Here is a 144,179-nt window from a genome sequence, read left to right as displayed (position 1 = left end):
GGATTGGGCCCCAAGTGCCCTCTTTTCTGGGTACCAGGAAAATTCTGGAAAAGAACCCTAGACTTATCTGTTCCGCAGGAACAAGTTGAATTGCCCTTATACAGAGCAGGGATTGGACTTGGTTTTGAGCCTCTGCCCACTGATTTACAGGAAGGTCTGGGAACCCTTTTGGGATTGGCAGTGAGTGGAAGTAAAACTTGTACCCCTGGGATACAATGTTGAGGACCATTCGGTCTTTGATGATGGAAATCCAGTTGTTTGCATGAAGGGCAAGTTTTCCCCTTAGGGGCAGAAGCAGTTGGGCAGAGGAGGGGAGTGGAGTTGAGCAGTCATTGGGAATCCTTTCCGAAAGGGGGTGATTTAACACTCCCTGCTTTAGAGGTGGAGGCACTCCGGTGCTTAGATCTCTGCATAGCCTGAGGCTGTAGTCTGGGTGGTCTGTTTCCCCTGGGTATAGTTTGAGATGGCCTTGACAGAGCTGGAAAGGACCAATGTTTCGAAGGACAATGCCTACTGAATCTAGAAGGCTGTACTTGCAGGAATTCTTTGACTGTCTGCATATATTTCGCTTTTTATTCCATCTTTTTAAGAACCTCTTCTGCTTTGTTGCCAAACAGACTGTCCTTGTTCAAAGGAGCGTCTACTAACTTGGATTTGACATGATCAGGCAAGGTCTGTTCCTTAAGCCAAGCATGCCTTCTCAGTACAGAACCAGTGACTGCTGCCCTGCAAGATGCTTCTATGGTGTCAAAGCCACACTGCAATGTATGCTTGCTGACTTGGCTTGCAGAATGCATAAGCTCTTGCAATTCATTATTTTCTGCACAGTCTGTAAAGGTAGCTATTTTTTGCTTAACAAGTTCCATAATATGGTGTTGGTACTTCAGCATGTGAAACTGACAATTCAAAGTCTTAATGGCAAGAGTTGCAGAGGTATAAACTTTCTTACCCCATCTGTCCAAAGCTCTGTAATCCCTGTCCGAAGGGGTGGGATTCTTAGCTGTAGTTGCCTTGGTACCCTCTGGCCCCTGGGAAATGATCTCTGGGTCAGCAGTAGGATTTTTGAAAATAAATTTGAGAGTCAGGTACTCTGTAGTACCTGTCTGGTTTCCTAGGGGCAGGGGGTAAAGTATCATGAGTAAGACTGGATTCCATGAAGACATCATCAACTTCCAGGACTGGTGGTATTGCTAAAGGCCTGTGTTGTGGCAAATCTAGAAATTCTCTGAGTCTCTTTTTGGACTGAGGATAATCTTGGCATTCCCAGTGGAAATGATCTCTTAAAGTATGTAAGGTTTCACCAAACGAAAAATCATCTGGAGGAGAGGCAGAGGGAATGGATTCCTCTGCATCAGAATCCTCATAAGCAGATAAGGGCATGTCTTCATAATCAGAAACCTCAGAGTCGTCGGACGCTTGGTCTGTTGAAGCTGCTGGGGACTGGTCTCTTTTTCTCTTAGCAGGGGAAGGTTGACTTCCCCTAATCAGCATAATAAGGTCTTCTGCCATTCTAAGCATTTTATTTTGTGGCAAGGGAGCTGCATGCGCTTTGGTCGTCGGTTTTCTAGGCGTAGTGCGTGCTCTTGGCCTTAGAAACTCGGTAGTTTTAGACAGAACTGAAGTAGTCGGTTAGTGCTGAACATTGGTAGTGCGAAGAAAGTACAGTTGTGTACACTTACCATAAATGTTGATGTTCGAGTGCATTTACTGTTGCAGTCATCACATTTGGGTTATCTGCTTGCAGTAGCCCTCAGTCGGCCTGATTATCAAAGTCTTGGGTCCTGCGTCTGTTGCTGTCTCATCTTCCATGATGTCAGGTAGTCAGGGGTATAAAGCATGCAGCCGACGCCATTACATCAGTTTTTCTTGCCCCCAGATGTCAGGTGCCCCCCTAATGGGAAGCAATTAAATATATATATATATATATATATATATATATATATATATATATATATATATATAGATATACACAACGTTATACCTACAACCAAAAAGCTTTTAAGCATAGTAAAGGAGAGTAGAGGTACAGCCAAGAGAAGTCAGGGGCTGGAGGGAGGGTAACCAGGATTGCAACATTGAATACACTCGAACATCTACATTTATGGTAAGTGTACACAACTGTACTATGTTCTTCGTGTTTCGCTGTTGCAGTCATCACATTTGGGTAGATTCCCAAGGCTAAGGATGGAAGGAGGAATTTAGATAGCATTAGGACCAGTTATAAGGCCCTGCAAGACTGCAGTGGCAAAGCCAGCTCTGGATTTAGAGAAAATTGGCAAATGGTAATGCTTGGTGAAAGTATGTACAGAACTCCAGGTAGCAGCTTCTAGGATGTCCCTGGTAGGGACACCTCTGAGAAAGGCTGTAGAGGTAGATGCAGCCCTGGTTGAATGGTGTCTAATCCTGTGTGGGATAGGTTTTCCATGGTGCTTATCGCAGAAATTAATGCAATGGCCTACCCATTTAGAAATGGTTTGTTTTAAAATAGCCTTCCCCTTTGCCCCTGCAGCAAATGCCACCAGCAGTTGTTCAGATTTTCTTTGAGGTTTAGTCCTGTCCAAGTAAAATCTAAGTTGTCTGTGGGCATCTAAGGAGTGCAGTATCTGTTCCCCTTTGTTCTGTGGATTAGAAAAGAAGGTTGGCAAATGAATGGACTGATTAAGAGCCACACTGGATACCACCTTGGGCATGAAGGAGGGATTGGTCCTGAGGGACACCCAGTCTGCATGAAAGATGATGAAAGGCTCCACTGCCATAAGGGCCTGTAATTCAGATACCCTTCTTGCTGAAGTGATTGCTAAAAGGAAGGCTGTTTTCCAAGAAAGGAATTTTAAATCTGCACTTGATGCTGACTCAAAAGGAGGGAGAGTGAGTTTTTCCAATACAGAGTTAAGGTCCCAAGGCTGGAGTAGGGGCTCTCCTGGGTGGTCATAAGTTTTTGGCCCCTCTGAGGAACTGCTTGAGCAGTGGATGAGAGAAGATTGGTGTTTTTTAGTTATAATGACCTGAAATGGCTGAGGCGTGAATTTTGATGGAGAAAAAAGAAAGGCCCTAGTGAAGCATCTCAGTTAAACCTTGAGTTTTTTTCCAGGCACAGAATCTTTTCTATTTTTCAGCATAGGATTTTCTAGTACTAGGCCTCATTGCCTCCAAAATGACATCCAACACTTGTTTACTGAGGGATGGTAATGGAAAGATCAGCTAAGTAGCCAGGCTGCCAGGTTAAGGGTTTGAAGCTGAGGGTGCAGAATCTGGTCCTCCTGCTGTGACAACAGGGTAGGGGTCTGAGGCAGGTGCCATGGAGCCAGCAGTGACACACTGTGCAAGAGTGGGTACACCAGTGTTGGTGTGGCCAGCCTGGTGCAATCAATATTATCCTTGGTTTGTCCTGTTTGATCTTTAGTAGTACTTTGGAGAGGAGAGGCACAGGAGGAAAGGAATAAACTGATAGATTTTTCCAGTTGAAGGACAGAGCATCCACTTTCCATGCTTGTTTGTGGGGAGTCCTTATGCAGAATTTGTACAATTGGTAGTTCTGGGGGGAGGCACACAGGTCTGTATCTGGGCTCCCCCATTTGTTTATCAACATGTTGAAAGTCTTTGGTTCCAGTTTACACTCATGTGGGTCCATGAGATTTCTGCTTAGTTCGTCTGCCAGTGTATTTAGTTTTCCTGGCAGGAATCGAGCATGTAGATGCACTTGGTAGCTCAAGGCTGTGTTCCACAGAGTTATGGCTAGTCTGCAGAGGGGGTAAGAATGGGTACACCCCTGCTTGTTTATGTACCACATAACAGTGGTGTTGTCGGTCTTTACCATTAATTTTCCTGGAAGAATGTGGTCCTTGAAGGCTGTCAGAGCATTTTGCACAGCTAACATTTCTTTTTGATTGATATGCAGGTGCATTTGACTTTGGTTCCATTTGCCCTGAATGCACTTCCCTGCCAGGTGAGCCCCCCATGCATAGTCTGATGCATCTGTTGTTAGGGTTTGGGCAGCAGGGGGTAGAGTGAATGGTAGCCCCTTGTTGTGGTGGCAGGCATCTGCCCACCAAAGGAACTCTAACCATAGGCAAGGTATGATAGGAATCATTGCTTCTGGATCCTGAGAATGTTGACACCATAGGCTTTTTAGATACCATTGTAGTTTCCTCATATGCAGTCTTGCATATGGAATTAGCAGGATGGAGGAGGCCATGAACCCCAAGGCTTGCAGTATTTGCCTTGCAGATAGCAGGGTTTTTGTGGCCATTAGTTTGAAGTAAGTTGTCAAATGAATTTGTTTCTCTCGCGTGAGGAAAGCCATCTGGGAAGTTGTGTTCAAGCTTGCTCCCAGGAATATAATTTGTTGACAGGGTACCAGATATGATTTCTTTTCATTTATGGTGTACCCCAGACAAGTTAGCACCTTTTGTACAAATGCCATATGATTAAAAAGTATGTCCTAGCTTTCTGCCTGAATTAGACAACCATCCAGGTATGGGTATATTTGAATATTTCTTTGTATGTAGCCTGCTTTGAAGAGTAGGTATTTTCTGCAAGATTCTCTGATTGGGATGTGCAGGTAGGCTTCCTTTAAATCGAGTGTTGCCAACCAGGCATCTCTGCCTAGCATAGGAAGCAACTAGTGAAGAGTTAGCATCCTGAATTTTGGAATCACCAAAACGGTGTTTAAGATAAGACAGGTGCCGGATAGGACGCCATGAGTTGTCTTTCCTGGGTACCAGGAAAAGTCGTGAGCAGAAACCTTGTCCCTTTTCATCTTCTGGTACAGTTTGAATAGCCTTTATGCTTAAGAGAGAGAATACTTGCTGTTGAACCTCTGCCCACTGATTTGGGGGTAGATCTTGCCAACCGTTTGAGGTTGGTAACGTGTGGAAGTGAAATCTTTATCCTTGGGAAACTTTATTTAAAACCCATTTGTCCTGGGTAATGAGTTCCCAGTTTTCTGCCTGTAGAGCAATCTTTCCCCCTAAAGGAGCAGTCAGTTGAGAAGTGCTTGGAAGTTATAAAGTTAAGTCTTTGAGACAGTTTACCATAGGGGGGAGTCTTACTACTCCCTGATTTGGAAGTGGGAGTCCCCCACTGCTTAGTCCTGTGCGTATCCTGGGACTGAAGCCTGGGTGTTCTGCTGGCTCTGGGTTTGGACTATGAAGGCCTGGAAGAGACAGGAAAGGACCAATTCTTACAGGGCCAATGCCTACTAAATCTTGGAGGCTGTACTTGTAGGAAATTTTTAACAGTTTGCATAGATTTAGCTTTTTCCTCCATCTTTTTAAGAACATCTTCTGCTTTGTTGCCAAACAGGTGGTCCTGATTTAAGGGAGCATCCAGTAATTTAGCTTTAACATGATCTGGCAAGGATTGCTCCTTAAGCCAAGCATGACTTCTAAGTACAGACCCAGTGACAGCAGCCCTGCAAGATGCCTCTAGTGAATCAAAACCACATTGCAAAGTATGTTTTCCGACCTGTTCAGCAGAATGCATTAAATCCTGTAAATCCTTATTTTCAGCAGAGTCAGGAATCAACATCATTTTCTGTTTAAGCAATCCAATAATATGCTGCTGATACTTTAACATATGAAACTACAAGTTTAAGGCCCTAATGGCCAAGGTTGCAGAAGTGTATACATTCTTACCCCCATCTATCCAGCGCCCTGGAGTCTCTATCAGAGGGATTAGGATTTTTGGCAGTAGTAGCCTTAATGCCCTTGGGTCCCTGTGAAATGGTCTCAGGATCCGCAGTAGGATTTTTAAAAAGGAACTTGTGAGAGTCAGGAACCCTGTAATATCTATCAGGTTTTCTGGGAGCAGGAGGTAAGGAGTCAGGGGCCAAGCTAGATTCCAAAAAGGCATCATCAACAATGTCTAGAACAGGAGGGATAGCTAAAGGCCTGTGCTGGGGCAGGAGTAAGAAATCCTTAAGTCTCTTTTTAGAATCAGAATGATCCTGGCATTCCCAATGAAAATACTCCCTAAGAGTATGCAAGGTTTCATCAAAAGATAAATCCTCTGGGGGGGGGGGGGGGAGCAGTGGGAATAGAGTCCTCTGCATCAGAGGAAACAGAAATTTAAGAATCCTGGTCAGAAGTATCATAAGCAAATTCAGTCCTAGGTCTGTTAGAGGAGGAAGGTTGGCTTCCCCTGATTAAAGTAATAAAGTCTTCAGCCATTCTTATCATTTGTTTGTTAGGCATAGAGGCCTGCCCATGCGGTCTGGGCGTTGGTTTCCTAGGCATGGTTCGAGTTTTAGGCCTTGAAGAAGAAGATGGCGTCGGTTTAATATGCAAGTCAGTAGGCCTGAATACACCCTCAGATGCCGGTGCCTGCACAGCGGCACCAGACCCATCCAAGGTAAAGACATCCACAGTTGAAGCATCTCGCGGCATACCGGACTCCGAATGGGTCTCAGTACAGGCCTGCGAATCTGAAGTAGCGGGTATCAGGGGCTGCGAAAGCGCCTCACTGAGTACCGTCGAACTGTTGAGTGGCTTAGGAGAAGCACTGTCGGCAGCTTTGGACCTAGGCGGCCAGTCTCTGTCTTTATCTTTGCATTTTTTCAGAATGTCGGTAATCGGATGGCTTACTGAAGACATATCTGGATAAACTGAACCGAGTACCAAAATATTTAGAAGCGTAAATATACCGACGATGAATAGTTCATTGCTTAAATAAGGTACAAAACCGATAGCGAGGTACGTCGTGGTCAGGGCCTAGGCAAGGAATACAGTACGAATGGAATACTTTATGAGGTATTTGCTTTCCATAAGAAATACAATTATTGACTTTTACTGACATTGGATTAGAGCAAGAAAAAGTTTCCCCAACAGGGTACTTAGCTTTAGTTGAAGACTTCGGTTCTGAAACTCGAAAACGAAAATTTCAGGAGTCGGCCGACCGGCACCTGCGAACTGCTTCTGCTTCGGGCACCACATGGCAAGAAAGACTGATGTAATGGCATTGGCTGCATGTTTTATACCCGACTACCTGACATCACGGAAGATGAGACAGCAACCAACACAGGTCCTAAGACGTTGATAATCAAGCCAACTTAGGGCTACTGCAAGCAGATAACACAAATGTGATGACTGCAACAGTGAAACACGACTAACATCTTCCTCAGAAGCTGGTGCCTGCTCAGTGGCTCCGAACCCATCCAAGGTAGAGACATCCGCCGGTTCCATAGTCGAAGAAGAATCTCGCAGCATACCGGACTCCGAATGGGTCTTGGTAGAAGCCTGCGAATCCACTGAAGCGGGCATCAGGGACTCCGAAAGCACCTCACTGAGTACTGGTGAACTGGCGACTAGCTTAACAGAAGTGTCATCTGCAGCTTTGAACCTGTGCGGTCCATCTCTCTCTTTATCCTTGAGGTTTTTCGGAATATTGGTAGCAGGATGGCTTACTGAAGTTATTTTGGAATACGGAGATCGAGAACAAAAGGTTTTAGCAACAATAAGGGCCTGACGACGAATGGTTTGGGTGTTCAACAAGGCACAAAACCGACAGCGAGGTACATCATGGTCTGGGCCTAGACAGGTGATGCAGAAAGAATGAAAATCTCGGTGTGGTATTTGCTTTCCACAGGCAAGACAATTATTAACTTTTTCTGACATCAGTTAGAGCAAGAAAAAAGTATCCCCAACAGGGTACTTAGCTTTAGAAGACTTCAGGATGATTCAATTCGTAAACAAAAAAATCAGGTAGCAGCCAACCGGCACTTGCGAACTGCTTCTGCTTCGGGCTCCTCAGCAAAAAAGACTGATGTAATGGCGTCGACTGCCTGTTTTTATACCCCTGAAGACCTGATGTCAGTCTTGGAGCGACAGCAACTGATGCAGAAATACTAAGTCTCTGGTATTCAGGCTGACTGAAGGCTACTTGCAGGCAGATAACCCAAGTGTAATGATTGCAACAGTGAAACAGGAAGAACATGTGCAAGTTGTCAAAACTGTTTCAGATGATACAAGAATATCATTTGGTCATCAGGGGTATAAAAGAAGCAGCCGACACCATTTTCTTTAGTTTTTCTTGCCCTAGATGTCAGGTGCCCCCAAAAAGGGTAGTCAAAATTTATATCTATATACAAAATAACATGCAGCAATATAAACTTTACCTTCATCCACAAGCAAATACACCACATAGATTGTATAAATCAGAGAAGGAAAGATAGGTTCCATCAGAAGAAAAGGTGGGGGGGTAAGCTGGACTGCAACAATGAATACACTCGAACATCTACATTTATGGTAAGTGTGCACACTGTACTATGTTCTTCATGTTTCACTGTTGCAGTCATTACATTTGGGTAGATTCCCAAAGCTATGGTTGGGAGGCTGGAGCTAAACAGCATTAGGAGCGGCTATGAGACCCTGCAGAACTGCAGTGGCAAAGCCTGCCCTGGATTTAGAGTAGAATGGCAGATGATAGTGCTTTGTAAAGGTGTGCACTGAACTCCAATTAGCTGCCTCTAAAATGTCCTTGGTTGGTACAACCCTGAGAAAGGCTGCTGAAGTGGCTGCAGCTCTGGTGGAATGAGGCCTAATGCCCTTAGGCACTGGCTTGCCATGGTATAAGTAGCAGAAACGAATGCAGTGGCCTATCCACTTTGAAATAGTCTGCTTTGAGATAGCCTTTCCTTGTGATCCTGCATATGCCACTAGTAATTGCTCTGTCTGTCTGAAGACTTTGGTTCTGTCCACGTAGAATCTAAGCTGTCTATGTACGTCCAAAGAATACAGAATTCTTTCCCCCTTGTTCTGTGGATTTGGATAAAAGGTTGGCAGATGAATGGTTTGCTTAAGAGCCACACTGGACACCACTTTAGGCATACATTTTGGGTTTGTCCTCAGGGAGACCCTGTCCAGATAAAAAAAATGATAAAAGGTTCCACAGCCATGAGTGCCTGTAGCTCTGAAACTCATCTTGCAAAAGTTATTGCTAAGTGCAGAGCTGTTTTCCAAGATAAAAACATTATATCAGCAGTAGCAGCTGGCTCAAAAGGAGGCAGGGTGAGTTCTTCCAAGACATAGTTGAGGTCCCATGCAGGCACTGGTGATCTACTTGGAGGCCTTAAATTTCTGGCTCCTCTGAGGTACTGTTTTAATAAGGGATGAGAAAAGATTGGTGGCTCTGCATTGTATTGAGCTGAAATGGCAGAGGCATGAATTTTAATAGATGAGAAAGACAGGCCTTTGTCCAGCATCTCAGTTAAGTATTGTAAAATCTGAGGAATATTTGGCACAGCTGTATCTGTTCCTTGTGCCTGGTTCCAAGCACAGAATCTCTTCCATTTTCCAGCATAAGATTTTCTAGTACTAGGCCTTCTGGCTTCCAAAATGACATCCATCACAGCTTTGCTGAGAGATGTGTTTTGTATGACTACATTATCCGCCATGCTGCCAGGTTTAAAGTCCTGAGCAGTCTGTGCAGGTTCTGTTTTGCTGGGACAGTAGATGCGGTATTTGAGGTAGGGTCCAATCTGGGTATTGAGACAAGCTCCTTAATATTGGGTACCAGTGCTGGCGAGGCCAGTCTGGTGCAATCAGTATCATCTTCGGCATCTCCTGTCTGACCTTTAGGTGTACCTTGGGGAGGAGAGGCAGAGGTGGAAAGGCATATACTGATAGGTTTTTCCAGCTGAAGGATAGGGAGTCCACTTTCCATGCTTGTCTGTGATAAATTCTTATGCAGAATCTCTTTAGTTGGTAGTTGTGAGGGGAGGCAAATAGATCTATATCCGGGCATCCCCATTTCCTTGTTATCATGCTGAAGACTTGTGGATCCAGATGCCACTCGTGGGGATCCATGATGATGCCAGATTATTTTTCCTTCCTGGCAGGAATTGTGCCTGCAGATGTACTTGGTAAGTCAATGCTGTGTCCCACAAAGTCATGGCTAGTCTGCAAAGGGGGTAAGAATGTGTGCCCCCCCAGCTTGTTTATATACCACATGACCGTGGTGTTGTCTGTCTTTATCAGTAGCTGTCCTGGTTGAAGTAGGTCCTTGAAGGCTGTCAGGGCATTTTGAACAGCTAGCATCTCTTTTTGATTGATATGTAGATGCATTTGGTTTGAGGTCCATGTTCCCTGAATGCATCTTCCTGCCATGTGGGCCCCCCAGGCATAATCTGACGCATCTGTTGTTAGTGTTGCCTGGCTGGGGGTAATCTGAACGGCTGTCCCTTGTTTTGGTGACAAGCCTTTGCCCACCATTGAAACTCCTGTTGCAGGCAGGGAATGTGTAATTATAGTTTCCAGGCTGTGGCAATGTTGAGTCCAAACACTTTTTAGGTACCACTGAAGTTTCTTCATATGCAGTCTTGCATATGGAATTAGTAAGATGCAGGATGCCATGAAGCCCAAAGCCTGCAGAATTTTTCCTGCAGATAACTGAGCCTTTGTTGCTAACATTTTGAAGTATGTAGTCAGTTGCCTTTGTTTGTCTGGCGTGAGATAAGCCATCTGGGCAGTTGCATTTAAGCTTGCACCCAGGAATATTATCTCTTGAGGGGGTACTAGCTTTGATTTCTTTTCATTGACTGTGTACCCTAGGCATGTTTTTTTCACAAACGCCAGATGCTGTAGAAGGATGTCCTTGTTCACTGCCTGAATTAGACAGTCATCCAAGTAAGGATATATTTGTATTCCTCTTTGTCTGCAGAATACAATTACTGGTGCCAGGCACTTTGTAAAGACCCTGGGAGCAGTAGATAAGCCAAAGGGCAGTGCAGAGAATTGGTAATGCATTGAGCCAGCCTTGAATCTGAGGTATCTTCTGCATATTTGTCTGATTGGGACATGCAGGTATGCCTCTTTTAGGTCTAAAGTTACAAGCCAAGCGTTCTTGCCCAGCATGGGTAGAAGCTGCTGCAAAGTCAGCATTTTGAATTTTGGTATATCCAGGAATGTATTCAGAATCGATAGGTCCAGTATTGGCCTCCAGGCCTTGTCCTTTCTGGGTACCAAGAACAGTCTTGAGTAAAATCCTTGTCCCCGCTCTTGGCATCTGTGAATGGTCCTCATGTCCATGAGGGATGAGACTTGTTTTTGTGCCTCTGCCCATTGATTGTTTGGCAGATCTGGCCAGCCGTTTGCCTTTGGCACGGTATGGAAATGGAACTTGTAGCCTTGTGACACTATATTTAGAATCCACTTGTCCTGGGTTATAATGTGCCAATTTTGAGAAAAAAAAGTGCTAATTTTCCCCCTAAGGGTGCTGCCAGGGAATAAGTGCTTGGTGCAAGCAGGGGGAAGTCATTGGGACTGTTTCCTGTAAGGTTGTGATTTGTCTTCTCCACTTTTGGAGGTAGAAGCACCCCATTGCTTTGACCTGTATGAACCTTGCGGCTGGGATCTGCCTCTAGGGCGTCTGGGTCTGCCCCTTTGAGGTCTGTCTGACAGAGGAAAGGACCAGTTTTTTGTTGGCCAGTGTCTACTAAACCTAGGTGGCTGTACTTGTAAGAAATCTTTGGCCGTTTGCATAGATTTAGCCTTGTCCTCCATTTTCTTTAACACCTCTTCTGACTTAACATCAAAGTATCATGCTGTAAAGGTGCATCTAATAATTTAACTTTAACATGATCAGGCAGATTTTGTTCCTTTAACCAAGCATGCCTTCTAATTACAGAACCTGTAACTGCGGTCCTGTAGGAGGCCTCTAAAGAATTAAAACCACATTGCAAAGTATGCTTTCCAACTTGTTCAGCTGCATGCAATATATCCTGCATTTCCTTGTTTTCTGCACATTCAGAGTTTAACAACATTTTCTATTTAAGCAATGCCATGACATGTTGCTGATATTTGAGCATATGAAACTGACAGTTTAAGGCCCTTATAGCCAAGGTAGCAGATGTGCAAACCTTTTTTCCCCATCTCTCCGGTGCCCTAGAATCCCTGTCAGAAGGGGTAGGGTTTTTCTCAGCGGAAGCCTTAACTCCCTTGGGACCCTGAGAAATAGTTTCTGGGTCTGCAGCAGGGTTTCTAAAAAGGAATTTATGTGAGTCAGGAACCCTGTAATATCTGTCAGGCTTAACAGGAACTGGAGGTAAGGAGTCAGGGGTAAGGCTAGAATCCGAAAACACATAATCTACAATGTCTAACACAGGAGGGATGGCTAGTCGCTTGTGCAGAGGTAGTAACAGGAAATCCCTGAGCATCTTTTTAGACACTGAAAAATCTTGGCTCTCCCAGTGGAAATGCTGCCTCATGGTATATAAGGTTTCCCCAAAAGAATAGTCCTCAGGAGGAGAAGCTGAAGGTATGGATTCTTCAGCATCAGAATCCTCAAAGGGGGGAAAAGAATATTCCTGATCAGAAGAGGAATCAGAAGAAATGGAAACCAGATCTGAAGATTCATAGTCTCTTGCCTAGGCCTCTTATCAGGATGGGGATGGGAACCCCTGATCAAGGTAATCAAGTCTTCGGCCATTTTGAGCATCTGTTTTTTGGGCATGGAGGCCTGACCATGTGGTTCTTGAGTTTGCTTCTTTGCCTTTGAAGTTGGATTAATGTATAGATGTTTGGGTCTGAATACACCCTCAGAAGCCGGTGCCTAATCAGCGGCTCCGGACCAATCTGAAGGATTAGCGTCTGAGGATCCAATACCTTGAGTTTCCAGCAGCATGGCCGATTCCACTTGGGAGTCGGTAGCGGCCTGCGACTCTAAAGTAGCGGTCGTCAGGGGCTGTGAAAGCACCTCACTGAGAACCGGCGAACAAGCGACTGGCTTAGGAGAAGCTTCGTCGTCGGTTTTGGGCCTCAGCTGTTTTTCTTTTTCTTTGTGTTTTTTGTGAACTCCGGTAGTCGGATGGATTTCCGACGACATTTCTGGAAAATTAAATCTACGTCCAAAGTAGTTTAAAGCAAAATCATACCGACGCTTAATAGTGCGTTGGTTAAATCTAGCACAAAACCGACAACCCAGAAAATTATGATCAGGGCCTAGGCAAGGAATACAGTAAGAGTGAAAGTCCTTATGAGGTATTTGCTTCCCACAAGAAACACAATTATTAACTTTTTCTGACATCAGTTCTGGCGCAAGAAAAAAGTTTCCCCAACGATGTACTTAGCTTTATAGAAGACTTCGGATCTGAAATTCAAACTCGAAAATCTCAGGAGTAGGCCGACTGGCACTTGCGAACTGCTTCTGCTTCAGGCACCGCGTGGCAAGAAAGACTGAAGAAAATGGCGTTGGCTGCTTCTTTTATACCCTTGATGACCTGACGTCAGGGAAGGGGTGACGACAGCTGATGCAGGACCCAAGACTTTGGAATTCAGGCCGATTGAGGGCAACCTGCCAGCAGGATTACCAAAATGTAATGACTGCAACAGTGAAACACGAAGAACATTGGAAATCAAACCACAAGTAGATAGAAATCAGGCAGCAACTGAATGTGCAAAAAAACAAAAGAAAGAATATAAGGTGAAGGACCAGATGAGAAGGCAAGAACAGTGGCAAATGTAGAAAACTTATGGAAGAACCTCATGTTTATCAGGAATGAATGCAGGAATGGTTAAAGAGAAGCTAATTCAAACCAAGAGATGAAAAGTTAATACTGGTGGCACAAGACAATGGCCTACGTACACACTGGTTTACAAAGTCCACTGAACATGTGGGAAAAACAAAGAAACGTAGGTTTTGTAAAACAGAATTGGAAACAGTTGCACACCTTGTTGCTGTTTGTGACATACTAATGGCAGAAGAACTGCATACCGAAAGGCATAATAATGTGGCAAGACTGTTACACTGGGGATTGTGAAAGATTATGGTATAGAAGTGGCTGAAAAACACTGGAAACACGAGCCACAAAGCATCATAGAAAATTATGAAGTTTACATCACATGGGATCATCCATTACCATCAGTTCAAAAGATAGATGCTAGAAAACTGGATATAGTGGTCCAAGAAAAGAAGCCAAAAGTAGCATTGATCATTGAAATCGCCACACCCAGTGACTACAGTGTCTTGCATACAGAGAGACACAAAGTCATAAAATATCAGGATTTGCAGGCAAAGACAAGAGCAATGTGGAAGAAAGACACCCAGACAGTTCAAATAGTAGCACGAGCAATGGATCTTATAAAAAAGAATCTACAATCATATTTACATATGTTACCAACACATGTAACTCCATACGAATTGCAGCACCCATTACTGGGCACATTGCGGGTGCTGCAAAGAGCAACAAAACTAATTTCATGACCTATAATCGTACTTTGACTTAGGAATGGGGTCCATTCTCGTCATGGTATTAGAAACCCAAAAGACTTGGAGATTGCTCAATTTCTACCTTCACTTAAATTTCGCTCTTCCAGACTATTATTCTAACAAGTATTGTTCCCTCAATTTCCATTTACTTCTATGTAATTTGCACCTTCCCTTTTTTAAAGGCCAATGAACTGTTCTTTTACATTTGGTACAATATTCAATACTTAAAACACAATTGGTTTAGACTTTGATTTCCATGTTCTAGTAATTGCTGTTATCAAACTTAATAAGGCTTTATTATCGCCAGACAATTCAGATCATGTACCCCAGGTCAAAAGAATAATTTTCTTGGTTACACCCATTTGTTTACCCAATATTTCAGACAAAGTACTCTGTAGGGAATTTATAAAGTCTGCCAACTCATTACCTCTTCCTTCTCCATCACACCTCCAATATTTACCATCTACCTGTGGAAAAAATATTTTGGAGTCTGCATGGGGTACAAAATACTTATGCAAATACTTCCAAGCAAAAATCTTAAACCCTCTAGATTTTGTTGCATACTTGGGAGTCTTACATATATCCTCCCTTTGCTCCTTTGCAAATTGCTTCTCCGATCTCTCTTTTCCATCTTTTCTAACTGCCTCGGATTGATTTTTATAGTTATTGTGCAATATTTCATATGCCCTACCAGTTGTCCCTTTTTTAACAGCAGCATCTGCTCCAGATTTAACTAAAGCCTCTACCAGAGCAGGTCTTTTAATTAGGAAACCCCTCTCTCTTTCTATTTGACAATATCCTGATATCAATCCCTACTAGGGAAGGCAGTCTCTAGCCTGCAGTCCAAATGTCTTCTTGGCCTCATCCCATTCTATTACTTCTCCCTCTTTAGTTATTTGCTCCAAATACCTTGGTTCCCTTGCCAGTTTTCTCCAGTGAATTCCAGCCCCATCTTGCCTATTCTCTGTACCACTACTTGCAGTCTCCCCTGTTGACAAAATCTCCTTTCTTCATTCTTGTATTGGTTTAGTTCTTAGACTGCTTTCTACTTTAGGGATATAATATACTGTATGGTTGCTGTTATTCTCCTTAAGGTTCTGCATCAAAAATCCCACTCTTTCATTACTTGATTTCCCCCTTGCTTCATAATCATACCTTTCCAATTTGAATTGTAAACTTTCAGCTTGTGTTATGGATTTTAGCCTTAATCTTGTAGTTCTAAAATGTCCATTCCAGTCAAGTAATCTTAAACCACATTGTATTACAAGGATTGGCTTATCCCACTTAACACATGCCCTTTATTAATTACTGTCCACAACTTCTCCCTGGTTAGTAAAAATAAACCTGATCTGTATATAAAACTAAAACAACTAAAACATTTTCACTACTTGTATCTTACTATCTGTATGCATAAACAAGGGCTTTGTTTCTCAGTTCTTGTATTAGTTTTTTAGTCTCTTCCCACATATCTTTAGTTATCATAATAGAAGTCCTTTTAATCCACACTCCTAAATGCTTCATGTTATTCTGGCCCCACAAATATTGGCATTGCTGACCTAATTCACGTGTGAGTACATAACTTACAGTTACAGCCAATGTTTTATCTTCATTAATTTTATATTCCACAACACTCAGAAGTCATTATCTGGATTTATCAGGTACAAAATAATATAATTTGTAAATAAAGGCAACATTTCTTGATTACCATACCAATTATATCCTTGAATTTCAGAGTTCCTTATTTTCTTTGCCAATGATTCTAAATATAAAGCAAATAACAAAAAGGAAAGAGGACATCCCTGTCTGGTTCCTCTGTTCAGACACAACGTATCAGAGAAGAACCCTCCTACTTTAATTATTGTCTCTGATCCTTCATATATCCTTCTAATTAACCTTATTATTGTATCAGGGAATGCATATGCTTCCATTACCTTACTCATAAAATCCCAGTTTACTCTGATGAATGCCTTCTCTACCATAAAGGTTGCTAACAGGCAGCAGTATTTTCTTGCATTCTACTTCCCTATGGATCATCATTGTTTGATTAATATTGTCTAATTTTGCCACCCTTCCACAAAACCACATTGATCCATGTCTATCAATTTTGGCAACTCCTTGCCCATTCTTTTAGCCACTATAGACATAAACGCTTTACAGTTATGGTTTCAAATTGAAATGGGTCTATACAAAGCTGGGTCTGACAGGTCTTTACTCTCTTTAGGTATTACAGCCACCACAGCTTTCTTCAAAGATGTTGGTGATTCCCCACCTATAAAATACTGTTTAACAAAATCTTCCAGATCTTTATCACCTTCCCTCTTAACTTCCAAACTTCCACAGGAATACCATTGTTACTGGAGACTTTCCTGTAGATTGGATTATACATCACTGTTTTTATTATCTCATTCTAAAGACGTGTCTGGAGTGTTTCTCCCTGGGCCTGTGCTGAAAATAGGCACTGTCCTAGTCAGACTTTCCCGATCGACAAATGTTAAATAAATAAAAATAAAATAGCCTTCTGTCTTAACTGTTAATTGCTGATCATCTACCTCCAACCTTGTCATACTTACATCTTCCATAACTATTTCCATTTAAGCTCTTTCTTGATTTCCACATTCATCTGCTTTACACACATTTTTTATAAAATGTTCAAAATATCTCTAATACCGCCACATGATCTCTGGTTATTTATCTTGTTACAGGCTCCTTAATTTTGGCAACAACCCTTTCTATTTTCTGTTCGCTAAGTCGTTCTGCTAAAAGTGTTTGTGCTCAGGAGTTAACATCAAAAAACAGTTGCTTAACAAGAATCTTTCCAAACTCATGCATGTTATCCAGACACACTTTTATTTTTTCTTTACCACTCTATAGTTGTGTTTCTTCTTGTTCTTTGAGATTCCCCTTATTCTGCAATACTTAAATCTTCGTCAGCCCCTCTAATGATTCACATGACTTCTTAATATACCTCTCTCTTTTATCTCTACCATATTTTTAAACTTCATTTTCATTTTACCCCACGCAATAATTACAACTTCTGAAACAAATTCTGTTTTCCAAATAACTCTCAAGTCATTTCCACTACCCATTCTTTAAATTCCTCTCTTTTAAACAGGTAGGTGAGAAAGTGCTTGTGACTAATTTTTTACAGCACTACCCTGCATTTTTATCTTAGTTTTATTGGTGAATGATCTGAAATACTTGATGGATGTGTGCAAAAGCTTTCAATTAAATGCACAAGTTCCTGCAAAATATTTCTATCTAGTCTTGCACAGTTATTGTACCTTGGGAATAATGTATACATTGTGTCAGAGTTCTTACTATTGAATTCACATCTTCCATACAAATATTTTCGTAAATTTCTTCAGCAATCTGCTATCTTTTATTATATTTCCCTTCTGGGTCCTCTGGATACATACATACATATATACGGCTGCAAATCAAGTTCCAATCCCCACCTATAAGTAATATTCCCTGCTGCAAGCTAATTCTTTCTCCCAAAATCTTGTTAAGCTCCATATTATTACTTTTTGGTGGAATACAAATACATGCCAGTGTAATCCTTCTCCCTTGCCAGTAGCCCCTTACTACCATACATCTACCATTACTACTTTTCCCACCTCTTTTATCACTATTGGAGCTCCTCTAGCAACTAGCATAATTACTCCCCTTTTACTTTGCTCCTGAAATTCTGCTGAATACCCATCCTGAAATCCTCTACCAAATTCGCATGGTCATTTCTTTCCAAATGTGTTTCCTGCAGCATTGTTACTTGCACTCTGCATTTAATATAATTCAATACACTTAGCTTTTTGTCAATAGGTGTATGGCCATTTATGTTCCAACATAATATGGGTAACATAGTCATTATGATAAGAAGTTACTGCTCCAAACTACTAAACAACTGTTTTTTTTAATGTGTATTTCCAACTTTTGTGTTGTATCCACAAATTAATGTTTGGAAGGTTGATGAAGCATATAGGTGTTTCCTGTCAACTCCATTTGAACCTATGTCACATTTTCAGGACTTTCAAACAAAAAATAATAATAAACACATTTTCAGAAAACCCATAGCTTATTAACTTAGAACAAACAAAATGCAAAAAGATAAGCATCTTCAAAAAAACTGAAGTTTAACCCTCTAGTAGGAACAACTGCTTGAAATCTACAGCTGCACACAGGCATTACTTAACCAAAAATTAAGGTTATCCAAGCTAAGACACACATAATAGCCTGTGCTAACACTTACACTGATTGCTGCCTGTTTTTTTTAATCCATATTCCTCTCACAGATGTTTAAAACAGCTTGTATACTTTCAGAACATCATTAAGAAAAAGTGCACTGTAAATAAAACTAAATTATACACAGTTCTATTAAATGTACTGAAGTGTTAAGGTTGCTAGGGAAAATGTTATCTCTATTCACTTCCAATAATTTCAAATTTTATTTTTTAACTAACTGCTTGCTCTTGTACTTTTAAATTTTTCATTTCTCTCAGCAAACAATGCTCAGAACTCTTGAGATTAAATGCTTGCACCTGCAGACAGCTGATCTCCATGGCAACACAGTCAGCAAAGAGAAAAAAACTGCTTACAACTCTGCAGATGCAAGAGGGAGTCTGTCAATTTCGCTCAGAACTGCATGTACAGCTGCATATATCTGGACTCCCACTGAACATTTTCTAAAGAAAAAAAAAGCCAATATCATTGTATATGCAAGAAGCTTGGTACTTCTCACTATATTCATCATTTTACCTTATTTTTCAAGCCTACTCCCTTAGAGAAAACATTTGTTTTTAGATTAAGCCAAAAGCATTAATCCTGACAGTTAACTGTGCAAAAATAAGAGAAAACATCTTAACTCTACATATAATATAATCAGTGCATTTTTACACTCCACCCACTCCAGCAGCTCAAGAGAACAGCATATTTACTTCAACCATCCATTTTTATATTTTTTACATTGTAAAGTCTTTATTTCTTACAATGAAAATAATTACTTGTTTACTTTCATATCAACACATACAACAATCACTGAAAAGATTTACCCCCACATTTAAAATACCCCTGGTTACACACCACACAAAACTGCTTTACTATATAACATGCAGTTTATATAATGAAATGTTTTATACAAATACTTTTAAGAACAAAATATTTTTCACTTAGTTACCTTTCCTCTTTTAGTGTCCTAAACATTAATGATATAAAGTGGGGTCCAGGCACAAGTTTAACAAAATGTACAAAAGTCCAAACCTTCTCGGCCACTTTTCTTTCAAAGCAATATTTCACAAATGTGACTGATGCTTTATAATTTCTTTTCTTTCAAAGCAATATTTCACAAATGTGACTGATGCTTTATAATTTCATATTTATTCACTGCTTTCAGTGTTGCTGGTCTTCTTCCCATTCATTTTAAACTCCTAACAGCAGACTCTGGTTCAAGTCCAAAGTAATCTTGATTCTTCTAGTCGACTCCTGTGTGTTTTTTTTTTTCCTTTTTCTGTCTCTCAAGCATTTTTCCGTTGGAACATTAAATAAAGTTTCACTGGCAAAGTCTCTCTATGAGCTTTATTGTCAGAAGAATGAGAAATGCATTCTCCTTCTGGTTGATGGAAAAGCTTTTTGTTGGATAACGTGCATTTCTTCCTTGGTCTGTTCTGCATAAAAAAAAAATCTTTTTTATCCTTCAGGAAAAAATATTCTGAAGACAGCTAGATACAGCAGCTTGAATCTCACACCTGCCTCTCAACATTCTTTAATTGCTGGGATAAATTTGCTTCTTTTCTGCCTGGTGTACAGTGAATAATCATTTTCCACAAACACTCTGCTATCTCCATCTTTTAATACTTTTCCATTCTGCTCCAGTTTTAGCAGGATCAACTCTTTCTTCTGGTATGACTGCATCTTTACTTATACAGGTCTTGGTTGCTTTCTCATGGACAGGTTTGGAACATACACTCAATGTGCCCTTTCCATTAACAAATCTTGTGGTGGAATGCCAGCCCAAATGCTTATTTGTGCTTTCATAAAATGAATACAGTTTCTCTGGTACAGCAGAAAATTTCAGGTTTTCTCTGTGTGCTCTTTCTTCTAATGCTACCAATTTTTGAAACAGCTCTTCTTGCAAAGTTTCATACTCAGCCAGCCTTTTTTCTGTTTAATCTCTGATTTTTGCAGTTTTATCAGTTCACCTTAGAACTTAAAAGCTTCTATTTTATCCATCCTTTTGTCATTTGAGTTGATATACTTCAATGTTTCATTTTAATCACCTCTGAGTACCATTTGATTTATTTTTCCCCTCTAAATTACCGAAGCCATCTCTTGCACCAAAGCTGAAAGATGAACTGCTTTTTTGCTGAATATCTGCAATATTCTTCCCAGTCACTGTTTTTTCTTCACCTTTTCTAGTTAATTTTCTTTCAGGTTCTTTAAATTTCTTCTTTGCTGCTATCCAAGCAGTGTACTCACTAGCCAGTAACTGAATTTTTCTCAAGCTGACAGAATTATTAGCTCTTATATTTCAGTTTCTTTTTTCATAAAGGGAGATCTGAAATTAAGCTGCTGATCGGTGTGCAGCTATCCTGGAAGTTAACATGTCATAGCCTTAATCCTCTGTTTCAACTGCCAGAGTTATTCCAAGTCCACAGACCCAGTCCTAAACAGGACTCAGGTTCCCCCCCTCCAACCCTAAAGGGCTTGGTGAGACACCATAAAGTAAATGACATCATGATCTAATTTTTAGGAATGAGAAGCTACAGCTGTATTGGCAATGTACCATACATGTAGATATTTAAGGGCTGGCTGAGTCTGGTTAATGTCTGGCATGGCATTTACAGCTGAGAACCCTTTTGCCCTGGTCAGGTTGATGTCACTTTACTTGAAGGCAAAATTCCGAAGTACCTGATGTGTTAAAGTGATTACGCTCCATTAGAGTGCGGCTCGTTATTTGTTTTTGTTTGTCACTTTACCTCAGATGTTTCCATGTATCAGTTACATACGTAGAACCTGCCCGGGCCATATTTGGGACATTCTTGCTGCTGCTGCAAAACCATGCATATGTTAAAGTTTGCTGGCATCCCCTGGGCTGCAGAGAGTGATGCACAGAATTAAAGAATCCAATCAAGGACAAAAGGGGAGCAATGTACAGCAATTTGCCAAAGTCTGATGGGATCTTCTGGTGTGCAGCCAGTGACACAGACAACAGAGAAACTGAACAAAGATAGGGGCAAGGTAAAGCAGTGAAGGCAGGAAGGGGTATATGGTATATACAGGAATACCTGCCTCATCCCCTCATGGTCTTACCATAGTAGAAACAGGAATTGAAGGAAAAGAATTGGGACTGCAATGGTTACCACACTTTAACAACTACAATTATAATAAGCTGTCTACACAGCTGTATTATGTTCTTTCAGGGTCAATGCTCCAATCATAACTCAGAGACTAACTGGAATGTGTGAACGGCTTAATGTCCAGACTGACTGGAAGATGCAGTTCTGGACAGTGGAGGCAAACCTATTCATAGCCTGAATATCACAGCAAACCTTTAATATTAGAAAATGTATGAATCAAGGACCAGGTGGCTGCTTCTAGAATGTGCTAGGTACTAACCCCCATCATAAAGATCATAGTAGCTGCAATGCCCTTTGTTGGGGTCTGTTCTTTTCTTGCACGGTCTTGCCATGGGTTTTATAGTAAAAATTAAAGCAATATGCATGTTGCTTTAAAAGACTGTTTTGTCACTAGACACCAATGCCTGGTTTCAGCAAAGGAGACAAACAGTTGATCTGATTTTCTGTGAGGTACAGTTCTGTATAAGGAGTACTTAAAATGGCCAATGCATGTCCAGTGAAGGCATAATTCTTTTTCCCTCATTTTGAAGATTGGGGAAGAAAACTGCAACTTGAACAGCTTAGCACAGACCTGCCTCTATCATGACATTTGGCACAAAGGATAGGTTAATATGCAGGGATGCCTTGTGTTTTGTGGAACTGTAATGCAAGGATCTTTGCATATGGGGTCATGTAGTTAAGAAAAGTACAGTTGTGTACACTTACCATAAATGTAGATGTTCAAGTGTATTCACTGTTGCAGTCATCACATTTGGGTTATCCCTGCCATGGTAGCCCTCGGCCAGCCCGAATAACAAGAGGCTTAGTATTTCTGCGTCAGTTGCTGTCGCTTGAAGACTGATGTCAGGTCATCAGTAGTATAAAGTAAGGCAGCCAACACCATTACATCAGTTTTTCTTGCCCTAACCTGTCAGGAACCCCCAAAGTAGGAGGCCAGGTTCTGGTGGAAGAACACCACCAGTGGAAAATAAATACCAATGTGTCCCTTATTAGGAAAGAAAGAAAAAAAAAAGGGGATGGAGGGAGGGGAAACCAGGACTGCAACAGTGAATACACTTGAAAATCTGCATTTATGGTAAGTGTACACAACTGTACTATGTTCTTCGTGTTTCACTGTTGCAGTCATTACATTTGGGTACATTCCCAAAGCTATGGTTGGGAGGAGGAGTTTTATACAGCATTAGGGCCAGCTATAAGGCCCTGCAAGACAGCAGTGGCAAAACCAGCTCTGGATTTAGAGAAAATTGGTAAATGATTATGCTTGGTGAAAGTATGTACAGAACTCCAGGTAGCAGCTTCTAGAATATCCCTGGTAGGAGCACCTCTGAGAAAGGCTGCAGAAGTAGATGCAGCCCTGGTGGAGCGAGATCTGATCCCCTGGGGAATAGGTTTTCCATGGTGCTTACAGCAGAAATTAATGCAACGGCTTATCCATTTAAAAGTGGTTTGTTTTAAAATAGCCTTCCCCTCTGCCCCTGCAGCAAATGCTACCAGCAATTGGTCTGATTTTCTTCAAGACTTAGTCCTGTCCAAGAATCTAAGTTGTCTGTGCACATCCAAGGAATACAGAATCCATTCCCTCTTTGTTCTGTGGATTGGGAAAGAAGGTTGGCAAATGAATGGACTGATTAAGAGCCACACTGGAAACCACCTTGGGCATGAAGGATGGATTGGTCCGCAGAGATACCTTGTCCGCATGAAAGATGATGAAAGGCTCTACTGCCATAAGGGCCTGTAATTCAGATATCCTTCTAGCTGAAGTGATTGCTAAAAGGAAGACTGATTTTCAAGAAAGAAATTTTAAGTCTGCAGTAGCAGCTGGCTTGAAAGGAGGTAGAGTGAGCTTCTCCAAATCAAAATTAAGGTCCCAGGCAGGGTTAGGAGCTTTCCTGGGTGGTCTCAACTTCTTTGCCCCTCTGAGATACTGCTTGAGCAGAGGATGAGAGAAGAGAGGTGGTTCTGTGTTATAGTGAGCTGAAATAGCTGAAGCTTGGATTTTAATAGAGGAAAAAGACAGGCCCTTGTGAAGCATCTCAGTTAAGTACTGCAAAATCTGAGGTAAATTGGGTGCTGCTGTACTCATCCCTAACGACTGATTCCAGGCACAGAATCTTTTTCATTTGTCAGCATAATATTTTCTAGTACTAGGCCTTCTCGCCTCCAAGATGACATCCATCACAGGTTTGCTGAGGGATGATAAAGGTGAATTTAAGTGATTAGCCAGGCTGCAAAGTTCAATGTTGGAAGCTAAGGGTGCAGAATTTGGTTCTCCTGCTGAGACAGCAAGGAAGGGGTCTGAGGCAGGTGCCATGGGGATATTTGTGACACACTGCGCAAGAGTGGGTACCAGTGTTGGCGTGGCCAGTCTGGAGCAATCAAAATAATTCTTGGTTTGTCCTGTTTGACTTTTAGCAGAACTTTGGAGAGCAGAGGCAGAGGGGGAAAGGCGTAGACTGATAGGCTTTTCCAGCTGAAGGACAGAGCATGCACTTTCCAGGCTTCTTTGTGAGGAGTCCTTGTGCAAAACCTGTCCAACTGGTAGATCTGAGGGGAGGCAAACAGATCTATGTCTGGGCTCCCCATTTGCTTGTCAACATGTTGAAAATCCGTGGTTCCAATTTCCACTCGTGTGGGTCCATGAGATTTCTGCTTAGTCCGTCTGCCAGTGTATTCAATTTTCCTGGCAGGAAATAAGCTTGTAGGTGCACTTGGTAGCTCAAGGATGTGTTCCACAATGCCATGGCTAGTCTGCAGAGGGGGTAAGAATGTGTACCCCCCCTGCTTGTTTATGTACCACATAACTGTGGTGTTGTCCGTCTTTACCATTAGTAGTCCTGGAAGAATGTAGTCCTTGAAGGCTGTCAGAGCATTCTGTACAGCTAACATTTCTTTTTGATTTATATGTAGGTGCATTTGATTTGGGTTCCATTTGCCCTGAATGCACTTCCCTTCCAGGTGAGCCCCCTATGCATAGTGTGATGCATCTGTAGTTAGGGTTTGGGCGGCAGGGGGTAGTGTGAATGGCAGTCCCTTGTTATGGTGGCAGGCCTCTGCCCACCACAGGAATTCCAGGCGTAGGCAAGGTATGATAGGAATCATTGTTTCCAGGCTGTGAGAATGTTGACTCCATAGACTTTTTAAGTACCACTGTAGTTTCCTCATATGCAGTCTTGCATATGGAATCAGAAGAATGCAGGAGGCCATGAACCCCAAGACTTGCAGTATTTGTCTTGCAGATAGCAGGGTTTTTGTAGCCACTTGTTTGAAGTAAGTTACCAAACGAATTTGCTTCTCTGGCATGAGGAAAGCCATCTGGGCAGTTGTATTCAAGCTTGCACCCAGGAATGTAATCTGTAGAGAGGGTACGAGTTGTGATTTCTTTTCGTTTATGGTGTACCCCAGACAAGTCAGAACCCTTTTTACAAACACCAGATGATTTAGAAGTATGCCCTGGTTTTCTGCCTGAATTAGACAATTGTCCAGGTATGGATATATTTGAATATTTCTTTGCCAGCAAAATGCAACTGGAGCTAGGCACTTTGTGAATACCCTGGGCACAGCAGACAAGCCAAAGGGCAGTGCAGAGAATTGATAATGCAAGTAGCCTGCTTTGAAGCATAGGTATCTTCTGCAAGATTCCCTGACTGGGATGCGCAGGTATGCTTCTTTTAAATCTAAAGTTGCCAATCAGGCATCTTTGCCTAGCATAGGAAGTAACTGGTGAAGAGTCAGCATCTTGAACTTTGGAATGTCCAGGAAGGTGTTTAGAGTAGACAGGTCCAGAATTGGATGCCATGATTTGTCTTTTCTGGGTACCAGAAAGAGCCTGGAATAGAAACCTTGTCCCTTTTCCTCTTCTGGTACTGGTTAAATAGCCCCCATGTTTAAGAGGGAAAGTACTTGTTTTTGACCCTCTGCCCACTGATTTGAGGGCAGGTCTGGCCACCTGTTTGGTGTTGGCAATGTGTGGAAATGAAATCTGTATCCCTGGGACACTATATTTAAAACCCATTTGTCCTGGGTTATGAGTTCCCAGTTCTTTGCATGAAGAGCAGTCTTTCCCCCCAAAGGGGCGTCTAAAAGGTAAGTGCTTGGTAATTAAAAAAAAAAAAAAAAAAAAAAGTCATTGAGACTGTTTACCATGGGGGGGGGGGTCTTGTTATTTCCAGATTTGGAAGTGGAGGCCCCCCATTGCTTAGCTCTGAGAGTCCCCTGGGACTGAAACCTGGTGCTTTTGGAGTGTCTGGGTTTGGCTTGAGAGGATCTGGAAGGAGCTGGAAAAGACCAATTCTTAGTAGGCCAGTGCCTACTAAATCTTGGAGGTTGCACTTGTAAGAAATCTTTAACAGTTTGCATAAATTTAGCTTTATCTTCCATCTTTCTTAGAACTTCTTCAGCCTTATTGCCAAACAGACGGTCCTGATTTAAAGGAGCATCCAACAATTTCGCTTTAACATGATCAGGCAAAGATTGCCCCTTAAGCCAAGCACGCCTTCTTAGCACAGACCCAGTAACAGCAGCCCTGCAGGAGGCCTCTAAAGAATCAAAACCACACTCCAAAGTATGTTTTCCAACTTGTTCAGCAGAATGCAATAAATCCTATAAATCTTTATTTTCCACACAGTCAGGAAACAACATAATTTTCTGTTTAAGCAGTCCAATAATTTGCTGTTGATATTTTAACATATGAAATTGGCAGTTTATAAAGCCCTGATTGCCAAGGTTGCAGAAGTATAAACCTTCTTACCCCATCTATCCAGCACCCTGGAGTCTCTATCATAAAGGGTAGGATTTTTAGCAGTAGAAACCTTAACGCCCTTGGGCCCCTGAGAAATGGTTTCTGGGTCTGCAACAGGATTTTTGAAAAGCAACATGTGGGAGTCAGGAACCCTGTAGTATCTGTCAGGTTTACTAGGAGCCGGAGGCAGGGAATCAGGGGCCATACTGGATTCCAAAAACACATCAACAATGTCTAGTACAGGAGGGACAGCCAAGGGCCTATGCTGAGGTAGAAGAAGGAAATCCCTAAGCCTCTTTTTTGAATCAGAAAATTCCTGACTTTCCCAGTGGAAATGCTCCCTTAAGGTATGCAAAGTTTCCCCAAAAGAAAAATCCACAGGAGGGGAAGCAGAGGAAATGGAATCCTCTGCATCAGAATCCTCATACATAAGTATGGACAAATCCAGGTCATTAGAAGAATCAGAAGAAACAGAAACCTGATCAGAAGATTCATAATCAAGCTCAGCCCTAGGCCTCTTAGAGAGGGGGTTGACTACCCCTGGTTAGATTAATTAGATCTTTAGCCATTTTGATAATTTGTTTTTTAGGCATAGAGGCCTGAACATGTGGCCTGGCTGTCGTTTTTTTTAGACATAGATCGAGATTTAGGCCTTAGAAATGAAGGTGGAGTCGATTTAATATGCAAGTCTGTAGGCCTGAATACACCCTCAGAAGCCGGTGCCTGCACAGTGGCTCCGGACCCATCCAAGGTAGAGACATTCGCGGGTTCCATAGGTGAAGCCTCTCGCAGAATACCAGACTCCAAATGGGTCTCAGTAGAGGCCTGCAAATCAGAAGTAGTGGTTATCAGGGGCTGTGAAAGTGCCTCACTGAGTACCAGCGAACTGGAGACTGGCTTAGGTCTTAGTTTTGGTCTCTGTCTTTATCTTTGCGTTTTTTCGGAATCCCGGTAGTCGGATGGTTAACTGACGACATTTCTGGATAATTAAACCGAGAACCAAAATATTTTGAAGCAAAAGTGTACCGACAATGGATAGTGCACTGATTAATAAAGCACAAAACCGACAGCAAGGTACGTTGTGGTCAGGGCCTAGGCAAGGAATACAGTATGAATGAAAGTCTTTGTGAGGTATTTGCTTTCCACAAGTAATGCAATTATTAACTTTTACTGACATCGGTAAGGAGCAAGAAAAGGTTTCCCCAACGGGGTACTTCGCTTTAAGTTGAAGACTTCGGTTCTGAAACTCAAACGAAAATTTCAAGAGTCGGCCGACCAGCACTTGCAAACTGCTTCTGCTTCGGGCACCGCACGGCAAGAAAGACTGATGTAATGGTATCAGATGCATGTTTTATACCCCTGACGTCATGGAAGAAGGGATAGCAACCGACACAGGACCCAATACTTTGTTAATCAGGCCGACTGAGGGCAACCTGCCAGCAGATTACCCAAATGTAATGACTGCAACAGTGAAACACGAAGAACATCTAGGGGATGGCTATGATGCCCTGCAGGACTGCAGAGGCAAACCCTGCCCTGGATTTGGAAATGAGAGGCAGGTGGTAATGTTTGGTAAAAGTGTGAACAAATGTCCAGGTGGCACCCTCAAGGATGTCCCTGGTGGGGACTCCTCTTAGGAAAGCTATGGATGTGGAGGCTGTTCTTGGAATCCGAGGAAGATGCCGTGGAGACAGTGGGGACAGGCTGCGCAGCAAGGGGTACCAGTGTTGTTGGGGCCAGTCTGGAACAATAAGAATGGTCCTTTATTTTTCCTCCCTTATTTTCATCAGTACCCTTGTGATGAGCGGTAGGGGAGGAAAGGCATAGACTCATAGATTGACCCAGGGGAAGGAAAAAGGGCATCCACTTTCCAAGCCATGCAGTGATGCTCCCTGCTGCAGAATTTTATGAGCTGATGGTTGGTGTGGGAGGCAAAGAGGTCGACCTTCAGGGTTCCCCATTACTGAGTTATTAGGGTGAAGGTACTTCTGTTGAGTTGCCACTCGTGTGGGTCCAGAAGGTTTCTGCTTAATTAGTCTGCCAGAGAGTTGAGAGAGCCTGGTAGGAATTGTGCTAACAGGTGTAGTTGCATGGAAGAGGCTGTGAGCCAAAGGGTCATGGCTAGCCTACATAGAGGGTAGGAGTGAGTCCTTCCCTACTTGTTGATGTACCACATCACAGTGGCGTCTGTTTTGATCAGAAGAACCACTGGAGAGAGAAGGGGTTTGACAGGGGTCCAGGGAAGTAAATATTGTGGGAAGAAATATCCAGGGAATTGTTATGGCTAGGCTTGTATAGGCCCTAGGGCCGATAGCCTAGTACCAACCTATGAACCTATGAAAGCTATAAAGGCGTGCTGCACAGCCATCATCTTTTTGATTGATGTGCAGAGGGATTTCCTGAGGGCTCCATTGGCCCTGTATGCACCTGCTGTCCAGGTGTGCACCCGAAGCGTAGTCTGATGCGTCTGGGGTGAGGGTCTGCAGCGTGGGGTGAGGAAAAGGGCAGTCCCTTGTTGTGGGAGCATGCTGTTGCCCACCAAAGAAATTCCTTTCTGAGGCAAGGAATTATAGGTATAAGAGTCTCCAGGTCTTCAGATTGTTGACACCAAAGGCTTTTTAGGTACCATTAAAGTTTCCTCATATGCAGTCTGGCATATGGAATGAGTAGTATGCAAGATGCCATGAACCCCAGAGTTTGTAGAATCTTCCTTGCAGATAGCTGGGGCCTGGTGGCTAGTTGAGAGAAGTAGTTTGTCAGGAAAATATGTTTCTCTGGTGTAAGTAATGCCATCTGGGATGCTGTGTCCAGACTTGCTCCCAGGAAGATTATCCTTTGGGTGGGCACCTGTTTGGATTTCTTTTTGTTGATTGTGTATCCTAGGGAGGTTAGTAGTGTCTTTACAAAGGCCAGGTGCTTGAGCAGCTTTTCCTGACTGGCTGCCTGAATAAGGCAGTCGTCTAAGTATGGGTAAATCTGAATATTTCTTTGTCTGCAAAATGCAATGGCCGGAGACAGACATTTTGTAAAAACTTTGGTAGCAGTAGATAAGCCAAAGGGAATCACAGAGAACTGAAAGTGTTGAGATCCTGCCCTGAAGGGGAGATATTTCCTGCATGATTCCCTGACAGGAATGTGGAGGTAGGCCTCTTTTAGATCTAGGGTGACTAGCCAAGCGTCCTTGGACAGCATAGGTAGCAGCTACTGGAGGGTGAGCATTTTGAATTTTGGGATCACCAGGAAGGTGTTTAGAATAGATAGATCGAGGATGGGAAGCCAGGTGCCCTCTTTTCTGGGTACCAGAAAACGTCTGGGGTAGAAGCCTTGGCCTATCTGTTCTGCAGGAACATGCTCTACTGCTCTCACAGAGAGAAGGGAAAGGATTTGCTTTTGAGCCTCTGTCCTCTGATCTGGTGGTAGATCTGGGAACCCTTTTGGGGTTGGAAGAGTGTGGAAGTAGAATTTGTATCCCTGAGACAAAATGTTCAGAAAGCAGAGTTGTGTACACTTACCATAAATGTAGATGTTTGAGTGTATTCACTGCTGCAGTCATCACATTTGGGTTATCTGCCTGCAGGTAGCCCTCAGCCGGCCTGAGTACCAGAGTCTTGAGATTTCTGCATCGGATGCTGTCGCTTCTTCCATGATGTCAGGTCGTCAGGGATATAAAACATGCAGCCGATGCCATTACATCAGTTTTTCTTGCCCCAGATGTCAGGTGCCCCCAAAATAGGAAGCAATTATATGGTGTGGAACACCCCAGCAAAAAGCAAATACACACAGTGTAAGATATGCCAAACCAAAAAGGATAGGTGAAAGCAAAGACAATCAGGGGGCTGGAGGGAGGGTAACCAGGACTGCAACAGTGAATACACTCGAACAGCTACATTTATGGTAAGTGTACACAACTGTACTATCTTGTTCGTATTTCACTATTGCAGTCATCTCACTTGGGTTGATTCCCAAAGCTAAGGAAGGGTGGAGGTAGATTAAGAAGAATTAGGCCTGGCAATAAGGCCCTGTAAGACTGCTGTGGCAAATCCAGCTCTGGATTTAGAAAAGATAGGCAAGTGGTAATGCTTGGTGAAAGTGTATACACAGCTCCAGGTTGCAGCTTCCAGGATGTCCCTGGTATGGACTCCTCTGAGAAATGCAGTAGAGGTAGATGTAGCCCTAGTGGAATGTGTTCTTATCCCCTGTGGGGTAGATTTTCCATGGTGCTTGTAGCAGAAATGGATGCAGTGTGCTATCCATTTAGATATGCTTTGCTTTGAAATGGCCTTCCCTCTGCTCCTGCAGCACAGCTGACTAGCAGCTGGTCAGATTTTCTGAGAGGCTTAGTCCTGTCCAAACAGAATCTAAGCTGTCTGTGCACATCTAGAGAATGCAGTATCCTTTCCCCTTTATTTTGTGGATTAGGGAAAAAAGTAGGCAAATGAATGGACTGGTTTAAAGCAACACTAAACACCACCTTGGGCATAAAAGATGGGTTAGTCCTGAGGGAAACCCTGTCTGCATGGAAGATAATGAAGGGTTCTAGTGCCATAAGGGCCTGCAGTTCAGACACTCTTCTTGCTGAAGTGATGGCTACAAGTAAAGCTGTTTTCCATGAGAGGAATTTCAACTCTGCTGTAGCAGCCAGTTCAAAGAGGGGGAGTGTAAGATTTTCCAATACAAAGTTAAGGTCCCAGGCTGGAGTGGGAGCTCTCCTGGGGGGGGGGGGGGGGATCTTAAATTTTTGGCCCCTCTAAGGAACTGTTTTACCAGAGGATGAGAAAAAAAGAGGGCTGGCTCAGTATTATAATGAGCTGAGATGGTAGAGGCATGAATCTTAATTGAAGAGAAGGATAGGCCCTTGTGGAGCATTTCTGTTAAGTAATTTAGTATATGAGGTAAGCTGGGCACAGTTGTGCCCATCCCTTGAGACTGGCTCCAGGAACAATATCTTTTCCACTTTTTTGAATAGGATTTTCTAGTACTAGAACTCCTTGCCTCAAGAATGACATCCAGCACCTGCTTACTGAGGGTTGCTAGAGGTGAGTTCAGGGTATTAGCCAGGCTGCAAGGTTCAGGGTCTGAAGCTGAGGGTGCAGAATTTGGCCCCCCTGCTGGGACAGCAGGGAAGGGTCTGAGGTAGGTGTTATGGTTATAGCACTGTCAGACTGCGCAAAAGAGGATACCAGTGCTGGCGTGGCCAGTCTGGTGCAATCAGGATTGTCCTTGGCTTGTCCGGTTTGATCTTTAGTAGAACCTTCGAGAGGAGAGGAGAGGAGAGGCAGAGGGGGAAAGGCATAGACTGAGAGGCTTTCCGAGGAAAAGGACAGGGCATCCACCTTCCAGGAATGGCTGTGGGGAGTTCTGGTGCAGTATTTGTTGAATTGATAGTTCTGAGGGAAGCAAATAGATCCACCTCTGGTGTCCCCCATCTGTTCCCCAAAAGCTTGAATATTTTGGGTTCCAGTTTCCATTCGTGTGGGTCCATGAGATTTCTGCTTAAGTCGTCTGCCAGTGAATTTAGTTTCCCTGGCAGGAATTGAGCTGTTAGGTGCACTTGGTTGCTCAAGGCTGTGTTCCACAGAGCCATGGCTAGTCTGCAGAGTGGGTAGGAATGTGTTCCCCCCTGCTTGTTTATGTACCACATAACTGTGGTGTTTGTCTGTCTTTACCAATAGTTGTCCTGGAAGAATAAGGCCTTTGAAGGCTGCCAGAGCATTCTGTACAGATAACATTTCTTTTTGATTGATATGCAGGTGCATCTGCTTTGGGTTCCGTTTGCCCTGAAAGCACTGCCCTGCCATGTGAGCCCCCCATGCATAGTCTGATGTGTCTGTTAGTGTTTGGGCTGCAGGGGGTAGAGTGAAAGAGAGTCCCTTGCTGTCTTTGCAGGCCTCTGCCCACCAAAGGAACTCTGCCCTTAGACACGAAATGATAGGAATTATTGTTTCCAGGTCCTGAGAATGTTGACACCATACACTTTTTAGATACCATTGAAATTTCCTCATATGCAGTCTTGCATATGGAATTAACAGAACGCAAGAGGCCATGAACCCCAGAGCTTGCAGTATTTTCCTTGCAGATAGCTGGGTTTTTGTGGCCAGTAGGTTGAAGTAAATTGTCAAATAAATTTGTTTCTCTGGAGAGAGGAATGCCATTTGGGAAGTTGTGTTCAAGCTTGCTCCCAGGAATACAAGCTGTTGGCAGGGTACTAAGTGTGATTTCCTTTCGTTGATGGTGTACCCCAGTGAAGTTAGAAGTCCCTTTACAAAAGCCAGGTGCTGTAGTAGGAAGTCCTGACTTTCTGCCTGAATCAGGCAATTGTCCAAGTATAGGTAAATCTGAATACTTCTCTGCCTGCAAAAAGCAATGGTTGGAGCTAGGCACTTTGTGAATACCTTGGGCGCAGCCAAAGGGAAGTGCAGAGAACTGATCACAGAGCCTGTCCTGAAGTGAAGGTATTTCCTGCAAGATTCCCTTATGGGGATGTGCAGGTAAGCTTCTTTTAAGTCTAGGGTTGCCAGCCAGGCATCCTTGGCTAGCATAGGAAGCAGCTGTTGGAGAGTTAGCATTTTGAATTTTAGAACCACCAGAAAGTACAGTTGTGTACACTTACCATAAATTTAGATGTTCGAGTCTATTCACTGTTGTAGTCATCACATTTGGGTTATCTGCCTTCGGGTAGCCCTCAGCCGGCCTGAATACCAGAGTCTTGGATTCCTGTGTCGGATGCTGCCTCTTCTTCCATGACGTCAGGGCTATAAAACATGCGGCCGATGCCATTATATCAGTTTTTCTTGCCCCAGATGTCAGGTGCCCCCACAATGGGAAGCAATTATATGTTATGGTACACCTCCATCAAAAAGCAAATACACCAGAAAGCCTAACTACACCAAACAAGAAGGAGAGGTAGAGCCAAGAAAGGTCAGGGAGCTGGAGGGAGGATAACTAGGACTGCAACACTGAATACACTCAAACATCTACATTTACGGCAAGTGTACACAACTGTACTATGTTCTTCGTGTTTCACTGTTGCAGTCATCACATTTGGGTTGATTCCCAAAGCTAAGGAAGGGAGGAGGAAGTTAGAGAGCATTAGGGCCAACTATTAAGCCCTACAAGACTGCAGTGGCAAAACCAGCTATGGATTTGGAAAAAACAGGCATGTGGTAATGCTTGGTGAAGGTATGTACAGAGCTCCAGGTAGCAGCTTCCAGGATGTCCCTGGTAGGGACTCCTCTGAGAAAGGCTGTAGAGGTAGACGCAGCCCTGGTGGAATGTGATCTTATCCCCTGTGGGGTAGGCTTTCCATGGTGCTTACAGCAGAAATGAATGTAATGGGCTATCCATTTAGAAATGGTTTGTTTTGAAATGGCCTTCCCCTCTGCCTCTGCAGCAAAGCCAACTAGCAGCTGTTCAGATTTTCTGGCAGGCTTAGTCCTGTCCAAATAAAATCTAAGTTGTCTGTGCACATCCAAAGAGTGCAGTATTCGTTCTCCTTCGTTTTTTGGATTCAGGAAAAAGGTGGGCAAATGAATGGACTGATTTAGGACCACACTAGACACCACCTTGGGCATAAAGGCAGGATTGGTCCTGAGGGAAACCCTGTCTGCATGGAAGATAATGAAGGGCTCCACTGCCATGAGGGCCTGTAATTCAGACACTCTTCTTACTGAAGTGATGGTTAGAAGGAAGGCTGTTTTCCAAGAAAGGAATTTCAACTCTGAAGTTCCAGCTGGCTCAAAGGGAGGGAGAGTGAGCTTTTCCAATACAAAGTTAAGGTCCCAGGCTGGAGTAGGGGGTCTCCTGGGGGGGGGGTCTTAAATTTTTGGCCCCTCTGAGGAATTGCTTTAGCAGGGGGTGAGAGAAGAGGGGTGGTTCAGTATTATAATGTGCTGAAAAGGCAGAGGCATGAATTTTAATTGACGAGAAGGATAGGCCCTTGTGGAGCATTTCTTAATGCAACTTTAACTTTATTCATGTAACCCAACATATATGAATCTTTTTGCTATAACTGCTATTATATCAATATTGTTTAAAATTGTACTTGTTTAAAAATATACTACTGGAGCTTTTCTCCTCGAGTCTCCACTGAAAATGGGCCACAAGCCCAGATGGACAAACCCGATTAACAAATGTCAATAAATAAATAAAATAAATAAATTTCTGTTAAGTACTGAAGTATATGAGGTAAGCTGGGCACCGTTGTGCCCATCCCCTGAGTCTGGCTCCAGAAACAGTATCTTTTCCACTTCTCAGCATAGAATTTTCTAGTACTAGGCCTCCTTAACTCCAGAATGACATCTAGCACCTGCTTACTGAGGGATGCTATTGCAGAGCTCAAGGAATTAGCCAGGCTGCAAGGTTCAGGGTTTGAAGTTGAGGGTGCAGAATCTGGCCCGCCTGCTAGGACAGCAGGGAAGGGGTCTGAGGTAGGTGCCATGGTTCCAGCAGTGTCATGCTGCGCAGGAGGGGTTACCAGTGCTGGCGTGGCCAGTCTGGTGCAATCCGTATTGTCCTTGGCTTGTCCTGTTTGATCTTTAGCAGAACCTTCGAGAGGAGAGGCAGAGGGGGCAGAGCATAAACTGAGAGGCTTTCCCAGGTGAAGGACAGGACATCCACTTTCCAAGCTTGACTGTGGGAGGTCCTTGTGCAGAAATTGCCCAACTGGTAGTTCTGAGGGGAGGCAAACAGTGTCTGGAGTCCCCCATTTGTTCCTCAAGAGGTTGAATATTTTTGGTTCCAGTTTCCATTCGTGTGGGTCCATGAGATTTCTGCTTAGGTCGTCTGCCAGAGAGTTTAGCTTGCCTGGCAGGAATTGAGCCTGTAAGTGCACTTGGTAGCTTAAGGCTGTGTCCCACAGATCCATGGCTAGTCTGCAGACAGGATACGAGTGGGTTCCCCCCTGCTTGTTTATGTACCACATAACTGTGGTGTTGTCTGTCTTAACCAATAATTGTCCTGGAAGAATGTGGCCTTTGAAGATTGTCAGGGAATTCTTTACAGCTAACATTTCTTTTTGGTTGACATGCAGGTGCATCTGTCTCGGGTTCCATTTGCCCTGAATGCACCGCCCTGCCAAGTGAGCCCCCATGCATAGTCTGATGAGTCTGTTGTTAGGGTTTGGGCGGCAGGGGGTAGAGTGAAAGGGAGCCCCTTGTTGTGGTAGCAGGCCTCTGCCCACCAAAGGAACTCTATCTTTATGCAAGGAATGATAGGAATTATTGATTCCAGGCCCTGAGAATGTTGACACCACAGGCTTTTTAGATACCATTGTAGTTTCCTCACATCGAATTAACAGAATGCAAGAGGCCATGAACCCAAGGGCTTGCAGAATTTTCCTTGCAGATAGCTGGGTCTTTGTGGCCAGTAGTTTGAAGTAGGCTGTCAAATAAACTTGTTTCTCTGGAGTGAGGAAAGCCATCTGGGAAGTTGTGTTCAAGCTTGCTCCCAGGAATACAATCTGTTGGCAGGGTACTAGATGAGATTTCTTTTCATTTATGGTGTACCCCAGTGAGGTAAGAAGTTTCTTTACGAATACCAGATGTTTTAATAGCAAGTCCTGGCTTTCTGCCTGAATCAGACAATCGTCCAAGTATGGGTATATTTGAATATTTCTCTGCATGCAAAATACAATGGCTGGAGCTAGACACTTTGTGAGTACCCTGGGCACAGTAGATAAGCCAAAGGGAAGTGCAGAGAAATTATAGTGCATGGAGCCTGCCCTGAAACGTAGGTATTTCCTGCAGGATTCCCTTTTTGGAATGTGCAGGTAACCTTCCTTTAAGTCTAAGGTTGCCAACCAGGCATCTTTGCCTAGCATAGGAAGCAGCTGTTGAAGTGTTAGCATTATGAATTTTGGGATTACCAAAAAGGTGTTTAGAAAAGAGAGGTCCAGGATAGGACACCAGGAGCTGTCTTTTCTGGGTACCAGGAAAAGTCTTGAATAAAAACCTTGTTCTCTTTCTTCTGCTGGGACAGGTTGAATAGCCCTGATACTCAGAAGACAGAGAACCTGCTGTAGAGTCTCTGCCCACTGATTTGGCGGTAGGTCTGACCAACCATTTGGGGTTGGTAGGGTGTGGAAGTGGAATCTGTATCCTTGGGAAACTATATTCAAAACCTATTTGTCCTGGGAAATGAGTTCCCAGTTTTTTGCATGCAGGGCAAGCTTTCCTCCTTAGGGAGCAGGCAGTGGAGCAGGGTTTGGAAGGGTTAAGGTTAAGTCATTGTGCCATTTTTCTGTAGGGGGGTGTGTCTTACTACTCCCTGCTTTGGAAATTGAGCCCCCCACTGTGTAGGCCTGTGTGTAGCCTAAGACTGTAACCTAGGTGGTCTGCTGTTCCTGGGTTTGGAAAGTATGTTTACCAACTTGTTCTGCAAAATGCATTAAATCCTGTAATTCTTTGTGTTCAGCACAGTTAGGAATCAACATAATTTTCTGTTTAAGAAGCCCCATAATATGTTGCTGGTACCATGTGAAACTGGCAATTTAAAGCCCTAATGGCCAAAGTAGCAGAAGTATATACCTTCTTAACCCATCTGTCCAAGGCTCTAGAATCTCTATCTGAAGGGGTAGGGTTTTTGGCAGCAGTAGACTTAATGCCCTTTGGTCCTTGGGAAATGGTCTCTGGCTCAGCGGTAGGATTCTTGAAGAGGAACTTGCGAGAGTCAGGTACTCTGTAATACCTGTCAGGTTTTCTGGGAGCTGGAGGTAAAGTGTCTGGGGAAAGGCTAGATTCCAAGAAAGCATCATCTACAATGTCCAGAACAGAGGGATAGCTAAAGACCTGTGCTGAGAGAGGAGTAAGAATTCCCTAAGCCTCTTTTTGGAGTCAGAGTAATGCTCCCTAAGAGTGGGCAAGGTTTCACCAAAAGAAAAATCTTCTGGAGGGGAAGCTGAGGGAATGGATTCCTCTGCATCAGAATCCTCACAGGTAGAGAAGGGCAAATCCTGGTAATCAGAAGAAACAGAAATATCAGATTCCTGATCAGAAGAATCAGAAGGAAAATCAGTTCTAGGTCTCTTAGAGGGGGAAGGCTGGCTTCCCCTAATTAAGGTAATAAGGTCTTCAGCCATTCTAACCATTTGTTTTTTAGGCATATGGGCCAGAGCATGCAGTCTGGATGTCGGTTTTCTAGGCGTGGGTCGAGTTTTAGGCCTGGATGAAGAAGATGGCATCAGTTTAAAATGCAAGTCTGTTGGCCTGAATACACCCTCAGAAGCCGGTGCCTGCACAGCGGATCCAGACCCATTCAAGGAAGAGACATCCGCAGATTCCATAGTCGAAGAAGCATCTCGCGGCATACCAGACTCTGAATGGGTCTCAGTAGAGGCCTGCGAATCTGAGGTAGCAGGTATCAGGGGCTGCGAAAGCGTCTCACTGAGTACTGGCGGACTGGGTGACTACCTTAACGGAAGTGTCGTTGACAGTTTTGGACCTATGCGGTCTGTCTCTGTCTTTATCCTTGCATTTTTTCGGACTATTGGCAGTCGGATAGCTTACCGAAGCCTTTTCTGGATAGTTATACCAAATACCAAAAATAATTTGCTGCAAATATAGCCTGACGACGAATAGTTTGGGGGTTGAACAAGGCACAAAACCGAAAGCGAGGGACGTCGTGGTCTGGGCCTAAGCAAGGAATGCAGTAAGAATGAAAATCTTTATGAGGTATTTGCTTTCCACAGGTAATACAATTGTTAACTTTTACTGACATCGTTTAAGAGCAAGAAAAAAAGATCCCCAATGGGGTACTTCGCTTTTTTGAAGACTTCGGCTCTGAACTTTGAAAACAAAAATTTCAGGATTCGGCCGACCGGCACTTGCGAACTGCTTCTGCTTCGGGCACCGCGCGGCAAGAAAGACTGATGTAATGGCATCGGCTGCATGTTTTATACCCCTGATGAACTGACGTCATGGAAGAAGAGACAGCATCCGACAAAGGAATCCAAGACTCTGGTATTCAGGCCAGCTGAGGGCTACCTGCAGGCAGATAACCCAAATGTGATGACTGCAACAGTGAAACACGAAGAACATAGGTGTTGAGAATAAATAAATCCAGGATAGGACACCTGGAGTTTTCTTTTCCGGGAACCAGGAACAATCTTGAATAAAAGCCTTGTCCCCTTTGTTCTGCTGGGACAGGCTGAATAGCCTTGATGCTGAGGAGAGAAAGTACTTGCTTTAGGGCCTCTGCCCACTGGTTTGGGGGGAGGTCTGGCCATCCACTTAGGGTTGGGAGTCAGTGGAAGTGGAATCTGTATCCCAGGGAAACAATGTTTAAAACCCATTTGTCATGGGTAATGTATTACTAGTTTTTGCATGCAGGGCGAGTTTTCCTCCTAAAGGTGCAAGTACTTGAGCAAGGCTTGGGGGAGTTAAGGATAAGTCATTGTGCAAGTTTACCATAGGGGGTGGCTTACTACTCCCTGTTTTGGACGTGGGAGGAGCCCACTGCTTAGATCTGTGCATAACTTAAGACTGAAGTCTTGGGGGGCTGCTGCCCCTGGGTTTGGACTGAGAAGGCCTGGAAGGGACTGGAAAGGACAAGTTCTTTGAAGGCCAATGCCTACTGAATAGTACAGTTTTGTACCTACCATAAATGTAGATGTTCGAGTGTATTCACTGCTGCAGTCATTACACTTGGGTTATCCTGCCGTCAGGTGGTCCCGTAGTCAGCCAGAGTTCCAAAGTCTTGGTCCGGCGTCGGTTGCTGTCACTTCTTCCCTGACGTCAGTGCGCCAGGGCTATATAATATGCAGCTGACACCATTTTCTTCAGTTTTTCTTGCCCCAGATGTCAGGTGCCCCCAAATAGGTAGGCAATACATTTTGGTAATAAAACGTACATAAAAAATAAAAACATTGCCTGCAGTTACAAGCAAATACACCACATAGGTTGTATAGGGTAGAAAGGTATAGATAAGTCCCAGCTAAGAAAGAGGGGATGGAGGGAGGGTAACCTGGACTGCAGCAGTGAATACACTCGAACATCTACATTTATGGTAGGTACAAAAATTACAGTTTTGTACCTACCATAAATGTAGATGTCCGAGAGGAATGCATCTGCAGTCTTTACAAATGGGTTGTCCTGTCGTCAGGCAGCCCTTCGGTCGGCCGGATTCCAAAGTCTGGGTCTGGCCTCGGCTGGTGTCGCACTTCACCCGACGTCATCTCTGCTGGTCTTCGGGTATAAAGGCATCAGCCGACGCCATTTTCCTCAGTGTTTCTTGCCCCAGATGCCAGTTGCCCTTTTGGAAAACTAAATTTTGGGTAAATGCCAATGTTTCCAAAAAAAGTAGGCAAACACAAAAAATAAGCATGTATGTACATATATACAAACAAATACACCATAAGAGATCCCCCCCAGCTAGCTATTAGGAGGATAAATACCCTAGGAATACCACAGAGGGGAAGGAGGGTGGGTAATCCTGACTGCAGATGCTATCCTGTTCGGACATCTACATTTATGGTAGGTACAAAACTGTACTATGTCCTTCAAGGATGCATCTGCAGTCATAACAAATGGGTAGAATACCATAGCCAAACTAGGGGAGGAGGAAGAAGAATTATGGTGTAGTTAGGATCCCTTGCAATACAGCAGTGGCAAACCCTGCTCGGGATCTAGAGTATAGAGGTAAGTTATAATGCTTGGCAAATGTATGCACGGAGGTCCAAGTAGCCGCCTCAATAATGTCCTTGGTTGCCACTCCTCGTAAGAAAGCTGTGGTAGTGGCTGTAGCCCTTGTAGAGTGAGGTCTTATGTTCTGTGGAATTGGTTTTCCATGGTAGGAGTAACAGAATCTGATGCAATTTCCTATCCACTTGGAAATTGTCTGTTTGAAATTGCTTTTCCTTCCTTCCTGTTGCATAGGCCACTAGAAGCTGGTCAGTTTTTCTATTGCCCTTGGTTCTGTCCAGGTAGTAGCGCAACTGTCTATGTACATCCAAGGTATGCAGCAGTCTTTCCCCCCTGTTCTGTGGATTGGGAAAGAAGGTAGGTAGGTGGATTGCCTGGTTTAGAGACACTCTGGATACCACCTTAGGCATAAATGTAGGATTAGTTCTCATGGATACTCTATCTTGATGGAAAATTAGGAAGGGTTGTACTGCCATTAAGGCCTGTAGTTCCGAAACCCTTCTTGCTGAAGTAATTGCCAGTAGGAAAGCAGTTTTCCAGGATAGGTGTTGAAGATCTGCTGTTGCTGCTGGTTCGAATGGAAGGAGTGTCAATTTTTCTAGCACAAAGTTCAAGTCCCATGCTGGTAATGGTGGTTTCCTAGGAGGTTTTACATTCTTGATTCCTCTGAGGAACTGCCTGAGTAGAGGATGTGAGAAGACAGGGGGATCGAAGCTGTATTCTGCAGAAATAGCTGATGCATGTATCTTGATGGAGGAATAAGACAGGCCTGTATGGAGAAGATCTGCCAAATACTCCAGGATGTTGGCAATATCTATCTTTGACACATCTTTTCCTCTTTCAGTGCTCCAAATGACAAACCTTTTCCATTTCCCTGCATAGTTCCTTCTTGTAGAAGGTCTGCGGGCCTCCAGGATAATGTCTTTAACCCTTTGGGATAAATCTGGGTTAGTTGCTGTTATGTAATGTTCCAGGCAGTTAGTTGCAGAGTTTTTAAATTTGGATGCATGATGTTGTAGTCGTTCTGAGTTAACATCAAAGGCATCAGGGGTAGTGTCCACGTTCTCCCCCGTGACATGCTCCTCAGTAATGGATACCAGTGTTGTCTTGGCCAATTTGGAGCTATCAGAATTATCCTTGGACGCTCCTCTTTGATTTTCAGTAGTATCTTGTGCATCAAAGGAAGAGGTGGGAATGCATATGCTGTCAGGCCTTTCCAACTGAAGGATAGAGAGTCCACCTTCCATGCAAGTGGGTGGTATGTCCTTGTGCAGAATTTCTTGAGCTGGTGATTGAGTGGGGATGCGAATAGGTCTATTTGTGGCATTCCCCATTTCTGTGTGATGGCCTTGAAGATGTCCGGGTGTAGCATCCATTCGTGAGCATCCGAGGTAGTTCTGCTTAACATGTCTGCTAGGATGTTTTCTTTTCCGGGTACAAATATTGCCTGTAACTGAATGTTGTAGCTCAGAGCCATATTCCATAGGTCCAGAGTCATTCGGCATAGGGGTATGAATGAGTGCCTCCCTGTTTGCTGATGTACCACATGACTGTGGTGTTGTCTGTCCTTATCATCAAATGGCCTTCTTTGAGGAATGGTCTGAAATTCTGGATTGCTAGTTTTACTGCCAGCATTTCTTTTTGATTTATGTGCAGGTGCAGTTGATCTGGGGTCCATAATCCTTGTATGCATTTGTCCAGCATGTGGGCCCCAACCTAGGTCTGAGGCGTCCGTTGTGATGGTTTGGCTTGCTTGAAAGTTGTGGAAGGGCAAGCCTGGGTTTGACTGGCATGCTTGAGCCCACCATAGGAACTCTTGTTTCAGGCATGGGATTAGTGGTATTTCGGTTTCTAAGCTGTGCCTGTGTTGAGACCATAAATTCTTTAGGTACCACTGTAGTTTTCTCATATGCAATCTGGCATGCGGGACCAGGATTATGCATGATGCCATGAAGCCCAAGGCCTGCAGTACTTTCCTTGCTGTTAGTTTGTTCTGCTTTGTTAATGCCAAGAAGTAATGAGGGAGTTGTTCTTGTTTTTCTGCAGTTAGGAATGCCATTTGTCTTACTGTGTCCAATTCTGCACCCAAGAATGTTTTTGTTTGGGATGGTATTAGTCTTGACTTTTTTAAATTGACTGTGTATCCCAGTGCTTGTAGTAAGCAAATGACTCTTTGTAAGTCTTTTGTCAGTTTGCTTTTGTTGTCCGCTTGTATCAGGCAGTAGTCCAGGTATGGATAAATTTGGATTCCCTGTAGCCTGCAATGAGCGATTACTGATGCCAGGCATTTTGTGAATACTCTGGGCGCAGTAGATAAGCCAAAGGGCAATGCTGAGAATTGATAATGCTCTGATCCTGCAAGAAATCTGAGGTATCTTCTGCAATTTGGTCGTATGGGGACGTGCAGGTATGCCTCCTTGAGATCTAGAGTTACCAGCCAACACTCCTTGCCCAGCATGGGAAGAAGTTGCTGTAGGGTCAGCATTTTGAATTTTGGGACAATGATGAATGTGTTTAAAGCGGACAGGTCGAGAATAGGTCTCCAACTTTTCTCTTTTCTTGGTACTAGGAAGAGTCTGGAGTAGAATCCTTTGCCCTGTTCTGTTGGTGGTACTCTTTCCACAGCTCTCATCTTTGTTAATTGAGCTATCTGCTTTAGAGCTTCTGTTTTCTGATTTGGAGGTAGGTTTGGCATTCCTCTTTTTACTGGAAAGGTGTGGAAGTGAAACCTGTAGCCTTGGTCTATGGTCTGCAAAATCCACTTGTCTTTTGTGATATAGTGCCAATTTTTTGAAAATAAGGCTAACTTTCCGCCTAAGGGTGCTGCTAATTGTTCCCTGGTAGGCGGTGTCAGAGCCAAGTCACTGTGATTGTCCTGTTGCAGTGGCAGTGGTTGTGTCTGTGCCTCGCTGGTTATTGCCTTGCCACTGGCGTCCTCTGTAGGCACCTCCTCTGGATTGATTTCTGCCTCTGGAACGTCTATTCCTGTCTCTCTGAGATTTAGAGGAGTCTGGAAAGGACCAATTTTTGGAAGGCCAGTTCCTGCTAAACCTTGGGGGCTGAACCTGTAAGAAATCTTTAACTGTTTGTACAGATTTTGCCTTCTCTTCCATTTTCTTCATTACTTGCTGAGCAGGAGAACCAAATAGACTGGCCTTATCCATAGGAGCATCTAACAGCTTTGCTTTAACATGATCCAGCAAGACCTGTTCTTTCAACCATGCATGCCTTCTTATAACTGTGCCAGTCATGGCTGATCTAAATGAAGCCTCCAGTGCATCATAGCCACATTTTAAAGAATGGTTACTAACCTGCTGAATGTTATTCACCATTTCTAAAACATATTTCTTATCTAAGGAGTCATCAGAGGACAGTTTCTTAGTTAACTGATCAAGCATAAACTCTTGGTATTGGATCATATGAAACTGACAGTTCAAAGCTCTAGCTGAAAGAGTAGCAGAGGTGTAAACTTTTTTACCCCATCTCTCTAAGGACCTGGATTCACTTTCAGAAGGGAGAGGGTTTTTTGCTGAGGTCGAAGCTACTGCCTTAGGCCCCTGGGAGATAGTCTCAGGATCTGCAAGTGGGGCCTTGTATAGGTGGTGATGAGTGTCCGGTACCCTGTAAAACCTATCTGGTTTGGCAGGGGCTGGAGGTAAAGTATCAGGAGCAGTGCAAACATCATTAAATGCATCATCCACAACAGGCAGAACTGGAGGTATAGCTAAGGGCCTATGTTGCGGTAAGTGTAGAAAGGTCCTAAGCCTTTTTCTTGAATCTGAGAAATCTTGTCCCTGCCATTGGAATTGCTCTCTCATGGCATGTAAGGTTTCCCCAAAGAAAAATTCCTCTGGTGGAGAGGCAGAAGGAATAGATTCTTCAGCATCGGAATCTTCATAAGTAGAAAAAGGAGCCTCTGGATGGTCTGTAATGTCTGAATCATCAGAAGAATCATCTGAGGACACTGGCTCTGGGGGCTCTGCTCTAGGTCTCTTTTCTGGAGGCTGAGAGGCCCTGTCTGGGTGAGATTGGGATCCCCTTATTAAAGAGATGAGATCCTCTGCCAGAGTAAGCATTTGAGAACTGGAACTGGGCCTGTGTGAGGGGGGCTTAACAGGCACTGATTTAGCAGTTTTGGCTGCTTTAGCCCTGGCAAAGGCCTTAATAGACATGGCTGCAGGAGGCCTAGCAGCACCACGTGCTGGGGTAGAGACATCCAAAGGGATGGTGTCTGATAATTCTATAGGAACCACATTAGTAGGCAAAACTTCAGAGGCCGATTCAACTAGGATAGCAGGAGCCTCGGTAGTAGTCATGGATTCGGCTGAAGATTGACCCGTTTGCTCGGTTTCGGCCGAAACCGAGACACTCGCGGTTTGCTTAACCGTGGTTTCGGCCGAAACCGCGGACAGCAAGTGTCGGTCTTTTTCTTTGCGTTTTTTAACAATTTGAGAAGTCGGAGGATCCGACGGCATAATGTACGCAAAATCTGAGCCGAAAAACTGTTCAGCAAACTCCGACCGACGCCTAAGCGTTCGTCGGTTGAAGGAAGCACAGGCTAGACAGGCTGCTACGTCGTGGTCTGGGCCTAAACAAGGTAAGCAGTAAGAGTGGAAATCTTTATGAGGTATTTGTTTCCCACAAGTTAAACAGTTATTTACTTTTTCTGACATCGGCTGAGGCAAGAAAGAGTCCCCAACGGGGTACTTAGCTTTTTAGAAGTCTTCGTAGTATTCGGTAGTAGTAATCTCTGGATCTGACCGACCGGCACTTGCGAACAGCTTCTGCTTCGGGCGCCACGCGGCAAGAAAGACTGAGGAAAATGGCGTCGGCTGATGCCTTTATACCCGAAGACCAGCAGAGATGACGTCGGGTGAAGTGCGACACCAGCAGAGGCCAGACCCAGACTTTGGAATCCGGCCGACCGAAGGGCTGCCTGACGACAGGACAACCCATTTGTTATGACTGCAGATGCATCCTTGAAGGACATCTGTACTATGTTCATCGTGTTTCACTGCTGCAGTCATTACACTTGGGTTGAATCCCAAAGCTGAGGTTGGCTGGCTGGTTCTATAAAGGATTCGGTGTGGCTATGAGGCCCTGCAGCACTGCAGTGGCAAAGCCAGCTCTGGATATAGAGTAAAGAGGCAAGTGGTAATGCTTGGTAAAGGTGTGCACTGAACTCCCAAGTTGCAGCTTCCAAAATATCCTTGGTAGGTACTCCTCTAAGGTAGGCAGTTGAAGTGGCTGTTGCCCTGGTGGAATGTGGCCCAATATTGCTAGGTACAGTTTTTCCATGCTGTGTGTAGCAGAAACGGATACAGTGTCCTATCCACTTTGAAATGGTCTGCTTTGAAATAGCCTTTCCCTGTGATCCTGTAGCATATGCTACAAACAGTTGCTCAGTTTCTCTGAAAGCTTTTGTTTTGTCCAAGTATAAGCGTAACTGCCTGTGTATGTCCAATGAGTGCAGAAGTCTCTCCCCTTTATTCTGGGGATTTGGATAAAATGTTGGCAAGTGAATAGTTTGGTTAAGAGCCACACTGGATACCACCTTTGGCATAAATGTAGGGCTTCCTCTTAAAGAAACCCTGTCCTGATGAAAAATGATGAAAGGTTCCACTGCCATTAGTGCCTGTAACTCTGAGACTCTTCGTGCTGAGGTTATTGCCAGAAGCAGAGCGGTTTTCCATGACACATATTTTAATTCTGCTGAATTGGCTGGCTCAAAAGGAGGTAAAGTTAGTTTTTCCAAGACAAAGTTGAGGTCCCAAGTTGGTGTTGGTGCTCTGCGGGTCGGTCTTATGTTTTAGCCCCTCTGAGGTACTGTTTTAATACTGGATGAGAGAAAATAGGCAGATCCGTGTTGTAATGAGCTGAGATGGCAGAGGCGTGGATCTTAATGGATGAGAATGATAGGCCTTTGTCCAGCATCTCAGTTAAGTATTGTAATATCTGAGGAATATTTGGAACAAGAGGGTCAAAGCTTTGAGCCTGGTTCCAGGCGCAGAATCTCTTCCACTTTTCTGAATAGGATTTCCTGGTGCTGGGCCTCCTGGCCTCCAAAATGACATCCATAACAGCTTTAGATAGAGGTGTTGGTTGCTTGGCCAAGTAGTCTGCCATGCAGCCAGGTTTAAGGTTTTGAGCTGGCTGTGCAGGATCTGATTGTTTTGTTTTGTCAGAAGATGAGGAATTTGAGGTAAAATCCATGCTGGGCCTTGAGCCAAGTTCTTTAAGATTGGGTACCAGTGCTGGCGTGGCCAGTCTGGGGCAATCAGGATCATTTTTGGCCTTTCTTGTCTGGCTTTTAGGAGTACCTTTGACAGGAGAGGCAGTGGTGGGAAGGCATAAACTTTTAGGGTTTTCCAGCTGAACGAGAGAGCATCCACTTTCCATGCGTGTGTGTAGTAAGTCCTTGTGCAGAATTTCTGTAGTTGGCAGTTCAGAGGGGAGGCAAAAAGATCTATGTCTGGGCACCCCCATTTTTGTGTTATCATGCTGAATACTTGTGGATGTAATTTCCACTCGTGAGGATCCATGATGTTTCTGCTTAAGTCATCTGCCAGAGTATTTTTCTTTCCTGGCAGGAATTGTGCTTGTAGATGAACTTGATAGGTCAGTGCTGTGTTCCACAAAGTCATGGCTTGCCTGCAGAGGGGATAGGAATGAGTGCCCCCTTGCTTGTTTAGGTACCACATAACTGTGGTGTTGTCCGTCTTTAGCAATAGTTGTCCTGGATGCAGAAGGTCCTTGAAAGCTGTTAGGGCATTTTGTACAGCCAGCATCTCTTTTTGATTGATGTGAAGATGCATTTGTTCTGCGGCCCACTTGCCCTGAATACATTTTCCTGCCATGTGTGCTCCCCAGGCATAATCCGAAGCATCTGTTGTTAGTGTCTGCCTGGCTGTGGGTAAAGTGAAAGGCTGTCCCTTGTGGTGACATGCCTGTGCCCACCATCAAATCTCCTGTTGTAGGCAGGGAATAAGTAGTATTACTGTTTCCAAACTGTGACAGTGCTGAGTCCAAACACTTTTTATTTACCATTGTAATTTCCTCATATGCAGTCTGGCATATGGTATTAGTTGTATGCAGGACGCCATGAACCCCAAGGCCTGCAGAATTTTTCTTGCAGGGAGTTGGGTTTTTGTTGCCATCAATTGAAAGTACGGAGTCAGTTGTCTTTGCTTGTCTGGCGTGAGATAAGCCATCTGGGCCGTTGTATTTAAGCTGGCACCCAGGAATATTATCTCTTGTGAGGGCACTAGTTTTGACTTATTTTCGTTTACTGTGTACCCTAGGCAAATTAGCAATCTTTTTACAAATGCCAGATGCTTTAGAAGAATGTCCTTGCTCTCTGCTTGAATAAGGCAGTCGTCCAAGTAGGGATATATCTGAATTCCTTTTTGTCTGCAAAATGCAATTACTGGTGCCAGGCATTTTTGGGCAGTGCAGAGAATTGGTAATGCATTGTGCCAGCTATGAATCTGAGGTATCTTCTGCAAGTTTGTCTGATTGGGATGTGCAGGTATGCCTCTTTGAGGTCCAGTGTAACTAGCCAAGCTTTCTTGCCCAGCACGGGAAGAAGTACTGTAGTGTCAACATTTTGAACTTCGGAACATCCAGGTAAGTATTTAGAGTAGAGAGGTCCAGTATGGGTCTCCAGGCTTTGTCCTTTCTGGGGACCAAGAAAAGTCTTGAATAAAATCCTTGTCCTTGTTCCTGTTGTAGTACTTTTTGAATAGCTCTCATGTCCATGAGGGCTGTGATTTGTTTTTGTGCCTCTGCCCATTGATTTTGTGGCAGGTCTGGCATTCCTTTTGGCCTTGGTAGAGTGTGAAAGTGGAACCTGTAACCTTGAGACACAATATCCAGAACCCATTTGTCTTGGGTGATTATATGCCCATTTTGTGAAAAAAGAGCTAGTTTTCCCCCTAAGGGAGCTGCCAAAAGGTAAGTGCTTGACATGTGAAGGGGGAAGTCATTGGGACTGTTTCCTATAAGGTTGTGACTTGTCTTCTCCTCCTTTTGGGGTTGAAGCACCCTACTGTCGTGGTCTGTAAGAGCCTTGGGGCTGAGGTCTGCCTCTTGGGCATCTGTATCAGGCTCTTTGTGGTCTGTCTGACACTGGAAAGGACCAAATTTTAGAAGGCCAATTTCTGCTGAATCGAGGTGGCTGTACCTGTAAGAAATCCTTCACTGTTTGCATAGATTTTGCCTTATCCTCCATTTTCTTTAATACCTCTTCTGCCTTAACACCAAACAAGATATCATGCTGTAAAGGAGCAGCCAATAATTTTGCCTTAACATGATCAGGTAAACCTTGTTCTTTCAACCAAGCATGCCTTCGAATCACAGATCCAGTAACTGCGGCTCTACAAGAAGCCTCTAATGAATCAAAACCACATCGCAGAGTTTGTTTTTCCACTTGTACAGCTGCATGCAATAAATACTGAATTTCCTTATAGTCAGGACTTTCTGAGCTTGTAAGCATTTTCTGTTTTAACAGAGACATTAAATATTGTTGGTATTTAAGCATGTGGAACTGGCAATTTAAAGCCCTTACTGCTAAAGTTGCAGAAGTGTAAACTTTCTTCCCCTATCTATCTAATGCTCTAGAATCCCTGTCAGAGGGAACTGGATTTTTAGCAGTGGAAGCCTTTACCCCTTTGGGACCCTGGGAAATAGTTTCTGGGTCAGCAGCAGGGTTTTTATAAAGGAATTTGTGAGAGTCAGGGACTCTGTAGTACCTATCTGGCTTGACTGGTGCTGGGGGCAAAGAATCAGGGGTTAAACTGGATTTAGAGAACACATCATCCACAATATCTAACACAGGCGGAATCGCCAGGGGCCTGTGCTGAGGCAATAAAAGAAAATCTCTGAGCCTTTTCTTGGATTCCGAGCAATCCTGGCTCTCCCAATGGAAATGCTCCCTCATGGTATGTAAAGTTTCCCCAAAAGAGTAATCCTCAGGAGGAGAGGCTGAAGGGACTGATTCTTCAGCATCAGAGTCCTCATAGGGTGGTAAAGAGTATCCCTGGTCTGAAGAGGAATCAGAGGAAATGGAAACCTGGTCAGAGGAATCATAGTCTGTATCCTGCCTAGGCCTTTTATCAGGAGGGGGATGGGAACTCCTGATCAGAGTAATTAGGTCTTCGGCCATTTTGAGCATCTGTTTTTTAGGCATGGAGGCCTGTCCAGGTGAATGCTGTACTTGTTTCTTTGTCTTTAATGGAGTTTTAGACTTGGTTGTTGTTTTGATGGTAAGGTGAGAAGGTCTGAAAACACCCTCAGAAGCCGATGCCTGCTCAGCGGCTCCAGACCCTTCTGAGGGGTTAATTTCCGTAGGCCCAATACCTTGAGTTTCCAGAGGCCTAGTGATCCCCACGTGGCAGTCGGAGGCGGCCTGTGGCTCTGAGGTAGCGGGTGTCAGGGGCTGCAAAAGTGCCTCACTTAGAACCGGCAAAATGGCGACTGGCCTAGAGGAGGCTTTATCATCAGTTTGCCTGTCCTTATCTTTGTCTTTGCATTTTTTGTGTATTCCGGTCGTTGGTTGTTCCGACGGCATGGTATAATTGAACCTTCGGCCAAAATAATGGCGTGCAAAATCAAACCGACGTTTTAATAGTGCGCTTGTTAAATCTAGCAAAAAACCGACAACTAGTGACGTTGTGGTCTGGGCCTAGGCATGGAATACAGTAAGAATGAAAATCCTTATGAGGTATTTGCTTCCCACAAGAAATGCAATTATTAACTTTTACTGTCATCGGTCTGAGGCAAGAAAAAGTTTCCTCAATGGGGTACTTAGCTTTATTGAAGACTTCGGTTCTGAAATTCGAAAATCTCAGGAGTCGGCCGACCGGCACTTGCGAACTGCTTTTGCTTCGGGCACCACGCGGCAAGAAAGACTGGAGAAAATGGCGTCGGCTGCATATTATATACCCCTGGCGCACTGACGTCAGGGAAGAAGCGACAGCAACCGACGCCGGACCAAGACTTTGGAACTCTGGCCGACTGCGGGACCACCTGACGGCAGGATAACCCAAGTGTAATGACTGCAGCAGTGAAACACGATGAAAATCTAGGTGGCTGTACTTGTAAGAAATCTTTAACAGTTTGCATAGATTTAGCTTTCTCCTCCATCCTTTTGAGAACTTCTTCTGCTTTATTGCCAAACAGGCACTCTTGGTTTAAGGATGCATCCAGTAATTTTGCTTTGATATGATCTGGCAAGTTTTGTTCCTTAAGCCAAGCATGCCTTCAAAGGACAGACCCAGTGACAGCAGCCCTACAAGATGCTTCTAAAGCATCAAAACCACACTGCAAAGTATGCTTACCAACTTGGTCAGCAGAATGCATTAACTCTTGTAAATCTTTGTGCTCTGCACAGCCAGGAATCAACATAATTTTCTATTTAATTAGCCCCATAATATGCTGCTGATACTTTAACATATGAAACTGGCAATGTAAAGCCCTAATGGCCAGAATAGCAGAGGTGCATACCTTCTTACCCCATCTGTCTAAAGCCCTAGCATCCCTGACAGAAGGGGTAGGATTCTTGGCAGCAGTATCCTTAATGCCTTTTGGTCCTTAGGGAATGGTCTCTGGATCCGCAGTAGGACTATTGAAATGGAATTTGTGAGAGTCAGGTGCTCTATACTACTTGTCAGGTTTCCTGGGAGCTGGAGGCAAAGTATCCAGGGTATGGCTGGATTCCAAGAAAACATCATCTACAATCTCCAGAACAGGAGGGATAGCTAGAGGCCTGTGCTGAGGCAGGTTTAAAAATTCCATGAGTCTCTTTTTGGACTGAGAGTAGTCCTGGCTTTCCCAGTGGAAATGCTCCCTAAGGGTATGTAGGGTTTCACCAAAAGAAAAATCTCTAGGAGATATTTGCTTTCCACAGGCAAGACAATTATTAATTTTTTCTGACATCGGTTAGAGCAAGAAAAAAGGATCCCCAATGGGGTACTTATCTTTTAGAAGACTTCAGGTTTGAAACTCGAAAACGAAAATTTCAGGAGTTGGCTGACCGGCACTTATGAACTGCTTTTGCTTCAGGCACCGCACGGCAAGAAAGGCTGATGTAATGGCGTCAGCTGCATGTTTTATACCCCTGACGACCTGACATCATGGAAGAACCGATAGCATCCGATGTAGAAATCCCAAGACTCTGGTATTCAGGCCGGCTGAGGGCTACTTGCAGGCAGATAACCTAAATGTGATGAGTGAAACACGAAGAAACACGAAGAACATCCCATTGATCCTTGGTTATGGTGGCCCAGGTGCTTGAGTGAAATGAGAGTTTTCGTCCTAGGGGTAAGTCAAGGTGGGCAGAGGGGGGAGGAGCAGGAGGTGAGTCACTGTGTGTTCTTACCATAAGGGGGTGGCTTAGAACTCCCTGGTTTTGAAGTGGAGGTAGTCCACTGCTTAGATCTCTGCATTCTCTGGGGCTGCTGTCTGGGTGGTCTGTTTCCCTGAGGCCTAGGCTGGACTGGCTTACACGGAGCAGGAAAGGACTAGCGCTTGGAGGGGCAATGCCTGCTGAACCTGGGGGGCTGGACTTGTAAGAAATCCTTAACTGTTTGCATAGATTTTGCTTTTTCTTCCATCTTTTTTTAAGTCCTCTTCTGCCTTAGTACCAAATAAGTTATCTTTGTGCAAGGGGGCATCCAACAATTTAGATTTGACATGGTCTGGCAGGGGTTGTTCCTTAAGCCATGCATGTCTTCTAATGACAGATCCAGTGACTGCTGCCCTGCAAGAAGTTTCTAGGGCAGCAAAACCACAGTGCAATGTGTGTTTAGTTACTTGGCTTGTAGAATGCCTTAAGTCTTGTAAATCTTTAGATTCTGGCCAAGTAGGAAGGGAAGTCATTTTTTGTTAAAGGAGTTCTAGAGTATGTTGCTGAAATTTCAGCATATGGAACTGACAATTTAGTGCCCTGATAGAAAGAGTAGCTGAGGTGTATACTTTTTTACCTCATCTGTCCAGTGCTCGGGAATCCCTGTCTGAGGGTGTGGGATTCTTAGCAGAGGTTTCTTTAATTCCTTTTGGGCCTTGAAAAATTATCTCAGGGCCAGCTGTTGGATTTTTAAAAAGATATTTGTGTGAGTCAGGGACTCTATAGTACCTGTCAGGTTTTCTGGGAGCAGGAGGTAGGGCGTCAGGAGTCAGCCTGGATTCAAGGAAAACATCATCCACAACATCCAGGACTGGGGGGATGGCCAAGGGTCTGTGTTGCGGAAGATCTAAGAATTCCCCGAGTCTCTTTTTGGACTGAGGGTAGTCCTGACTCTCCCATTGGAAATGCCCCCTTAAAGTATGCAGGGTTTCCCCAAAGGAAAAATCCTCTGGGGGACAGGCTGAAGGAATGGAGTCCTGTGCATCAGAATCCACATAAGTGGAGAGGAGTTGCATGTCTTTGTAGTCAGAAGCATCAGATTCATCTAACTCTTGTTCAGACTGAACTAAGGGGGACAGATCTCTTTTTCTTTTTGAGTGGATAGCCTGGCTTCCCCTGATCAGCATGATAAGGTCTTCTGCCATTTTAAGCATTTGGGACTGAGGCAAGGTAGCAGGCGCCTGAGAGTGGGTCATTGGTTTTTTGGGTGTGGTTCGAGCCCTAGGCCTAAGAAACTCAGTTGTTTCTGAAAGAATGGTAGTCGCGAAAAAAGACGTCAGTTTGTGTCGAGATATGGTAGTGCAAAGAACTTCCTTGGAAGCCGGTGACTGCTCAGTGGCTCTGGACCCATCCAAGGTAGAGACGACTGCAGGATCCTTAGTCGAAGAAGGTTTTTGCGGCATACCGGAATCCGAAAGGGTCTCAGAAGCGGGCATCAAGGGCTGCAAAAGCGCATCACTGACTACTGGAGGACTGACGACTAGCTTAACGGAAGCGTCGTCAGTAGGTTTGGACCTGTGCGATCTGTCTCTGTATTTATCTTTACGTTTTTTTAGGAAGATCAGCTGTCGGTTGGCTTACCGAAGCCATATCAGAATTCAAAGACTGTAATCGAAAATATCTGGTTACAATAAGGGCCCGACAATGGATAGTTCCGGCGTTGAACAAAGCACAGAAGTGACAACGGGGGACACCGTGGTCTGGGCCTAAACAAGTGACTCAGTAAGAGTGGAAGTCTCAGTGTGGTATTTTCTTTCCACAGGCGAGACAATTGTTAACTTTTTCTGACATTAGTTAGTGCAAGAAAAAAGGATCCACAATGGGGGTACTTAGCCTTAGAAGACTTCAACTTGAATTTGGAGACGAAAATTCAGGTAGCGGCCAACCAGCACTCGTGCGAACTGCTTCTGCTTTGGGCTCCATGCCAAGAAAGACTGATGTAATGGCGTCGGCTGCCTTACTTTATACTAGTGACGACGTGACACCAGTCCTCAAGCGACAGCAACTGATGCAGAAATACTACGCCACTGCTATTCGGGCTAGCCTGGCAGGGATAACCCAAATGTGATGACTGCAACAGTGAAACAAGAACATCCCTCCTAACAGAGGTGACACCTAACACTGATTTCCAGGTAAGGAATTTCAGAGATGCAGAAAAGTATGGTTGTGTAAAATATTATCATTAACAGTAGGTGCCTTTCTTTAAACTGTTGCACTATTCATCACACATGGGATCACCTGCTAATGAAAGCCCAATGTCAGGCCAGCATACTAAAGTCTTTACATCCTCTCAGCATTGTAAGTCAGGTGTATGCTCTTTGCACAAGCATAGTGTACAAAGGTAATGTACACATGCTCAATCCTTAGAACTGATGTGCCCCAGAAGAACTAGAGCTATCCCAAGAGAAAGGAGAACATGCAAATCCAGAAAGAGAAACAGAAGAAAAAAAGGGCAAGAAGGCAAAGATCCCTCAGTCAGCAAAGTGTTCAGAACAGAAGAAAGAGAGAAAGGGTCAAATGGGAGAGGCTAAATACTGCAACAGTGAAAAGGAGGACATCTATGATGTCCTTCGTTATCACTGTTGCAGCATTCATCACATGCGGGAGATTACCAAAGCTACTGTAAAGAATGGGAGGAGGAGGAGGGCACAGAGGAGCCCTCCACAAACCCATAAAGGACAGCCCTGGTTCTGGAAATGATATCCAACTTGTAATATTTAGTAAAAGTGTGGACCAAAGACCATGCAGAAGCTTCATGGATGGAGTTGGTGTCCAAACCCTTGAATAAAGCCTCAGAGGAAGACACTGACCTAGTAGGATGAGTCCGAACAGAAGCAGACAACTGCTTGCCATGAAAAGTATAGCAAAAAAGAATTGGTCTTGAAATCCAGGAGGAGATGGTTTAGTTAGAAACTGCCAAACCCAATGTCTTGGTATAAAAAGAAACAAAAAGTTGATCAGATTTATGAAAGGCCTTTTTTCTCTAAATAATTTCTGAGTTGTCTATGCAAGTTCAATGTATGAAGAACTTTCTCATTAGCAGACTGCAGAGAAGGGAAAAAGGAAGGAAGCTGGACAGACTGACTCAGGGACAGCGCATTATTCACCATGGGCATAAAAGAAGGATTCGTATGGACAGACATCCTGTCTCTATGAAAAACTTAAAAAAAGGTGGACTGCCATCAAGGCCTACTGTTCTGATACCCTTCTGTTGGAAGTTAAAGCAACCAATAAAAATTATTTCAGGTGTAATGCTGCAAAGCAGTAACAGCAGGCTCAGAAGGAGCCTGTGTCAGTTTTTCAAGGACAAAATTAAGATCCCAAGGAAGAGGAATAGGTTTTCTTCTGGGTTTGATACGAAGGATGCCTTTTTGAAATTGCTTACATTAAATCTAGAGGCCAGAGAAGGATTCAATGGCAGACAAGCATAAATTGTTGACAAGTGAGCTTTTACTGAAGAATAAGCCAAGACATCATGTAGCAGCTCACACTGGTAGGAAAGAACCAAGGGGACTCACATTCAAAAGGGATCTTGGTGATGTTTATGACACCAGACAGAAAATCTCTTCCACTTAGACATAAATGATTTTCTGTTATTGGGTTTCCTGGCCTCCTGCAAGACCCTAAGCATGTCCTCAGAAAACTGGTGTCAGAAAGGAATCAGAACCCTATCACCCAAAGTGTCAGTTGAAGAGTGCACAAGTGAAGGCGAAGGAGAGATCCTTTGCCCTGTGCAGGAAGGTCCACAGTGAGGTAACTTGTGCTGACTAACCCTGGCAAGATCGAATAACAGGGGGAAGAAGTGCTAGCTGGGCCAAAAGGGAGTCATCAACATTTATGGAGAGTCCTCCTTGATCTTGTGAAGGACCTTGGGAAGAGGAGTAAAGGCATAAATAAGCATTCCCTTCCAAAAGAAAGACATGGTGTCCACTTTCCAAGCCAAAGGACTTGCGGCTCTAGAACAGAATTATGGGAGTTGCCTGTTCAGAAGGGAGGCAAAGAGACCCACTTGAGGAATACCCCATCAGTGAACTAAGTCCAAAAACACATCTCTGTGAAGCATTAATTCCTGAGGCTGTGTCCTGGACCTGCCACAAGATTGTGCTCTGAAGGTATGTAGACTGCCTGAAGGGTCAACTGCAGATTGATGGTTATTTCCCATGCTTGAAGGGCTAGACTGCAAATAAGATATGACCTTGTGCCCCCCTGCCTGTTGATGTACCACATGACTGTAGTGTTACCTGTATTAACCTTTACGGGATCTGGCACCCAGAGTGAATGGAAAGCTGGAAAAACCAGAATGAGAGCCCTCATTCCCTTGATGTTGATGTGATCTGCCCTCTGCTGAGGGGTCCAAAGGCCCTGAACTTTCAGGGTACCTAAAGCAGCTCCCCACCCCAGATTTCATGCGTGCAAGAAGAGTTCCTGGGATGGATGAGATGTATGGAAAGGAACACCTGGATTGAGAGATATTTATTACATCCACAAGTGAAATTCCCATTTGAGATAGGGAAGCAGAGGAACTAGATACTCTAGTGAGTGGCAGTGCTGAAGTACACTGATTTTAGATACCTCTGAAGCTTCCGCGTATGAAGTCTGGCCCAGGGAAGCATAGGAATGGTAGAGGTCATGAACCCCAGAGCCCTGAGAAACTCTCTGGTTGGAAGACAGGACAGGAAGCAGGGAAATACAACAGCTTGTGAAAGACAAAACCTTCAAGGTATGAAGAGAAGCTAGCATTAGAACAGTTTGAATATTGCAGCCTAGAAAAATGCAATCCTGAGATGGAGTCAACATTGACTTCTGAGGGTTGACGGTGATTAACAGAATTTGGGTAAAATGAAGATCCAACAACAGCTTGGCTTGGGATGGAGCCTGAATTAAGAAGAAATGCGGATAACGAAATATCTGAATTCCCTGCAAAAAGTGACTACTCAAGCTAGGCATTTTGTGAACACTCTTGGGCTGTTGAAAGGACAAAGTAGAGAACTGAAAATGAGAGGAAGAAACATAGAAAAACAAAAAATTCCTGAATAAAAGGTGGATAGGAACATGAAGATAACAGTCCTTCAGATCCAGGGAAACTAGAAAGGTCTTGGGGAGCAATAGAGGAAACAGAGTCTGAAGAGAATGCATACGGAAAGATGACACTTTGAGAAAAGTGTTCAGAAACAAAAGGCCTATGATAGGTCTCCAAGACCCCTCTTTCCTTGGGATCAGAAACATCTTGGAGTGATGGCTTGCACCTGTCACCCTTAGGCTTTTGAATACTGGCCAAGGCTTTCGCCGCCCCCAGAGTGCCTTTTTTAGGCAAGGCTCAAAAGACAAACCCACCACAGTAAATAGCACAAGTAACCAAAAACTGAGGGTAATGCTACTCAACACCAGAAGTCTAAACCTCAAAATGCATGCACTCGAGGCACTCCTCAGTATGGAGAACATCGATATCTGTGCAGTAACAGAAACCTGGTTTAAGGTTCCAGAGAGCACCCTAGCACTACCAGGCTATAATTCATACCATACTTTTCGGCCACAGAACCTGGACTGAAACACAAAAGGCAGGGGTGTATCCATATTCATCAAGGATACCCACACCTCCAGGTTAGTGAAGCAGCACGATGCCTCAGAGATCATCCATGTGCAACTAACAACAGGCAAAACTGCAATTCAAATTGTAGCTTGCTACAGATCACCCACCATGACCCAGGACCCCCATTCCGCGTTTCTGGAGACACTGGAAAATATGAAGGTCCTACCAAATGCCCTAATATTGGGTGATTTCAATTACCCACCAAACATTACCTGGGAGAACTACTCAAGTACTAACTCCCTTGCCCAATGCTTCCTAGAATTTATAAACTCGAATGCCCTGGATCAACTGGTCAACACCCCCACCAAAGGTGACAACATATTGGACCTGGTCATTACCAACATGGGCGACTGGTGTTCCACACCAGAGGTCAACCCCTCACTGGCAAACCATAGACTAATCACTCTGGATATCCACATTCTGCCCCTACTCCCTTTCAGAGAAACCACTGTGAAAAACTTTTCAAAAGGAAACTTCATGTTACTTAAGACCGGGGTGGAAAGTTTCACAGCCCCCATGCTAAAGGACAACACTGTCCAAGCTGCTGAATCCCTTACAAAGGCACTCTATGAGCACCTGCAAGAATGCATAGATCGTGCTATCCCAAGCAAAACCAAGACTCACTCCTCCAAGAAAGGGAAACCAGTCTGGTGGACCCCTGCCATAAACAAGCTATACAATAGAAGGAGGAAACTAGTACAGAAAAGAGTACAATCCCAAGAAGGAAAGACATCCCTGATCAGTATCAGCAAGAAACTACGATCCCTCATAAAATCATCCAAGGCTAGCTTTGAAAGAAAAATTGCCATGGACTCCAAAGATAACCACAAAGCGTTCTTTAGCTATGTCAAGAATCTAAGTGGAAGCTCTCAGATCTGCACTGAGTTTGTGCAGAATGGCACAAAATATACTGAACCGACTGATATCGCCAACATTCTGGCAGACAGGTTTAGTGCAAACTTCACCCCCCCCATCCCCTAAAGGGCCCATAACCATACCAGAAGAATGTACAGCCCCAGCAATCACTGACACACAGGTTAGAACAGCCCTATCCAAAGCCAAAAACACAGCTTCAATGGGACCGGACGGTGTCCCAGGCTGTGTCTTACATCAGCTCCAAAATGAACTAACCCCTCACCTAAACACACTGTTAAACTCAGCCTCTCTACAGGCTACATACCCATAGAGTGGCGCACAGCAACAGTTGGACCCCGGGAACTATTGCCCTATAAGCCTGACTAGTCTGGTCTGCAAAGCTATGGAGCGCCTCATCATGGAAGTCATTAACAGAGAGATTGGGAACCTCCAAACATTGGACCCTACCCAGTTTGGCTTTGTTATGGGCAGATCATGCTTCCTAAACCTGGTGGACTTCTTTGAGGCAGTTACCAAGGCTTTAGATGAGGGAAAGGAGGTCCACACAGCCTACCTAGACCTCGCAAAGGCTTTTGACATCATTCCCCATTCTGGTATTATAGACAAGCGCACTAGCTTGAACATAAACCCCTACGTCATGAGATGGGTTGTCATCTGGCTCATGGATAGAACCCACACGGTGAGAGTTGCAGGCTCTAGGTCTGACTCTAAACTGGTTACAAGTGGCGTCCCCCAGGGCTCAGTCCTGGGACCCCTCCTGTTTGGTATACACTTCTCAGAGGTACAGGCAAGCACAGGAGGACTATGGCCAACCAAGTTCTCAGACGACTGCAAACTGGGGGCCATAACTGACTCTCTGGCTGATATAGACATCCTCCAGAAGGGTCTCACTGAGACGGATACCTGGCGTCAAAATCATGGCCTCAAGCTAAATGCCAAAAAGGGGATAGTCATCCCCTTTGGAAAAAACAAAGTACCTGCGAACTACCACATACGGGGTAGTCCCCTAAATGCAGAAAATGTAATAAGGGATCTGGGGACCCAAGTAGATAGTAATCTCTCCTTTGATAATCATATTGCCAAGGTGGTTACAAAATCCTTCTATGTGGCCCACCTAATCACAAAAGGGTTCGCATCTAGAACAAGAGAGGTTATTGTGCCACTCTACTCATCACTCATCAGACCCATCATACAGTACAACGCCCCATTTGGGATGTACCTTACAAGACACCTGCAACAGCTGGAAAGACCACAGAAGTACCTCACCAAGAGGATTACTGGCCTCAAACAGATGCCCTATGAAGCCCGACTGAAGAAACTCCAGCTGTACTTGGTTGCTTACCGCTTACTCAGAGGTGATCTCTGCCTGACATATAAGGCCATGTCCAACCCAGAATTGATGGACATGCTCCACCTAAAAAAAAAAAACCCCGAGAGCCACACGCTCTAGGGATCTAAACCTCACCACAACGATAAATAGGACGTGCTGGAGGGATAGATTTCTGTCCCAGAGACTCCCCATGCTTTGGAACAGGATTCCAATCTACATTAGGCAGAGCCTCTCACTAACACTCTTCAAGAGAAACCTTGACGAGTGGATGGGAAACAGAAAATTTACCGCGAGAATCACTGTAGTGGATCTGCTGGACAGAGGCACAGGGAACTAATCTAAGGGGGGGTGGTGAAAGCCAACACATTCTGGCTAGGCTTATAGATGCCCTTGGGCAGATAGCCTAGTACTTACCTATGAACCTACAAATACCCTGAATGAATCCCTTTCAGTCTCTTCAACTGGCTGAATGGCACCCTGGTCCAACAGACAATGCAACACCCCTGGAAAATGAAGAAGCTGTTCTACAGGAGGTTGAGGGATACTGGAAAAGGGAGGAAGGGTTTTCCAGGCCATAACGTAAACCTGTTTTGATGATGGCCCTAACCCAAGACTCTGTCTTGATTTTTTTGCCAAACTGGGGGGCAGAAAGTCAGATGGCTGCAGAATTATCAGGAAATGATGGCTTTTGTGGCCTAGTCATTTGAGTAAAATGCTCCTAGAAGCCTTCTTAGCCTTGGAAGCCTGTCCAGACAATCTATGTAAAAAGGCAGTTTTTGTAGGATAGTTTCTTTAAAATTTGGAGATGGAAGAAACAAAAGATGTGCTTCAAATCTTTCATGACCTTATCCTGACCCACAGCACTGTCAAACAAATTTTGGTTATCTAGAGAGACATTCAGGAGGTTTACCTTAATATGATCTGGTAAGACTTGAAGGCAAAGCCAAGAATAGCACCTCATCGCAGAGCCTGAGGCAGCAGCCCTAGAAGAGGCATCAGTCGCATCATAGCTGCATTTTATAGAATGATGGGCAACTTGAGAAGTGGAACTCAACAAGGAGAGAGCTGAGGGCTTACACTCCAAGTCAGGCATATCAGATACAATCTTCCCAATCTACGAAAGAAGAGATAAAATATATCTTGGCATGTGGGTCTAGTAATTTACAGCCCTAAAGGCTAAAGTAGCAGAGGTACACCATTATAACATGCACAATAACTACATGCAATATAATCGTAAGATATTTTAGTATGGTATTTTAAATACTGATGCATTAATTAAGTTTTATATTTTATAATATTATAGTTAGATAGAATTTTAGTATGATTTTAAATGATGTGTTGTCTTTTTAAGATTTGGTTGATTATTAAGCAGTGGGATGGGCTGAAGCATGTGACTATACGATCTCTCCTATTTAAATGTTGTAGTAATGTTATTGCTTTATACTGATGAAGGGTGTAGACCCGAAAGCTTTATGAAATAAATTTCTTTGGTGTGTTATCATTGTGTATCGTTTGCAGTTGGCAGTAGCACCATTGTTTTATTGAGTTCGAGTTACTGTGGTGTATACTGTCTGCACCTGTTCGTTAAGGAGAGCTTCAGCCCTTGGTGGATGTGATATTTAGTTGGAAGTCTTATCTAGGATTATTCCAGTGGTTTTGCAGTTATACCATGGAAGCGGTAAGACAAGAATCAAATTACTCAATTAAGAAATTACTGAGACTTCAAGAAAACCCTTTGCTGAAAGTAATTTTTGATACAGCTCCTGAACAGCCAATAATGAATAATGAAGTAAAAGAATTTAAGGAGCAGCTTTTGTCTCTGGAGAAGAAAGTACAAACGTATAAACAGCTTCAGTGGCAGAGGCTGAGCTTTCAGGCATATTTGGAGTTAGGTATTGTGCCAAGAGGTCTAAGAATATTAAAAATGCCCTCTTATGGCAATACCTATAATGATCTGTTGATGCAATGGCAGCAGTTAAATCTCAAATTAAGTGCAGACTACATGAAGTTAATGAACACTTTCTTTGAACCAGTAGAAAATAAACTCATAGAAGAAATAGAGCTGCTGGAATATAAAATCACGAATATGTCCTGTTTTAATGATTCATTGGAACTCTATCAAAACTTTTTGTCCCGTATTCAAGCTCTAGATATGAAGCTGCAGCAGAGGAAAAAGAGTAAACTGCAGAGAGATATGTATGATTTTAAACAAAATCACATTTTCTCTTGGCCGAAAGAAGAGAATGGTACTTTATTTCAAAAAAGAACACAGCGCTTTATTAATGACAATAATAACAAGAAGCCGAATCTTTTAGATCAACTTGATACCTTTGAGCAACAGGGGAGAGTAGCGGGGCTTGATGCACATAAGAAAAATCATATAGCAGCAACTGTCGTGGCTAATACTAGTCCTGCACCTTTAAATGGTAAAGAGGATGCAGTACGTGAATTACCACTAACTGATGGTGAGACTGACGTAAAAAAAAATGACGCTGTACACCCGAAGACGAGAACCAACATGGCACCGAATGGTATGGACATGAGTAAAAGAGCGTCGCAAAGGGAAATAACATCTTTTTCCCCTTTTCACCTGAAACAACCAGAGAAGGTTGTTTTACAGACACAGCAGAAGGAATCTTATTTATCACTACAACAGCAGCAACAGAATACGTCTGGGAAGAGAAAAAACAGCAGTCCACTGGTACACAGCAAACTAAGCAGACGATAAGGAAATTTGTTAAAGGTACTTTAAATTTGTCAACAGTTGAGCTAACGGATGCTCAACTTTCACTTTTGAGTAAAGGTCTTAAATTTATTCCCAACATGAAGGATGATATAGTTCAAGCAGTACTAGATTTGAAAATGTTTTTACGTAGTGTTAGTCTTAAATTAATCTTTAAAAATGATGAGTCCCATGCACCAATATGTAATAGATTGAGTGTGTTTATGCCTATATTATGCCCTGTACTAATCGCTTTCTCTAATATAGTTGAATGCGAGTTACGTTCATACTATAAAGGAAATGTAGCCAATAAGAAAGTATATAATATAACCTATCTAGAATATTTAGCTTTGAAAGAACTGCAAACTAATGATAATATAATAATTAAACAAGCGGATAAAGGGGGAGCAGTTATTGTCATGGAAAAGGATTTTTATCTTAAGAAATTTAATGAAATGTTAAATTATGCCTATACTTTCAAAGAAATGTCATATATGGAAGTACAGAAAGTAATCGCTGAGGTAAACATGGCAGTTTATGAGCTACAATTAGTAAATGATTTGAGCCTGGAATTATTTAATTATTTGAGTGTTCCCTGTCCAAGAATACCTCAAATTTATGGTATTCCAAAAATACATAAAGATGTTGCTAATCCACCCCTAAGACCTATTGTCTCGGGTGGTGGATGGATAACAGAACCTATTTCAAAATATCTTCAGAATGTGCTGGGGCAATATATTTGCATCTGTAATACTGTATTAAAAGATACAAGTGATTTTTTGAATAGTCTTTATGTATGGCAGTTAGATTATGACGTAGATGAATACATCATGGTCACTTTAGATATTACTTCACTGTTTACAGTTATACCTAATGTTTATGGAATTAATGCAATATGGAATTTTTTAAACAGTGAAGTGAGAATGTATGGAAGGGAAATTGAAACTATATGTGCTTTTTTGGAAGTGGTCTTAATGCATAATGTTTTCATTTTTGATGGGAATTTGTTTCTGCAACTTACTGGTGTTGCAATGGGCACACCAGTTGCAAACACCTATGCCAATTTGGTGTTATATGAATGGGAGAAAAAAGTGGTATTAAATAAAAACAATCATCTTAATGAAAAAGTGGTATTTTATAAAAGGTTTGTAGATGATTGTTTTTTATTATGGAAAGGCTCCTGTCCAGAGTTAGAAAGTTATATACAATATCTAAATGAGTCAACTGAGTTTTTAAAATTTAAAATGGAGTCCTCTTGATAGTATAAATTTTTTAGATGTAACTCTGTTTAAGAATAACAATAAATTTGAGTCAAAAGTGTATAGAAAGGAAGTAGATGCATTGAGGTATATAAGTAAAGGCAGCATGCATGCCCCCCATATATTTAGAGGAGTTTTGAAGGCACAGTTTACTAGATTAAGTAAGCTTAATACAGATGAAAGTATATTTAGTGAACAGGTCAAAATTATGTCTCAAGAGTTTGAGAATAGTGGCTATTCGAAACAACTTATTAATAAAGCAGTTGAGGAAGTGAAAAGAGAGAGGCAGACTAAATTTAAACCAGTCTTGCTGGGAGGTATGACAGTGCATGGAGAAGGCCCACGTAAAGATGTGAAGATAGTTAGATATTTAACAACTTATAATTTAAATACACGTGGAGTGAGCACTATAATAGAGAAAAACTGGCCTATTCTATTAGCTATGTCTGAAGTAAGATCTATTGTGGGGAACAAACCTAGTTTTGGATTTAGAAGTGCCGAAACATTAAAACGAAAATTATGTTACAAAGACTTCCGAGAGAAAACTAAGATCAAAGACAGGATAATGGGCACAAGGAAATGTTACAACTGTTCCTGTTGTAATGACCTATATGAAGGAGAGCATATCTTTAAGCACCCCACTAATGGTGAAGTATTCACATTAATAACAATGACCACTTGTAATGAGGAAAGGGTGGTTTACTTGGCTACGTGCGCATTATGTGCATCTTTCTACGTGGGCAAAACTATTAGAAAATTAAAAGAGAGAATAACTGAGCATAAATCGGAGATTAGGAGGAAAGTATTGACAAATGCTTTGAGTAAACACGTTATGGATAAAGGTGAAAAGCATGTTTTCAGATTTAGAGTATTGGCTACAACAGATATTAGTCTAAGGAAGGGCGATATAAATAACTGTCTAGAATTAAAAGAATTAGAATGGATTATTAGACTTCAGGCAGATGTGCCCCCTGGTCTAAATAATGCCGTCAGCCTAAAGCCCTTACTAATGAAGAGGCAAAGGGAAAGGTTATGAAATACATATAATGTATAAAATATATGTTTATGTAATAGTTATGAAATGTTGTGTAAAAGTGTACAATTGTATTTATATGTATGTATGTATATGATGGTGGTTGCATGGTTTTATATATGTCTATATGTGCATTTATGTATTCATTATAACATGCACAATAACTACATGCAATATAATCGTAAGATATTTTAGTATGGTATTTTAAATACTGATGCATTAATTAAGTTTTATATTTTATAATATTATAGTTAGATAGAATTTTAGTATGATTTTAAATGATGTGTTGTCTTTTTAAGATTTGGTTGATTATTAAGCAGTGGTATGGGCTGAAGCATGTGACTATATGATCTCTCCTATTTAAATGTTGTAGTAATGTTATTGCTTTATACTGATGAAGGGTGTAGACCCGAAAGCTTTATGAAATAAATTTCTTTGGTGTGTTATCGTTGTCTAAAATTCTAACTCCCATAACCAGGTGGGCATAAAGCCAGCCCAGAGTTCCAAAGAACTAAATGAAATCTATGTAAGCTACTGTCCCCCATACCAGCCACCATCCAATAAATGAATGGGGAAGGCCTGCTATGGATTCATCGAGATTTCCCTGAATTTGGTTCTAAACCCTGAAAGCCAGCACTAAGAAGGTCAAACAAGTGGAAGGCTTGAATTTGCAACTTCAAAGACCAAATTTAACCTACAATGCAGGAATGCCACGGCAAAATAAGAAAGGGGACAACATGCACACCACCATAAGTACGCCAGATCAGAATGAAGCAGTCTTGTACCCCAGTTAGCTTAGCCTAGGTCTATCCTGGCCCTCTGCAAGGGAAAGGGGCTACTGGGAATCAAAGGCTCCTAGCTTAAACAAATCAACAGAAGTCTTGATGGACCTTGTAACCAAACATGGCTGTCCAACTGGAATGCAACTGAGAAAACATGGTGATGGTACATGGGAATCCTCATCCAAGGAAATCCAGGAACAATAACCCACTGCCAGCTCCTTTACAAGGAAATTTCCTTGGGATCTCCACATACCCAGTTTTGACCAGTTTGGCCAACATCTGCACAAAAGGATTTATGCTGAAGAGCTTAAAGGATGAGAGATGGTAGCACTTTGTTGCTCTCTCTTCTTGGGGAACTCTCTTTTTGTTTCTAATGAAATTGCAGACAATGCCAAAAGCAAGAAGACACAGGCTCCCACCAGATCACACCCTTGTCCGTGCATGGAAGAAAGAAAGAAAGAGATCCAAATCTAGCTGAAGGAAGGGAGATCCCTCAAGTGAAGGACCAGACTTGGCAGTCTTGTAATGTCCAGAAAACATATACTCCTTCTTCCAGAAAATAGGACAGCTATGACCTTCATCCACAGGGTGTTGAGCCTGGGCCTGGTGCAGCAGCTTCACCATGGCTACTAAAATGAAGAAGGAAATTAACTAGCACAGGAGAGAAATGGCCAAGCATGTGGAACCCCTCTCCTACTAACCTTTAAAGGATGCTTCTCCAAGTAAGATGAAACAAGATATCAACTGCATGTGCAACACATAAAAACTTGAGCCATGGAGGAAAAAAAAAACAGCTAAGACCAGATTCTTAAAGGCATCTGGCTAGAGATAAAGAGGGATAATAAGGGTAACAAAAGTATGAGTATTTGACCAAGTGGCTGCAGTGCATATATTGTCAATGGATGTTCTCAATGAAATAGCAGATGAAATAGCCATAGATCTAGCAGAGTGAACTCTACTGGGTCGAGGCAATTCTCATTGTTTTTGAGAATAAATCATTGAGATGCAATCCATAATCCATTTAGCCAGAGTAATCTTAGAAACTGTGTGACCTAATCAGTTAGATGCAAAGGATACAAACAGCTGGTCAGACTTCCTGAACTATTTTGCCCTGTGAAGATAAAAGTGTAACTGTCTGTGCATGTCAAGAAGGTGAAGCATGCATTCATCTTTATTTATAAATTTTGGAAAGAAGACTGGTAATTGTGTAGACTGGTTAATGTCAGTCTCGCTGCCACTTTAGGAAGAAAGGACAGATTGGTCCATAGAGACACAATGTCCTTATGAAATATAATGTAAGGAGGCTTAGCTGATATGGCCTGAAACTCAGAAATTCTTTTTGCTGAAGTGATAGCTACTAAAATACTATTTTCCAAGAAAGAAACTGAATATTGTATTTGTCCATCGGTTCAAAGGGTTTCCGAGTTAAACTTTGAAGTATCACAGTAAGATCCATAACTGGGGGTTTAAGGAGGAAAATTCCCTTTTGAAGGCTTTACATAATCTGGATGATGCCAAAGAGAAGGATTCTTCTCCAGTGTGGAAGTTGGAAATGGCTGCAAACTAAAGTTTAATAGTAGAAAAGCTAGCCCCTTCCTTAAAAGATTATTCAGAAAAAAAAAAAGAATGGATGAAGTAGGTGCTGAAAAGGGGTCAATATTTTAATTGGAAGGCCAGACAGAAAATCTTTTCCATTTTGCTTCTGTGAACTTTCTTGGTGGAGGCCTTCTGGGAGGCCATGTTAATGTCACAAACTGGGGAAGCAAGCCTGGACTGTCTGTTACTGGAAGTGGAGAAACCATGCAGTTAGCTTGAGGGTGTGGAGACTGGGATGTTGAATTCCTGATGGGTGAGACAGGAGATCCTCAGTGGGTTGCAGTATCCATGGAGGTGGAGGATATTTCAAGTGAGACCATAGGAAGGGGAGCAATACCTATCGAGGCCAGAAGGGGGCAATGAGGATGACTGAACTTTTCAGTCTATTTGCTTTCTGTAAGAACTTTGGAATCAGAGGAAGAGGATGGTAAGCATAGAGGAGACTGGGGGAGGGTGCCAATTGTGAATCACAGCATCTCTCGGTGACTGCCCCAGAGGGGGGATCAGACTGAAGTACTTGCTGCACTTGTAGTTGAGGGGAGAGGCAAATAGGTCACAGCAAGGCTAGCCTCAGACCACTCGTGGGGAATCAGAATGGATCTGCTGAGTCTGCCAGCGCATTGGTTTTCCCTGGTATGTACACTGTAATGAGAAAGTGGTCTGAAGAGATCACCCATTCCCAAACCCTCATGGCCTCTCCGCATAGCGGGTGGGAACAGGTTCCTCCTAGTTTGCTGATGTACCAGACAACTGACATGTTGTCTGTGTAAACTGCAATAGTCCCCACAGTGAGAACATCCTGAAAGGCTTGCAACACTAGAAGGACTGCTCTCATCTTTAAGATGCTGGTATGCAACTTGATCTCTAAGTGGGACCACATGCCTTGGAACATCTTTTCCAGGAAATGCTCTCTCACCCCATCTGGGAAGCATCCATGGTTACTGTGGCAATTGGGGGAGGAAGGGAGAACGGCCTGCCCAGAAACAGATCATTGGACTGGATCCACCAGCAAACATGATGCTTGCAGACTGGAGTGGGTCTTCTGGGAAAAAGATAGGGGGTGGAAAAAAATGGACCACTGAACCGCCAAGGTCCTCTGAAGGATTTGCATAATGAATCTTGCTAGAGGAACCAGAAGGATGGCAGCCGACATCGATTCCCAGACCCTGTAGTACTAGCTTTGCTGGAGGGGATGGATGAGACAGTATCATCCGTACCTGATCTCTCAATGATGTGATACAATGAAAAGGTAGGGATGCCACTTAAGTCATAGTATTCAGTTTGAGTTCCTATGAATTCCAGAGTCTGTACAGGGTTCCAGGTTCAATTTGGCATGGTTTACTGAGATGTTTAAAGTGTTGGAGATCTGGAGCAAGTATTCCCTGGCTTGTACAAATTGATGTGATGCTTGGATGGGGCAGCGAGGAGCTAGTCGTCAGGATATGGAAACACCTGGCATCTTTTGAGTCTCAAGTGAGCTGTCACTACTGCCATTCATTTGGTGAACACCCTAGGGGCTGTGGTGAAACCAAAGGGCAGTACTCTGAATTTGTAATGATTGGCTCCCAGTTGAAAGTGTAGATATCTAATGGATTGTCCGTCTATTTTGATGTAATAGTATGCATCCCGGAGATCTAAACAGCACATCCAATCATCTTGCACAGAAGAGGAAGGATGGACTGAATCATAAACATTCGGAATTTCATCAACTTTGCATACTGGTTCAAGCGGCGTAGATCTAAAATTGGGCTTAGGTCCCCTGTTTTCTTTGGCACTAAAAAGAAGCAGGAGCAAGTTCTGAATCCTATTTGTTCGTGTGGGACCTCCTGGATGACTCTCTTTTGTAGAAGCTCTTGTACTTCTTGAGTTACATCTTCTCTCTGACTGGGTGGAACATCAGAGAGTTTCTTTCTTTGGACAGGAGAGAGAAGGGAAAAGGGTATGTATTACCTCTGGATATGATTCTTAGCACCCATGTACTTCTTGTAATATGTGCTGAGGTGTCTAGTTGCAAGAAAAATATCTCCAGACTGCCTCCAGAGATGGACAGTTAGGCAATGCTTCAGGAGCATTGACAGGGCCTATCAGAGGAGGAGGAGCCTCTGAAACTCTGAGTCTGCAGACCCCCCCTGCCTCTGGGGTGACGACATCCACTGAAACCACCTCCTCTGCCTCTGGAGAAAGTGCCCCATGTGAATCCTGGAAAGGTCCCTGAGATTTCCAGACCTACATTTTCTTACAACCCCATTGTTTGGGGGGAGGGGGTTGACCTAAAAACATCCAAGCTACAAAAATTTACCAAGAAAATATACACACAAATAATCAAGGGAAAAGAAAAACATCAACAGCATTATTTGCATGCTCTAAGACAACCTTGGAGCATGAAAATAAAAGATGTATTTCCATGGTTAGTTTATTTACACAACTGTACTATGTTCAACATTAAATCACTACCTGGGGAGACTATCAGAGGTTAGAAACCTAATGGGAGCAGGAAATGAATTAAGGATCCATGAACCCCTGGGGAATTGTCCTACCAAAGCCTGTGCTGCACCAAGAAAATGACTCTAGTTTGCAGTGCTTCGAAAATGGACGCTAACCCTATCAAGAAGTTGCTTGTTCTGGTGAGAACAGCAAAAAGAAATAGCATGAGACTAGAAAGTGTCTGCTTTAGCACTGGTTGTTCTTTTACCTTCATATGAGACTAACAGCTGACCGGCTTTCCTGAAGGACTGAGTTTTGTCCTGTTATTACCTGATCTGCCTGTGGATAACCAGAGTATAAAAAAATATTTTCACCTTGTTTCTGTGTTTTTGAAAAAAAGACAGGAGATACTGATTCAAGATAAATTCTGAGACCACTTCAGACGTAGAAGAAGGATTATACATCAGACATGTGATGACAGCATTGATTGTCTGGCTACTACAGGAAATGGAGAAGACAAGCAGTCATCTTGAGGTTTGTTATCTATGGGTGTGACATGCCCGTCAAGCGAGACAGAAGGTCCAGAGTTGGATCTAGGTTCCATGGTAGTTAAACCACTTGAGGCCATAGGAAGGGAAACCAAATTTGTCGAGGCCAACAGAGGGCAATGAGGATCATGGTGCTCTCTGACCCGGCAGCTTTCTGCAGAAATTTTGGAATCAAATAGGTTGGTGGGAAGGCATAAAGAAGACCGGGGGCCAATTGTGAAGTACAGTATCCCTTAGTGACTGCCCCATGGGGAAATCAGGGCAAAGTAGTTGCTGCACTTGTTGTTTAGGGGAGAGGCAAAAAGATCACAGCATGACTGGCACCACTGATGGAAAATCTCATCTGTCACTTTCTCGTTAAGGGACCACTCGTGTGGAAGAATATGTACCTGCTCAGTTTGTCCGCAATCACGTTGAATCTCCCTGGAATGTGCATCATTAAAAGAAAGCGGTAGGCAGAAAACTCCCACTGCCAGACCATGAGTGCTTCTCGACTCGATGAGTAAGATTTGGTTCCCCCGTTTGTTGATGTACCAGATGACTGACATTATCCACTTGAATTGCAATCGTCCCAGATGGAAGAACATCTTGAAATGCTTGCAACACCAACAGCACTGCTCTCATCTCTAGGACATTTATATGCAAATTGGCCTCTTCAGGAGAACAAGTACCCTGGACTGTCTTCCCAAGATTATGCCCCCCAACCCTATCTGGGAAGCATCCATGGTCGGTATGGCCTTGGGCTGTTGGGGAATGAATGGGCGGCCATGGAGATTTTGATCGGACAGGATCCACCAAGAGAGGTCTCTTCTGCAAGTGTTGGTAATTTTTCTCTGATACGACACCGACTGATGGAAGCTTGACCATTGAGTAGCCAACATCCACTGTAAAATCTGCATACAAAACCTGGCCAGTGTAAAGTACAGTTGTGTAAAATCTTACCATAATAGTAGATGTCCTTGCCTTCACTGCTGCAGTATTCATTACAAATGGGGATTCTCTGCCATGAAGCCCACCGTCCGGCCAGGTTACCAAAGTCTACTGTTGCTTTAAGGTACGCTGAATGTCACCTACACACTGCTTGCGTAGCATAGGGCATAAAGCTGACGTTCAGGCATACCATCCTCAGAAATTATTGTCCCAGTAGGAACAGCAGTCCACGGAAAACCAAAGAGAACCTGCACATTCAGGAAGAAAAAAGACTAGGGGATGGAGGGAGTGAATACTGCAGCGGTGAAGGCAAGGACATCTACTGTTATGGTATGACTTTACACAACTGTACTATGTGTTTATATTCACCGCTGCAGTACTCATTACAAATGGGAGAGCGCCAAAGCTCAAGAAGAAACCTGGGAGGAGGAGGAAGCAGCATCAGAGCCCTCCAAGAAGACATGAAGAATGGCATCAGCAGAACTAGCTCTAGCTCTGGAGATACCATCCAATGGGTAATGTTTGGTAAAGGTATGCACAGAGGTCCAGGTATCAACTTCAAGAACAGAATTAGTGTCCAAGCCCTTGAAAAAAGCATCAAAAGAAGCCATAACTCTAGCAGAATGAGCCTTTACAGAAGAAGGAAGGCTCTCACCATGAAAAGTGCAACAAAAGGAAATACCCTTTGAAATTCAAGTAGAAATATTTTTTTTGGAAACAGCCAAACCTAAAGACCTAGGATGAAATGAAACAAACAACTGGTCTGACTTTCTGACAGCTTTAGTTTTATCCAAATAAAATCTGAGGTGTCTATGCACATCTAAGGTATGCAGCACCCTCTCACTGTCAGATTGCAGAGAGGGAAAAAAAGCCAGCAAATTAATAGACTGATTAAGTGACAACTCATTAACCACCTTGGGCATGAACGAAGGATTAGTATGCAAGGACAGCCTGTCCTCATGAAATATCAAAAAAGGTGGACAAGCCAATAAGGGCTTGCAATTCATACACCCGTCTGGCAGAAGTAAGAGCTAACAAAATAATTGTCTTCCAAGAACAATGTTGCAAGGAAGCTGAAACAGCAGGCTCAAAAGGAGCCTGAGTTAATTTTTCTACAATGAAATTAAGATCCCAGGGAGGAGGAACAGGCTTCCTGGGAGGTCTAATATTAAGGACACCTTTAAGAAACGGCTTAGCCTCAAATCTAAAAGCTAACGGGGGAGTTACAGGCAGACAAGCAGAAAGAGCTGATAAATGGACCTTAATAGAAGAATAGGCCAAACCAGCATTGAGCAATTCACACAAATAAGAGAAAACCAAACATCCACAGAAAGTGGGTCCAGGTCACAAGAAAGACACTGAATAGAAAACGTCTTCTATTTAGACAAGTAGGATTTGCTAGTAGTAGGTTTCCTGGCCTCCTGCAGGACCTGCAGCACATCCTCAAAAAAAAAAAAAAAAACTCTATGAGGCATCAAAACCCTATCAACCAGAGTGTCAGTTGAAGTGTGTACAAGTGTGGAAGGAGAAGGTATCCCTTGTCTTGTGTGAGGAGATCCACCCTGTGAGGTAGCTTGTGATGATTGCCCTTGGCTAGATGCAGAAGTAGAGAGAATCAGTGCTGTCACAGCCAAAAGGGAGTCACCAACAAGATTTTGGGAGCATCCTGTTGAATCTTGAACAGGACTCTTGGAATGAGAGGAAGGGGAGGGACTGCATAAAGAAACATTCCCTTCCAAAAAAATGAGATGCCGCCCACCTTTCATACCAGAGGACTTAGGACTCTGGCACAAAACAGAGGAAGTTGTCTGTTCAGAAGGAAGGCAGAGAGATCTACTTGAGGAGTACCCCACTGGTGAACACTCTCCGGAAACACATCCCTGTGAAGCATCCATTTGTGAGATTGAATGAAGGACCTGCTCAGATTGTCTGCCAGAATGTTCTGATCTGAAGGAATATAAACTGGCTGAAAAGTCACTTGATATTGGATAGCCAGATCCCATACTGGAAGTGCCAGCTGGCAAAGATGGTAAGATACTGCACCCCCATTTGTTGATATACCACGTAACTATGGTATTGTCTGTGAATAACTTGAGAGGCCCCAGATAGAAGAGAGGATGAAAGGCCTGAGCAATAAGAGCTCTCATCTCTTTGATGTTGATGTGCTCTCTCTGTTGACAAGGCGACCACATTCCCTGAACCCTCAAGGAGCCAAACTTTGCTCCCCATCCCACACCTGAAGCATCTGTGAACAGATCCTGAGAGGGAAGAGGAGGTTGAAAAAGGAGCCCTGGATTCAGACACTAATGTTGAATCCAGCACATTAGTTCTTTCTTGAGACACGGCAGAAGAGGAAGTCTAGAGGATGCACATGCTGAAGCAACACTGACTTCAGAAACCACTGTAACTTCTTCATGCGAAGTTTGGCCACAGGGAGAATCAGAATAGTGGAAGCCATGAACCCCAGAGCTCTCAGAAACCCCCTGGCTGTAATGAAGGCCAGGGGAAGAAGAGTTTGAAAGTAAGAAATGAGAGTTAGGGCCTTTGGAGAAGGCAGGGATGCCAGCACTGGCACTATCTGAATCCTGCAACCCAGAAAGACATGATCCTGAGAAGGAGTCAGGGAAGATTTTTTGAAGTTTATCATGAACTCCAGGCTCTGAAGAAAAGAAATGGTAAAAAAAGAAGTTATGTACTTACCATAACATTCCATGTGAGTTGTTCATCTCGCCTTTATTCTTACACATGGGGTCAGAGCCGATCTATCAGCTCTGAGTCGGCCGCTTTACAAGCCGAAGATCTGAGAGTAGCTCGAGACCGGGCCCCTATCCCATTGATGCTCTCTGTCCTACCTCAGATCTAGTTTGCTGAACCCGGCATAAATAGGTATAACCCAATAAATACTCCAACCGGAGTAAGAAGTCCCAGAACAAGACCACCAGACCCCAAGTCTACTCATTCTTTGAGACCCTGGAGGGGGAAGGCGGGTGGGAATGTAAGAATAAAGGCGAGATGAACAACTTACATGGAACGTTATGGTAAGTACATAACTTCTTTATGTGAAGTTGTTCAATCTCGTCATTTATTCTTACATATGGGTAGCCTCCCAAGGACCCTAATCCTGGGTGGCTCCAGGGAGAATATTCCTGAGGACAGTGGAACCAAAGGAAGCCCTATCCCTGGAGGCCCTGTCTACTTTGCAATGAGTGATAAACATATGCGGCTTAGACCAAGTGGCAGCTGCACACAGTGTCCAGAGGCAATCAAGCTGCATAGGCAGAAGAAGTAGAAACAGCCTTAATGGAGTGCACCTTCACACCATGCTCTACTGTTTATATGAGTATATAAATTTAATGCAGTCAGTCAACCATTTGGAAAGGGTAACTTTAGAGACTGGTTGTCTTTTCTTAGTGTCAGCATGAGATACAAAGAATCTTCTTATTCCTTTGTCCTGTCCAAATAAAATCACAATTGTCTGTGGACATCAAGTTATGCAACATGTACTCCAACTTATTAGAATGATTACTGAAAAATGTTGGAAGTTTGATAGTTTGATTGAGGTTAGTCTCGGAACACACCTTTGGCAGGAATAAAGGATTAGTCCTCAGTGATACTCTGTCTGGATGGAATACCAAATATGGAGGTTTGATAAAAAGGGCTTGAAGCTCAGACACCCTACGTGCTGAGGTAATGGCCACCAAAAGGATAGTTTTCCAAGAAAGAAACTTCAACTGACAGGATGATGCAGGCTTAAGGGGGGAAGAATAATATGTGACAACATAAAATTTAGATTCCAGGGAGTAAAAGGTTGTCTTAACAGGTGCCCTAAGATGGATGGTACCCTTCAGAAAGGCCCTACATAATCTGTGAGACATCAAATTAGAACCTTCAGCACAAAAATGAAAGTTCAAAATTGCAGCCAATTGAACTCTAATAGTGGCAGCTGCAGTACCTTCGTGAAAAAGCTTGGATAGGAATTCCAGAACATTGGCAATTGGAGCAACATAAGGATCAATGTTATTTTGGGAGGCACAAAAAGCAAATCACTTCCATTTGTTAGCATATATCTTTCTGGTGGAAGCCTTATACGAAGACACAAGAATGTGCTGTACCTCTGAAAAATAATCATGTGACCTGGCTAGGCTGGGAATCGGAGCAGCCAAGCTGTCAGTTTGAGGGAATGAAGGGAGGGATGGAGGGCCCCTGACGAATGTGTCAGCAGGTCTGGAACTGGGTCCAGAATCCAAGGTTGCTCCAGTTGGTAGAGCTGGAGGAAGGGGAACCAAATCTGTCGATGCCAAAAGGGGGCTTTTAAGATAACAGTCCTTCCCAGGCTCTTGGCTTTCTGCAATAATTTCAAAATCAGGGGTGTAGGTGGGAAGGCATACAGGAGTAGTACAGTTTTGTACCTACCATAAATGTAGATGTTCGAAGATCCACATTGCTGCAGTCCTAACACTTGGGTAGTCCGCTGTCCCAGTCGGCCCGAATACCAAAGTATAAGGCTGACGTCGGTCAAGGCGCATTTGTCTGACATCAGGACGTCAGGGTACAAATGCGCATGACCGACGTCATATCCTCAGTCTTTTCTTGCCCCAGATGTCAGAAGACCCTAAAAAGATAAGGCCAAAACCAAAAAACACCAAAACACTCCTGTGCCTAAAATATGTACAATATATACAAATGTACAAAAATAGAACCTCACCCACACAACCACCCCTAAACACAGAGGGAAGGAGGGAGGAAAATTGGACTGCAGCAATGTGGATCTTGAACATCTACATTTATGGTAGGTACAAAACTGTACTATGTTCTTCATCTCACATTGCTGCAGTCCTAACACTTGGGTAGAATCCCAAAGCAGAGGTAAGGGAGGATGGCTAAACTATAATGAAGCAGGAGCTGCCAAAATGCCCTGCAACACAGCAGTGGCAAAACCAGCCCTGGACTTAGAATAGAGAGGAAGGTGGTAATGCTTGGAGAAAGTATGCACTGAACTCCAAGTAGCTGCCTCCAAAATATCCTTAGTTGCCACCCCCTTAGAAATGCTGTTGAAGTGGCAGTAGCCCTAGTGGAATGAGGCCTAATCCCAGCTGGAATCTCCTTGCCATGATGGGAGTAACAGAATGCAATGCAAAACCCAATCCACTTAGATATAGTTTGTTTTGACACAGGCTTGCCCTGAGAACTCAAAGCAAAAGAAACAAACAACTGCTGAGACTGCCTAAAATCCCTAGTCCTGCTTAAATAATAACGCAACTGCCTGTGTACATCTAAAGTGTGCAAAATCTTTTCCCCTATTTTGGGGATCTGCATAAAAAGTAGGCAAATGAATAGTTTGGTTTAAAGCCACACTAGAAACCACCTTAGGCATAAATGAAGGATTAGTACGTAATGATACCCTATCCTTATGAAAAATCAAAAGGCTCCACCGCCATAAGGGCCTGCAATTCAGAAACCCTTCGTGCAGCAGTAATGGCCAACAAAAAGCAGTCTTCCATGACAAGTATTTCAACTCAGCAGTAGCCGAGGCTCAAAAGGTTGTAGAGTAAGTTTCTCCAACACAAAATTGAGGTCCCAAGCAGGAGTAGGAGCTCTTCGTGGGGTCTTATATTCTTTGCCCCTCTAAGAAATTGCTTGAACAAAGGATGAGAAAACAATGGTGGGTCACAATCATAGTGAGCTGAAATTGCTGCAGCATGAATCTTAATGGAAGAGAAAGACAAACCTTTGTCCAATAGCTCAGTAAGATATTGAAGAGCCACACTCAAATTAGGCTCAGAAACATCCAAATCCTTTGCTGCACTCCAAAATAAAAATCTCTTCCATTTTTCTGCATACACTTTACGTGTACTAGGTCTTCTGGCTTCCATAATCACATTCAAAACTTGTTGAGGAAGTTGAGACCTGCTGTGGTTCAAAACAGAATATGCCAGGCTGTTAGATGAAGAGAGTGAAGCTTGACATTGAGTAGATGACCGTCCCTCTGAGACAAAGGTGTGGAATTAAAGGTAAAGGCCATGGAGGCTTTCTTACCAGATTCCTCAGTAATGGGTACCAGTGTTGCCGAGGCCAATCTGGAGCTATCAAAATCATCCTTGGCTTGTCTTGTCTGACCTTTAGGAGTACCTTTGGGAGGAGAGGCAGAGGTGGAAAGGCATACACATGAAGATTTTCCCAACTGAACGAAAGAGCATCCACTTTCCAAGCTGTGTGATGAATACTTTCGTGCAAAACTTTGGCAGCTGGTGGTTTAGTGGAGAAGCGAACAGATCTATGTCTGGAGTTCCCCATGACACTATCAATTTTGAAATACATGAAGATCCAGTTTCCACTCGTGGGGATCCATGATTCGCCTGCTTAATACATCTGCTAAGGAGTTCTGTGCTCCTGGCAGAAACCTTGCCTGAAGAGTAAGCTGCAAGCTGAGCGCAGTCTCCCACAAAATCATTGCTTGCCTGCATAGAGGATAAGAATGTGTTCCCCCCTTGCTTGTTGATGTACCACATGACAGTTGTGTTGTCTGTTAGAATCAACACCTGCCCTGGAAGAAGTAACTCCTTGAAAGCCATCAATGCAAACTGGACTGCTAACATCTCCTTCATGTTGATATGTAGATGCTGTAGTCTGGCAGGCCACTTGTCTTGTATCCACTTTCCATTCAGATGAGCTCCCCAAGCTATGTCTGAGGCATCTGTCGTTAGAATCTGACTCGCCTCTGGCCGGGTCACAGAGAGTCCCTTGTTTAGGTGACATTCCTGAGCCCACCACAAAAATTCCTTTTGAATGCAAGGTATTATTTGAATGACAGTGTCCAGATCCTGGCAGTGCTGTGTCCATACATTTTTGAGATACCATTGTAGCTTCCTCATATGCAGTTTGGCATTGGGAAGCACCAGAATACAAGATGCCATGAACCCTAATGCTTGAAGGACTGTCCTTGCAGTCAGCACGGACTGATGAGATAGTTGATGGAAGTAAAGGGATAGACTCTTTTGTTTGTCCGGGGTTAAAAGGCCATCTGGGCTGCTGTATTCAGTCTCACACCCAGAAAGCACATGTCTTGAGAGGGTACTAGACTGGACTTTATTTCGTTCACAGAATACCCCAGGCATCTTAGCACTGCTATCACATATTCCAGATGCTGAAGAAGCTCGTCCTTTTCTTGAGCCAAAATCAGACAGTCGTCCAAGTAAGGATAGATTTGTATTCCTTTTAGCCTGAAAAGCTACAACTGGAGCCAGAACTTTTGTGAATACTCTGGGCAGTAGATAAGCCAAAGGGCAATGCAGAGAACTGATAATGGGAATTTCCAGCTCGGAAACGCAGATACTTCCAGCAACTGAGTCTGATAGGCACATGAAGGTAAGCCTCCTTGAGATCTAAAGTTACCATCCAGTGATCTTTGCCCAGCAGAGGTAAAAGCTGTTGTAACGTCAACATTTTGAACTTGGGAATGTCCAAATAAGTGTTGAGGATAGACAAATCCAAAATTGGTCTCCACGTGTTCCCCTTTTTTGGTACTAGGAACAGGCGAGAATAAAATCCTAGGCCCCTTTCTGGCACAGGAACCGGCTGAATGGCCCCTATCTGGAGCAACAGAGAAATTTGCTTGTGAGCCTCTTTTCTTTGTATAGGAGGAATGTCTGGCATGCCTTTGAAAGGAGGCAAGGTATGGAAATAAAACCTGTAACCGTGGTGATCGATATCCAATACCCATCTGTCTTGGGTAATAACACTCCAGTTTTCTTTGAAAAGTGCCAGCCTTCCTCCCAAAGGTGCTGCCAGACGAGAAGGCTCTGGCAGCTGAAAAGGCAAGTCATTGGGTCTGCTTACGAAAGGACTGACCCCTGCCCTCACCAGAAGACTGGGCAGGCGAACTGCCTGTTCTAGGCCTAAAAGAACCTTGAGCTCTGCCCCTACCACGTCTAGATCTACCCCTAGACTGAGAATCATAAGAAGGATAAGTCCACCCCTTAGTAGGCCAATTTCTACTAAACTTTGGAGGCTGAACCTGCAAAAATCTTTAACAGTCTGCATAGACTTAGCCTTGTCCTCCATTTTCTTTAAGACTGCGTCCACAGGCACCAAATAACACATCAGATTGTAAAGGAGCATCTAAAATCCTTGTCTTTACATGTTCAGCTAAATTCTGATCCCTGAGCCAGGCGTGCCTGCGAAGAACAGAACCAGTGGCTGCCACCCTCGAAGAGGCCTGTACAGCATCAAAACCACATTGCAAGGAATGCTTACCCACCTGTTCAGAAACATGAACTAAATCCTGCAACTCTTTACACTCAATACCTTCCGCCAGAGCATCTACCTTAGACTTCAATTGTGAAAGGAGATAATTTTGGTATTTCAACATGTGAAACTGGCAATTCAAAGCCCTCATGGCTAAAGTGGAAGAAGTATACACCTTTTTCCCCCATCTATCCAAAGCCCTTGCCTCTTTATCAGAAGGAACAGGATTTTTAACAACAGAAGCCTTAACACCTTTAGGGCCCTGAGAAACAGTTTCTGGGTCTGCCCTAGGACTCTTAAAAGATACTTATGAGCTTCAGGCACCCTATAATACCTGTCCGGTTTAACTGGGGCAGGAGGCAAAGAATCAGGGTTCAGGGAAGCCTCTGCAAAACATCCTCTACCACATCCAGAACAGGAGGTATAGCTAAAGGCCTATGCTGGGGTAGAAACAAAATTCCCTAAGCCTTTTCCTAGAATCAGAGAAATCTTGACCTTCCCATTTAAAATGCTCCCTCATGGAATGAAGGGTCTCTGAAAAGAAAAATCCTCAGGAGGAGAAGCCGAAGGTGTAGAGTCATCTACATCAGAATCAGAATAAGGAGGATACTCCTGCAAGTCTTCAGCCGAAGACTCAGAAGCCTCCGAACACTGCTCAAAACTCTCAAGCTCAGGTTCCACCCTAGGCCTCTTATCAGGGGGGGGGTATAGAACCTCTAATCATAGTAATCAAATCTTCTGCCATTTTAAGCATATGTTTCTTAGGCAGAGACCCTGAAGAACTAGGGGAGACCCCCACAGAAGTTAACCCTGGCCTGCCTCTAGAAGGAGCCTTGGAAACAGAAGGGGAGGGCTTAACCACCTTAGGAAGGGAGGGGAGAACAGCTACCTGAGAAGCCCCTTCAGCCTGGCCTACCTCCTGAGAGGACACATCTTGTAACAGTAAAGTCTCTCCCTGAGAATCCAAAGGAACTTCTGGTAGAACCACCGGCTCCACCGAGCCCTCTAAAGAACCGACTTCCGGGACAGACAGTTCTTCCACCCTAGGCTTCGCTGCTTTGTCCTTGCGCTTTTTAGACGAAGCGGGCGTTGGAGCATCCGACGGCATGTTGTAATTACAACGCTTCCCAAAAACTAACCTGGCACAATCTAATCTTCTCTTAATAGTGCGTTTGTTAAATCTAGCACAAGAGCGACAGCCAACAACGTCGTGCTCAGGCCCTAAGCAAGGTATACACAATGTATGGTAATCTCTATGAGGTATCTGTTTCCCACAAGAAATACAGTTATTCACTTTTTCTGACATCCGGTTAAATACTGAGGCAAGAAAAAACCAAAATATTCCCCAACGGGGTACTTAGCCAACTTTGATTCGGTCTGAAACTCCGACTTCAGAAAATTTCAGAACGCCAACCTGCACTCGCAATACTGCTTCTGCATCAGACCATTCGGCAAAAAAGACTGAGGATATGACGTCGGTCATGCGCATTTGTACCCTGACGTCCTGATGTCAGACAAATGCACCTTGACCGACGTCAGCCTTATACTTTGGTATTCGGGCCGACTGGGACAGCGGACTACCCAAGTGTTAGGACTGCAGCAATGTGAGATGAAGAACATCCTGGGGACCAATCATTTACGAGTGAGTCCCTTGGGCTGTCCCTCGGAGGGGGATTCAGGGCAAAGTAGCTTCTGCATTTGGCATTCATGAGGGATGCAAACAGATCACAGTAAGGCTGGCCCCATCTGCAACTTCGTCTTTGAGAGACCACTCGTGCGGTAACAGAATGGCTCTGCTCAATTTGTCCGCTATCACATTGGATTTCCCCAGGATATGCGTTGCTATCAGAAAGCACTCGGTGGATACCGCCCACTGCCAAATTCTCAAGGCCTCTCGATACAGGGGGTAAGACTTGGTTCCCTCTTGTTTGTTGATGTACCAGACCACAGACATGTTGTCCGTCTGTATCGCAATAGTCCCTAGAGGCAGAGAGTCGTGGAAGTGCTGCAACGTCAAAAGCACTTCTCTCAGCTCCAGAACAATGACATACAACTGTGACTCTGTCTCCGACCAGGTGCCTTAGACTGTTCTTCCCTGAAAAAGCCCCCCACACCCTATCAGAGAAGCATCCATGGTCACCGTGGCTGACGGCGGGGGAGAAATAAACGGTCAACCCAATGTAACTTGTTGGTTGGTCAACCACCAGAGAAGATCCTTCTTGCAGGAGCCCATAATCATGATTAGGAACGACACTGGAAGTTGTTGGTAAGACCACTGGGTGAAGAGTAACCACTGAAGAATCCTCATGTGCATATGACCCAGAGGAACTGCTATGAACGTAGCTGCCATGGTACCTAGAAGCTTCAGTACTTGATGGGCCGGTACTTTTCTTCTCTGCAAAATGTCCGAGACCTGGTTTCGGAGGGTAGTTATTCTGTCCAGGGGTAATTTTACTGTGGCGGTGGTGGTGTCTAGTTCTGCTCCGATAAATGATATACACTGCGATGGTGACAATTCAGACTTTTCGAAATTGATAGTAATGCCTAACTGAGAACAGAGATTGAGAGTGTGTTCCCCGGACAGAATTAGTTGATGCCTGGAGGCGGTGGTAAGGAGCCAGTCATCCAGACATGGAAACACTCAGAATCCTAGAAGCCTCAGGTGAGCAGTGACTACTGCCATGCATTTGGTAAACATTCTGGGGGCTGTTGTGAGTCCAAAGGGCAGTGCTCGGAATTGGTAGTGACTGGCTCCCAGCAGGAAATGCAGATGATCTCTGGATGGCCTGGCCATTATGATATGGTAGTACACATCCTTGAGATCTATAGAGCACATCCAACAGCCCACTCTGAGGAATGGGAGAATAGACTGAAGCGTGACCATCCGGAACTTCTCCTCCTTTACAAATGTGTTGAGTCTGCTGAGATCCAAAATGGGCCTCCAGTCCCCTGACTTCTTTGGAACTAAAAAGAATCTGGAGTAAGTTCTGGATCCTATCTGATCTGCTGGGACTGGCTGGATGACTCTTATTTTTTCCTGCAGCCTCTGTATTTCTATGGCTGCTTGATCCCTGAGACTGGGTGGAATGTCTGGGATTTTTTTCCTCACAGGTGGGTTTTCTAAAAAGGGAATGATGTAACCTCTGGTAACGATGCTTTGTACCCAATAATCTGTTGTAATTCCTAGCCAGGCATCCGGATACAAAGCCAAGTGACCCCTGACCTCCTCCAGAGTAGGACAGTCGGGCCTCCTTTCAGGAGCGCTGATAGGGCTTACCAAGGAACTGAACCCTGTCACCCTGGTTCTGCGGACCCCCTCTGCCACGGGGGAGGCATCTTCCATTATTACCCCTCCCTCTGCCCCTGGAGGGGGGGTTTACTACGTGTGTTCTGGAAAGCTCCTTGGGACTTTCGGAACCACATTTTTCCACCTTTCTGCCCTTTGGGGTAGGTCTAGTAGGGGAGGAAAAACGGACACCTACGGCAGATAGAGTCTTTCCCTCCTGCTCACACCTAGTGAGAGTCTCCTTGACTTTGGGCACAAAAAGAGAAGAAGCATCAAATGAGGTGTTGACAAAGGAAGACTTGAAGGCTTCCACAAAGGAGCATAAGTGCATCCAGGATTGTATCCGCAGAGCTATCGCTGAACCCACTGCCTGACTCGAACCATCGGCTGCATACGAAATGAGCCGCATGGATGAGTTCACTATGGAATTAAGGGTATTATGTTGGGCTGTCACCTTCTCAGAGACAGCTCCATCTGTATTACCCTGCAGAGTATCTCCAAGCTCTTTTAGGAGATCTCTTTGAAGATGGGTAAAATGAGTCCAGTAGTTAAGCGATTGCATAGCAAAGGTCACAGAACTAAAGATGCGTTTCCCGTATCTGTCCATCGTCCTGGAATCCCTATTTGGAGGATGGACAGTTTCTGACATCTCTTTCTTGCTGGCTGCCGCCACCACCATGACATCAACCTGGACTCCCTTAGTGAGGAACATCTTGTCTTGGGGGGAGGTGATAAACTTGCTGGGCCTCCGAGGGACCGGTTCCATAGAATCAGGAGACTCCCATGCCCTTCGAGCAATCAATTCCATTAGTTCCTTGAAGGGCGGAGTTACCCAGGAGGTGGAAGGTTGAGACCCAAAGGTCTTCAGGAGCACTGACTCATCCTCAGTAGGGCTAACGGACTGCCAGTCACCCCTCTGCTTTAGGACTTCCAGGATATCAGCAAAGGAGATATCCTCCGAGTAGGACCGTGGGGATCCTTCCAATTCCTCTAAGTCAGTGTCTGATGTCAAAGACTCCTGCGGGGAATCTAAATGCCTCCTCTTACAAAGTTTCTTCCTGGGAACCTCATCAGTGGGGGCTTCTGGTGAGGTCTCAGTAGAGCAGAGGTCACCCGACGCTTCACAAGGACCTGCAATGTAGATGCAGAAAGTGGCACTTTAGGGGGGGAGGAGGAGGAGGGACCTGACGTGTGTGTCTTGGATGACATAACCCTTCTCATAGCATTGAAGGCACCAGTGCTCCAACCTGAAGAAGCCGCCGATTCTGAAGAAGACGGCAACTTCCCCGGTGTCGAGACAGTGGGTTCTGAACCAGAGGACAGAGCCGAGCTCATCTGCGCCAAAGCCCCGAGGGGAAGGGTAAGAACCGACGCATCAGTTCGACTCTCCCCCCCAGAACCGACGAGAGACTGTTGGCTCCCAGACTCTTCCAATGGAACTGAAGAAGTCAGGGTTGATGGAGTCGAGGGCACTGTAACGGGCCTCGGCTCGGAAGGCTCCACAATCGTCAAATCCTCCTCCCCCGGCTCCGAAGGCCCTACTCGGCTCGGAGGAGGAGTAGTCACAGAAGGTGGAATGGTCGTAGGCCCCGAGGCCGGTTGGGTCGTGGCCGATAATTTAGCAAGTGCCGGGTTCTCGAGGAGCCTCTGCACCACCCGGTCCACATCCACATCAGACAGGGTAGGGTCCTCGAAGAACGAGTCGAAGGAACCGAAGACGCCACTGACTGAAGGATAGGCGACCTCAAGGTTTCGGAGACAGGCTCCAAGACCGGAGAGCCGGTGACCGCACCTTAACAGTAAGGCTTGGAGTCGATGACTTGGGCTCCGAAGATGCCTTAGAAGACTTCGAACCCTTCAAAGACTTGGAGGTCTGGTCAGCCTTGTCCAAGGACTCCTGGAAATCTGGCTTCAATAAGCCTCTATCTACCAGCTTCTTTCGTCTCTCCAGTAAAACCCTACTTACTGAAGAAATGGCAGACAGAGCAATCCTCTTGGAGGTGAACAGGCCCCAAACAATAAACACAGTTCACATGGGCATCCGTAATGGACATCTTTTGCCCGCATTTTGGACACTTTTTGAAGCCAGATTTCTGCTTTTCTTTATGGTCAGACATCATAAACAACAGTAACACTAAGGAAGAAAAAAAGTTTACTGCAAGTCTAAATTCACAAACAGTTATAAGTTGTCAGACCCCTGAACAACTAATAATCCACAAAGAGTATATATATATATATATATATATATATATATATATATATATATATATATATATATATACACACACACATATATATATATATACACACACACACGCAACTAAACAAACTATCTAAAAACACTGAAAACTCTAATGGCACTAAAACACACTGTATATATGTATAACACTAATCCGTTATTAAGGGGATAGGGATTAACTAAAGAGCGGCCAAAGGCCTAAGAGCAACCGCTCTGAAAAAAGACAAAACTCATCAACTCTAAATAAAGTATTTTAAGGCTAAGCAGCCCAAACAGTACAAATATAAAGTTTTCTTATATTTTAGTAATTATCAGCAAAAACGATGCTAAAAGGAAGATAAATATAAAACAACTGGCCTGAGCTCTCCAGACGACCTCCGATCTGTTGTTGCAGCAAACTAGATCTGAGGTAGGACAGAGAGCATCATGGGATAGGGAACTGGTCTCGAGCTACTCTGAGATCTTCAGCTTGTAAAGTAGCTGACTCGGAGCCGATGGATCGGCTCCAAACCCATTTGTAAGAATAAACGTCGAGATTGAACAACTTCACATCAAAGATTTTATAAAAGGACCTCTGGAGAGGATGCCTGAATCAGCAGGTCGTCCAAGTAAGGAAAGATGTGGATCCCTTGGAGCCTGCAAAAAGCAATCACAGGAGCAAGGCATTTGGTGAATACCCATGGGGCAGTAGAAAGGCCAAAGGGCAAAGTACAGAACTGAAAATGCCAAGAAGCAACAGAGAAATGCAAAAATGTCCTGAAAAGAGGATGGATTGGAATATGGAGATAAGCATCCTTGAGATTCAGACACCAGAAAGGTCTGAGGGAGGGACAACATCCGAAAGGAAGGGACCTTCAGAAAGATGCTTAGATGAGAGAGGTCTAGAATAGGTCTCCAAGTACCTTCATTTATGGGCACTAGAAACATTCTTGAATAAAACCCTTTCCCCCTTTGGGACACAGGCACCTCTTGAATAGTACCGTGAGACAAGAGATCTCAAAGAACCTCTGGGAAAAAAGGAAGTTGTTCCCGTGGAGGCTTAGGACTGCCCAAAAAAGGAGGATGGGAAATCCAGACCGTGAAGTACCCCTGCCGAATGAGTGACAGAACCCAAGAATCCTGGGTGATTTGTAGCCAAACAGGAAAAGAAAGACAAAGGCGAACAGAAAGAGGAATGCGGCTGGGAACAGGTGGATAGTCAGACAGCACCTGGTTTGTCAGAAAAGGAAGGCGTTAGAATCCCTGCAGTCTGACTGGCCTGAGCAGGAGGAGTCCGTTTACCACACTTTATACCTTCAGAAGGAGGGTGAGATTGCCTACAAACAAAGGCTGGCCTAGAAGGGTAGTTTCACTGAAATTTAAGCACAGGAGAAACAAAGATATGTTTAAGCTCCTGTAAAGCCTTCCCCCTGTCCTGAAGAGATTTAAATAAACCAGCAGCTGCTTCCCCAAACAAAAGTTTATTATCGAGAGGAGCATCCATCTACTTAGCCTTAATATCATCGGGTAAAAGTTGAAGCCTAAGCCAAGAATATCTCCTCAGAAATTAACCAAAAGCAGCAGCCCTAGAAGTGGCATCTGCTGCATCAGAACTACATTTGATAGAATGACGGTCTACTTGACAGGAAGTCCCTAGCAAGGAAAGGGCAGAGGATTTACTCTGAGTCTGGAAGATCAGAAAAAAATCTGACAAGCCTGAGAAAGAAGAGCCAACACATACCTAGAGATATGGATCTGATAATTAATAGCCCTAAAAGCTAGGGTCGCTGAAGTATAAACCTTCTTACCCAACCTGCCCATGGTTCTACTGTCCTTGTCAGAAGACAGTAATTTGGACGAAGGAAGCAATTGAGATGGCTTATCAGAGGCTACAGACACCCCAGAGGGGTCAGCAGTAGGATATTTAAACAAAAAGGAACAATCCTCTGGCACCCAATAAAACCTATCAGTCTTCTTGGGAGCAGTGGGCAGAGAACCTGGCGCTTTAGATGCATTGGAAAAAAACATCCAATAAAGCAGCCAAGACAGAGGAATGGCCGCAGGTTTAAGAGATTCCATCTGCAGTAACTCATAGTACCTCTTTTGGATATCCATAAACTGTGCACAATCCCACTTAAAAAAATGTCATCATTAGAGATTGTGTCCTCAAAGGAAATTTCCTCAGAAGGATTATCTAGAGTATGAGTCCTCCTCAAACTCGTAGTCTAATGGAGAAGGAATCTGGGCAGAATAAGCAAGGGATTCTTCATCAGAATCCAACACTTTCTCAGAAGAATTCAAATCTCTGGGCCTTTCAGGAGAAGAAGACGACCAAAGAGGAGCTGGAACCAAAACCCCTTGAGGAAGCCTTAACAACAGCAAAGCATTAAATAACCCCTGCATAACGGCCTGCCACTCACTTTGTGGATCCCTAGCAGGAAAAGAAACATGATTAGTTTTAGGTTCATAGGTGTGTACTAGGCTAATGGTCCTGGAACCTCTACAAGCCTAGCCCACAGAAATGCCCTAGCATCGTGCAGCCCGATGTTAGTTCCCAGTGCCTCCATCAAGTACAGCCACTGCAGTGAACCCTGTGGTGAACTTTCTATTTCCCATCCACTCATCAAGATTTCTCTTGAACAGAGCCAGTGAGATGCTCTGCTTGATATGTATGGGAAGTCTATTCCAGAGCATGGGCAGTCTCTGGGTTATGAACCTGTCCCTCCAGCATGTTCTGTTGATTGTGGTAATGAGGTTGAGGTCTCTGGAGCATGTGGTGCGGAGGGATTTGGATTTCGTTAGATGTAGCATTTCTAACAGAGCTGGGTCAGACATGGCTCTGTAAGTCAAACAGAGATCGTCTCTCCGTAGACGATATGAGAGAGAGAACACCTGAAGTTTTTTGAATCTGTCCATGTAGCACATGTGTTTAAGGCCCAGGATCCTCTTTGTGAGGTACTTTTGTGGCCTTTCCAGCTGTTGCATGTGTCTAGCGAGGTACATGCCAAGTGAGGCATAATTCTCGATGATTGGCCTAATGAGGGAAAAGTAGAGAGAGATAATGACCTCCTTCTTCCTGGATGCAAAACCCTTGGTAATGAGATGTGCCACAAAGAAGGACTTTCTCACCACAGTGGCAATGTGGTGGTCAAAGGAGAGGTTGCAGTCAACCTCTGTCCCCAAATCTCTTATAACGCCTTCAGTGGGCTCCCATCGATGTGTTAATTAGTGGGAACTGAGTTTTTCCCAAAGGAGATGACAAAGCATTTTTTGGCATTAAGCTTAAGACCATGGTTTTAACACCAGTCATTGGTCTCAGTGAGGCCTTTCTACAGGATGTCTACATCACTTGTGGAGTTAATAATGACTCCCAGCTTGCAGTCTAGTGTGAACTTGGCCAGCCAGAGTCCATCCGTGTTGGCCTGGACTTCTTAGAAGTAGATGCCAAACAGGAGAGGACCCATGACCGATCCCTGTGGGACTCCACTCGTGACTGGTCAGCAGTCCAACTTGGAGTCTGCTACGTTCACACCATGAGTTCTGTGAGCCAATTTGCAACCCACCTAGTGATATAAGGGTTGATGCCTAGCTTGGTGAGTTTTTCAATAATTCCTGAGTGGAGAATTGTATCAAAGACCTTGGCCAGATCGAGGCAGGCTGTATGAACTGCCTTGCCCTCATCCACAGCTCTGGTGACTGACTCAAAGAAGTCAACCAGGTTGAGCAGACATGATCTACCTTTCACAAAACCAAATTGCGTGGGATCTAGAGTTTGGAGCTTCCCTATATTCTTGTTAATTAGGTCCATGACAATGCGCTCCATAGCCTTACATATCAGACTCATCAGGCTATTGGGACGATAATTCCCAGGGAATGTAGTCGCTCCCCCTTTATGGAGAGGGATGACTGTAGCAGTGCTCCATTCAGTAGGGTCAAAGCCTGAGGTGAGGCTGTGATTGAACAGGACAAACAGATGTGGTGCCAGTTCACTTTGTAGTTCATGTAGAACACATCCAGGGATATTGTCGGGTCCCATGGAAGCTGTATTCTTGGCCTTGGACAGTGCAACTGTCCTAGAGTAATGCTGGGTGCCTGGCATTCCTCCGGTATTGTGATTGGTCTTTAGGGGGGAGAGAGGGGTAAAGTTGGCACTGAATCTGTTGGCCAGTAAGTCGGCAATATCTGTTGGCTCAGTACAGGAGGTACCATTGTGCAGTAACTCAGAGCAAATCTGGGTATTGCCATGGAGATTCTTGATATAACTATAGAAGGCTTTTACTATCTGCTGTTTTCTGTTTCTTTTTTATGCTGATGTCCATCTTAGAAACCCGAGAAGAAACTGACTCAGGACGGCATTCCACAGGTGTAGTAGGAACTTCTTCCCTAAAAAGAAACCACAAAACCTCCCCAGACCCCTTGGAAACAATCGACCATGGTTCCCCCTGAATGCCTGAAATGAACACCTGCAAAGCCTCATCAGATGTGCTGCTCACCAGATCCTCGCTGGCCTCCAACTCAGACATGGCAGAGGAAATCTGACAAAACAACCAGGCGACTTTCTGGGTTTGTAATAACCTCAGGAGAAACTCATAGCAGAGGATGGACAGTGGAAGATTCCTATCTTGCCCTTTGTATTTTCTCCCCGGGCCTCCACTGAAAATGGGTACTTCGTGGCCCAGTGGACTTCCCTGGTAATCAAACTGAAATAAATAAATAATTGTACCTTCTTCTTCCCTGACGGCTGACCCTCGGGGCAGGAAGTTCCATCCATAGTATCTTTAGCAAAAAGCATAAGATGCTGGTTTTCAAGATACAATAAAAGGGAAGAAAGCCTACTATGAAGAGTTTTAGGAGAAAACGCCTAACAAACTGAACAAGACGTATAGTCATGAGCAGCTCCTAGGCAAAACGGTCTTTATGGGGAATGTGTCTCCCACACTGGATGTGGATGACATTAACCCCCCCCCCCCAAACAGCACAAAATAATCAGAAAAAAGAACAAAAAATCCAAACTGGGTGCTCATTGGCAACAGTGAGGACTTCAGCAAACAGGAGTAATCACCGGAATGCCAACAAATAGAAAAACGGCAAAAAATAGATGGAGGTAACAGACTATTAAAAACAGCGTTTGGACTGGTGGCACAGAAATTCTGAGGATGGTACGCCTGAACATCACCTTAATGTTCTACACTATGCAAGGAGTTTGTAGGTGACACTCAGCGTACCTGAAAAGCAATGGTAGACTTTGGTAAACTGGCCGAATGGTGGGCTTCACAGCAGGGAATCCCCACTTGTAATGAATACTGCAGTGGTGAATGTAAAGACATCTAAGGTTATCACTGCTGCCGTAAGGCCCAGAGTTTGGAGAACTGTGCGGTCTAAGACGGATGTGCTGTCTACAACTTTCTTGACCAGTGACCCTATAGTTGGAACTCGATGTGGTGTAAGGGAAGCAATGGCAGTCTTTGTGTCTAGCAGTCCGCCAATAAATTATAATGTCTGAGATGGTTAAAGTTGTGATTTGCTGTAGTTTATGGTTACTGCTAGGAGAGCACAGATGTGGAGAATCTGATCTCTTGAGCGTATTAGTTGATGCCTGGTTGCAGCAGTAATGAGCCAGTCATCCAGGAAGGGAAACACCCAGAATCCCTGCAGTCTGAGATGAGCTGTTACTACTGCCATGCATTTGGTAAACATCCTGGGAGCTGTGGTGAGTCCAAAGGGCAGTACTCTGAAATGGTAGTGATCATTTCCCAGCCAGAAGTGTAGGCAATTTCTGGATCACCTGTTCATCTTTATGTGATAGTAAGCATCTTGAAGATCTATCGAGCACATCCAGTTGTCCTTGCCCAGAAAAGAGAGAATGGACTGAGCCGTGTCCATCCGGAACTTGGTTCGTTGAACAGATTTGTTTAGATTTTGAGATCCAAAATTGGTCTCCAGTCCTCTGCCTTTTCTGGCACTAAAAAGAACCTTGAGTAAATTCTGGATCCTATCTGGTCTGGTGGGACCTCCTGGATGACTCTTTTTTTTTTTTTAGCAGCTTTCGAATCTGAATTGTTGCTTGATCCCTCTGACTGGGTGAAACATTAGGGATTTTTCTGGGAATTAGAGGTGGCAGGGAAAATAGCATTATATAACTTCTGAATATAATCCTCTGCACCCAAGTATCTTTTGCTAATTCTAGCCAGGCTCACTGGTGTAGAGACAATCTTCTCCTAACAGTCTCCAGAGGTGGACAGTTGGGGCCTTCATTCAGGAGTGCTGGTAGGGTTTATCAAAGAACAATTCCTGTGAACCCTGGTTTTGCAGGCTACCTCTGCCACGAGGGCAATGACGTCCCCTGGATTTCCCACCTCTGCCTCTAGGGGCACTTCCTTTACGTGTGCCATGGAATGGACCTTGTGAATTTTTGAACAAAATTTTCTGGCCATTCTGTTGATTCCTGGAGAAGAATCTTTGGGGGGACGAAAAATGTATGCCCATGGCAGAAATGGTCTTTCTATCTTTTTCACACCTGGACAGTGTTTCTTTCACTTTAGGGCCAAAAAGGATAGTTCTGTCAAAGGGAGTATTGATGAAATTGGAGACCTAAATGGCTCTGCAAAATCACACAACCACATCCAAGCATGCTTCCTCATGGAAATGCCTGAACCCACAGCTCTTGAGGTTCCTTCCACTATGTTGGAAATTAACCTCAAGGAACTACTGGATATAGCCTGTAGGGTTACCAGCTGAGAAGTTACTGAATCTTTAACCTCTGCAGAGACGGTTCCTGAGACAGTACTTGATAATGCCTTGGTCAAATCTCTCTGACATCTAAAAAAATGTGCCAGATAGTTTAGTGACTGCAATGCAAAGGACACTGAAGCAAAGACATGTTTCCCTAGTCTGCCCATCGCCCATGACTCCCTGTTGGGGGGAAGGACAGTGGAACTCTAGTCAGCTAGTTCCTTCTTTGTGGCTGCCACAATGACCATGGCGTCAACTGGAACCCCTTGCCCCCAAAACTGTCTGTCCGGAGGTGGTGCCATTATCCTGTCCGATCTCTGAGGTATGGGTTCTATGGAGTCAGGCTCCTTCCATGCCGGCCTAAAGATCATATCCACAAGCTCGTCTGTGGGTGGAGTCACACAAGAAATAGAAAGTCCTGTACTGAAAGCCTTTAAGAGAACAGATTCCTCCAGTGCAGGGTTGGAGGATGCCCAGCTGCTTCTCTGTTTCAGGATTTCTAGGATGCCTCCGAAGGCAACATCTTCAGAAGGTGACTGTGGGGGGCGCTTTGCTTTCATCGAAATTTGTGTCTGGTGATGGACTCCTGTGGGGAGTCTTAGGTGCTTCCTCTTGCACATCCTTTTCCTGGGTACTTCCTCAATGGGATGTTCTGGGGAAGTCTCAGAAGAGGAAATCAAAATTCCCTGAGAGGGAGCCTGAGGTTGCTGTGTTGAGAGTTGTTGAGGCTTCAGGCGCTGGGACATCATGGTGGAAGAGGTAGGACCCAAGGGGGAAGGTTCCGTCAGGACTGCCAAGGCAGTGAACACTCTCTTTGCAGCCTCGAAGGCAGAACTCAAAAGAGCCACAAAGTGGCTCTGATCCAAGAAAACAGGTTTCCAAATCATCCCCTCTCTCTAATCTGTTGGCACCACCCCCAAGGAGGCAGCTGGAGCTAAACTGTCCAGTGGCAAGGTGCCAAGGTACAGACCCAGCACCCAAAACTTCAGAGTCAAATGTTGTACCCTGGACCCAGCAGGCAGGCTTCGGCTCTGAGAACTGTCCAGATCCAAAAAAGATCGAAGGCCTCAGAGACGATGTAGGATCCGAAGATAAGGAGGTCCCTAGATCTGAGACTGATGGATCTAGATGACTGGGATCCTGAAGCTCTAAGACAACAGATGGTGTTAGAAGAACTTGCAGGAGTGGAGTGCAGAAAGGATCTTGCTCACCACTCTCTCCATATATTCTTCTGTAAGAGTACTGGAAGCACGAGTAGAGTAAATAGAGGGGGAGCTAGTCTTTGCAAAAAAAAAAAAGTGATGGAAGCTTGTCAGGTACTAGGCCAACTGACACAGAATATCTAGCATGAGGACAATATAGAGTCTCTGAGACTGATCTGAAGATTTTGTCTGATCTGACTTGGATTGTGCAGGAATCATAATAGTCGCTTTAGAAGTCATAGGATCTGAAGGAGCAGGCAGATCCTGAATTTTCATCTTTTTTTGATCTGGGGTTGAGACCAGATATTTAGCACTCCTTATCTGAAAGAGTTTGAGGTGAGAAAGAGTTTGACGAGATGGAAGGCTTCGACTTTGGAACCTAGGATTAACTTATTTTTATATTCAGTTAAGGCTCACAGATTAAATCAATGGTAAATTGAGCAATCTTCCTGTAAGTGTAACAGACCCAAGCAGTACACACAAAGTGAGTGTGCATCTGAGAGAGGCAACTTATGCCCGCATTTGGGACATTTCTTGAAACTCACAGGTTGGTCACTCATGCAATATATATAACAACACTAACAATAAGTTAAAATTCATAAGATAAAGACAATTCTAAATTGTAAGTAATTTTTTTTTTGTTAAACAGGATAGAAGAAGAAAAGCAGAGGAATACCACCAATGGTATGAAGAACTATGAACAGGTCTGTAACGGAAGGGAAGGGAATGGAAAGATAGAAGAAGAATTACAACACTCTAAGGACAGTAGAAGACAAGGGGAAGCAAGGAAATACCAACAATGGTATGTCAGAAATACGATAAAGTCGTAAGGACAAGGGAGAATAAACAGTAGAGATCCTAAACCACAAACAGTAAAGATTAAATGTTAAAAAGATCAGCTAAAGAGAAAAAAATGTTAAATGGAAGGAATTATGAAGAAAAAACTTTACTTATCCAATACAGCTTGAGAGAAACTAGTACACCACTTCCGTTACCTAGAAGTGGCAAACGGGATCTGAGGTAATTGGCAGGGTGCATTGTGGGTAAGGGAGAAGTTTGAAAGATCTGGTGGCTGTAAGCGTTAGCATCATCCAAGCTGGATCTGAGGGATCCGAACCAAACCCATTCGTTGAGGACAGAATGAAGACTGACAACATCAGATGGTAATGTTGTGTGATGGTATGCACACAGGACCAAGTAGCTACTTCCAAAATTTCCTAAGTGGGCACTCCTTCAAGAAAAGCAGTAGAAGTAGCAGTGGCCCCAGCTGATTGTTTCCTTACAGCTTCAGGAGGCTTCTTACCATGATGGATGTAGCAAAAAGAGAGACAGTGGGAGATCCATTTGGAGATGGTTTTCTTGGAATCTGGTTTCTCTTCAGAGGACTTAGCAAAAGCCACAAAATGTTGGTCCGATTTTCCAACACTCTTGGTTTTGTCCAAGTATTAACGCAGTTGCTTGTCCACACCAAAAGAATGAAGGATCCTTTCTCCCTGGTTTTGCGGGTTGGGGAAGAAGATAGTTAAGTGTATGACTTGATTTAACAAAGTCTCTGTTACCACCTTGGGCATAAAGGAAGGGTTAGTCCTGAGTGACACTGTCTGGCTAGAAGATGATGAACAGCACCACCCACATAAGAGCCTGAAGCTCAGATACCCTTCTGGCTGAGGTAATGGCTAGTAGGAAGGCAGTACTGCAAGGTCAAGAATTTCATCTCAGTGGAAGACGCTGGTTCAAGGGATAGAAGGGTAACTTTCCCCAGAATGAAAGTGAGGCCCCAGGGAGGGACCGAAGGCTTTCCGGGAGGCCTAATGTGGACAACACCTCTCAGAAACTGTTTCATGAGAGGGTATGAAAAGAGAGAAGGCTGAGAAGGCAGATATAGGTGAAGCATGCATTTTAATGGAGGAGTATGAGATACCTTTTTTCACAAAGGCTGGACAAATATGAGAGGATGAAAGGAATCTGAGCCAGTTGAGGGTTTTTTCCTTTCTGCCGGCACCAAAGGGTGAATCTTTTACATTTGGTGAAGTAAGAGTTCCTAGTGCTGGGTCTTCTGGCCTCTTTTCTAGGACCTGTTTGTCAAAGGAAGGTTCCCTTCATGGGATCAAGGTATCATCCATGCTGACAATCTGAATGTCTACAGGTTGGGGGTGCATTATCTTGCCCATCTCTTGTGTCAGTAGGTCCAGTCTCTGAGGCAGCTGCCATGGCGCTGTGCTGGTAAGGCTGAATAACAGAGGATACCAGTGCTGCCTTGGCCAATCTGGGGCTATCAGAATTATTCTTGGCCCCTATTCCCTTATTTTTAACAATACCCTGGAGAGAAGTGGTATGAGGGGAGGCATACAGGAAAAGGTCTGTCCAAGGAAGAGAAGGCATCTCTCTTCCAGGCTGACTTCATTTTGTCCCTGGAGCAAAACCTTTCCAAGTCAGCATTTTCTTTGATGGCAAAAAGGTGTATTACTGGCACAACCTATTTTCTGTCTATGCAGAGAAAGACTTCCTGATGCACTTGCCGCTCGTGGAGGTCTGACAGGCTCCTGCTGAGGTGATCTGCTAGGTGATTGCTGTCCCCAGTCGGTACTGTGCCATGAGGTGCAATCCTAGGGAGTGTGCCGTTTTCCAAACATTCATGGCTAGGTGGTAAAATGGGTAAGAGTGGGACCCCCCCCCCATTTGTTTATGTACCACATAACTGTGGCACTGTCCATCTTCACCAGGAGTAGTCCAGGTTTTCATTTCTTTCAAAAAGGAATCAGGCCTTTTTGGACTGCCATAAGTTCTTTTAGATTTATGAGCTTGGTTTTGAACTTGGAGTCCCATTTGCCTTGAGTTTGGAAGCAGGTGAAGTGGGCTCCACAGGCTACTTTTGATTCATGTGTAGTCAAAAGTTTAGTCCTGAGAGATGAACCTGAAGCGGAGCTCTGGATTGAGGGAACATGCTTGAGCCCACCGGCAAACTCTTTCCTAAGGCAAGGGAGCAGTTTTATCTTGAAGGTGAGAGACTGTGACGGTTAGCACCACACATTTTTGAGGTACCATTGTAGTTTTCTCAAATGCAGTCTGGCCAGTGGGATCATGAGAATGCAAGAAGCCATGTATCTCAGGGCCCTGAAATACTCCCTGGTTCTGAGGTAATTCCTAAGAGTTTCTTGAATTACATGGTTAGGAAGGTGACGTTGACAGGAGATAAGAAGGCTTTCTGAAGAGATGAGCCCAGTAAGGCCCCCAGAAACACAATCTTGTTTGTGGTGTTTGTCACAGACTTTTGTGTACTGATGGTGAACTTCACAGAGGTTAGAAGATTTGGGGGGTTAGGGTAAATCGGAATTCTTTTTGTCCTGTAGAAGGCTACCACTGGGGCTAGGCATTTTGTGAAGACCCTGGGAGTAGTAGACAAGCCAAAGGGCAGAGCACAGAACTGGTAAGTCCATGAAACCTGCTCTGCAGCTTGAATTTTGAAACCTGTCAGAATCGGTTGAGCCTGGAAGGTCCAGAACAGACCTCCAGGTACCTTCTTCTTTGGCCACAAGGAAGAGTCTAGATGAAAAACCTTTTCCTTGTAAGTGTCCTGGTACAGGTTACACAGAGCCTTGAGCGCACAGTATCTCTATCTGGGTCAAGGCCTTAGACTTTTGGTGTGTAGGAATGTCTAGGAAGCCAGAGTGAACCAAGGGTTGTTTGAACATGAGTTTGTAGCCCTTTAGAATGATGTTTAACACCCATTGGTCCCTGGTAATGAACACTCAATTACTGTATAATAGGGCTGGTCTCCCCATCAGCCTGGATGGGGAATGGGGAAGGGAGGATGGGAGTAGGGAGTACCATGTAAGAGTCAGGGTTGCTCCTTGCTAGGGACCTGAGAATGTGATCCCCCAGGTCTACTTCAGTCTGTTTGCCATTGTTTGGACACTTGGTGCTGTCTTTGGCTCCTTCCCCTATGGGGTTTCCTTTGCCTAGGCTTAGACTGGGGGCTGGAAAGGACCAATGCTTGGTAGGGTAATTTCTGCTGAAAGGAAGGGATTGGACCTGAGGTAAGTCCTTGATTGTTTTCATGGACTTGGTCTTATCCTCCATTTTGTTAAGGACAACTTCAGCCTTAGGACCAAAGAGAAAATCTTTGTCTAATGGGGCATCAAGAAGATTGGATTTGATGTGTTCTGGAAAGGACTGCTCCCTCAGCCAGGCATATCTTTTCATGACGGATGCTGTGGCTGCTGCCCTGCTAGAGGTTTCCAAGGCATCAATGTCAGTGCAGACAGTGTTTAGCCACTTGACAGCAGGAGTTGCATACATCCATTAATTCCTTTGAGAGACCAGTTTTCAATGCCCATCAATTTTTGTTTAATTTGCTTAAGAATAGTTTCCCGGTATTTGAAAATGTGAAACTGAAAGTTCAAAGTCCTCAAGATGAGGGAAGCAGAAGTGTAGACTCTCTTTCCAAACCTGTCCAAGTTCGGCCTTCCTTGTCAGTAGACAACGGATTTTTAGTAGAGCTAGCTTTCCCTCCCTTGGGGCCTGGAGTCACCACTTTAGGGTCTGCCACAGGGTTCTTAAAGAGGTGTTTGTGGATGTGACAACCCTCCACCTCTGGGGCAGTACTCAATAAGCCTCAATCCTCACCACTGGCACTAGTGGATGGCGTTCACTGGAAGGATAACAGGTACATCCACAGCACCTCCAGATGTAGCTCTCTGCATCAAGTAAAATTTCCCTTAAGAGAACACAGTCAGCCCGGGGATGGTTCCTCTTTCTTTCTCCAGATCCCCAGTAAGGTAAGCCTCTCCATTGGCACAGCTATACAGTTGAGTCCTTAGCCAGAGTTCTAAGCCAAGTCCTCCAACACTCTCTCTAGCCAACCAGTGCTCCATGTCCCAGCCAAAGTAGCTCACACACACCCGTGCGTGCATGGAAATTTGATTTACACACACCTGGGAAAACCTGGCACAGGTTTACTAGCTATGCCCCTCTTGCCCAGACTATATGGTAGTTAACACTGTCACCAGAACCCCTTACCAGCTACTTTAAGACCCATACAAGGGTACCCAATATACTGGTGAAATTACTATTAATACAAATGGTAGTTTGATCAAGAGCAAGGCTATTAGGAGTGGCCCACACCATGTCATCACATAAACTCTCAAAACATAAATATCTCAATAAAGATCAGCCACAATGACAAGTTTAAATATATTTAATAATAAATAAAAGAACAAGACAATACTAAATATATATTCACAGTGACATCAGAGTTGAAAATCACAGGAAATATTTAAAACAACACTGAAAGACAGGTTTAAACAAATAAAGAAAAACAATATCTAAACTAAGCTTCACTATATTCCTGACTGAATCTAGGAGAATGACTATTCCCCACTCACTTAATAGAGCAAGGCAGATGATGTGGTGAATAGTGCTTCTTGTTGTCAGGTCCAAGACAGACAGAATACAGAAAGCTCTGTCTCTCTAAGAGACTTTTCAAAACAAAATATCTAAAATATTACTTCTGGCATAGCTTGCAGAATGGTATAATTTCTGGTCATGTGACTTCTAGTTCCCATGCAAAACCCCCACTGCTGGAAGCTGGCAGGATTTAGCACCTACCTGTAAAAATACACACACACAGGCTTTTGCTCAGATTTTTGGCAGGTGCTGGAAGTCGTAAAACAATTGCATACCTCCAGAGTTCCAGAGTAATTACTTCACCCCAAAGACAATACAGAAAGCTTCTAGTACAGACTTTGTGTCTCTGTCTGCATTGAAACCTGTGAGGTAGCATCTTTTCGACCTAGCCTATAAAGTGATTTAATTTCAGATATTTTTCTAAAGTTGTCTGGGCTGAGGTTAACCCTTCAGTTTCCTCTGTTAAAACATATACATTTAAACAGTTACAATAGTGCATGTACATTTCTGTTCTCTCCAGTAAGGCACACTGTGCATGCATTTCAAATACAAGCACTTTACAAGTCCCTTTTCAACACAAACGTCTGTACAAATCAGTTTGACATACACATGCCATACAGTTCTAATACATTTGTAACACAAGCATCTTGTATAAATCAATTTGATATTCACAAATGACATAATTATTTACAAAATTCCAGCTAGCCGTGCTGGCAGTACCTCCTTTCGTCAGAGTGGGAATCTAGAACGCTGCAATATCGGTCAGGTTTTTAATGAGCGGGGGGGAGCAGAGAGTCTGGTTGCAAGGAAGAATCCAGGAAGACATTGTCTATCACCTCTAAAATGGGGGGTGGGGGTATGGCAAGAAACTTGTAATCAGGGAGGTTAAGAAATTCCCTAATTGTCTTCTTTGATTGGGGGTAATCCTGAGCTTCCCATTTGAAGTGTTTCCTCAGGGTATGCAAAGTTTCCCCAAAGGAAATATCCTCAGGTAGGAAGATGAGGCAAGGTTTTCCTCAGAGTATGAATCCTCACAGGAAGCAATGGATGCACCCTCTTTCAGAGGTGTATTTATCCTGATCAAATTCATCATCCTAGTCTAAAGAATCAAAAAATTCTTTTGGAGGGGTGTCCCTTTTTCTTTCACCTGGGAAGGACACGGGGGGGGGGGGGCAACTGGATCTAACCAAGGATATCAAATCCTCAGCCAACGTCTTGGTAGGAATGAGGGTGGATGCTGGTAGACTTAGACTGAGACGGGGCAGGAACAGCTTTCTTGCGAATGGCGTACAGTTTTGGTCTATGGCCAGCCTCTTCAGCCAAGAAGATAGCCAACTCCCATGAGTGGTAAGCTGAAGAAATGTCGTGTTGAAGTGAAGAGCCGTCATAGATTTTTGAATAGTCAATGGAAGCCAGAGCCTGCTTAGAGGTCCCAGACCCAACTAATGAACTGAGTCCCTCAGTGTGAAAGGAAGATGACAGACCTGGAGGCATATTGGACTCCGAAAAGGTCTCAATAGGGACCTGTGCCTCATCTTCAACAATGACACACCTTGGAGGAATGGCTGATGGCAAGCAAGCGTCATCTGAGGCCCTAAACCTGCAGTGCTTCTCCTTTTTTCCACCTACAGAGATCTACTTCAGCTCGACCAGAGGATGACATATTACGTGAATGGTCTGATGACTCACTAAGATTTTTAGCTAGAATCTTGGACCTATGCTTTATAGTTCTGCTATTAAAGCGAGCACAAAACCAACAGTTGGAGATTTTATGTTCTGGCCCCAAACAAGTCACACTAAAACAGTGAAAGTCCCAGTGTGGTATCTGCTTACCACAGCGGAGATGGTTATTAATTTTCTCTGACATTAATCAAAAGGCATATTAAAGGTTCCCCAATGGGGTAATTGGCTTTTAGGAGTCTTCTTTCACTGGTGCGGACTGACTGGTACTTTGCTTCAAGCTCCGATGGCAAGAAAGAACTGGGGTCATAGTGCCTGCTGACTCCCTTTATACCCAAACATAGTGATGTTGGATAGGGCCTTTACCGACTCCTGGAGGACAGAAAAAAGAGAGTCTCTTGTAATTGGACTGGCCAAGGGCTTTCATGGTGGGAAATCACACAAGTCAGGACTGCAACACGGAAACACAACATCCACTGTTGCTTGGGCAAAAGGGGGGACACCACTGTTAAGGAGTTGTTCAACATATTTAGAAGAATCCTGTAAAACAGGGGAGAGGCATACTGAAACATGTCCATCCATGGGAATGAAAAATAGTCTCCAAATACAAGCCAAATGTCCAAATGTGGAAAAGTATGAATTCCTGAAAGTCTGCAATAAGCAATTACTGGAGCTAGAAAGTTTGTAATCACCCCTAGAGCAGTAAGTAGCTAAAGGGCAAAACAGACAACAGATATTGCAAGACAGCTACGGAAAATCTTAATAATGTCTGAAATATTTGCTAATGGGAATGTGACAGTAGGCAACTCTTAAGTCTAACTCTACCATGACAGCTAGCCAAGGGACAATAAATAACAGGGTCTGAAGACAGGTACATTGACAAAAACACTGAGAAAGAAGAGGTCTAGCATAACCTCCAAGTCTCTATTTCTTTGGCATTAGGAAAAAGAATCCTTGAATAAAACCCTTTGCCCATTTGGCAGGCAGGCAGGCATTGTTTCTACGACTCCCTGAGATAAATTTACAGCTGTGCATGCAAACTTACTTTAATAGTACATGTTCACATGATCACTGCTGGCAGTAGCCCAAGCTAAATAGGTCAGATCCTGCCAAAGATATAACAGCCAGACAGCTTTCAAAGCTTTGAGGGCACTGTCCACATATTCAAACAGTTATCTTGTGCTGAGCTGACTAAAAGTCATTGTTTGAGTGCCAAGACCTTTAGAGGTTTCATTCTAACAGAGGGAGGGAGGGTAAAGCTCTGAGAGGACAATGCTAAGAGCATCAAAAAAACAGTCCACATGCTGGCATAAAACATACAAAAATAAGGAGGATGGAGGGAATGAGCAGCTACTGCAGCACTGATCACCCAAACATCTATTATAGTAAGTTTACTTACATACTTGTACTATGTTCTGCATATGAATCACTGCTGCAGTAGCCTAAGCTCTATGAGTATATCAAAACAGCATAACATGACAGGAAGGAAGGAAGGATAAGTTTCCAAGAGGCCCTGGTCCTAGGAAAGTCTGTCCTATATCTGGAGAAACAGTCTTAGTTTGTAGTGTTTTGTAATAATATGCACAGAGAACCAAATTGCTGATTCTAGAATACTTGAAACCAATGCTCTGCAGAAAGCCACAGATGAAGTAGAGGTAATGACCATGCCTGGAGCTATTTTGTTTTGAAAAGTAATACCCTGAGACAACTATTTTGAAATAGTCTGTTTTGACACAGGTTATCTTTTTTCCTATCTTCTTAAGAAAAGAACAGCTGATCATAAGTCCTGAAAGATTTTGTTCTGTCAAGATAGTATCCAAGCTGTCTGTGAACATCCAATGTACGACATATCCTTTCTCTCTCATTTTTAGTTTCTAGACAGAAGATAGGAAGATAAGACAGCTTGACTCAAGGTAAATATGGATATTATTTAAGGGATAAAGGAAGGATTAGATGTTAAGGAAAACCTATCACTGGGGAAAATGAGAAGGTTGACCCACCATGAGAGCTTGCAACTCAAATATTCTTGTAGAGCAATTAAGGTCAGAGCAATTAGTAAGACTGTTTTTCTTGTGAAGACCCTCAAGTCAGCCTAACCAGCTGGTTCAAATGGAGCAACAGTTAAGTTTTTCTAACACAAAATTAAGATCCAAAGGATAAGCCACGTTTCATAGGAGACTTTTTATGCAATACCCCTTTGAAAAACATTTTCACATCAGATTGCACTGAAAGAGAGGGATCCGAGGGGAGACATGCTGAAATGCCTGACAAAAGAACCCTGACTGGGGTTTACGATGTGTCATAGTACAGCGACTCGCATAACTACTGTAGATCCACAGAAACACTAGTCCTAAATGGGTGCTGGTTATTTTCTTGGCAACAACTAACATGTGATTTTTAGTAGCAGGTTTTCTTGCCTCCATCAACATCCGATGCATTTCCTCAGAGAAAAGATATTAAAATTATATCATCCGGGCAGCCATCTATAGTTGTATGGGGTCAGGGTGTATCAAGCACCCCAAAGCTGGTGTGAGCAAATCCAGTTTGTGAAGAAGCTTGCAGTATTTGCCTTTGGCCATTTCCAAAGGAAGGAGAAACAAAAGCTATGTATTCACCATAACGATAGATCTGTGTTGTCTGTTTCCCTTCTTTCTTCAATGGATGGGTCTCGGATCCAATCTTCAATCCAGCTATGGCCACTTCCAAGCTTTGAATCCAGTGTTTAAGCTCCTCCCCTACATATAATCCCTGTAAATAGAGCAAGCTACCTCAGATCCATTTGCCTACCCAAAAAAGCAATGTTAATTACAAAATTTAGTAATGAAAGAGAGGCAGAAACTTTAGAAGCCAGAGCCAGGTCAGCTAGATCCATCTCAGACTGAAATTATGTCACAGTTAAACTACAGTGCCATTAAAAAAAATGAGGGGAATTGTGGGGAAGTGAAGTTGTAAAAAGGATGGAAACAGACGACACAGATATATTGTTAAGAGGAGTACATAACTTTTGTATCTGTTGTTCTCTTTTCTGCCTATTCCTCAATGGATGGGACAGAGTCCCCAGCTACTTTTATACTTAGGAGGCCTCATGGAAGGATATGCCAGAGCACAGCTGAATTAATGGAGGCCCTAGATCTAGACTGCATATCCAATTTGTAATGGGAGATGAAGGTATGAACCTTGTACCAAAAAAGTACAGTTGTGTACACTTATCATAAATGTAGATGTTCAAGTGTATTCACTGCTGCAGTCATCACATTTGGGTTATCCTGCCAGGGGTAGCCCTCAGTCGGCCCGAATACCAGAGGCTTAGTATTTCTGCATCGGTTGCTGTCGCTCCAGGACTGATGTCATGTCGTCAGTGGTATAAAATCAGGCAGCCGACGCCATTACATCAGTTTTTCTTGCCCCAACTGTCAGGAGCCCCCACATAGGGAGCTAGGTTATGGTGGACGAACACCACCAGTAGAAAGTAAATACCAAAAATTCCCTGTAAGGAGAGAGGAACAGATGGAGAGAGAGAGAAGGGGAATGGGGGGGGGGTACCAGGATTGCAACAGTGAGTACACTCAAACATCTACATTTATGGTAAGTGTACACAACTGTATTATGCTCTTCGTGGTTCACTGTTGCAGTCATCTCATTTGGGTTGATTCCCAAAGCTGAAGAAAAGGGTGGAGGCAGTCAAGAAGACTTGGGGCTGGCTAGGATGCCCTGCAAGACTGCAGTGGCAAAGCCTGCCCTGGATTTGGAGAAGATAGGCAGGTGGTAATGCTTGGTGAAGGTATGAACAGAAGTCCATGTTGCAGCCTCCAGGATGTCCCTGGTGGGGAACCCCTCTGAGAAAAGCTGCAGAGGTGGAGGTTGCCCTGGTGGAATGTGTCCTGACCCCCTTTGGGGGCAGTTTCCCATGCTGTTTGTAGCGGAAATGGATGCAGTATGCTATCCATTTGGAGACTGTTTGTTGTCCTCTGCCCCTGCTGTGAAGCTGACTAGCAATTGGTCACTTTTTCTAAAAGATTTAGTCCTATAGAGATAGAATCTGAGCTGTCTGTGCACATCTAGAGAGTGCAGCATCCTTTCCCCCTTGTTTTGTGGGTTAGGGAAAAAGGTGGGCAAATGAATGGATTGGTTGACAACCACACTGGACACCACTTTAGGCATGAAGGATGGGTTAGTCCTGAGGGAGACCCTGTCAGCATTGAAAATGATGAAGGGCTCTACAGCCATGAGTGCTTGTAGCTCTGAAACTCTTCTAACTGAAGTGATGGCCAGAATCAAGGCTGGTTTCCAAGAGAGGAATTTTAACTCTGCTGAAGCTGCAGGTTCAAAGGGGGGTAAGTAGGGTGAGCTTTTCCAACACAAAGTTAAGGTCTCAAGCTAGGGTAGGAGAAGTTAGCCCCTCTTAGGAACTGTTTGATGACAGGGTGTGAGAAGAGAGGTGGCTCTGTGCTGTAATGAGCAGAGATGGCAGAGGCATGAATTTTAAAAGAAGAGAAGGATAGACCTCTGTGCAGTAGGTGTGCTAGGTAATCCAGGATGAGAACTAAGGAGGGGTGTGCTGTTTCGGCTCCCTTAGCCTAGATCCTGGTGCAAAACCTTTTCCACTTGTCAGCACAGGATTTTCTAGTGCTGGGGTGTCTGGCCTCACGTATAACATCTAGGACTTGTTTGCTTAGGCTGGCAGCTTGAGGAGAGGTCAAGGAATAAGCCAGGCTGCCAGGTTGAGGGTCTGCAATTGGGGATGCATGAATTCCCCATTCTTCTGGGTCAGGAGTGTTGGGATCTGAGGTAGGTGCCATGGTGGTAGGGGTGACATGATGCACAGCAGTGGGTACCAGTGCTGGAGTGGCCAGTCTTGGGCAATCAGGACTGCCCTCGGTTTTTCCTCCCTTATTTAGAGCAGTACCCTTGAAATGAGTGGTAGAGGGGGAAATGCATAGACCGAGATGTTTACCCACTGGAAGGATAGAGCATCCACTTTCCAGGCCTTACTGTGAGGTTCCCTGGTGCAGAATTTGCTGAGCTGATGATTGGAGTGGGAGGCAAAGAGATCCACCTTCAGGGTGCCCCATTTCTGGGTTACAAGGGTGAAGATTCTGTGGTCTAGCTGCCACTCGTGTGGGTCTAGCAGGTTTCTGCTTAAGTTGTCTGCCAGAGAGTTTAGGGAGCCTGGCAGGAATTGTGCTAGCAGGTGTAGTTGCATGGATGAAGCCGTGTGCCAAAGGGTCATGGCGAGCCTGCAGAGAGGATAAGAGTGAGTCCCTCCCTGGTTGTTGATATACCACATCACTGTGGTGTTTGTTTTGATCAGTAGAGGCCCCGGGGACAGTAGGGGTCTGAAAGCTGTCCAATAGCCCTGAATGCACCTGCCGTCCAGGTGTGCCCCCCAGGCATAGTCTGATGTGTCTGTGGTGAGGGTCTGGGCAGTGTGGGGTTGTGAGAAGGGAAGTCCCTTGTTGTGGTTGCATGCTGCTGCCCACCAAAGAAAATCTTTCCTTAGACAAGGTATCTATTGGAATGATAGTTTCTAGATCTTGAGTGTGTTGACACCAAAGGCTTTTTAGGTACCATTGTAGTTTCCTCACATGCAGTCTGGCACATGGAATGAGTGGAATGCAGGAGGCCATGAACCCTAGAGCTTGCAGGATTTTCCTTCAGATAACTGGGTTCTGGTGGCTAGCTGAGAGAAGCAGTCTGTCACTTAGGCTTGTTTTTCCAGAGTAAGGAATTCCATCTGGGATGTTGTGTCCAGGCTTGTTCCCAGGAATACAATTTTTTGTGCGGGTACTAGCTTTGATTTCTTTTCATTGATAGTATACCCCAGGGAAGTCAGTAGGTCCTTTACAAAGGTCAGGTGCTGTAACAGCTTTTCCTGTCTGCCTGAATCAGGCAGTCGTCTAAGTAGGGGTAAATTTGAATATTTCTTTGTCTGCAAAAAGCAATGGCTGGAGCCAGGCATTTTGTGAAAATGCTGGGAGCAGTGGATAAGCCAAAGGGAAGCGCAGAGAACTGAAAGTGTATAGATCCTGCCCTAAAACGTAGATATTTCTTGCAAGATTCCCTGACTGGGATATGTAGGTAGGCCTCTTTTAGGTCTAGGGTGGCTAACCAAGCATCCTTGGAAAGCATAGGAAGAAGCTGCTGGAGGATAAGCATTTTGAATTTTGGTATCACCAGAAAGGTGTTTAGAATGGAAAGATCGAGGATGGGGTGCCATGTGCCCTCTTTTCTTGGTACCAGGAAGAGTCTGGAATAAAAACCTTGGCCTATCTGGTCTGCAGGTACATGCTGTATTGCCCTCATGGAGAGCAGGTAAAAGGACTTGCTTTTTGGCCTCTACCCACTGGTTGGAGGAAGATCTGGGAACCCTTTTGGGGTTGGCAGAGTGTGGAAATAAAATCTGTATCCCTGGGACACTATATTGAGGACCCATCGGTCGTTGGTAATAGAAGCCCAGTTGTTTGCATAGAAGGATAGTTTTCCCTTCTAGGGGCACAAGCAGGTAGGCAGAGGTAAGGGGTGGAGGTGTAAAGTCATTCTGAGTTCTTACCATAAGGGGGTTGCTTAGCACTCCCTGTTTTTGAAGAGGAGGAACTCCAATGCTTAGATCTCTGCATTCCCTGGGGCCGCTTTCTGGGGGGGTCTGCTTCTCCTAGGTCTGGGTTGAGCTGGCCTAGAGGGGGCCGGAAAGGACCAGTACTTGGAGGGGCAATGCCTACTGAACCTCAGAGGCTGGACTTGTAAAAAGTCTTTAAATGTCTGCATAGATTTAGCTTTTTCTTCCATCTTTTTTTTTAAGACCTCTTCTGGCTTGGTGCCAAACAAATTGTCTTTGTTCAATGGTGCGTCCAATAATTTTGATTTGACATGGTCTAGCAAGGTCTGTTCCTTAAGCCAAGCATGCCTTCTAAGGACAGAACCAGTGACTGCTGCCCTGCAAGATGCTTCTAGGGCGTCAAAGCCACATTGCAAGGTGTGCTTAGTAACTTGGCTTGCAGAATGCATAAGCTCTTGTAATTCTTTATTTTCTGCACAAGCAGGAAAGGAAGATATTTTTTATTTGAGGAGTTCCACGATATGTTGCTGATATTTCAGCATGTGGAACTGACCGTTTAGTACTCTAATAGCAAGAGTAGCAGAGGTGTATACTTTTTTATCCCATCTGTCTAAAGCTCGGGAATCCCTGTCTGAAGGGGTGGTATTCTTAGCTGAGGTTGCTTTAATTCCTTTAGGTCCTTGAGAGATGACCTCTGGGGTCAGCAGTAGGATTTTTGAAAAGGAATTTGTGAAAGTCAGGGACTCTGTAATACCTGTCAGGTTTCCTGGGAGCAGGAGGAAGGGTGTCAGGAGTCAAACTAGATTCCATAAAAACATCATCCACAACATCCAGGACAGGAGGAATGGCCAAAAGTCTGTGCTGTGGTAAATCTAAGACTTCTCTGAGTCTCTTTTTTGACTGAGGGCAGTCCTGACATTCCCATTGGAAATGCTCCCTTAAAGTATGAAGGGTTTCACCAAATGAAAAATCCTCGGGTGGAGAGGCAGAAGGAATGGATTCCTCTGCATCAGAATCCTCATAAACAGAGAGGGGTTGCATGTCTTCATATTCAGAAGCATCAGAGCCATCGGACTCCTGTTCAGATAAAATTACTGGGGACAAGTCTCTTTCTTTTGGAAGGGGTAGCCTTGCTTCCCCTAATAATCTTAATAAGGTCTTCTGCCATTTTAAGCATTTGAGACTGAGGCAAGGAAGCAGGTGCCTGAGCTTGGGTCATCGTTTTTTGGGTGTAGTTCGTACCCTGGGCCTTAAAAACTCGGTAGCTTTAGAAAGAACTGAAGACACGAAAGAAGTGTCGAGTGTCGGTAGTGCGAAGTACTTCCTTGGAAGCCGGTGCCTGCTCAGTGGCTCCGGACCCATCCAAGGTAAAGACATCCACAGGATCCTTAGTCGAAGAAGAGTCTTGCGGCATACCAGACTCCGAAAGGGTTTTGGTAGTGGAGTGTGAATCCACAGAAGCGGGCAACAGGGGCTGCGACAGCACCTCACTGAAGATTGGTGAACTGACAACTAGCTTAACGGAAGCGTCGTTGGCAGTTTTGGACCTGTGCCGTCTGTCTCTGTCTTCATCCTTACGTTTTTTGGGAAGATCAGTAGTCGGATGGCTTACCGAAGCCATATCGGGATTCGAGGACTGAGAGCGAAAATATCTAGCTACAATAAGGGCCGGACAACGTACAGCTCTGGCGTTGAACAAAGCACAAAAGCTACAGCGAGGGATGCCATGGTCTGGGCCTAAACAAGTAATGCAGTAAGAATGAAAGTCTCAGTGTGGCATTTGCTTTCCACAGGCGAGACCATTGTTAACTTTTTCTGACATCGGTTAGAGCAAGAAAAAAGGATCCCCAACACGGTACTTAGCTTTAGAAGACTTCAACTTCACTTCGGAAACAAAAACTCAGGTAGCGGCCGACTGGCACTCGTTCAAACTGCATCTGCTTCGGGCTCCTTGGCAAGAAAGACTGATGTAATGGCATCGGCTGCCTGATTTTATACCAGTGACGACCTGACGTCAGTCCTGGAGCAACAGCAACCGACGCAAAAATACTAAGCCTCTGGTATTCGGGCCAACTGAGGGCTACCCCTGGCAGGATAACCCAAATGTGATGACTGCAACAGTGAAACATGAAGAACATCCTACAACACATATGTCATCAATTGAAACACTGGAGAAAAAGACTGTAGATGAAGCCACAGCTCTGTCAGACTGACATCTTGGAGTGGAAGGGGAGGAATTTATTTTCTTGGTAAACAAAGGAAATGCACTGAATCAACCATTGTGACAGAGAAGTGACTTTGGACACAGTTTTTCCTAATTTATCACTGAAGAAAGACACAAACAACTGGTCAGATTTTCTAAAGGACTTTGTGTGGTGTAGGTAAAAATGTAACTAAAGATGAACAGCCAGTAAATGCAGAGTATATTCACCCTTCTTTGAGAAACCTGAGAAGAAAACTGGAATATTTATGGACTGATTAATGGATGATTCCGAAGATTTCCTGGGGAGAAAGGAAGGATCGGTTCTCGGAGACACACTGTCCTTATGAAAAATTAAGTATGGAGGTTTTGAGGATAAGGCACATAACACAGAAATTCTATTGACAGAAGTGATAGCTACCAAAAATAAGGTCTTCCAGGATTAAAAAAAAAATAATAATAAATTAACTTTTGCAGCAGTTTGAAGGGAGGGTCAGTCAGGAACTGTAAAACAATGGTAACATCCCATGGAGGAACTGGATCTTTAACAGGAGGCTGGAGTATTAAAGTATCCCAAAGAAAGACCTTAAAAAATCTAAGGGAAATTATGGGTGTATGATTTTCCCCTATGTGAGACGAATAAACTGCAGCTATCTGAATTTTAATTGTGGAATAGCTGACAGGCACCATCTTGAAAAAGGCAAGCAAGGAAGTCTAAGATAGATGGAAGAGGTGCTGAAAATGGAACAGTATTTTTCTCCACAGCACAAATAGAAAACCTTTTGCGTTTACTTCTGTAAACCTTCCTAATGAAAGTTTTTTGAGATGAAAACAAAATTGGGGAGGACAACCTGGACTGTCGAACAGTTATTGAAATTGGTGAAACCATACGGTCACTTGAGGGATTAAATGTATGGGTGAGGCTGACCCGATGGGTGATAAAGTAAGTCTGGGTCTAAGACCAGGACCCAAGGTGGGTGAATTATATGAGGCCAGAGGAAGGGGAAACCACACCTGTTGGGGCTATGAGGATTACAATGACCTTCATTGCAGATGCTTTCTGTAAGAAAGTACAGTTGTGTAAAATAAAAAAAAAATGGACAAGCATGGGAATGTGTCTAGTTCCTACTTCACCACCACAAGTGTTGAGGAAAAAATAAAAAACAAAGAAACTAGTGGTCTTAAAACTTTGTTGATTAACTCAATCACAGTAATTTCCAAAAATCATGAAACCAAAGTAGTGTTCCAAAGCAGCAAGCCTTTATTCATCACATACGAGCAATCCTCAGTAACAAAAAAAATCAGAAATATTTTAACAACGTTAGACATATCAGCTTTTATATACTTAAAAGTAGGTGTGGAAAATGCACGTATTGTTTAATTTTAAAAAAGCCTGTTCATGGAAACAATATAAATAGGGCCATAAAAGTGCATTTTAGAACAAGTCCCCACCCCTACACACTACTACTGATTAGATCAAACTAAATCCTAGTTAAGGAAAACACTATTTGCAACCCACATTCCAAGATCAGGTATTAGGATTTAGTTTGATCTAATCAGTAGTAGTGTGTGGGGGTGGGTACTTGCTGTTCTAAAATGCACTTTTACAGCCCTGTTTATATCGTCTGCCATGAATAGGCTGGTTTAAAATTAAACAATATGTATACACCTACTTCTCAGTATTTAAAAGCTATGTTTAACATTTAAAATATTTCTAATTTTTTGTTACTGAAGATCGCTTGCCTGTGACGAATAAAGGCTTGATGCTTTGGAAGACTACCTGGGTTCATAGGAAGTTGCCAGGCTATTGGCCCTGAGGCCCTTATAAGACTAGCGAAGAGTTTAGCCCATGTTTAGACAAATCAGTACCCGATGCCCCTGTCCAGCAGGGACATGGGTAGAATCCCAGGGGTATATTTTCTGTTTCCCATCCAGTTATCCAGGTTGCGCTTAAAAAGGGGTAAAGAGGTACTCTGCTTGTTGTGGAGAGGGAGTCTATTCCATAGATAGGGGAGTCTCTTGGACACAAATCTGTCCCACCAAGTCTAGTTGATGTCACAGACCAGGCTGACATCGGGCGTGTGGGTTACTTGAGTGGAGCTTGACTTGCGGACATGCAACAGTCCCATCAAGGTGGGGTCTGTGATCGTCTAGTATGCCAGGCAGAGGTCACCTCTGAGGAGTCTATATGAAACTGAGTAGAGGGATAGGGATTTTAGCTTGTCTGTGTATGGTAGATGTTTGTGGCCCTGGATTTTCCTTGTGAGGAACCTCTGTGGTTTCTCCAGCTGCTGCATGTGCTTTGCGAGGTACACGCCGAAAGGGCCGTTGTACTCAATAATGGGCCTTATAAGGGAAGAATACAGGGATGTTATGACCTCCTTTGTCCCTGGATGAGATACCCTTACTTATGAGGTGGGCCATGTAGAAGGCTTTCCGTACAACGGAAGCAACATGGTGGTCAAAAGTCGGGTTGTTATCAACCTGGGTGCCCACTTAGGATGTTATTAATGTGATGATTTGTGGGGACGTCACTCTCCCCAAACGGGATGATGCATTTTTTCGTATTCAGCTTGAGGCCATGTTTCTGGCACCAGTCATTTGTCTGAGTGAGACCTTCTTGGAGGATGTCCAGATCACTAGGGGAATTGATGACAGCACCCAGCTTGCAGTCATCTGCAAACTTGGTCAGCCATAGTCCACTGGTTTTGGTCTGCACCTTGGAAAAGTATATCCCAAATAACAGAGGCCCCAAAACTGAATCCTGGGGTATGCCGCTTGTTACGGGTCTACTGCTTGAGGTGGCTTCCTCAATTTTGACTACGTGGGTTTTATTAGTGAGCCAGTTTGTTACCCATCTGGTAACATATGGATTGACCCCTAGTTGAGAGAGTTTATCTATTATGCCCGAGTGGGGAATAGTGTCAAAGGCTTTGGCCAGGTCAAGGTAGGTGGTGTGCAGAGTCTTCTCCTCATCCATGGCTTTGGTGACTGTCTCAAAGTTGTCGACCAAATTTAGCAGATATGATCTCCCCTTGATGAAGCCAAACTGTATGGGATCAAGTGTTTGGAGGTTGCCAATGTCCTTGTTAATGAGTTCCATGATAATCCATTCCATAGCCTTGTAGATCAGGCTAGTTAGGCTGACGGGTCTATAATTTCCTGGATCGGTGGACGCTCCACCTTTGTGTAAAGGGATGACAGTGGCAGCCCACCACTCAGCTGGGATGAAGCCAGTACTCAGGCTTTGGTTGAATACAGTGCCTAATGGTACTGCAAATTCCTGACCGAGTTCATGTAGGATGCAGCCTAGGAGGCTGCATTTTTTGCCTTTGAGAGAGCAGTGATGACCTGTTCCCTAGATATAAGGGGAAGGGGCAGGTACTGGGGATGTCCTGATTTACTGATGGGGGGGGTGACAGAGGGGTAAAGTTTTTGCTTTATCTGTCAACCAGCAAGTTTTCTATATATATGGCATTTTAATATGTGGTGTCCTTGACCACCATTTCTGAACAGATCTGGGTGCTTCCTTTGAGGCTGTGGACATATGTGAAGAAGGCCTTATGATTGTCTCTAGTAGATGTGGTCAATTTGGACTCACACTTTGCTCTGGAAAACTTCACTAGTGCTCTTATTTGCTTGTTCAGGTTAAAAAGACATTGTTTCCAATTAGGCACCTTCTCCTTCTTGGTCTTGGACAGCAATTTTTTCCTTTTGTTACAGAGTTTATTTACTGCAGATGTCCACCAGACAGGTTTACTCTTTCTTGCAGAGGATGTTTTAGTCCTGTCGGGTATTCCTGATTCCATGCATCTAAATAAATGCTTGTATAGTGCTTTGGTGCAGTTTTGGATATTGGTGCCAGTTCCTACAGAGGGGGAGGGGGCTGTGAAGCTGTTTATACCATCCCTCAGGAGGCTGTAATCAGCTTTGGAGAAGTTTTTATGTCTGATCCTAGCTAGAGGGGGTTGGGGAGATGGTGACTTTGAAAGTGACCACTGTGCGGTTGGATCTTAACGGGGAGGATGATACTATAGGGATGCTGCAGTGGTTACTCATGTTGGTTAGTACCAAGTTCAAGATATTATCACCCCTTGTGGGGGTATCGACTAGCTGTTCCAAGGCATTTGCATTGACAAAATCAAGGAATCTCTGGGAATTTGTGTTCTGGCATGAGTAGTTCCTCCAGTTTACATTTGGGAAGTTAAAGTCACCCAGGATCAGGGAAAGGGTTGAATCTTGACAGATTCGAACAGGTCCAAATAGGTGGATTGGGCACCTTGAGTTAGATGATTTTTGGAAATTATTGTGACTAAGCTCTTCAATGAAGTTTTAAGAACACTAGTTTCTCTGTTTTTTTACAGTTGTGTAAAATCTTACCATAACAGTAGACTTCCTTCTCCTCACTGTTACAGTGTTCACCTTTAGGAATCTCCTGCCAGGGATAGCCCAATGTCTGGCCAGGATACCAAAGCCTTTAGATCTTGTTTGTGACGTATGTCACACGTATGCTACCTGCACAGAGCGTATGGCATAAAAGTGATGTATGGATGCAGTTACCTAGAACTGAATTGCCCCAGAAGAGATCACTCTCCATAGAATAAAAGAAGGCTATACACATCCAAAGGGAGAAAATACAGAAGGAAAAGGGGGGACCTTCGGCTAGGAGGTAATCAAATCAAACCCCAAAAGAAAAAAGGGGGATGGAGGGAGAGACCGAATAGGGTAAAAGTGAAGGGAAGGACAGCTACTGTTATGGTACGATTTTACACAAGTGTACTATATCCTTCTATATCACTGTTGCAGCATTCTTCACCTTAGGGAGAGTACAAAAGCTCAAAAAAAGGATTGGAAGGTGGAAGGCTGGGAAGAGCCCTCAACAAACCCTTGCATGATAGCCCTAGCAAACCTGCTCTGGCCCTAAAAAACAAATCCAGTTTATAATGCTTAATAAAGGTATGGACAGAGAACCAAAGTAACAGCTTCAAGGATGAACTGGTGTCCAAACCCTTGAGTAAAGCACCAGAAGAAGCAACAGCCCTAGTAGAATGAGTTCTAATGGAAGCATACAGACACATCCCATGAAAATAATAACAAAAGGAAATGGCCTTAGATATCCAGGAGGAGATGGCTTGCTCGGAAACAGCAAAACCTAAAGTCCTGAGATGAAAAGAAACAAAAAGCTTGTCAGACTTACGAATGGTCTTAGATTTATCCAAATGATACCCGAGCTGTCTGAGCAAATCCAAGGTATACAGAGGAACAGAGGATTCTTTCACTAGCAGACTGTGGAAAAGGAAAAAAAAAGGGGGGGGGGACAAAGCTGTACTGCCTTATTTAAGGACAACTCATTAACAACCCGAAGAGATAACCTGTCTCTGTACCAAAAAAAAAAGAAAGGAATGGCTATAAGGGCCTGAAGATCATAAACCCTCCTAGCAGAAGTAAGAGCTAGCAAAAAGAGTCTTCCAGGTACAGTGTTGCACAGAAGCTGAAACTGCAGGCTCAAAAGGAACTTGAGTCAATTTTTTCAAAAACAAAATTAAGGTACCAAGGAGGAGGAATATGTTTTGTTGGGGGCCTAAGATAAAGGATGCCTTTAAGAAACTGTTTAACCTCAAAACAAGAAGCCAAAGGAGGATTTAAGGGCAGACACGCAGAAATGGTTAACAATGGGCCTTCACAGAAGAATAGGCCAAACCAGACTGGAGCAACTCACACAACTAGGAGAGAACCCCACTGAAAAAGGGTCCTGGCAATGAGCATGGCATCAGATGGAAAATCTTTTCCATTTGGACATATAAGACTTTCTGGTTGCGGGTTTTCTTGTTTCCTGTAAACCTGAGCATGTCTCAGAAAATAAATGCCTAAAAGGGATCAAAATCCTATCACCCACAGTGCCAGTTGAAGAGTGGACAAGTGAGGATGGATGAGTGACCCCTTGTCCTGTCTGAGGAGGTCCAACTGGTAAGGTAATTTGTGGTGATTGCCCCTGGCTAGATGTATTAAGAGGGGGGAACCAGTGCTGTCTCAGCCAAAAGGGAGTCACTAGCAAGATTTTTTGGGAGTCCAACTGAATCTTCTGCAGGACCCTTGGAAGAGGAGAGAAAGCATAAAGACACATCCCCCTCCAAAGGAAAGAAAGGGCATCCACCTTCCATGCCAGATAGCACAGCACAATGGAATAGAAATGAGGGAGCTACCTGTTCAGAGGGGAGGCAAAAAGATCTATTGAGAAATACCTTAGCAATGGACTATGTCCAGAAACACCTCTCTGTGAAGCATCCATTTATGAGCCTGTGTTTTGGACCTGCTCAAACAGTCTGCCACTAGACTGTACTCTGAAGGAACATACACTGCCTGAAGAGTTAACTGATAACTGAGAGCCAGATCCCAGGCCTGAAGAGTCAGCCTGCAAAGAAGGTAAGACTTTATGCCCCACTGCTTGTACACATACCACATCACTGTGGTGCTGTCTGTGTAGACCTTCAAGGGGACCTGGAGAAAAGATAGGGTGAAAAGCCTAAAGGGCCAGAATCAGAACTCGCATCTTTTTGATGTTGATATGGTCTGACGTATGTTAGGGAAGCCAGAGACCCCGAATTTTCAGCCGAACACAGGAAGCTCTTATCCCATGTCTGAAGAGTGGATCAACAGTTCTTGGCAAGGAACCAGCAGCTGAAAGGGCAGGCCTGGGTTGAGGGTTAGTTGATGAATCCACCACTCAAATTCCTGCTTTAGACAAAGAAGGACAGCAACTCTGAAATCCAGAGGGTGGCAATGCTGAAGCCAAACTGACTTGCGGTACCGCTGAAGCTTCTGCATAAGCAGTCTGGCAAGAGGAAGCAATGGAAGAGAAGAGGCCATGAATCTTTGGGCCCAAAGAAACTCCTTGGCTGGAATGGCAGGCAGAGGAAGAAGACACTGAAAGAAAATTGCCTTGAAGGTGGAACAAACGTCAACATTGGCACTGTCTGAAACCTACAGCCCATATATACATGATGCTGAGATGGAGTCAGGAATGACTTTTGGAAGCTGACAGTGAACCCCAGACTTTGAAGAAGAGATATGGTGAACTCCAGAGCTTATAACAGGAAAATAGGAGAAGGAGCCTGAAGCAACAGGCCATTTAAATATGCAAAATCTGAATGCCTTGGAGCCTGCAAAAGGCAATCACAGGAGCTAGACATTTTGTGAATACCCTTGGGGCAGTAGAGAGGTCAAAGGGCAGCGCAGAAAACTGAAAATGGGAGGAAGAAACAGAGAAACTCAAAAACTTCCTGAAAAGAGGGTGAATAGGAAGATAAGCCTGGAGCAGCAACAGAGGAAACAGGGATTGAACAGAAAGCATTCAAAAGGAAGGAACCTTTAGAAATGTGTTGAGTAAGGAGAGATTCAGAATAAGCCTCCAAGTGCCCTCCTTTCGAAGAAACAGGAAAATTCTGGAAAATAATTTCATTCCTACTTGGGAAGGAGGGACAGGCTGAATAGATCTCTGGTCCATCAGGGACCTAAGAACCTCTGTGAAATGGGGAATCTGCTCTCTAGGCGGTTGAGGAATCCCTGAAAAAAGAAGGAAGAGACTTCCACACCATGAAGTAACCTTAACAGATGGTCAGAACCCAAGAATCTGAGGTGATGAGTTGCCAATTTGGAAGACGGGGGAGAGCCAAGGAAACAAATCCAAAACACTGCACTGGGTAGCAAAAAGGAACACCACCACAGAGAAGATGAAAAAATTCCTTTATTCATGAGTCCTGGTACCTCGGCATTTCGCCTTCAATGGAACAACTCATCACTCAAAAACCTTGTGTTCCTTTTTGCTACCCAGTGCAGTGTTTTGGATTTGTTTCCGTGTTTGTGTTCACAGTTGTTTTGTAATGGAGAGCCAAGGAAACAAAGGAATCATGCTGAGGGCTGGGGAGGCAAAATGTCACAGACAGGTAGGCATGTCAGACAAAAGGAGGCTTCTAGGTCACGGGAGCCTGACAAGATTTAGCAGGAGGAGCTTGCTTGCCACCCTTATAGTTTCATAGGTTGGTACTAGGCTATCGGCCCTAGGGCCTATACAAGCCTAGCCATAACAATTCCCTGGCTATTTCTTCCCACACTATTTACTTCCCTGGACCCCTGTCTAGCAGGGCGACTGACATGATCCCCGGGGTGAATTTCCTTTCTCCTATCCAATCATCAAGGTTCCTTTTGAAGAAGGCCAAAGAGTGGCCTGATGAGGTTTTCTACGAACAAAAGCAGACCTAGTAAGATAGTTCCTCTGAAGCTTAGGGAATGGGGACACAAAATATGTTTAAGGTCCTGCAACACTTTACCTTTTTCTTGGAGACTTAAACACAGCAGCAGCAGTCCCAAACAGATTTTTATTATCCAAAGAAGCATCCAGTAACTTGGCCTTAAAGTCTTTAGGTAATGACTGCAGATGAAGCCAAGAATAATGTCTCATGACAGATCCAAAGGAAGCATCTCTGGAAGATGTATCAGCAGCATCACTGCTGCACTTGACATAGTGGTGAGCCACCTGAGTGGTAGAACCCAAAATAGGGAGAACAGAGGACCTTCCTTCAAAATCAGGGAGGTCAGAAATAACCTGAGAAGCCTGGGTAATCAAGGCCACAGCACATCTGGTCATGTAGTAATTAATCTCCCTAAAGGCCAAGGTGGCAGCAGTATAGACCTTCTTTCCAATCCTCTCCAAGGCCCTACTATTCTCATCTGAAGGCAGGAGCTTGGTAGAGGGAATAACGTAGAAGGCTTGTCAGAGGAGACTGACACCCCAACAGGATCAGCAGAAAACCACAAACAGGAATTGCCAATCCTCAGGAACCTTACAGAACCTGTCAGGATTCTTAGGAGCAGGGGGCTGAAAGTCAGGAGTCTTACAGGCAGCTATAAAGGTGCCTAAAAAAGCAGCCAACACATGAGGTACTGTATATGGTTTAGGCATGTCCACACAAAGTAACTCACAATACCTCTTCTGGATATCAGACAACTGAGAAGAATCTCACAAAGTATTTCATCATTCTGGCTACTGTGTCCCCAAAAGACAGCTTCTCCAAAGGAGACTCACAACTAATGGATTCCTCTTCATCACAACCATAAGCCAAGGTAGAAGGCATCTGAGCATAGTAAGACAAAACCCCTCATCAAACTCCAAATTCTCATTGGAGGAACATGTTCTCTAGGCCTTTTAGAAGGAGCTGGAAGTTCAAGATGAAGTAGGTACAAAAACCCCTTGGGGAGGCTTCAGGGCCATTAAGGCATTAAACAGGCCCTGAGTAAACTCCACCAATTTCCTTTGAGGGTCCTTAGGAAGTACAGAAGAATGTTTATTCTTCTGTTTTGTCTTGGTAGGGATGTCAGCTTTAACAAACACTGGAGGTTCTGCCCCCTGGCGAGATTTAGTAAGAGTACTTGGAAATTTTTCCCTGACCAGAATTTGCAGAATCCCTCTACGGCCTTTTGAGATAAACAACTTCAGTTCCCCCTCAGTGTCTGAAACAGACACCTGCAAAGCCTTAGAGGACATGCGAAAGGAAGGATCCATATCAGCCTCCAATAGGGTCGTGACAGAGAAATCCGAAGTCGAAACTGGACAGCCTACAGACCTATCACCTTGCTTCTAGACAGATGTCTGGTACAGAATGGACAGCCAAAGAATACATCCGAGATTTCTTGGCCTTCTTGCTTAACAGAAGTACCTTGGGGTTAATCAATTCCACCATGCTACTCTGGCCTAACTGTTTAAGCTGCTGGTTCTCGAAACAGATGCTCAGGGAAGACAATTAGCCCCTAAGAGTCTTGGGCACAAACACCTTACAAATGCTACAGAAGGTATGCCTGTGGGAAGCACTTAATCAAAATAGACACTGTTCGTGATGATCCTTATGGGGAATCTGCCTCCTATACTGACATTTTTCCTTCTTGGATGATAAGAACTCCAGGTAACCAAAAGAAAACAAGAACAACCGAAAGAAAGAAAAAAGACACCAATAGGGCACTTATCTGACAGCTAAGTATCAACACAACAAAGGGCGTTCACACCAATGAGAGATGATGGGCAGCACAGTGGTGCATCGGTTAGAGATGTTGCCTCACAGTGAGTTCTCTGGTTTGATTCTCGGCTAGCGTGTCTTCTGTGCACAGTCTGCCTGCCCACTCTGTGTTTATGTGGGCTTCCTCTGGGTGCTCTAGTTTCCTCCCAGATTCCAAAGACAAGTGTCTGGAGCATTTTTCCCCAGGCCTCCACAGAAAATGGGCTCTAGTCCAGTCAGGCTTTCCCAGTAAACAAATGTTAAATAAATTATTTTATTTTTATTTTATTTTACATTTGTTGACCGGGCTAGTCTAACTGAATATATGTCCATTTTCAGTAGAGGCCCGGGGAGAAAAGCTCCAACCATGAACAGATAAATAAATAAATGAGTGTTCGGCTTGGCGGCAAAGAAGTTCTAGGTAACTGTGTCCGTACATCATCTTTATGCTCAATGTCCTGTGCGAGGAACATAAGTATAACATATGGCACAAACAAAATCTAAAAGCTTTAGTATGCCAGCCGAACATTGAGATCTCCTGCCAAGGATAGCCCTACAGTGAAGAATACTGCAACAGCAATATAGAAGGACATTTTTGGAATGATTAGCTTTGGGGTGAAAGAGTAAAGGAGACCCATGGGTTAAGGATGCATTACAGCATCCTGTTGAGACTGCCATTCTCTGGGAATTACAGTGATGCATTTACTGTTATGGGGACATGCAAATCGCTTGCAACACGGTTGGCCCAAACAACTGAAAATCCACTCCATTACTGATGAGTTGATGGACCACTTGTGACGGAGCAAAATTAATCTGCACAACTTGTCTGCCAGTATGCTGGATTTCACCAGGATATGTACTGCAATTTAAAACGTCAAGAAGATATTACCCACTGCCACATGCTCATGGCCTCTCAACACAAAGGTTAAGATATGGTTTCTCAATGTTTGTTGATGTACCAGACAACTGCAATGTTGTCTGACCAGAAGGAAGTCCTAAGGGGATAGAGTCCTGAAATGCCTGCAACACTAGGAGGACTGCACACATCTCCAAAATACTGAAGTGAAGACAGACTTCTCTCTGAGACCATGTGCCTTGGACTGTCATCCCCAGATTATGACCCCCAACCCGAGATGGGAAGCGTCTGTGATCACAGTGGATTGGGGAAGAGGCAAAACGAATAAACGTCTCTGTAGAACATGAGGAGACTCTAGCCACCATTGGAAGTGAATTTTGCAGATGCCATTAGACTCAGTAGAAAGGATAAAGGTTTTCTGATTGACCACTGGACTGCCAGGGTTCACTGAAAAAACTACAGTTTTGTACCTACCATAAATGTAGATGTCCGAGAGGAATGCATCTGCAGTCCTTACAAATGGGTTGTCCTGTCGTCAGGCAGCCCTTCGGTCGGCCTCTCGACACAAAGGTTAAGATATGGTTTCTCAATGTTTGTTGATGTACCAGACAACTGCAATGTTGTCTGACCAGAAGGAAGTCCTAAGGGGATAGAGTCCTGAAATGCCTGCAACACTAGGAGGACTGCACACATCTCCAAAATACTGAAGTGAAGACAGACTTCTCTCTGAGACCATGTGCCTTGGACTGTCATCCCCAGATTATGACCCCCAACCCGAGATGGGAAGCGTCTGTGATCACTGTGGATTGGGGAAGAGGCAAAACGAATAAACGTCTCTGTAGAACATGAGGAGACTCTAGCCACCATTGGAAGTGAATTTTGCAGATGCCATTAGACTCAGTAGAAAGGATAAAGGTTTTCTGATTGACCACTGGACTGCCAGGGTTCACTGAAAAAACTACAGTTTTGTACCTACCATAAATGTAGATGTCCGAGAGGAATGCATCTGCAGTCCTTACAAATGGGTTGTCCTGTCGTCAGGCAGCCCTTCGGTCGGCCGGATTCCAAAGTCTGGGTCTGGCTTCGGCTGGTGTCGCACTTCATCCAACGTCATTGTGGCAGTTATTTGGGTATAAAGGCATCAGCCGACGCCATTTTCCTCAGTGTTTCTAGCCCCAGATGCCAGGTGCCCTCTTGATAGGCTAAATTTGGATAAATGCCAAAGTTTCCAAATAGTAGAGAGCAAACACACAAAGTAACATGTATGTACATATATACAAACAAATACACCATAATAGATCCCCCCCAAGCTAGCTGAAGATTGGTAAGTACCCTAGGAGTACCTCAGAGGGGAAGGAGGGTGGGTAATCCTGACTGCAGATGCATTCCTCTCGGACATCTACATTTATGGTAGGTACAAAAAGTACAGTTTTGTACCTACCATAAATGTAGATGTCCGAGAGGAATGCATCTGCAGTCCTAACAAATGGGTTGTCCTGTCGTCAGGCAGCCCTTCGGTCGGATTCCAAAGTCTGGGTCTGGCCTCGGCTGGTGTCGCACTTTACCCGACGTCATCTCTGCTGGTCTTCGGGTATAAAGGCATCAGCCGACGCCATTTTCCTCAGTGTTTCTTGCCCCAGATGCCAGTTGCCCTCTTGGAAAGCTAAATTTTGGGTAAATGCCAATGTTTCCAAAAAAGGTAGAAGGCAAACACAAAAAATAAGCATGTATGTACATATATACAAACAAATACACCATAAGAGATCCCCAGCTAGCTATTAGGAGGGTAAATACCTAGGAGTACCACAGAGGGAAGGAGGGTGGTAATCCTGACTGCAGATGCTATCCTGTTCGGACATCTACATTTATGGTAGGTACAAAACTGTACTATGTCCTTCAAGGATGCATCTGCAGTCCTTAAATGGGTAGAATACCATAGCCAAACTAGGGAGGAGGAAGAAGAATTATGGTGTAGTTAGGATCCCTTGCAAAACAGCAGTGGCAAACCCTGCTCGGGATCTAGAGTATAGAGGTAAGTTATAATGCTTGGCAAATGTATGCACGGAGGTCCAAGTAGCCGCCTCAATAATGTCCTTGGTAGCCACTCCTCGAGAAAGCTGTGGTAGTGGCTGTAGCCCTTGTAGAGTGAGGTCTTATGTTCTGTGGAATTGGTTTTCCATGGTAGGAGTAACAGAATCTGATGCAATTTCCTATCCACTTGGAGACTGTCTGTTTGGAAATTGCTTTTCCTTCCCTTCCTGTTGCATAAGCTACTAGAAGCTGGTCAGTTTTCTATTGCCCTTGGTTCTGTCCAGGTAGTAGCGCAACTGTCTATGTACATCCAAGGTATGCAGCAGTCTTTCCCCCTTGTTCTGTGGATTGGGAAAGAAGGTAGGTAGGTGGATTGCCTGGTTTAGAGACACTCTGGATACCACCTTAGGCATAAATGTAGGATTAGTTCTCATGGACACTCTATCTTGATGGAAGATTAGGAAGGGTTGTACTGCCATTAAGGCCTGTAGTTCCGAAACCCTTCTTGCTGAAGTAATTGCCAGTAGGAAAGCAGTTTTCCAGGATAGGTGTTGAAGATCTGCTGTTGATGCTGGTTGGAATGGAGGGAGTGTCAATTTTTCTAGCACAAAGTTCAAGTCCCATGCTGGTAATGGTGGTTTCCTAGGAGGTTTTACATTCTTGATTCCTCTGAGGAACTGCCTGAGTAGAGGATGTGAGAAGACAGGGGATCAAGCTGTATTCTGCAGAAATAGCTGATGCATGTATCTTGATGGAGGAATAGGACAGGCCTGTATGGAAGCTCTGCCAAATACTCCAGGATGTTGGCAATATCTATCTTTGACACATCTTTTCCTCTTTCAGTACTCCAAATGACAAACCTTTTCCATTTTCCTGCATAGTTCCTTCTTATTGAAGGTCTGCGGGCCTCAAGGATAATGTCTTTAACCCTTTGGGATAAATCTGGGTTAGTTGCTCTTATGTAATGTTCCAGGCAGTCAGTTGCAGAGTTTTCAGGTTTGGATGCATGATGTTGTAGTCGCTCTGAGTTAACATCAAAGGAATCAGGGGTAGTGTCCACGTTCCCCGAGACATGCTCCTCAGCAATGGATACCAATGTTGTCTTGGCCAATTTGGAGCTATCAGAATTATCCTTGGACGTTCCTCTTTGATTTTCAGTAGTACCTTGTGCATCAAAGGAAGAGGTGGAAATGCATATGCTGTCAGGCCTTTCCAACTGAAGGATAGAGAGTCCACCTTCCAAGCAAGTGGGTGGTATGTCCTTGTGCAGAATTTCTTGAGCTGGTGATTGAGTGGGGATGCGAATAGGTCTATGTGTGGCATTCCCCATTTCTTTGTGATGGCCTTGAAGATGTCCGGGTGTAGCATCCATTCGTGAGCATCCGAGGTAGTTCTGCTTAACATGTCTGCTAGGATGTTTTCTTTTCCGGTACAAATATTGCCTGTAACTGAATGTTGTAGCTCAGAGCCATATTCCATAGGTCCAGAGCCATTCGCATAGGGGTATGAATGAGTGCCTCCTGTTTGTTGATGTACCACATGACTGTGGTGTTGTCTGTCCTTATCATTAATTGGCCTTCTTTGAGGAATGGTCTGAAATTCTGGATTGCTAGTTTTACTGCCAGCATTTCTTTTTGATTTATGTGCAGGTGCAGCTGATCTGGAGTCCATAATCCTTGAATGCATTTGTCCAGCATGTGGGCCCCCAACCTAGGTCTGAGGCGTCCGTTGTGATGGTTTGGCTTGCTTGAATGTTGTGGAAGGGCAAACCTGGGTTTGACTGGCATGCTTGAGCCCACCATAGGAACTCTTGTTTCAGGCATGGGATTAGTGGTATTTCGGTTTCTAAGCTGTGCCTGTGTTGAGACCATAAATTCTTTAGGTACCACTGTAGCTTTCTCATATGCAGTCTGGCATGGGGACCAGGATTATGCAGGATGCCATGAAGCCCAAGGCCTGCAGTACTTTCCTTGCTGTTAGTTTGTTCTGCTTTGTTAATGCCAAGAAGTAAAGAGGGAGTTGTTCTTGTTTTCTGCAGTTAGGAATGCCATCTGTTTTACTGTGTCCAATTCTGCACCCAAGAATGTTCTTGTTTGGGATGGTATCAGTCTTGACTTTTTTAAATTGACTGTGTATCCCAGGGCTTGTAGTAAGCAAATGACTCTTTGTAAGTCTTGTGTCAGCTTGCTTTTGTTGTCTGCTTGTATCAGGCAGTCGTCCAGGTATGGATAAATTTGGATTCCCTGTAGCCTGCAATGAGCGATTACTGATGCCAGGCATTTCGTGAATACTCTGGGCAGTAGATAAGCCAAAGGGCAATGCTGAGAATTGATAATGCTCTGATCCTGCAAGAAATCTGAGGTATCTTCTGCAATTTGGTCGTATGGGGACGTGCAGGTATGCCTCCTTGAGATCTAGAGTTACCAGCCAACACTCCTTGCCCAGCATGGGAAGAAGTTGCTGTAGGGTCAGCATTTTGAATTTTGGAACAATGATGAATGTGTTTAAAGCGGACAGGTCGAGAATAGGTCTCCAACTTTTCTCTTTTCTTGGTACTAGGAAGAGTCTGGAGTAAAATCCTTTGCCCTGTTCTGTAGGTGGTACCCTTTCCACAGCTCTCATCTTTGTTAATTGAGCTATCTGTTTTAGAGCTTCTGTTTTTTGATTTGGTGGTAGGTTTGGCATTCCTCTTTTTAATGGTAAGGTGTGGAAATGAAACCTGTAGCCTTGGTCTATAGTTTGCAAAATCCACTTGTCTCTTGTGATATAGTGCCAATTTTTTGAAAATAAGGCTAACTTTCCGCCTAAGGGTGCTGCTATTTGTTCCCTGGTAGGCGGTGTCAGAGCCAAGTCACTGTGATTGTCCTGTTGCAGTGGTTGTGTCTGAGCCTCGTTGGTTATTGCCTTGCCACTGGCGTCCTCTGTAGGCACCTCCTCTGGATTGATTTCTGCCTCTGGAACGTCTATTCCTGCCTCTCTGAGATTTAGAGGAGTCTGGAAAGGACCAATTTTTGGAAGGCCAGTTCCTGCTAAACCTTGGGGGCTGAACCTGTAAGAAATCTTTAACTGTTTGTACAGATTTTGCCTTCTCTTCCATTTTCTTCATTACTTGCTGGGCAGGAGAACCAAATAGACTGACCTTATCCATAGGAGCATCTAATAGCTTTGCTTTAACATGATCCGGCAAGACCTGTTCTTTCAACCATGCATGCCTTCTTATAACTGTGCCAGTCATGGCTGATCTAAATGAAGCCTCCAGTGCATCATAGCCACATTTTAAAGAATGGTTACTAACCTGCTGAATGTTATTCACCATTTCTAACACATATTTCTTATCTAAGGAATCATCAGAGAACAGTTTCTTAGTTAACTGATCAAGCATAAACTCTTGGTATTGGATCATATGAAACTGACAGTTCAAAGCTCTAGCTGAGAGAGAAGCAGAGGTGTATACTTTTTTACCCCATCTCTCTAAGGACATGGATTCCCTTTCAGAAGGGAGAGGGTTTTTCGCTGAGGTCGAAGCTACTGCCTTAGGCCCCTGGGAGATAGTCTCAGGATCTGCAAGGGGAGCCTTGTATAAGTGGCGATGAGTGTCCGGTACCCTGTAAAACCTATCGGGCTTGGCAGGGGCTGGAAGTAAAGTATCAGGAGCAGTGCAAACATCATTAAATGCATCATCCACAACAGGAAGAACTGGAGGTATAGCTAAGGGCCTATGTTGCGGTAAGTGTAGAAAGGTCCTAAGCCTTTTTCTTGAATCTGAGAAATCTTGACCCTGCCATTGGAATTGCTCTCTCATGGCATGTAAGGTTTCCCCAAAGGAAAATTCCTCTGGTGGAGAGGCAGAAGGTATAGATTCGTCAGCATCGGAATCTTCATAAGTAGAAAAAGGAGCCTCTGGATGGTCTGTATTGTCTGAATCATCAGAAGAGTCATCTGAGGACACTGGCTCAGGGGGCTCTGCTCTAGGTCTCTTTTCTGGAGGTTGAGAGGCCCTGTCTGGGTGAGATTGGGATCCCCTTATTAAAGAGATGAGATCCTCTGCCAGAGTAAGCATTTGGGAACTGGAACTGGGCCTGTGAGTTTTGGCTGCTTTAGCCCTGGCAAAGGCCTTTATAGACATGGCTGCAGGAGGCCTAGCAGCACCACGTGCTGGGGTAGAGACATCCAAAGGGATGGTGTCCGATAATTCTAGAGAAACCACATTAGTAGGCAAAACTTCAGAGGCCGATTCATCTAGGGTAGCAGGGGCCTCGGTAGTAGTCATGGATTCGGCTGAAGATTGACCCGTTTGCTCGGTTTCGGCCGAAACCGAGACACTCGCGGTTTGCTTAACCGTGGTTTCGGCGAAACCGCGGACCGCGAGTGTCGGTCTTTTCTTTGCGTTTTTAACAATTTGAGAAGTCGGAGGATCCGGCGGCATAATGTACGCAAAATCTGAGCGAAAAACTGTTCAGCAAACTCTGACCGACGCCTAAGCGTTCGTCGGTTGAAGGAAGCACAGGCTAAACAAGCTGCTACGTCGTGGTCTGGGCCTAAACAAGTTAAGCAATAAGAGTGGAAATCTTTATGAGGTATTTGTTTCCCACAAGTTAAACAGTTATTCACTTTTTCTGACATCGGCTGAGGCAAGAAAGAGTCCCCAACGGGTACTTAGCTTTTAGAGGTCTTGAAGTATTCGGTAGTAGTAATCTCTGGATCTGACCGACCGGCACTTGCGAACAGCTTCTGCTTGAGCGCCACGGCAAGAAAGACTGAGGAAAATGGCGTCGGCTGATGCCTTTATACCCGAAGACCAGCAGAGATGACGTCGGGTGAAGTGCGACACCAGCCGAGGCCAGACCCAGACTTTGGAATCCGGCCGACCGAAGGGCTGCCTGACGACAGGACAACCCATTTGTTAGGACTGCAGATGCATCCTTGAAGGACATCTGTACTATGTCCTTCAAGGATGCATCTGCAGTCCTTACAAATGGGTAGAATACCATAGCTAAACTAGGGGAGGAGGAAATGAGAATAGATTATGGTGTAGTCAGGATCCCTTGCAAAACAGCAGTGGCAAAGCCAGCACGGGATCTGGAGTATAGAGGTAAGTTATAATGCTTGGCAAATGTATGTACGGAGGTCCAAGTAGCAGCCTCTATAATATCCTTGGTAGCCACTCCTCGTAAGAAAGCTGTGGTAGTGGCTGTGGCCCTTGTGGAGTGAGGCCTGATGTTCTCTGGAGTTTTCTTTCCATGGTAGGAGTAACAAAGTCTAATGCAATTTCCTATCCATTTGGAGATTGTCTGTTTAGAAATTGGTTTTCCTTCTTTTCCTGTTGCATAAGCTACCAGAAGCTGGTCAGTTTTCTATTGTTTTTGTTCTGTCCAGGTAGTAGCGTAATTGCCTGTGTACATCCAAGGTATGTAAGAGCTTTCCCCCCTGTTCTGTGGATTGGGGAAGAATGTAGGAAGGTGGATAGCCTGATTTAAAGAGACTCTGGATACCACCTTAGGCATAAATGTAGGATTTGTTCTCATGGACACTCTATCTTGATGGAAGATCAGGAAGGGTTGTACTGCCATTAATGCTTGTAGTTCAGAGACCCTTCTTGCTGAAGTTATTGCCAGCAGGAAGGCAGTCTTCCAGGATATGTATTGCAAGTCTGCTGTAGCTGCTGGCTCGAAAGGAGGTAGAGTCAGTTTTTCTAGCACAAAGTTCAAGTCCCATGCTGGCAATGGAGGTTTCCTGGGAGGTTTTACATTTTAATTCCCTTAGAAACTGTCTGAGCAGAGGATGCGAGAAGACAGGAGGATCCAAGCTGTATTGTGCTGAAATAGCTGATGCGTGTATCTTGATGGAGGAATAGGACAGGCCTGTGTGGTAGAGCTCCGCCAAGTACTCCAGGATGTTGGCTATGTTCACCAGTGTCACATCTTGCCCCTTGCAGCACTCCAGATGAGATATCTTTTCCATTTTGCTGCATAATTCTTTCTTGTTGACGGTCTACGAACCTCCAGGATTATGTCCTTAACCCTTTGGGATAAAATTGGGTTAATTTCTGTTATATAATGTTCCAGGCAGTTAGCTGCAGAGTTTTTAGGTTTGGATGCAGAATGTTGTAGTTGTTCTGTGTCAGCAGTAATGGGATCAGGGTCAGTTTCCATTTTGTTCCCGGACATGCTCCTCAGCAGTGGGTACCAATGTTGTCTTGGCCAGTCTGGGGCTATCAGAATGATCCTCGGACGTTCCTCTTTGATCTTGAGAAGCACCTTGTGCATCAAAGGAAGTGGTGGGAATGCGTATGTTGTCAGGCTTTTCCAACTGAAGGATAGGGAATCCACCTTCCAAGCAAGTGGATGGTAAGTCCTTGTGCAGAATTTCTTCAACTGGTGATTGTATGGGGATGCAAACAAGTCTATTTGTGGTAATCCCCATTCTCTTGTGATGGCTTTGAAGATGTCCGGATGCAGCATCCATTCGTGGGCATCTGTTGTAGTTCTGCTTAATATGTCTGCTAGAATGTTTTCCTTCCCTGGTACATAAATTGCCTGTAACTGAAGGTTGTAGCTCAGAGCCACATCCCATAGGTCTAGTGCCAGCCGGCATAGGGGGGTATGAGTGTGTCCCTCCCTGTTTGTTGATGTACCACATAACTGTGGTGTTGTCTGTCCTTATCAACAGCTGGCCTTGGAGAAGAGGCCTGAATGCCTGGATTGCCAATTTTACTGCCATCATTTCTTTTAGATTTATGTGCAGATGCAGTTGGTCTTGAGTCCATAGGCCTTGAATGCACTTGTCCATCATGTGTGCCCCCAACCGAGGTCTGAGGCATCTGTCGTGATTGTTTGTCTTGGTTGACTTTTGCAGAAGGGCAGACCTGTGTTTGATTGACAGGCCTGAGCCCACCATAAAACTCTTGCTTCAGGCATGGGATCATTGGAATTTTGGTTTCCAGGCTGTGCTTGTGCTGAGACCACAAATTCTTTAGGTACCACTGTAGCTTTCTCATATGAAGCCTGGCATGAGGGACCAGAATTATGCAGGATGCCATGAAGCCTAGAGCTTGTAGCACTTTTCTTGCAGTTAGATGGCTCTGCTTTGTTAATGCCAAGAAATAGAGAGGAAGTTGCTCTTTCTTTTCTGCAGTTAGAAATGCCATTTCTTTTGATGCGTCCAGTTCTGCACCCAGAAAGGTTATTACTTGGGATGGAATCAGCCTTGACTTTTTTGTATTGACTGTGTATCCCAGGGCTTGTAGCAGGTAGATGACTCTTTGTAAGTCTTCTGTTAGTTTGTTTTTGTTGTCCGCTTGTATCAGGCAGTCATCCAGGTAGGGATAGATTTGAATTCCCTGAAGTCTGCAATGAGCGATTACTGATGCCAGGCATTTCGTGAACACTCTGGGCAGTAGATAAGCCAAAGGGCAATGCTGAGAATTGATAATGCTCTGATCCTGCAAGAAATCTGAGGTATCTTCTGCAAACTGGTCTTATAGGGACGTGCAGGTATGCCTCCTTGAGATCTAGAGTTACCAGCCAAGACTCCTTGCCCAGCATGGGAAGAAGCTGCTGTAGGGTCAGCATTTTGAATTTTGGAACAATGAGGAATGTATTTAGAGCGGACAGATCTAGAATAGGCCTCCATTTGTTTTCTTTTCTTGGTACCAGGAAGAGCCTGGAGTAAAATCCCTTCCCTTGCTCCACCTTTTCCACAGCACACATTCTTAATAATTGAGATATTTGTTTTAGAGCTTCTGCCCTTTGAGAAGGTGGTAGGTTTGGCATTCCTCTCTTTCCTGGTAGTGTATGGAAATGGAACCTGTAACCTTTGTCTATAGTCTGCAAAATCCATTTTTCTCTTGTAATGCAGTGCCAGTTTCTTGAAAATAATGTTAGCTTTCCGCCTAAGGGTGCTTCTAGTTGTTCCCTGGTAGGCGGTGCCACCGCCAAGTCACTGTGATTGAGTTGTTGTAGTGGTGGTGGCTGTATCCGTGCCTCGTTGGTTGTTACCCTGCCACTGGTGACCCCTGTAGGCACCCCTGGATTGGTTTCTGCCTCTAGAGCGCCTATTCCTGCCTCTTTGTGCCTTAGAGGAGTCTGGAAAGGACCAATTCTTGGAGGGCCAATTCCTGCTAAACCTTGGAGGTTGAACTTGTAAGAAATCTTTTACTGTTTGCACAGATTTTGCTTTCTCTTCCATCTTTTTCAGAACCTGCTGTGCGAGGGCACCAAATAAATTGACCTTGTCCATAGGTGCATCCAAAAGCTTAGATTTGACATGGTCTGGTAATGCCTGTTCTTTCAACCATGCATGCCTCCTGATATCATGGCTGATCTAAAGGAAGCCTCCAGTGCATCATAGCCACATTTTAAAGAATGGTTACTAACCTGCTGTATGTTATGTAACACTTCTTGAACATACTTTTTATCTAAAGATTCTTCAGAGGACAGCTTTTTAGTCAACTAGTCAAGCATAAACTCTTGATATTGAATCATATGAAATTGGCAGTTCAAAGCTCTAGCTGACAAAGTAGCAGAGGTGTAAACTTTTTTACCCCATCTCTCTAAGGACCTAGATTCCCTTTCAGAGGGGGTTTTTAGAAGAAGTAGCTGCTACAGCTTTAGGGTCCTGGGAGATAGTCTCTGGATCTGCAAAAGGGGCCTTATATAAGTGGTGATGAGTGTCCGGGACCCTGTAGTACCTATCTGGTTTAGCAGGAGCCGGAGGTAAAGTATCAGGAGCAGTGCAAGCATCATTAAATGCATCATCAACAACGGATAGAACTGGAGGAATAGCTAAAGGCCTATGCTGTGGTAAGTGTAGAAAGGTCCTAAGCCTTTTTCTAGAGTCTGAGAAATCTTGGCCCTGCCACTGAAATTGTTGCCTCATAGCATGCAAGGTTTCCCCAAAGGAAAATTCCTCAGGAGGAGAGGCTGAAGGGGTGGACTCCTCAGCATCAGAGTCTTCGTAAGGAGAATAAGAAGCCTCAGGAGGGTCTGTATGTTCTGAATCATCAGAAGAATCATCTGTGGCTACTGGCTCAGGGGCTCTGCTCTAGGCCTCTTTTCTGGAGGAGGGAGAGGCCCTGTCTGGATGAGGCTGGGATCCACAATTAAAGTGATGAGATCCTGTGCCAAAGAAAGCATATGGGAGCTGGTGCTGGGCCTGTGAGAGGGGCTTGGCAGGCACAGGTTTGGAAGTTTTGGCTGCTTTAGCCCTGGCAAAGGCCTTAATAGACATAGCTGGAGGAGGCCTAGCAGCTCCACGTGCAGGGGTAGAAATATCTAGTGGAATGGTGTCTGATAAATCCTGTGAAATCGCAACAGAAGGCTGGATTTCAGAAGCCGTTTCTACCAGGATAGAAGGGACCTCGGTAGAAGGCAAGTTATCGGCTGAAGAAAGAACCGCTTGCTCGGTTTCGGAAACCGAGACACTCGTGGATTGCTTAACGCGGTTTCAGCGAAACCGGACCGAGTGTCGGTCCTTTTCTTTGCTTTTAGTTATTTGCGTAGTCGGAGGATCCGGCATAATGTAGGCAAAATCGGGCCAAAATCTGTTCAGCAAAGTCCGGCGGCGTCTAAGCGTCCGTCGGTTAAAAAGCACAGGCTAGACAAGCTGCTACGTCGTGGTCTGGGCCTAAACAATGTATGCAATAGGAGTGGAAATCTTTATGAGGTATTTGTTTCCCACAAGATAAACAGTTATTAACTTTCTCTGACATCGGCTGAGGCAAGAAAGAGTCCCCAGCGGTACTTAGCTTTATAGAAGTCTTGAGTATTCGGTAGTAGTAATCTCTGGATCTGACCGACCGGCACTTGCGAACAGCTTCTGCTTCGGGCGCCACGTGGCAAGAAAGACTGAGGAAAATGGCGTCGGCTGATGCCTTTATACCCGAATAACTGCCGCAATGACGTCGGATGAAGTGCGACACCAGCCGAAGCCAGACCCAGACTTTGGAATCCGGCCGACCGAAGGGCTGCCTGACGACAGGACAACCCATTTGTAAGGACTGCAGATGCATCCTTGAAGGACATCACACATGTATTACTGAAGCAGCAATGGAAGTTGGAATATGAAGGATTAATCCTGCAGCCAGGTGGCTTTTGGTAGGATAGGAGTTCTAGGGCTTGTTGGTGAAGAAAAGAGATTCTTGAAGGGGGAAGGGGAAAACTCGCTATCTGAGATCTTGTCTTCAAAGTTGCTCCAATGAACTCCAGATATTAAACTGGTAGTAACCTGGAATTTTTTAAATTCACTGTGATTCCCAGTCCATGCAAAGTTGAGGCAAGGAGCCCCCAACTTAAATTAGTAGATTCCTGGTAGGGGCGGTGATAAGCAAGTCATCCAGGTATGGGAATACTCAGAAATCCGGAAGTTGTAGATGAACAACTACCACTGCCATCCACTCGGTAAACACCTGTGGTACTGTGGTGAATCCAAAGGGCAGTGCTCTGAACTGGAAATGACTGTCTCCCAGCTGGAAGTGAACATACTTCCTGGAGCACCTGTTCATCTTTGTGAAGTAGAATGCTTCCTGAAGATCTATGAAGCACATCCAATCTTCTTTCCTGAGCAAGGGAAGAATGGATTGAACCTTGACCATCCGGAATTTTGTTTGTTTTACCAATGTGTTTAATCAGCTTAGGTCCAATATTGGCCTTAGGCCCCAATTCTTCTTTGGCACTAAAAAGAATCTTCAGTAAATTCTGGATCCTTTCTGGTCTGGCGGTGCCTCATGGCTGACTTGATTTCTTAGGAGCTTCTTTATTTCTGAAGCAGCTACATTCGATCGTAGGAAGTTACTAGACTACTGGCCTGAGGCTCTTATAAGCCTAGCTAAGAGTTTAGTCCATGTATAGACATATCAGCACCTGATGCCACTGTCCAGCAGGGACACGGGTGGAACCCCAGGGATGTATTTTCTACTTCCCATCCAGTTATCCAGGCTGCACTTAAAAAGAGGTAAAGAGGTACTCTGCTTGATGTGGAGAGGGAGTCTATTCCACAAATGGGGGGAGTCTCTGGGACACAAATCTGTCCCGCCAACAAGTCCTATTCACAGACCAGGTTGAGGCCGTGTGTGCGGGTTACTCAAGTGGAGCTTGACTTGCGAATATGCAGCAGTCCCATCAAGGCAGAGTCAGAGATCGCCTTGTATGCCACACAGAGATCACCTCTGCGGAGTCTGTATGAAACAGAGTAGAGGGAAAGGGTTTTTAGCTTATCTGTGTATGGTAGATTTTTGAGGCCCTGGATTCAACTGGTGAGGAACCCCTGTGGATTCTCCAGCTGCTGCATCTGCTTTGCAAGGTACATGCTGAATGGGGCGTTGCACTCAATAATGGGCCTTATAAGGGAAGAATACAGGGATGTTGTGACCTCCTCCTTTACTTATGAGGTGGGCCATGTAGAAACCTTTCCATACAGTGGAAGCAACATGGTGGTCAAAAGTCAAGTTGCTATCAATCTGGGTGCCCAAATCCCTCATGACTGACTGTGAGCTTAGGACATTGTTATTAATGTGATAATTTGTGGGGACGTCATTCTCCCTAAAGGGGATTATGATGCATTTTTTGTATTCAGCTTGAGGCCATGTTTCTATCACCAGTCATTTGTTTGGGTGAGACACTCTTGGAGGATGTCCATGTCACTAGGGGAATTTATGACAGTGCCCAGCTTGCAGTCATCTGCAAACTCAGTCAGCCAAAGCCCATTGGTTTTGGCCTGCACCTCAGAAAAGTATATCCAAAATCACAGAGGCGCCAAGACAGAACCTTGAGGTATGCCACTTGATATGGGTCTACTGCTTCATGGTGGCTTCCCCTATTTTGACTAGGTGGGTTCTATCAGTGAGCCAGTTAGCTATCCATCTGGTAACATACAGACTGATGCCTAGTTGAGAGAGTTTATCTATTATGCCCAAGTGGGGAATAGTGTCAAAGGCTTTGGCCAGGTTAAGGTAGGCGGTGTGCACTGTCTTCCCCTCGTCCATGGCTTTGGTGACTGTCTCAAAAAAGTTGACCAAATTTAACAGACATGACCTCTCCTTGATGAAGCCAAACTGTGTGGGATTGAGTGTTTGGAGGTTGCCAATATCCTTGTTAATGAGGTCCATGATAATCCGTTCCATGGCCTTGCAGATCAGGCTGATGGGTCTATAATTTCTTGGATCGGTGTCGGCTCTACCTTTGTGTAAAGGGATGACAATAGCTGTCCTCCACTCAGCTGGAATAAAGCCGGTACTCAAGCTTTGGTTGAATAGGGCACCTAATGGTGCTGCAAGTTCCCGCCTGAGTTCATGCAGGATGCAGCCTGGGATGTTATCTGGTCCCATAGAGGCTGTATTTTTTGCCTTTGAGAGAGCAGTGATGACCTGATCCCTAGATATAAGGAAAAGGGGTCAAGTACTGGGAATGTCCTGATTTACTGATAGGGGGACAGAGAGGTGAAATTTTCACTGAATCTGTCAGAAAGCAAGTTTGCTATACCTACTGATTTGTATATGTGGTGTCCTTGACCTCCAGTTCTGAACAGATCTGGGTGTTACCTTTGAGATTATGGACATATATGAAGAAGACCTTATGACTGTCTCTAGTTACATGTGGCCAATTTGGACTTGAAGTTTGCTTTGGAGGATTTCACTGCTGCTCTTTATTGGCTTGTTTAGGCTAAGAACAGATTGCTTCCAATTGGACATATCAAATCATGCCTCCTGATGGAAACGCCTGTACCAGCTACTCTAGACCCACCTTCTGCAGCATTAGAGATAAGGTACATAAAGGCATTGGAAAGAGATTGGAGGGTAGCAAACTGTAAATCAATAGCCTTCCTCTGATCTGCAGACAAAGCCCCCAGGAGAGATTTGGGTGATCTGCTTTATCAAATCTCTCTGGATGTGAGTAATGTGCCAAACAATTTAGCTCTCTCACCGAAATTGTAGATGAGGTGTATGCATGCTTCCCAAATCTGTCCAATGCATGTGACTACCTGTTAGGTGGATGGATAAAGGGGCTCTCTTCTGTCAGTTCAGACAGCTCTGAGCATGCCAGAGCAGACTTCATCAGAGAACTCATCAGAGTTGATGAGGAATATAACCGCAGCTTTGATGTAGACCTACCTTCAGTAAAGGGCAGATACAAGGGTTATGATCCAAGCAGATGGATCGAATAATTATAAGTTATGTAATCACTGTAACTAGGCATCTGTGTTGTCCATTTTCATTCTTGCCCATAATGCCCCACTCTATCCACATTACCTCATATCGAGCTTGCTGCTCTATCTCCTAATAATAGACAGGGAACAGAAATAAAAGATAGAAAAGAAAGGGCTCAAACCTGGAACTGTAGTTTCCAAACACAGTCTAATAGGTCCTTCCAAAGAAAAAAATCATGGGGGGTGGATGGAAGGGGAGTTAAGGAAGAATGAAAACAGACAACACAGATGCCTAGTTATGGTGAGTACAAAACTTATAAATCAGATGTCCTTTTCATTCTTCCTCACTAATGGTACAGAGTCCCCAGCTATGTTCACCTTGAGTGGTCCTCAAGGAAGGATATTGCACGGTACTGTCGAACCAAAGGAGACTATATTTCTTTATATGATATCCAATTTGTAATGTGAAACAAAGGTATGAGCCTTGGATCACATAGTTGCTGCACAAATGTAGGCAATTTGGAGAGAAAGATACAAAAAGCTGGTCTGACCTTCTAAACTGTTTAGTCCTGTAGAGGTAAAACATAATTGTCTGTATACATCAAGGAGTTGTAACATGTACTCTCCTTTATTTGGAAAATTTGGACAGAAAGCTGACTAATGGATTGGGTTATATAATTTTCAGAGGCTACTTTAGGTAAAAAGGAAAAGAAGCTAAGGAAAACGATCTATTTCCTGCATGAATATTTGCAATTGCTGCCAAATGAAATGTAACTGTGGTGAAACTAGCACCATTTCTGAAAAGAACCGTCAAAAAATGAAGACTAGTCAAAATGGGAGCAGAAAACAGATCAATGTCCTTATCTGAAGCCAAAATAGAGAACCTTTTCCACTTGCTTCTATAAACTTCTTTGGTAGAATCTTTCTGAGAAGCCAAAACAATGTCACAAACTGGGGAAGAAAGCATAGACAGTCTAATTATTACATGGAAATGGAGAAACCATGCAGTCAACTTGAGTGCCTGAATGTTGGAGTGTTGAATCCATGATGGGTGAGAGGAGATCCTGAATGGGTTTCAAAATCCATGGAGGATAGCGAAGATGAGACTGTAGAAAGGAGAAACATACTTGCCCAAGGCCAGAATGGGCAATGAGGATAACTAAGCTCTTCAGTCTGCTTGCTTTCTGCAAAAATTTTGGAATCAGGGGAAAAGGAGAGTAAGCATAAAGGAGTCCTGACGGCCAAGTGTGAAGAGGAACACCTCTCAGTGACTCCCCCCTGAGGGGGAATCAGAGCAAAGTACTTCCTGCACTTGTTGTTGACAGGAGTGGCAAATAGGCTGCAGGAAGGTTTGCTCAAACGCCTGAAAATCATATTCGCTAACACCACATTGAGAGACCACTCATGAGGCATCAGAATGGATCTGCTTAATTTATCCGCAAGCATGTTGGTTCTCCCTGGGATGTGTGTCAAGGAGGTCTGATGAGATTGCCGATTCCCAAAAACTCACGGCCCCTCTGCAAAGGGAGTAAGATCGGGCTCCTACTTGTTTGCTGATGTAGCAGACTACAGTCATGTTGTCAGTTTGAATTGCAGTAGTCCCCAAGGAAGAGCATCTTGAAATGCCTGCAACGCTAGAAGGACTGCTCTCATCTTTCGGACACTGACATGCAACTTGGTCTCTTGGGGTGTCCACAGGCCTTGGACAGTTCTTCCCAAGAAATGCACCCCCACCCCAGCTGAAAAGCATCTGTGGTCATTATAGCTACTGGGTTTGGTAGTGCACAAAAGGTCTGCCCAGAAAAAGATCATCCGGTTGTATCCACTAGTGAATGTGTTGCTTACAAATTGGGGTGAACTTTACTTGAAAAGATAGGGGTTGATGTAGAATGGATCACTGTACAGCCAGAGTCCACTGGAGAATGTGAGTCAGAGGAAGCAGCAGTATGGCAGCTGCAATTAATCCCAGAGCTTGACGCACTAATCTTGCTGGGGGAGATGAATGAGAGAAAACAGCCTGAATCAGATTCCTGACAGAAGTAATGCGATGGATAGGCAAGGATGCCATTTGTGTAGACGTGTTTAAAACCATCCTGGTGAATTCCAGGCTCTGAACTGCAGTAAGTTTTGATTTGGTGAGATTTATCGTAATGCCCAAGGAGTCGGAAATCTGGAGCAAAAAGTCCCTGGCATGCTGAAGTTGATGCTTGGTTGAGGCAGTTAGAAGTCATTCGACTAGATACAGAAAGACCTGAAATCCCTTCAGTTTCAAGTGAGCTACAACTACTGCCATTTAATTGGTGAACACCCTGTGGGGGCTGTGGTGAATCCAAAGGGCAGAGCTCTGAACTGGTAATGACTGGCTCACAGCTGAAAGAAGAGATGTCTTCTGGATCATCTGTCTATTCTGATGTGATCGTACTTGTCCTGAAGATCTACACAGCACATCCAATCGTCCTTGTGTAGAAAAGGTAGAATGGACTGAACCGTGACCATCTGGAACTTTGCTTTCTTTATATACTGGTTCAATCTGATTAGATCCAAAATGGGTCTGAGGCCCCGTTTTCTTTGGCATTAAAAAGAAGCATGAATATGTTCTGAATCCTACTTGGTATGGTAGGACCCTTTGCATGAGTCGTTTTTTCTAGCAGCTTTTGAATTTCTTGTGCTGTAGCCTTCCTCGGACTGGGTGGAACATCGGGAAGATTCTTTCTTGGTTGATGAAGAAGAAGGGAAAATGGTAAGAAATAGCCTCTGGATATTATACTTAGCACCCATTAATCTTTTGTGATGTTTGTACAGACATCTAGGTGCAAGGAGAATCGACCCCTAACTGCCTCCAGAGAATGGCAGTCGGGCAGCACCACAGGAGTGCTGACAGGGCCAATGTGAAAAAGAATCTCTACGTCCTGGTTTTGCGGGCCTTCGCTGGCTCTACGGTGAAGCCTGCCACTAAAATTTCCCCGTCTGTCTCTGAAGGAATTTTCCCCACGCGAAACCTGGAATGAACCAAGAGATTTGTGTAACCACATTTTCTTTCTGCCTCTCTGGCTCCTAGAGATGGTCTGCTGAGGGGTAGAAAACCTGATCCCTATGGCAGACAGGGTCTTTCCACCTTTTTCGCGGCAGGTAAGTGCATCCTTCACTGATGGCCCAAACAAGGAGGGGCCATTGAATATTGCATTAATAAAAGGCTCATCACAGTTGCATAGTCACATCCAGGCATATCTCCTTATGGAGATGCCTGAACCGGTTGCCCATGAGATACCTTCAACAGTATGAGAGATTAATCTCACTGAAGTGTGTGATATGGATAAGAGTTGCCAGTTGAGAGGATGTTCTCTTGAAATCCTCAGCAAACATGGACTTTGAGAAAGTAATTACAAGTTCTTTAGTCAAATCTCTCTGAAGTCTAGTAGTGCCAGATAGTTAAGTGACCTCAGTGCAAAGGTAGCTGAGGCAAACACTTGCTTTCCAAACCTCTCCAACTCTCTAGACTCTCTACTGGGCAGATGGACAGTACAGCTCTGATCTGCTAGCTCTTTCTTAGTGGCTGCCACTACCACCACAGCGTCAACTGGGACTCCTTTGCTCCAGTGGGGTCTTGTCTGCTGGTGGTTCAAAGAATTTGTCAGGGCTCTTGGGAATGGGCTCAACAGTATCTGGTTCCTTTTATGCCCGATGGGAAACCAGGTCAATTAGTTCATCCGCTGGGTGGGGGGGACATGACCCTAGACGTAGATGGGCCAGAACCAAAAGCCTCCAAGAACACAGATTCTTTGGGAGAAGGTGTTTGGGATGACCAACCACCTTTCTGCTTCAGGATCACTAGAATATCGTCAAAGAAAATGTCATCATCAGGTGGTGATTTGCGGGGGGGGGGGTCCTTCACCTTTATCAAAATCGGTGTCTTCCATGAGAGACTCCAAGGGGGAGTCTGTGCATCTCCTTTTACACAACCTTTTCCATGTTCTGGAGAGGTGTCAGAAGAGTGGGAATGCTCCTCTACTGGAAATGTCTGTAAGCCTGCTGGAACTGGCTGTCCCTGTGGAATAGACCTGGCTGACTCAGAGCATGGAACAAGGGAAGTTAAGGGGTAGGATCCGAAATAAGACACGATGTCTCTCTTTGGAGAAAGAAGCCCCTTCTACTACCTCGAAGGCCGTGTGCCCAACAGAAGCCACAATCCGCCCTCTCGGACCTGAAGCTTCAGAGGAAAGTAAACCATAGCCACACCCATATCTGAGCCTTGAGGGGAGAATTGGACCCGAACTGTCTAGGGCCGAAGCTTCAAGAGGGGAGGGATGGATCCAACAACAACGGATCCGAACCCACCCCCTCAGATCTGACACCAACACTTCAGCTCCAAGACCCGATCTGATCAGAGGGTATCACAGGAGAGCCTGTTAGGAAAGCAGTCGGAGTGGAGGAGCAAACATTCCCTGGATATGATGGTGAACCTCTTGGGGACTTCGGATCCTGGGGCTCCAAAACCACTGGCCAGATCGGAGAAGGAGACAGAACGGACTTAAGAGTGTACACTCATGGATCCAGTATGGGACAGAGCTGGCAGGGCCCCCATCTGAATCTGAGCATTGAGAAACTTTTGCATCATCCTAACCACATCTGCCTCTGATAGACTTCTGGAGGACCTAGAAGACGTTGTGGAAAGGGGCCTGGAATGTTTCTTTGGAGTCTCAAACAATTGTTCAAGCAAAGATGGTGAAACAGGCTCGAGTCTAACATCAAGCGTAAGACTCATAACAGACATACTGGGTTTTGGATCCAAGGACTTTTTGGATCCAGATAGGAAATTTTTTGTTGAGGAGGACATGACTATGGGAGCTGAAACCTTAAGATCCAAAGAAGGTTTCAAATTACAGGATTGGCTGAGAGATTTGAGATCCGAAGATGTTGGATCCATGATCTTACAGATTTTTTCCACAGGTTCCGAGGAAGACCTTGGGGACTTTGGTGGAAACCTTTTCTTATGAGCTGAAGAAACCGATTTGGTAGATTTTGAAAGAGTTTGAGCCCCAGACATAGAAGGAGGAGGCAATGAACCTTTCAAGCCTGTCAGCCAAAGTCCTAGAGGTAAAAGTTGAGCACACTGAACAGGCTGCATTTAAATGGTCGGTTCCAATACAGTAAATGCACTCCCTGTGGGCATCAGAGTTGGGGATCTTAAGCCCAAAGGAAGTGCATTTCTTAAAACCCATATGCTTTTTAGAAATGGCCTCGAACTGCGGAAGGAAAAATATCAGCATTAAAAAAAACAATATACAACTACTTATTTTATATTTTTTAAACAAAAACTCAGGAAAAAAAGAAAAGGCAAGGATTTTACCAACAATGGTAGAGACAGAAATTACCCTGTTAAAGGGGTAAGGAGAGTACGAACAATGGTAAAGAAAAACTACTGGTTCGTAGTAGAGAAAGAGGAGAAGATTAACCTAACACTTGCAAAAAACTAACATGGGAGATACAGAGAATATATATATATATATATATATATATATATATATATATATATATATATATAGATAGATTTATACACACACACACATATCTATATATATATATAATTGTAGTTAATTTTAGTTTTATATATATATATATATATATATATATATATATATATATATATATATATATATGGAGCTACTTCATTACAACGACATCCCACTTCACCGAAACCCAAAACGAGACAGCATCAATGAAACCCCACAGCAATGAAACCCAAAACCATGAAACACTAACACAAACATCACAAACACACACATACACAGACAACAACCCCAAAGTACCCAACACACAATACTACAAACAGTATACGAGCACTCCACACCCCCCCTTCTTTATTATTTAAACTCCAAGATCGCACAGACACACAAGGTACACTCACACCCACACACTACATTCCCAAACAAACACACACCACTACCCCTCAAACACACACTTACACATTCATACTTACCTGCATCGCAATACCAGCACTGCTAGATCACAGTCCCGTAATGCCTGAATATAAATTTTGCGCTCATAACTCCGACGTCGCACAGACAGACACACAAGGCACACTCACGCCCACACATTACATTCCCTCACAAACGCACACCACACTCACAACACACACTTAGACACACCACCACCTCTCAAACAGACACTAACACATACATACTTACGGGCATCAGAACACCAGAAGCGCTAAACACAATCCCGTAATGTCAGAATTTTGAATTTCACACTTCTGGGGGTTTCGATGTTCTGAAGTTTTGAACATCTGGTCCCGCTCTTCCAGGTTTCATTCATATGAATTTTCATTTATATATATATATATATATATATATATATATATATATATATATATATATATATATATATATATATATATATATATATATATATATATATATATATATATATATATATATATATATATATATATATATATATATATATATATATAGATATATATATACATACACACACACACACACACACACATATATATATATATATATATATATATAGATATATATGTATATATAAAAAGAGATAAATTAGGAATTTCAAAAAAGGAAAAACTTTCTGAAAACCTACATCTCTAATGACGATGGCAGCAAACGAGATCACTGGTAAAGGGGATGGAGTAGGACATATGGGAAAAGGGAGGCACTCAAGAGATGGATCAAAAGTCTTTAGTATGCAGCCGAGCTGGATGCGAGGATCGTATCTGAACCCACTAGTGAGGATGAATGAAAAGGACATCATCAGATGTAGCTAATAAAGATCAAAGGGGAGAGAGGCCTTCCTCACGGATTGACAGTGGTTCATGCCAGGAAACCCAAACTGAATCTGGGTTAGAAGGAAACACATCATCATCTCATCCACATCTGCTTCAGTGAGGCCCTGAGTAGAACTAACTGACCTCAAGAAAGAAGCTGAGGAAGGAGGCCTGGATTGGTATCTTGGTCTATCCTGTAAAATAGAAAAATGGAGCCTAGAAGTAACGAGCTCCAGTGAAAAACTGGGTGGCACATAATGGATCTGATTATCATATCTAAAAACAGCTCTGGCTCTAAAGGTCTAGAGACCTTTGTTGGTGGGGCCAGAGCCAACAAAACCGTCAGGTATGGAGATATCTTTTTAGAAGACCTATACTTGTCTTTTTATCTCTTTATGTTTTCCCCTCTTATCAACCTTTCTGGAAGAGGAATAAGGGGAATAGCAGTTGCTAACTTCTCTGAGACTGAAGAAGGCTTATCTCCTGGGGCTGGCTTTAGTAGACTCTTCAAAATAAGTTTGTTTCTCCTTCCCACTAAGGCTCTTTGCCTGATGGCTTCACAAATTTATAATGCCACCTTTAAGTGAGAAGGCCCCAGAAAACACAGACGTGTTTCATATGCGTGTCAGAATTAGGGTACTTCTGAGCACAAGCAACACACTTTTTAAAGTCAGATTGCTTATCTGACATCTTTATCCACAAAATTAAGAAAAGAAAAAAAATTATAGTATACGAAAAAAAATATTTTTTAAAATACTTATCCTTTATGCAGAAAGGAACAATAATAATATGAAAGAATTATCACTAACAAGGAAAAGGGGGAGGAATACTATTTATTATATATATCTCTATACAAGAAAACAGAAAAGGGGATAGTGTTTATCTAGTCAAAAACATCAAAAGTTTTTCACAAACTCTTCTGAGCACCAAGATCCATTGTAAGTCTTCAAGTGGCAAATGAGATCTGGGGTAGCTTGCTCTATTCACAGGGATTGTGTGTAGGGGAGGAGTCTGAGCACTGGATCCAAAGCTTGGAAGTGGCCATATCAGGATCAGAGACCCATCCAGTGAAGAATGGAAGGAAAGACAACATCAGATCCACTACTGTCAGGGCCAGAAGGGAGTCACCAGAATGATCTTTGCAGAGTCCTTTTAAATCTTCAGAATGACCCTGGACATTACTGGAAAGGGTGGGAAAGCATAAAGGAACACTCCTGTCCAGAAAGGAAATGCATCTGCCTTCCAGACCTTCTGGCAAGGAGTCCTAGAACAGAATTATGCCAAATGATTGTTGCAAGTAGAGGTAAGCAGATCTATTTGAGGAGCTCCTCACAGATGAATCAATTCTTGTAAGACCCTCTAATTCAATTTCCATTCTTGACTGTCTGTTCTACTCCTGCTTAGCTTGCCTGCCACATAATTTTGCTCTGATGATATGTAAAATGCCCGTAGAGTGACACCGTGCTGAACATCTGCATCACTGGGTACCGAGGCCAAGATCTGGTTCTGACCACATCACTGTGGTGTTGTCTGTAAAAACCTGTAGAGGTTCCAGGACTAAAGGTGGTTGTAAGCATTTATAAGAGCTAACACTTCCTTTAGGTTTGTGTGTTTTGGTCTGTCCTTTTTGTTCTAAACTAAGACCCTGCACTTTTATTCCCAAGTATGAGGCATCTGTTGTGACTGACTGTACTGAAGCAGGAAGGGAAAATGATTCAGTGTAAATTGGTGTCTCCTTCACAAAAATCTCCCTTTTCAGAAACCCCAAAACTAGAATCAGAAAAGTCAGGGGACATTGATACTGGGAGTATAACGACTTCAGTTACCACTGGATTTTTCTCATGTGGAGTCTTGCAAAAAGTATCATGAGTATAGTACAGTCATATAACTAAATTTACCATAACAGTAGATGTTTGAATGATCACTGTTGCAATAGCCTTAGCTACACTGGTTATATCCTGCCAAAGATACAACAGCCAGCCAGCTTCCAAAGCTTCAGGGCACTTTCCACGTGCCTAAACAGTCCGCTCAAGCTGAGCTGACTACACAGGTTTGGGCACCAACTCCTTCAGAGCATTCATACCAACAAAAAATAATGAGGCTGATCCCTGAAAGGACAATGCCAGAAAGAACAAAAATAAGAATGTACACGCTAGCATAAACAACACATCAAAAAAACACAGGAGGAGGTTCATCATAATGATCAATGCTGCTATATGGGCAGATTACCCCAGCTAAAGTACAGTTATGTACCTACCATAAATGTAGATGTTCGAGTGTATTCACTGTTGCAGTCATTACTCTTGGGTTATCCTGCTGGCAGGCTACCTGCAGTCGGCCTGAATTCCAAAGTCCTGGTCTGGCGTCGGTTGCTGTCGCCTCTTCCCTGACATCAGTGCGCCAGGGATATAAAAGATGCAGCCGACGCCATTTTCTTCAGTTTTTCTTGCCCCAGATGTCAGATGCCCCCAAAAGGGTAGGCTAAATATATTATGCCAATAAACATACATGCAATAAAGAAACATTTCCTTCATCTACAAGCAAATACACCACATATGTTGTAGAGACTAGAGAAGTACAGATAAACTCCAGCAAAAGAAAGGGGGACGGTGGGAGGGTAACCTGGACTGCAACAGTGAATACACTCGAACACCTACATTTATGGTAGGTACACAACTGTACTACGTTCATCATGTTTCACTGTTGCAGTCATTACTCTTGGGTTGAATCCCAAAGCTGAGGATGGGTGGCTGGGCTAAATAGGATTAGGAGAGGCTATGAGGCCCTGCAGAACTGCAGTGGCAAAGCCTGCTCTGGATTTAGAGTAAAGAGGTAAGTGGTAGTGCTTTGTAAAAGTGTGCACTGAACTCCAAGTTGCAGCCTCTAAAATGTCTTTGGTTGGTACTCCTCTGAGAAAGGCTGCTGAAGTGGCTGCTGCTCTGGAAGAATGAGGCCTAATGCCCTTAGGCACTGATTTGCCATGCTGAGAAAAGCAGAAACGGATGTAATGGCCTATCCATTTAGAAATAGTCTGTTTTGAAATAGCCTTTCCTTGTGATCCTGCAGCATATGACACTAAAAGTTGCTCAGTCTTTCTGAAAGCTTTAGTTCTGTCCAGGTAGAAGCATAGCTGCCTGTGTATGTCCAAAGAATGCAGAATTTTCTCACCCTTGTTCTGTGGGTTTGGATAAAAGGTAGGCAAGTGAATGGTTTGGTTGAGGGCCACACTGGACACCACCTTAGGCATAAATGTTGGGTTTGTCCTCAGAGAAACCCTGTCTGGATGAAAAATGATAAAAGGTTCCACAGCCATGAGTGCTTGTAATTCCGAGACTCGTCTTGTACAGGTCATTGCTAGGAGCAGAGCTGTTTTCCAGG

Source organism: Protopterus annectens, chromosome 15.part0 (genome assembly GCF_019279795.1).
Source record: "Protopterus annectens isolate FY-2018-M chromosome 15.part0, PAN1.0, whole genome shotgun sequence".
NCBI lineage: Eukaryota > Metazoa > Chordata > Ceratodontiformes > Protopteridae > Protopterus > Protopterus annectens.
The sequence above is the reverse complement of the archived record's forward strand: the minus strand, read 5'-3'. Positions refer to the sequence as shown.